This window comes from Thermobia domestica, chromosome 5 (genome assembly GCF_964235325.1).
Source record: "Thermobia domestica chromosome 5, izTheDome1.hap1.1, whole genome shotgun sequence".
Lineage (NCBI taxonomy): Eukaryota > Metazoa > Arthropoda > Insecta > Zygentoma > Lepismatidae > Thermobia > Thermobia domestica.
In genome coordinates, this window is record NC_137458.1 from 34,502,947 (window position 1) to 34,647,125 (window position 144,179).

The 144,179-nt window shown below is 36.4% G+C and overlaps 3 protein-coding genes across 5 annotated transcripts; all 3 read right to left on the reverse strand.

Moving 5' to 3' along the window:
• Positions 1-1,347: 1,347 nt before the first annotated feature.
• Positions 1,348-112,409, reverse strand: LOC145685849 (TNF receptor-associated factor 4-like). 3 transcript variants are annotated; one of them, XM_081758477.1, is made up of 3 exons: positions 112,228-112,409; positions 2,431-2,518; positions 1,348-1,993 (listed from the first exon to the last, which is right to left on the reverse strand). In XM_081758477.1, the coding sequence occupies exons 2-3, from the start codon at positions 2,477-2,479 to the stop codon at positions 1,806-1,808; spliced, it is 237 nt and encodes a 78-aa protein (XP_081614603.1). In that variant the 5' UTR covers positions 2,480-2,518; positions 112,228-112,409; the 3' UTR covers positions 1,348-1,805. The 3 variants fall into 3 exon arrangements, with proteins under 3 accessions (XP_081614603.1, XP_081614601.1, XP_081614602.1); XM_081758475.1 differs by lacking the exons at positions 1,348-1,993; positions 2,431-2,518 and adding an exon at positions 26,666-28,548; XM_081758476.1 differs by lacking the exons at positions 1,348-1,993; positions 2,431-2,518 and adding an exon at positions 88,976-90,990.
• LOC145685036 (TNF receptor-associated factor 1-like) lies at positions 89,244-89,633 on the reverse strand. Its single transcript, XM_081757380.1, has one exon. It carries the CDS (start codon positions 89,631-89,633, stop codon positions 89,244-89,246), a length of 390 nt encoding a protein of 129 aa, XP_081613506.1.
• Positions 112,410-135,643: 23,234 nt separating the features above from the next.
• LOC145685037 (uncharacterized) lies at positions 135,644-135,964 on the reverse strand. Its single transcript, XM_081757381.1, has one exon. The coding sequence runs from the start codon at positions 135,962-135,964 to the stop codon at positions 135,644-135,646; it is 321 nt and encodes a 106-aa protein (XP_081613507.1).
• Between the last annotated feature and the right edge of the window lie 8,215 nt (positions 135,965-144,179).

Consider the following 144,179-nt stretch of genomic DNA (forward strand, 5'->3'; position numbering starts at 1 on the left):
CACGAAGATATTCAAGTGTTCTTTCAGATGCGAAAGTATTCTTTGTGTTGTTGATTAAATACATGTTCTGCAGAGTTTTATGGTGTGAGCAATTTTAAAAGAGTCCAGAGGAAAGATCTTAGTGTTCAAAGCATCGGCAAAGTTATTCATGTCAGGGAGGAAACTAAGCTCTGGTGAAATCTGAAAACGATCGCAGCGCCACCCTAGCCTTGGGGACAACAGAGGGTTGACAGTTTATATGGACTAGAGCGGGAGAATCCACACTTTCTCTTCAAAGCGCTATGATACTACATAGGAGAATCCATCCTTCCCAAGGTTCTATGTTATATCTGCGTAAGTTCTTGTCACGTTATCATCCACGAATGCAATATGTCCTTTCTAATGTTCTTAGTGACCTGTCTCTCTCTCCTCAGGTTATTTTGTTTTCTCGATTGAAAGGTGTTGTTCCAGTGGCGTATTTACGATTTTGTTTCGGGGGAGGGTTTTGCTAACTTTCGGGGTGGGGGGCTTTGCCTGAAACTGTGAAAATTCTGCAAGATATTTCATATACTTTAGTATGGTAAGTAAGATTTCGGGAGGGGCTAAGCTGGGAAGTCCCCCCTGAATACGCCACTGTGTTGTTCTTTCATTGTATATATATATATATATATATATATATATATATATATATATATATATATATATATATATATATATATATTACTAAGTATTCTGTCGTTTGCAGGTCCTGGGACGAAGGAGTTTATTTTCATTTTATTTTTTAAATGTTTATTTGTTTCCTTTTTTGAGATTTTAGGTTTAGATCATGGTGGAAAGACTACAGTGATGCAATACAGTGCTACATTCTTGTCGCTCTGGCGCATAAGGTCTTCTTGGTCGCAGAAGTGGCCAACGAAAGGCAGATGAAGTTTTAACAAGCGCTTGCTCGCTGGTATCTGACACTAACTTCTCTTGTATTTGTAGTGATCTTCAACGGAGTGAAAATTTTAGTACAAACAGTAATTATATAAACGTAATATAATCAATGCTCGAGCTAAGTGAATTCAAAGGAAGATATTTACAATAGCAAAAGAAACAGCAATATCAGTTCATATTAAACAACTTTGAAGCTTGAACAAACTAATATTGCTCACTACATTTTTCTCTTTCTTCTTTCTTTCTTTCTTTTTCTTTTCTTTTCTTTTTTTTTTTAACATATGAAGTAATACACTCGAGTATGTATAGCCTCCTCAGTCCCGAGATGATATTTTTCGTGGTCTTTTACATTTCTCTTTGATTTAGTAATAGTTTAGGGGTAAGTAAGGATATTGTTTTATAATAAAATGTTTACCTCCCCCCCACCCCCCGAAATTTGATGTCCAGCCAGCTGGACTTCGGGGCTTTATCCTACTTTTTTGTATATGTTAAAATTCAATAAAACAATTAAAACTTTTGTAATAGCAACATTGTTAGTACAGATAATACATGTTTATTAGTGCTGTATACTCACAACAATGAGTGAACAATGTAAATGACAAATTACTCTTTAGAAATACCGAATAGTTTGTATTAGCTATCCATCCATCCATCCATCCACCTATGTATTAGCTCCTTCGTAAATTACGAAATCTAAAACTAAACCATCTGGACTGGCTAACACAAAGTTTTTTCAGACCTACAGGATTAAGTTTTCCTTTCACATATTGGCAAAGATTAGTTTTCCCTCAAACGTGATCGTCTGTCCGTTAATGGACAAATTTCCTGAAAGCGGAAGATGCAAACATTTGTTTTTAAATGCGTCTAATATTGGTTGTACTTTCCACAGTTTATTTCTTTGCATGTCTTCGTCTGTTTACTGTAGTTATTCGGCAAGAAAGATCAGAGTCCGAAGTATTTGCATCTTGTTCAGAATCTTTCCAATCTGGATCTGCGTCTGAATCATCGGAAAGTCCAAGATCAATGTTGCTTTCACCCAATTCTTGTAATATTTCTTCATTCGTTAAATGTAACCTCCCTGAAAATATAGAATATAATAATATGGTAATCGATGACATGTTACTTAGGTTTAGGTAAATACATGCAACACATATTTAATATAGGTATTTTATCTAATAGTTTAATATGATAAGTATTTATTCAATCTTCTCGTTTCTAAACAAAATATATTTAACCGCAATTCCTTATGATGAAATGTACACGAATCATTGCAAGGTTGGATACAAATAATATTTGAGAAAAAATTAGCAATTTTACATTAACAATACTAAAATATGATGTTTGGTCAGGATAAAGTCCCGATGTCCAGCCGGCTGGACTTGAAAATGTGACTTGAATAAAACTATTCAAATGCAAATAATTAAAACATTTTATACTTTCATTATGTTCTCTATTTTATAAACAAAACGTAAGCAAAGTTCTACAATCGAAAAATAATAAATAGTGATACATTACCTCGTTTTCCGTGCGGAGGTTGTTGATTAGCACCACCTTCGTCATCCATGGCCACTCATTCAGTAAGAATGAAGGTTCGAGAATCTACCTATATAATGTTAAACATACGCCACGACAAATTGTTAATTATTTGTATGAAATAGAACGTTACATATACAGCTTTTTATCGTGCTCTAAAAATATATAGAAATAAAGGTACAAAGCACCTCAAACATAGTAATTGAAAGAACATCAGCGCTTCTCTCATTTTGTAGTTAATTTATCTTCGTAGGACCGGGTAATGGAGTTGATAGCGGGCAGGTAGAGTGATTACACATCACTTGACAAAATGTTTACAATAAATTCGGGAATCAGTTACAAGCGCAGTTAATTGTTAAAGATACTGGGATGGTTGATATTTATTGTATCGTTTATCGATTGTACAAAAAAACTGAAATTATTAGTTTAGTGTTCTTCTATGATTATGTCCCGTGGAATAAAGGAGACAAACGATACATGCAAGTGAATAATTATGTAAGAATTTGGTGGAATAAGAATGCGGGAGTACCCCGAGAAACTCACGGACACTATGTTGTCCACCATAAACTCACATGACCGCGTAGCGAACCAGTACCCCTTGCACCATAGGTGAGCGTTTTGCTGCTGAGCCACCGTGATTGCTCGAGAATCTATCATCTATTTCTATATTTACTGCAGTCATTAACTTTGTAACTCTGGAAGGGGCCTCTAAATATATATAATTATTTAAAGTTATGATCAAAATGAACAACATTTCAAAATCTGAGAGTAAAAATGTCCCGACAACGTTGCCCATGACATGGGAGATGGATACTTTATTCTCCTGGTCCAATACATTGTTACTTATCTTTGTAAGCGTTAGTCATTATTACCAACCAGGCACGTGGCCAGGATTTCCTAAAGAAAGGGGAAGGGGGTTCGTGACATTAAATATTGTGGTAATCACACCAAGCGATCGATCAATCTAAACTATTTTACTGGCAACATATACTGGCTTGTTAGCACAATAAAATTAAGATACGTTAGTAAGTATTTTAATAAAAAACTATGAAGAAATATCGAGTAAAAGAATTTTAAAAAAGTTTTGAAAAAGATTTTACAATATTTACATTCCTTTCTTTGTTCATTCAAAAATAACAATTTCCCTTTCATTATGACCTCAACTATTATAAAAAGTTCATATCCAATAATGTCTTCTAAAATATCTTACACTATCTGTGTTCCTTTCTCTCTTCTGAAGAGTTGCCACTGCTTAAAATAGGGTTTAATACTAATATTGGCACTCTCATATATATATAAAAGAGATTCTTGCGTCCAATGAAGGTAGTTTCGAAACGTTACACCTTATTTTTTCTCTGTTTCTATTTTGTTAAATGAATCAGCTTAATATAATTAATGGTTTGCTTATTGTGTAAAATGTCTTGTGTGTAGGCTTAACACAATGTATTCCTCGGACACGAAACAGTGCAAATTTATCGTATAATGTGTGCGAATCGTCCATTCCAGCGAAACTGTTTTTCAGATTTCTGAATTAGGTGATGCATTATCGTAGGTCTAACCGCACGACTTCATTCGTCTGTTGTCCACTAGTTTCAAAGCAAGAATAGTAAGAAATGTTGATTTTCTTTCTCGTGTAAATACATTTCAATCTTTGCTGATGGACGACACATTTAGCTGAACACCCAAGACTCCGCGACACATTTGGTTACATTTAAATGTCCATTGACGCAACTTCTTTGTCGGGTTTTTAAACCCCAATTACTCAGCCCGTAATTAAGGTAGAAAGATGGTTTTGGTACCAGTGTATTTCTGAAGGATGAAGCTTTCTGCCGGTGTGCATTTTATGTATGTGGAGGGTACCACGGTCGAAGGAGGAGGGTGAAGTTGCTTTTTATTTTTCATCAGATTTTGGGGGCATTCTTCCCCTCCTTTTTGGTGCACCGATAAGGATTGGTATTGTATTGCAGCAACGGCTTTCTTTACATTATTGTCACTAGTGTCTGGCCTACACATAAGCGTCATTTTGTCAGCGTAGGGTGATTGCTAGAGTTGGCAGAACCCCCCAAAAATATTTTTTCTTAATTTTTTAATGATTTTTGTTGCTTCTTCTTCTTCTACGAATATGGCGGGAATCTCGTTGGAATCTAATGTCTTGTAAGCTTTCCAACGGTGTATAAATTGTGACTCTATGATAATTAGGGGGGTCACCAGAGTCCCCAACGTGACAGTCTACGATTTTGTTAAAATCCCGGCGGGCATCTAAAGGTTAATTTTTATAATAATAATAATAATAATAATAATAATAATAATAATAATAATAATAATAATAATAATAATAATAATAATAATAATAATAATAATAATAATAATAATAATTGTGTAAGCCTATAGGTTTCTATAAAGTAATGCCTGTATATAGTACTGAGTATTGCTGATGCCGCTGGAGGTGTTGACTGTTACACTATGTCTGAATGTTGATTTTTAACTAATTATTAAGTGCTTCATAATTTTTAAATTTTAAAATTTAGCGAAACACCCTATAGGACTGCGCGACACCGATTGAGAACCTCTGCACCAATAAAAATCATATGCAGATTCGTTGTTATTCTTATGAAGATATTATATAAGTTTTCACGGTCTAGAAATATTGTAGTAAAAAAAAAAACATTGTAGCACTTTGCCTAACAAGGCGGGGCACGGTTTGATTTCAGTTTCCTGTTCTTTCAATTGTATTGCAGTCTACTTTTTTTTTTTATTCCGTCTTTCCTGTCTGCTACTTCGCAGTCACGTTGTGGAACGCGTGTTGCAATATGTGGCATCGCCGGACTAAATCAACACACGCAGCGAGGGGAGAGGGAGATAACAGCCCACGTAAATAAGCTTCAATATGAACAGTTTTTTACGTTCGGGAAATTCCCGAAGTATTCAAGGCAGATGGAAAGTTACTATATGCAGTGGAAAGAAAGAAAAAGAAAGAAAAAGAAAAACAAAAACAAAAAAAGAAAAGATTAAGACATGAGTAGGGTCTGGATGTTTACGTGCTAAAAACTGTAAAATATTTATCTTTTATGTGCTAAAAATGACAAAAATTACCAAAAATTAAAAAAAATATTTAACGAAAAATAAGGAAAAGTATGGGAAAACACCCAACATAAAAAAAATAAATACTGGTACTCACCAATAGCTCCTATTTACCAGATGTCGAAATTCAATGGGCATTACAGTGAATAACCACGGGCGTCTCTGGCGGGGGGAAGAGGGAGACGCGTCCCCCCAATATTTTGAAGTACGAAATATTCAATATTGTATTCTAATTAAATTTATTTACTAACGACAGAATAACATATAAATAATAATAATTATATTTATTCGGAATATAATATTCAGGCTATGTATAACAGAGTTCTTGATATGTCTCAGGGGTCCGTGAAGGTAAGCAGAAAAGTAACAAATGGAATCGAAGATAATAAATAGATAGGGCTGGGTACTACAATTTAAATAACTTTCTTTCATGTCCCCTCCCCAAATTCTACACGCCAGAGAAGACAGTGTGAATAACTAATGTCTTTTCCAAATTGTCAATCGTAAAGCCATGCCTATTGTCACAGAATAATAGGGCGATTCTCTGGCAAGTGGTCCATTGTCAATAAATTTTCAAAATTAATTTGAAACTATGATGTTTATGTTTTTCTATTAAGAAATAATGTAAGTATATACTGAGACATTTAAAATCTTTTTGTATAATATATTTACTAGGTTTTGACCACATAAACTTTTATGTTCTACACCATGCTCAATACTGTTCACATATCCCAATTTTCAAATAATTTTCAAACTAAATTTTAAATCTGTAATTATATGAACAATAGCAAAAAATATGAAGTGGACCTTTGGCAAAAATTTGACAATTTTGTCTGAATTAATGTTTGATTCTAGTAGGCAAAAATCGTAGTTTTCTCATGTCATGTTTCGCTGTCCCGTGCGTAACGGAAAACATGTATTTTTCGTGTTTTCTTTGTAATTGTAGAAGATAAAGTATTGAAACTTTTGCTCCAAAGTAGAATTATTATTAGCCTGTTAGTAGTACTTATTAAATTTGTTTATTATCCTCCGTATGCACTTTGTGAGGTATAGAAATGTTGTCCCGTGCGTAACGTTACGCACAGGACATTTATAGATTTATCCAAGGAAGTGAATAAAATCAAGTTATTAACATTTCAATTCGTGTTTATTTTTATTGAGGTTAAACAATGAAGAATAAACTTTTATATTAACTCAAAGGAACATGAATTTGCTGAGAGAAACTAAATCAAATATAACATAACTACCAAAAACGTTTACGTTAAGTTACATAGAAACATTTACCACGAGGCTTAAAAGTAATTATCATGATAAATCGCACTTTTTTCTTTTCATTAGAAAGGCAGGTATCTAAGTTGGTTTGACAGTCTTGTAGGGGCAAATGGATTCGCAACTTTTTACTATATTCTTTCACTCTTTATCAGAAAATTAGGTGCTTGAAGTATATTTAAAACTTGATCAAATGAGACATAAGATCTGCTATTTTCATCAAAACAAAACTTTGTACAACTGTTGTCTATGCATTTCAGATTTGTTACTCTAATGTCCCCATCTTCTTCTACATCACTTTCAGACACACACACATACCGATATTTAATCCTATTTCTGGAAGAATCACAATCAAATTTCACTAGGAGAAATACACGTGCTCTAATATTGTCCATTCTGAGTCCGACAGTTGAAGGATTGGAATATCATTATAATATCGTTTTCAAAGTTGTATTCTGAAGTAATGTCGGTCTCATCACTTGGTGAATATATCATTCTGTACACTGGCAATCTTTTCGTTTTCCTTGAACCAATCTAACTTGAATTACCTTGTTCTTCTTCACATTTTAGAGTGTTTTCCTCTTCTAAATGGCCAACAACGAAACAATGCGGATTGCGTTTTTTTTTTTTTCAAAAGGAACATGAGAGGAAAAGAGTTAATCTTTTAACTTGCCTATAACGGTGCATTCTCACTTTATTTTTCAGTCTCACCTTGTTGCTATGTTGAAGTCTAAATTTTCTATCCCTTTCAGCGCCACTCATTGCTTTTGTTGATCGATTCAGTTCATCACTGATAATATTACTTGGAACAGAGTTACTTCCATGTGAATCCATATTACTTATATAAAAAACTCACACTAAAGCAAATCTTCACTGTGAAGTAACAAACAATCATAACAAATAATCCAAAACCAATTGTTTCCTTTCAATTCACTTTCCCGCATTTCACCTGATAATGGCAGCGTTCAAACGACTCAACGTTTGGTGGATAGCACAGAGGATCGAGCAGCTCAACAGTTGTACAACATTATGTGGTTTGAACGCTACCAATCAACACTCAGACAAATACCCTAAATACATAGTAATAACACTAAGCGAGTTGCCTAGCAAAGTTCGTCTTTGATACTTTGGAATGTAATTTATTTCACTTAAATTAAATTATGGATGCAAATTTTTTGTGATTGTTAATGTCCAAATGTTAATCTTAAAATATCAATCTCTTTAGTAAGGATATTGCATAATAACAGCCTTAGAACAACCAGACAATTGCATGGTTACTTTTCTGTCCCGTGCGTAACGGCGAGTCAAAAAAGAAAACATAGTGTGAAGCTAATTAAATTCTATTTTCCAATTTAAAAATTATAATGCACAGTAAGGAGAATGAATGTAGAACATAAGTGATGGCATATAAAATTAAAATGCTGTCATAAATCGCAGAAAATGTCCAATGAAATTGAAATTGTCACATGAGCTTCTTTGTCTGAGTCCTGTGCGTAACGCTTGATTTTGGCTTATAACTCAAATTTGCAATTGTTTTGTGTGTTTCTTTTTTTTAACAATGCACTAATAATTTTTCCCCTAATTCTGACATACTTTTCATTTTATTTGAAAGTACATTTTTGTTTAAAAAAACAGTTTTTGTGTACGAATGTCCCATGCGTAACGCTGAGAATCGCCCTTAAGTGTTATAAAGTGGGACATCTTTGCTTCGATTTCACTGGGGCAACTTTCCCAATTTTGAAGCAAAGATGCCCCAGTCAATCACGTGACATACTCATTTACGCAGAAACACAACAAAGCATATTAGCATTTGTAAAAGACTGAAGTTCTTAAGCAATTATGTTTTATTCATGTACTTCTATTTAACTACCGTCAAGAGCATTACTACGTTTCACTCTCTAAAATTATGGACACTAAAATAAGGGTAACTTAGCTTTGTGAACAGACCTGAACAAAAGCAGCTTCTTTCTCTTCGTGTACCCTTTTACGCGCATGCCAAGTACTGTGACCACGAGTCACCGGCCTTGAGCAATTCGAGCAGGGGCGTCTTCACTCAGTGGGGCATCTTTACCAAAGATACTATATTCACGATACACCTTACGGGACTGCATAACATACCAGTGTGTCGCGACGCATAAGTTGAGAACCTACACTAGTGTATGTATTCGTTACCAGACTCACTATAAATGAAATACCACATTAATTAATTGTAGATTCACAGTTCTTGTGGTTAGTTTGTAATGCGTTAGATCACATTCAGACAAGTGATGATTTCAAATACTTTTCAATGAAAAACTTATCACGAAGTTCTCATCTGTTTGTAAGTACCTCTAAACCCCAACGGATATTCCAGTGCTTATAGGCATTAAAATAGTTGTGCATTTTCATCTCGTAGTTATAATAATAATAATAATAATAATAATAATAATAATAATAATAATAATAATAATAATAATAATAATAATAATAATAATAATTAGAAGAAGAAGAAGAAGAAGAAGAAGAAGAAGAAGAAGAAGACCACGACTACGAAGGATATTAAAAAAAAACGAAATCTAATGTTGGTAAAGTTATATGAAAAATTATTTTTCATGAAACAGTGATAAAATTTGAATAATCTCATCCAATATTTCATTCTAATAAAAGCTTATTAGAAGATATCGAGAAGCAGTTTCTTGCTCTTTCTTCTTCTTTCTTTCTACTATTTCTGCCTTTCTCTCTCCGCATCTTTCACTGCTTCTCTCTGTCTTCAATTTCTACGCACACGCTAATATACCAAATCTTTAAAAGACAGTAGCAAACGTTCCTAGGTAAAAGAAAAATCAAAAATTCAAATTTAGGGCCTACAGAGCACAATAATGCTCTTCCTAAAAATAAGAAAATGAAAAAAAAATAATTGTTTCATTTTATTTTCAAGTAATTTCGATGTAAAAGACAGCACAAAGAAACAATGCTCTTTCAAACAAACAAACAAAAAAAAAAAAGGAATAGAAAAAAGAAGATAAATTAACAACCTATCTTTATTTTCGACACTTTTTTTTTTGTTTTGAACAATAACGCTGCTATTAACAATTCAAATGTCCTGGCCAAATATTTTAGTTGTTCCCTCTTTTTTCTCTATTTTGAAATGTTGTTTTAAAAAGGTTTCAAAATTTTTGGTCTTTAATAGAAATGGTAGCGAACGAAATCTTTTCCCAAGCATTTATAATGTTAAGTAATTTAAGTATAATGAATGTTTTGATATATATAAAAAGAAATATTTTATATATGTCGATATAAATTAGAAATAATAGTTATCAAAAAGGTAAACGGTGTAAAACTTTTAGTTTCCAAAATATCAAAATATAGTTATTTGCTAATAGTAATAATTAATGCGTTATTGGCAATATATTAATACAAAAACAAATCTACATTCTCCCTCAGCACAAGCTGGCAACGTGGCTGCTCACCGTGAAACAGAAAAACGCAAGAAGTACAGCAATTTACTCGACAAATATCATTTTGTCGTTATAGCTATCGAATCAGGTGGTTCCTGGGGTCCCGAAGGCCTTAACTTTATAAAAGAAGTCGGTCACCGCATTCATTTGTCGTCAGGAGGCGCTAGAGCAACCTCTTTTCTACTGCAACGCATCAGTATGGCAGTACAAAGAGGGAACGTTGCATCAGTTTTGGGAACGCTACCCTCTGGTAAGGAACTGGAGGAGATCTTTTCTCTGTAATCATCTCGGAGGAAGTTTGAAAGTGCTGTTACTAAGCTTATCACAATAATGTATATTACTTAATAATTATATTTTTGTTAGATCAATTGTAGGTGAAGAAAATATTGATCACAGATGTCTGTAATGGAAGATGTAAATTTCTTGTTGATGTAAGAGTTGTATCTATCTCCGTGATTCAGATTGTATCTAAATTGGTTTCATTTTTCCAATTTCTTGTATCAAAAGAAATTATTTTAAACAGTTGAATAAAGCAAAACAAAATACGAACTATTGAATGATTTATTTCTTTTAAACACAGAGAACTAAGTGTCTGACTATAACGACCTCATCAAACGGAACTGAAATTTTAAACAGGTGGGTTTTCCTTTTTCCTATTAGTTTTTCCTATTGTTAATTCAAAACTAGAAGAGAAGGAATATTTTTACTTGGTCTTTCGTTGAAGTTTAGGGCATCCCTTTCCAGTATGAAGACTATACAAGACGTGGACCTACATTTTAAAGTGAAATCGCAACCACTGTTCAATGTTTTCCCACCATGGATCACGTGTACCAGAAGAATATATGTATACTTCCAAAAATATATTCAATTTAAACCCTTATTAGACTTCCAACCGGAAAAGTTTCGGATCTTATAGAATATCTACGTCCGTCTGTCTGTGGACAAGTATTACAGATAAAACGATAAAAGATATCAAGAAGTAGTTCTTTGCAGTCGATTCAGCGTTCCAAGAACAGGTACTATCATCTCCTCTCTTAACTCTCTATTCAAATCAGAAGTGGTTCAAATTAGCCATTTCTGGTTTTAATATTTACCGTCATAAAACAAAGATGGTAAGAGATAGCGTCAATCTGTTTTTGCAATCCATTCAGGGTCTTAACAAAACATATTATTACAACCCGTGACACTCTACCAAAATCGTGGGGGGCGCGGTGGCTCAGTGGGGTTACCATAGCCGAGTGGTCTGGGTGAGTTGCTGTTAAACTGTGCTAGCGGTAGGACGTGTTGTCCGGTGCAGTGTTTGTTCGCAGTTTGACGTGCTTAGCTTTACCACTACGTGTGGTTTATTTGTGTAAGTGACTATATATTGTAAAATATTACGATGTCTCAGCTCGTTAGAAAAAATACCATCAAATGTGTATTTGACAAGGAAAAACGTAATAATCGCCCGTCACCCATCGCTATTCATAAATGGATTGAAAGTTTATTTAAAGAGGACTGCCATGACATTATTGCGCTCCAACTTCACTCTGATGAATATGCTGTGTTTGTGACTTTTAATACTGATGCCATTTTTGAAAAAGTGTTAAGTAAGCTCGAACCTACGGTACCATTTAAACATAGTGACGGTAGTACCTCTTTTGTCCAACTTGTCAACGCAATGGAAAATATTACCAGGGTAAGAGTCTTTAATTTACCTATTCAACTAGATAATAATGTTATTGTGCAAATTCTGACTGAATATGGAACAGTGAAAAATATAACCAATGAGACATGGTCTCAAAATTATCCCCTTGCAGTGTCCAATGGAATACGAACTGTGAACATTGTCCTTAAAAAACCTATTCCTTCACGTTTACTCTTTAACGGCTTTCGTGGCTTCATATCATATGAAGGCCAGCCTGTAATGTGTTTTTTCTGTCGATCATTAACTCACCGACTTAGTGACTGTGATAAGAGAAGAAGACAAGAACTGAATGGCCCCCATACGTCTCAAACGTCTGACATTCGATTTACCGAGTTTTTCCCCCCACTCCGCCCCGCATCTAGCGCACCGCCACTGCCTTTACAAATGTCATCTCTCGGCACTATTCCAAAAAAACCTTCTGAACAACATGTGCAATTACAACCAAACAGTTCAGCATCAATACCTGACACCTCTACTACGATTGCTGCTCATACGGATGACAACTCTGATTCCCCATCTGGCCTTATCAACAATGCAGCTGAAGAAACACATACACCTAGTGTTAATGTTAATGACCTTGCAAGTGTAGATAATATCGATACTCCGTCTTGTCTCCCTGGTAAACAGCCTGTTGGTACTGAGAGCTCCCTCCAAGCTGTGAAACAAAAAACTGATATGGAATTCATTGCACCTACTTCAGATACAGAAGGTAGTGACCTTGACCTGGAAAGTGAAACAACAGACATTCCTGATACAAGGGAATTACGTTCACGAAAGAAACGAGGCTCACGTGGTTCCTATTCACAACCTGTGAATGTCATAACAACTCGAAAGAAGAAAAGGCGTGGTGCTTCAATAACTGAATGTTTACGTCACGACGATACTGCCTCAGGTGTGCTCACTGACCTTCAAGATTTGTAAACACTTTTTTTTCGCTTTTTTGTTGTCAGTGTGACTATATTGACGTTCTCGTCTTCTGTTTATAGTAATACGTCGATATGTTCCAATCTTGCATTTGCTTTTTTGTTTTCTTACTTATAACACTGTACATTACACGTATTGTTTCACTCAATGTAAACCGTATGCAAAATAGTGTTAAAAAAGAATTGTTTAAAAAATTTGTTTATGATTATGACGCAGATTTTATATGTCTTCAGGAAATAATCTCCGATGAACACTGTTCCATCTCTGGTTATAAGAGTCATGTTAATATTGGTGTACATGGTTTTGGAACTGCTATATTAGTGAAAGAAGGAATACAAATTGATTCCCTTAAAATGTTGGTGGATGGCAGAGGGATAGCGTTGTATTGGAAAAACACTGTAATTGTCAATATATATGGGAATTCGGGGCATCAAGGAAAGACGGGTAGAGAGATCTTATATTCTGAAGATTTGTTGTATTTGCTTTCTGAACCTTTTAATAACATTATGCTCATGGGCGATTTTAATTGTGTACTTCGAGCTAATGATTGTGTCGGGACACCATCATATAGTCCTGCACTGCAATTTTTTGTTTCTCAATATAGGCTGGTTGATACTGCTATCTACTGTAAAAAGGACCATATCTTTACTTACGTGCGCAGTAATGCGGCGTCCAGAATTGACCGTTGCTATTGTAATCCAGACTTGGTTAAATTGATTATTAAATATGATGTCTGTTTAGCCCCGTTTACTGATCATTTAGGTCTAGTTCTAGAATTTAATATTGGTTCGCCGTACTGTGTCTGGGGACGATCCTACTGGAAAATGTCCCCCCTTGGTCTAAATGATCCTTATTTTCTTAACCAGTTTCATCGGCACTGGTCAGACTGGCTTCACCACCGCCACAGGTATACCACACGCCTCAAATGGTGGGAGCAATATGTGAAACCCAAAATCAAATGGCTATATATCGATCACTTTCGAGATAGGAATGCCAATAGTAACCATATGATGCAATTTTATATGAAATGTTTACAATCTGTTAGTGGTTTATCGTCTACTTCCCCAATATCGTACCGAGATATGCAGTATTATAAAGGTAAAATTTTACATTTGCAGAGAGAATGTACTGAAAAATTTCGTTTCTATTGTAAAGATAACACTGTGGTAGAAAACGAGCGTATGACGTTATACCATCTAATTCATACAAAGAAACGTAAAAATCGAGCTTTAATTTCAAAATTAACCTCTAATACTCAGCAAGTACTAACTAATCCGAGTGAAATTAGAGCTCACATTCATAATACATACCAAGAGTTGTATAATGTATCACAGAACACGACTCCTGTTTTGCAATTTACACCTTTGCCAGGTTATACAGTGACATCTGATTATAACGACATGTTAATGCAACCATATACCAAAAATGAGATCCATGATGTAATACTCAGTTTTCAGCGTTATAAAACTCCTGGAATTGATGGATTAGTAGCAGAATTTTATCAAAAGGTGTTTCCTATTATAGCAGATGAGTTTACTACTATTGTCAATGAAATATTGCATCATGGTGTAATTAGTGAATCCTTTGCTACAGGTGTCATTATATTAGTACCAAAGTTACCAAATCCTACTTGTCTTAAACATTATAGAGCGTTAACTATGTTAAATGTTGACTATAAAATAGTAGCAAAATGCTTTTTCAATAGGTTAAAAACAGTGCTCTCAAGCATTCTCCACCCAATGCAAGCAGGATTTCTAGAAGGTAATAAACTTCTTGATGTGTTGATGGATCTTCGCGATGCTGTGGCATATTTTGATTACACCAAATGTAAAGGTGGCCTTCTATCTATAGATTTAAGGACAGCATTTGATTTGGTTAACCATGGGTATTTATATCAAGTAATGGAAAAATTTGGATTTCATCCTGCTGTAATTAATCAAGTGAAAATTTTGTACATGTTTGCGAGGTCTAAAATCCAGGTAAATGGTTATTTAACACCTTTTATAACAATCAATAGATCTATTAGACAGGGGTGTCCGATTTCAATGTCTCTTTTTAATATTTACATTTCACCATTGATTTGTGAATTACATGCTATGCAAATAGGTATTTCCTTTGCTGATCTCCACCTTACAGTGCGTTCCTATGCTGATGATCTTTCTGTTTTAGTACGAGATGAAGCTCAACTTAATCAAGTTCTTCATGTCATACAAAATATTGGACAATCTAGTGGGGCATGCATAAATTTTCAGAAAACAAAATTGCTTGCATTTGGTACTTGGGATTTTCAGATGATTACTTTTCCTATTCTCCATGTTGATAGGATAAAAATTTTAGGTGTCTATTTTTATTGCACGGTCCAACAAATGATTTTAGAAAATTGGGCTCTAGCCCTCCAGAAGGTGAAAGGTTTATGTCAATCGTGGAAATTTCGTGGCTACTGTCTTGAACAAAGAATTTGGATTGTTAATACATATATTACATCTCACCTTTGGTATTTAAGTCCTGTTTTACCGTTGCCAAGTCGAATTGCCCGCTCTATGCAAGCTGCAGTTTATTGGTTTGTTTGGAGAGGTAACATTTTTAAAACACCCATGTATGTACTTACTCAATCTAAAAATGCTGGAGGTCTCAACATGGTGGATATATATTGCAAAAGCACTGTTTTATATTTGATTAATTGGATGTACAAGATACAATTACATACAGCCAGTTTTGCTAAAATCTGGGGTCTCTATTGGGTACAGGCCACGGCAATCACCCCTCCTCTTAATATGTCTATTCTTTCAAACACTGTAAAATATTTGTATGATGTACTCTTGAATTCTAGTTACATGGTTCTAGACTTAGATACTCCCAAACACCAGAATATGAAACTTTTGTACAGCTCATATCAGTGTAAACAAAATGTTACTATTAAACGAAAAGACAACTTTCCTAACTATAATTGGGATATGATCTGGAAAAATATCAATAACACAGTCCTAAATGTCAATCAACGCTCTGTGTGGTATCGAATTGTACATGACGTCATACCAACTAATATAAAGTTACAGAAAATTAAGCTGATGTCTAACGGAACATGTTCGCATTGTAGTAGAGACGATACTTTACAACATCGGCTTTCAACTTGTGATTTGGTGCACGACATATGGTTGACGTTCGCACGTATCATGTGTATTCTCGTTCGTTGTGGGATCCAGGATATTTCCCCGCTAATGATTTTATTTCCTGATTTTTCATATTATCCTCATTACAAACAAAATAGTGTAATTTGGTTGTGTGGTGTAACTGTGGAATATTTGATTCAAAGTCAAACGCCAACCCTTGCAGACTATTATTTTCACCTGTTGAAAGAACGATGGAAAATAACTGAAACTATCAAACGAAAACAGTTCTCGAATTATTTAGCTGTTGTTGATGAAAAATTAACAAAGATGTATTCATAATTTTTGTATTACTAATGTTTTCTTTTCTTTTTCTTTTTTTTATGTTTCTGCTGGTTGTAATTTGATTCCTTGTTATTTGTTAATAATACAGTATATGTTATCCTTTTTGGAAAAAAATTGTTATGTATTCCAATGTATAATACTTTTTTGCATCTAAATAAATAAATATATATATAAAAAAAAAAAAAAAAAAAAAAAAAAAAGTGGTAGAGCGTTCACCTCTGGTGCTTGGGGTCCCGGGTTCGATCCCAGCCCCCGCCAAGTGAACTTTGTGGTGGACAAACACCGTGCTCGTGGGTTTTCTCGGGGTTCTCCCGTTTCCTCCCACTTTCTTCATTCCACCGTTTCACTCATCTCTCATCATCACCGTCTCCTTTAGCCTAACCGGCATAACCGTGGGACGTAAAACTTAAAGATTTCATTTTTTCTACCAAAATCGTAAGTGGTTGAAACTTGCTACTACATTTAGTTTTAATACTGATATTCATAGAGCAAAAATGGTAAGAGGTATCGAGATGCGGTTTCTTGTAAGCCCAAATAATTTGTCGAACTCAACGAGATCAATTTGTAAATGCATCATTACATACATAAATATGTGTATATCAGCGTTCTTTTAGGCTTGGCTGTTTGCGTAGCAAAGTGAGTAACTAATTTTAATTTTCATCGCAATTTAAGAGCTTGGTGTCGCATTTTTGGTAGAGAAGGAAAAATTATTATTATTATTATTATTATTATTATTATTATTATTATTATTATTATTATTATTATTATTATTATTATTATTATTATTATTATTATTATTATTAATAATAATAATAATAATAATAATAATAATAATTTCTAATTCATTCTTTCTACATATCATGAAAATTTTTAGTATCACAAGCCAGTATGATAATGAAAAGCAAAGTAGGAAAAAATAATTATATTTATAAAATTTTGTATCTATGACACATTGCAATAGGTAGTTGGTTTTGAAAGTGTTTATATGAAGCTTTCCAAATTAAGATTTGAATCCGTAATGACTTGAAGAAACGAGGAATTGAAATTACATAGTCTACGAAGAAAACTTCTAGACGATAAAATCAAAATACCACCATTTCACACAAAAGCTTATTTTCTGACTTTAATTGTAGTCTATTGATACTCCGATCCAGTTCGTTTTTCTATTTCTTAATATGTTTTAAAACAAACATTATTTTTTTTAGTCATTTCAATGCAAAACAGGAGTGTGCAGCAAAACGAGTTATATTTACGCTATAAAACAATATCGAAAGATAACAGGGCAAAAGATGTTCCAGCTGGTAACGTAGTTTCCGAAACGTAAGCTTGATTCTTCAATTCTGAGAGCCCATTGAGCCATCATCTCTAAAGATAATAAAGTGTAGAAGCGGATATAGCATCCGTCGTCAAGTTCAGAGACAGTTTCTAGTAATTAGTCATCTTTACATCAAAGAATTAAAGCAGTAGAGCTAAACCTTGAGAAGAAAAATCCATCGAAGTTTGAGTGGTCAAAAGTAAGTACTAGACAAAGGGGGTCTATATCTCATACAGGAATGACGCCAGAGTTTCCATTAGTGTGTGAAAATAAATTTAGTGTTCTACAGAATGTTGACTGTGAAACTATGAACAACTCAAAGTGTTTGAAACAGAACCGAACCAACAGTAAAAGAAAGACAATGAATAACGCCAAACTTACAGTGAATCCGGCCTTCAGTGCGATAGACAAGAAAATAAATGCAAGAAATAAACCTGGAACAGAACCTCAAGTTTTCGTATATGCGGATAGCAATGGGAGGGGTCTAGCTGAGCAAATGAACCTCAATCTAAAACACAAATTAAAGGCACAAGGAACCATTAAGCCTGGAGCAAAAAGTACAGAGGTATTAAGTGGAATTAACCCTAAAATTACAAGTGGCTTGTAACCAAGGATATGAAGTTAAGAAAATTAGAGGTAAGCTTACTGAGCTAAATTACTGTAAAGTAGTGGTGGTAAATATTCCAAATAGGTATTTGACCTTATGGAAGAATCATGTGTAAATCAAGCTACTAAGGTCACTAACGTGAAGCTGAAATCTTTGTGTAAACACTTCAGAAATGTGAAAATGCTAGATGTAAGTAAATTTGGTAAAGAAATGTTCACAAGGCATGGTTTGCATTTAAATAAAAGGGAAAAAGAATTGTTAACTAATGAAATTTGTGATGTAATTAACAGTTATATGAGTAATAAATCTAGGTCTCAAGCAGCGTTGCCAATACCTTGGGAAGTAACTCAAAATAAGAAGAATGTGGATGAGGGCACTTCTTTTTTAGTTCAAGGGTAAATTTTAACACAGCGAGTAGGCTTACGTATCTTTCATCAAAATGTACAAGGGTTTTCCATTGGGAAACAATTAACGATGGAAATTTTGTTGACGGAAATTCTGAAAGATGTAGATATTATTTGTATAACCGAACACTGGTGTGCACAAAACAATATAGCAACTATAAATTTACCAAATTTCAAGCTAGCAAGTAGTTTCTGTCGAGAAAAGAAAACAAGAGGTTGTAAAACATAATTTAAAATTTAAAGAATGCACTAAGTTTAAACATATAAGCGATAAAAAAATTTGAATGGTGTATTTTGGAGCTTCCAGTGGAAAAAAAATATAGTAATCTGTATATACCGGTATAGGACACCGGATAGTAAAGTTGAAATTTTTGTGCGTAACTTAGAAGTAATACTCTCACATTATAGTTGTACTAAATACAGCCCAGTAGTACTGAGATGTAAATATGGATTTTTTGAAAGATATTGATGTAAAGATAAAAACATTATTGGGTACGTTTAATTCAAAACATTTAATAAATAAACCTACTAGGATAACTCCAATCAGTATATCAGCACTAGATCAGATAATTCTAAACTCTGACCACTTGAGCTCAAGGGCGCAAGTGATTAGTACCGGAGTTTCTGATCATGAAGCTCGGATTGCTGAAATATGTGATAAACGCTTCTCTGTAACTCAAAAGTGTAAGAAATATAGTGTAAGAACTTTCAAAGTTACAAGTATTCAGTAATCAGAATATCAATTATTTCAATTATTTACTTAGTCACGAAACATGGGAAGGTGTACTTTCATTAAACAACGCAAATGATATATATAATGAATTCATAAAAATTTTTGGTTACTATTTTGATATAGCTTTTCCTAAAATGAAACTCGTGTTACAATCCCAGAAGAAGGGACAATGGGTTACTCCTGAAGTACTAAAAGCAAGTGCTACAAACATAAATTTACATAAACTTAGTAAGGTTTTTAAAACAGGTTGTGCAAAGTCCTACTATAAACAATATAGAAAAAGGTACAAGGAACTAATTAGAACGACTAAAAAGAACTACTACCAAGTTAAACTTGCTTAGGCATCGAATAAAACTAAAACTATATGGAACATTATAAATGAAGAACTAAATGGTGGTAAAGAGACACCATATGTGGATACAATAATACATAAAGGGAACAGTGTAACAAACCCAAGGGGAAAAGCAGAAATATTTAATATTTTTTTTTATAAATGTCGCAAAAATTATGGATGATGATAAAGTAAATAAATGTAAACAGAATAGCTACAAAGTAGTTACTGTAAATAATTTTAAACAAAGTTCAAATAAATGTGAAAAACAATCTTTCTACAACCAGTATCAGAAGATGAAATAGCAAATATAATAAAATCTCTCAAAAACAAAAATACAGCTGGAATCTCAGATAATTTATTGAAAAGATATTTCAATCAGGTGAGAAAACCACTTTATCATTTAGCAAATATATCATTTACAAATGGCGAGTATCCAGAAAAGTTAAAAATTGCAAAAGTTAAGCCCTTGTTTAAAAAAGGTGAAAAGCAAAACATAAATAACTACAGACCAATATCTCTCCTACCTGTCGTTGGAAAAGTTTTGGAAAAAATTATGTATAACAGGGTAATTAATTTTTTATTGAAAGAAAATGTTATCTCAACATGGCTTCCTTAATGGTCGATCTGCAAACACGGCAATATTTAATTTCATTGAGAAGGTAAGAAATATTGCAGATAAGAAAGAAAACTGTATAGGAATCTTTCTTGATTTGTCTAAAGCTTTCGATACAGTATAACACAGTTTATTTTTGAACAAACTGGAGAACTGTGGAATACGTGGTAAAGCAAGGGACTGGTTTGGTTCGTACTTAAATAATCGTAGGCAGGTCGTAGAAATAACGCATAAGAATAATAACATTGTAGAAAGCTATTTATCAGATGAATTATATATAAAACACGGAATTCCACAAGGATCTATTCTAGGGCCATTGCTCTTCCTTTTATATATTAATGATTTTGAAAAAAAAAGCATATTTTCGGCAGATGTTACCCTTTTCGCTGACGATATCACTCTACTAGTGAGTGGAAAAAATGACAAATTATTGGAACAGAATGCTAGGCAAACACTAAATGAAGTATCTCTTTGGATGAAGAACAATAATCTTTTTGTTAATATTGAAAAATCCATTGCTATAAATTTTTATAACAAGTTCAGTACACCAATATACCCTAACCTATATCTGAACCAAAATAAAATTAACTATACAACACACTGTTCGTTTTTAGGTCTTACTATAGATCATAACCTGACATGGGAATTTCATATAGAGTCAGTTATTAATAAATAATATAGAATATGTTATGCACTAAGGATTATTAGAAAGAAGGTAAATTTAAAATTAGCTAAAATCTTGCACCATTCGTGTTTTAACTCTATCTTGCAATATGGTATCATGTGCTGGGGAAATTCAAGTCAGAGATTTAATGTTTTCAAAATTCAGAAGAAAGCCATAAGAATACTTTGTGATAAGAAGCCGAATTTTTCTTGTAGACATTTGTTTAAGGAGGTCAATATACTTCCTCTGGATAGTTTATATTTGTATCGTCTCTTTTTGTATTTGAAAGAATACTCATCGGCATTCGTAACAAATAAGGTTGTACATAATCACAATACGCGAAATAAGAATGATTTTCATTTGTGTAATCACCGGTCAGCAATGAAATCAAAAAGGTGTAAGTTATGGTGGTGTTAAGTTGTACAACATGTTACCTATTGATATAAAGTATGAAGAACATATGAAAAGGTTCAGACAAAAGTTAAAATTATTTCTATTAGAAAATTCTTGTTATACGATTGAGGAGTACGTAAATATCATGACAAGGTAATATTACTTTATTTTACTCACGTAAATTTTTTGTACATATGACGCATGTTACACTTACTTGAGGACATTCTTCGTACTTGTAAGTTCATACAAAAGAAATAAATACAATACAAAACTAAGAACCACCTCATAAAGCTAGTTTTCAAAACATTTATCGAAATTTGTATTGTATGTAACTTGAATAAAACTTGAATTTGGTATGTAGACCGAAATAGGTTGTGTTCTTGAGAACCTATTAAAAACAAACAGAAACGTCGGGCTTTCGAGTGGATTCATCATTGAGATTTACCTGTATGCAAGATCGATAGAAGTTAAGACAATGATTGAATGTTTTCTATTGCAAAAGAAGACACTTCGATAATAAATTATGACCATAGAGCATCGCATTTCTAGGAGTTTGTGCAGCAAACTGCGACGCGATACCGCTAATTTTATTTTTAGCTTTTGGTCAAAATGTGTTTCAGATCGCGTTTATAGAATCTTACTCAGAGAATGTTTTGTACTCTTTCCGATTTCCACATTTCTTCCATATCTTATAGGCAAACAGATGTTATTCTATAGTTTCATTTGTAGACTGAAACGAAACTAATGGCTAGTATGATGAGCAAGTTATAATGAGTACAAAATATATCTGTTCACTTTTCCGAGGAGGTAGTGCACAATGAATAAAAATACAATTTCCGCTATTCTTAACGATACCCAATTTGTAACAACCTTTTCTCAACAAATAATTTACATAATTTTTATTACTTTTATTTCTTTTCCATGTGTACCTGGAAGCGAATGGCTTTCTTACAACTACAGTATACCATTATTCTAAGCAAACTACGAGTTTTCAACAATCACCGTTATAATCAGCATCAACGTTTGTTACCACTGAGCATAATCAAATCATTCTTTTAACTACGTAAATGAGTCTTTCAATTTTATGACTTATTACTTAAACAATAATTAATCTATTTAACGAATGAGAGAAGTGGCTGATAAATATCTTATCGTTTGGATGAACAGACTCAGCCATGAAATGCATAAAATAAATTTTAATACAATAGAACTAATATTATACATTCAAATGCTACACGCATCCAAAAATGCGATTAACAAAAATTGAGAAATCCCTAGAATAGTTACATTCATTAAATATACTATTAATTAACGGCAATTAAGTATTAGAACTATAAATACACCTGTTTACATATCCATTTAGAATTTTAAAAGTAAATTCCCTAAACACGAGCATTATCCAAGGATTTTTAAATCAATCGCCATATCAATAAATCAGTAAAAGGTTTCTACCGTATTCGCATTGTCTCCTTATACTCAAACGGCTCAAAATTCAGTCTCCCTTACAAGTAACTGCATATGTAATTCAAATAATTGAAAATAAAATGCTGTTACGAGTTCCAGCAAACTATTTTAACCATTACAGACATCTGTATAGATTGCTGAATGTGAAAACAATCTAGTGTATCAGCAATCCATTATCTGACAACAAGATGGTAGCATACCGCACTGCGCGGTTCCTGTTCCGCATTTCTTGAATGAACACCAACCTAAATGGATCGTTCTCAGTAGACTGATCTCCTTGTTCATGTCATTTTAATCTTTGTGACCAGCTTATGGGGTATAACTAACGATGCCATCTACGCTGAGAAATTACAAAATTTGAAGGATTTGTAACTTAGCATTCAAAATCTTTTTGATGATATTTATCACAAAAATGTTACCAAAGATGTGTGTGTGCTATCACCGTCTCTTAGAATGTATTCCAGATGGTAGGAAACATATCAAAGGCATGTAAGGTATATTGTGATTCTCTTACCTTTCTTCAGCAAGAAATAAGGATTACTTTATTACAAATATAATCTTGCTCTCTCCCACGGGAAATTGTCTTTTCTGCTATTTTATACATGTCGTTATCAAAGGGTTGAGAAAACATTTGTGTCAGACGAAGACGTGAAACGTACAATAGCATTTAATACATTGTACCACAACCTGTTTCTTTTCAGAATTACGCCTTCTAAGTGTCTTGAGCCTACATGGGTCGTTAGTGGTGTTGAATGAATGTCATAAGAGAAGTCATTAATAAAGACCAGCACTACATTTCATGAAATCGCGCCTATTTTATAACGAATAGATGTCTTCAATTCCTATTGTAACCATATGGTTCAGCTCATTGAATATTAATGAAGAAAAATTTTAATTTTTTTAAGTGAATCTCGTATAAAAGCGCTCTCAAGAATTTTTCTCTCAGCAAACAGACGAATATGTATATGTGTGTGTGCGTCGCGTCTGCGACAGAAATCTTGGTGATCGTCTCGTCTCCCCAAATAAGGTACTAAAATTCAGCACAGAGAACAAACCTCGTCTCTAAAAATTCCTGCCTATGGGTTGTCATAGTTATTTTTAGCTTTGACATCACCAGGCTGCATCGAGAGCTTGCCCACGGCGTAGAAACGTGAGGAGACGGGGAGAAAAATTAAGTTAGTCTGACAAGTGTGCCCGGTGAAACAACAACGAGTTACCATGGAAGCTGTGTTGGGGCGAGTAATCACATAATATTTTGTTAAACATAGCACATTAATACGTTAAAAGTACATTAATAATAACAAAAATGTAGTCTAAAGATGAAAACTCGAAATCTAAATCATTTGCACATGATTGTTAACTTTAAAATCATCTTGATAATGAGGACCAGCAGAGCAGCGTAAAGTCCCTAATCTATCAGAAAGAAGACGAAAAGAATGGAGAGGGAATGCAACCCGCAACCTTCAGGGCATCCCCCCTGCAATCACCAAAAATGATTTTCCTTCAGCGCCAAAGTGAGTGAACAGTGACAGTGAAATTGTGGAAATCAGCAATGTAACAAAACTTAACCAGTAAACCGCGACAACCGCGGCTTCCGCGCTTACAGCAGTAATTAATGGACCGAGTATTAAATCTTATTATCATATTCAGTTATCCAAATCAAAGTGCCAAAATGTAAAGTAATATGTGTTTGTACTGTTTTAGTGTTGTTAATTAAAGTGAAAAGTGAAATTTTGCATATCCTTTACCAAAATAATTATCATGGTATAAATTTACATTTGTTAGTTTTAAGAAATAATCTAATTTACTTTTCTTTTCAGCACAAATAACCAGTGCCTATGCAACGTAATAATTTCCACATTATTAAATTGCATCAGCACGGAGAATACAATTGGAATCAGCTTTTGTGTCGATTTCCCAGAACGTTCTGACCCGAAATCTGAACCGTGTTGTCCAGTGGCTATATGTTTGGCTTTGGTAAACGATCCAAACTGGTATTGAAGCCTAAAGGAGACATATAAATCGTAGAGGATCGAATCCCGGACCATTATAAATGCCCAAGCCCTCCTAGGGAACTGCAGGACACGGACCACATACTGTAATATTACATCGTATCGATATGCCCGCCAAGTTTCATTTCTTTGAAATGTCTCAAGAGGAAGTACGAAACTTTTTTATTGAGCAACCCATTGAGTCGCAACAAGGCAACGTAGACACACACATACATGCATACGTTTGGCTTCAACATTCATTTCTGTTATAAATCTTCTGTTTCGTTATTTAAATTGGTCACCTTACCTTCATATTTCTTTAGTTGTTCTTGAAGGTGAGACTCTTTCTCCTTAATACTTTAGAAAAGCTCGAGGAATTGGAAATTTTAATTTTTCCTGAAATGTACACGATTTTACAGGACAAAGTGCCACTCCTCACATGTGTTTCTCAAGCAAAATTGAAAACTGTATTCATGTGGGCAGAGGACGTTTAGCACGCATTTACTTCAAGAGAAGCCCAACCTTGTATTATGTATTGGTTATGTTACCCTTCATTTCATGAGTAATAAATTTCTTAAAATCTTTTACTGGCATTTTTGTATTGGATTAAATAATTAGAATGTACATCATTCTGTTGTTCCGCCTTTTCCGTTGTTTAAAGCAGTGTTACTTTTATTCCGTTTTTAGACTATATGAACCCTCTGAAGCTCCCAATCAACAACATTTCATTGACACTAACCGAAATCCTCTTCTACCCATGAACATAAGGGAACCGGTCAAAACCCCCACACTCGAGAAATGTCAAAACGCCCACACAAACGGTTATAACCCCCACACAAATGGACAAATCTCCCAAATACACGAACGGTCATAACCCCCACACTCAAGACATGTCAAAACGCCCACACGATCGGTCATAACCCCTACACAAATGGACAAATCTCCCAAATACACGAACGGTCATAACCCCCACAGCCAAAACCCCCACACTGGTAGTCGGTCATGACCTCCAACGGTCACAACTCCCACACAAATGGACAAAACAGCCACACATAGCAACGGTCACAATCCCCATATAAATGGACAAAACACCCACACAAATGGACAAAACTCCCACATGCAGAAATTGTCACAACTGCCACACAAATGGACAAAATCCCCACAATCGGACAAATCTCCCACACTCTGAAATGATCCTGGTTGCATGTCTTGCCCTTGTACTTTTTAATAACATTTATTATTCCACTTTAACTGATGTTGCAACTATTCTTCTTGGGCGTCATAAAGAGCCGCAACAAAGACTTGTAATGACGATCATTTCAGAGTGTGGGGGATTTGTCCGATTTTGTGGGAGTTTTGTCCATTTATGTGGGGATTATGACCGTTGCTATGTGTGGCTGTTTTGTCCATTTGTGTGGGAGTTATGACCGATTGTGTGGGCGTTTTGACATTTCTTGAGTGTGGGGGTTTTGACCGTTCGTGCGTTTGGGAGATTTGTCCATTTGTGTGGGGGTTATGATCGTTTGTGTGGGGGTTTTGACATTTCTTGAGTGTGGGGGTTTTGGCTGTGGGGGTTTTGACCTAGACCCGAACATAATAGACCTCCTGCACTTATAGCCCTTCCATTTGTTTTTACTCATTTAAAATTTCAGTCTGTATGCTGAAGTAACATTTTTGACGGAAGGGTTAAAATTACATAAAAACGAAAACCTTCAACTTATGTCTGAGCGAAAGTCTTAAATAAAAACACATATGAAGAATGTTATTGGAAAATAGATTTTCAACATAGTATAAAAACTATTTCGATTTTGAAAAATGATAATATTGTAAGAAAAACTAATTTGCACTACTGTAGAAATAAAAAATACTAATAACATCATTATACATGCTGTATACTTCAAGACTCTGGAATTCACTTAGGTTCATAAAAATGCTTAACCTGCATTTTCTTTAATCCAGATAAGATCATGGTTTTACTACGAATAAAGCGCTTTACAAAGTTTTCTCATTTACAGTTACTTCCAAAAATATTTCATCATTATCGGAAATATAACCTTCATCTTTTAGTTTCTTACAATTTATTTCCTCGATGATGTCACAACTAACATTATCTTTACAGTTCAAAGGTTTTCGGAAGTATTTACTGTCATGACCTACAACAGAACGAATGAAATCCTCATTTCTGTCTTTTAAATTAATCAGTTTGAAAGTTATTTTCTTCTCAAAAGGCCATTCCAAAAGCGAATCATATTCTCCGGAACATATTACAATAGAAATGAATAAAGCATGAAAACTTAAACTCTTTAAAAACTTATATTCAATCCGGTTGACGCATAACATTACTTTCAACTTATACCCATACTGAGAGTTATAAAAGTAATCACTGTATAAAAGATTTCTTTCTTTATGTAATTTTAGCTTCTCAGAAATATTTGAAATTTTCCACAAAAATGTGCAATTACTCCTGGTTCTTGCATCAATAAATTTTATTTCCATTGCTTTAAGCTTCTCTTCTAACTTTACTATTGCAGTGTTTTTAGCTTCAATCTTCTCCTCTAACTTCAAGATCGCAATATCTTTGGTTTCCAGCTGTTTTGAATGTTGTTCTACTATATCTTTCGTAAGTTCCAAATGACGAATATTAGATTCTTGCATGTGGGTACGTAACGCGATAGGGAACCCTTTGTAACTGCAACCAACACTTTCAAAGCTACATTTAGCAAAGAGTTTAATACACTCTTCATCAAGATGTATATCTATATTCTTTCTTTCAACACTTACGCCACAATTCTTTGGACAATTTACAGGGAATCTAAAGCACTTCGAATGATGATGTTCCAAATCCTTGGCCTCCATTTCCCCACTACAATATTCACAAATAACAATTCTTTTGGGACATTCTTCCAACAAATGTTTCTTCATATCTTTACGCGGCATTTCTCGTTCACATTTATTCTCGCAGTAAACAGAAATTAAATCACACACATTAAAATGATCTTGAAGTATATCAGCCACTACTTCACAAACGCAATATTCGCACTTCACAATTCTCTTACTGCAAATATTCTGCATGTGATGTTTCATATAAAATTTTTGAATTATTACAGCACATTTCTCACATCGCATTAAAGCAAATTCACAGATTTGAATGTGTAATTCTAAATTCACTTCTGACGTTTTCTTTCCACAATAATTACAATTACAGTAAGTTTCTTGAGAATGTTTCTTTTTATGTTCAGACATGACGAAACGTTGTGGTTTTATAGTACAGATTGTACATTGTATGTATTCTGTTTTACATTGTTTGACATGATCACTACGTAGTTGCTGGGAGTCAAATACTTGTGAACAGAATTCACATTTAAATATCTCGCCAGTGCAGATGTCATCATTATCGAGAGTCTTACCAAATTGCTGTGGTTGAGCTTCGTCACGTACACAATGTAATTGGTGTTTTTCTAAGTCTCCTTCGATATACTTTTGGCAATTGTTGCAAAGCTTGTACGTGGGCATTGTCGCTAACGACAAGTGTTTTATAAACTTCGAATACAAGTTTTAATTTCATTTGATTTTTTTTTCAACCTTGGAACCTTCTTGCGTTCTAGATGAAAGACTACGGAAACATTTTAGTGGTTGTTTGTAGCATTACAAAACGAAAACTTTCAAGACACGATGCGTAGTCTAGGCAACAAACAGTTGAACTATCAAATTCTCTGATATTTTATTTCTCACCTGCAAGAGAAAGAGAAAAATGTCAATCATATTGCTTGCAGATTCACATAAAAGTTCTTATTTTAAAGATTACGGTAGGAGAAACCTAAAAATGTAGATACAAACCTAAATTTGCCATTTATTTTTGTATTAGGCTCCCAAGTTTAGTTCTACAATTATTTCGCACTAGAGTGAGTGTCTGTTTCTTCACTGGGAATAACTTGAGAACATGATTGGCAACATAAGTTAGAACGCTTATCGTGAGTTCTATTTCCAATGAAGGCACAGAATTTTTCTGTTCTCGTTATGATCTCGTAAAAATATTCATATTAATATCACTTTTGTAGCAAGTTTATAACAGCTTAAACATAACTTATATGGGCGCAGTTGCCATTATTTAAAATGTGATACAGGCCCATTGCCCTATGTTAAATTTTCAAAACGGACGGAAATGAGGGCAATGCCGGCAAAATCAGATAATTTGTTCTGCACTCGATCCAGTTCTTGTAATAGTACTGTAAAAGACCGGTTTAGACACCACTCAAGTATGAATATTGAGCAAATAGGATAGAAACAAATGTGAAAGTGTCATTTATCTTTCATCGATATCAAAATGAACAATGTAAACCCACAATTGTGTTCGATTATAACTTCACGGTCACCTTCCGGTAGAACCGTTTTCTGGACTTAAAATGCCGTCCGAAGAACATGTCGCAACAGTAGTGATGCTCGTGTAAGCAATGAGCTGAAGAAACACGAAAGCAGTAGCTATCTGGTGACGGACTGCGCAATGTCAACACAACACAGGGTGCGAGTGACAGACTGTATAACATTTAGTTAACTCCATGCTTGAGTAGCGTAACGGGTGTCCTCGTCGACAGTTGCATGACATCTGCTTAATATTGAACTAGCTAGTGCCTCGCATTTCTTTGGTGGAATACCAGAAATACCCCTGGCTGTAATGTGTAACAGACCAGTTGCTGACATGTTGAGACACCTCCGAGTGGGCTGTTCTCCAATTCAATATTACAAACCACGTATTCTCCAATTCCAACGCTAATAGATGTTCAAATTGCAAGTATCCAGTCCACACTCTACCATATTTCAGAATAAAACAAAAATTCTATCGAACTATTCATAACTAGACAACGACGCAGTACTAGATTAATCTCTGCTTACAGACGAATCACGATTCTATGCTAACAAGCCAGTCTACTCGTAGTAGGCCTACCTCTTAGCATATTTATCAACACTTTCAACCGCTATATGTAGATGAACATCATAACTTTCCGCCTATGCCAATTGACCTCCCGGGAAGTGAGATGTTACTTCTGAGGACAATGTGTTCTTAACAGGGTTGAAAAAAAAAACGTTTTTGTAAAAAAGCAAAAAGAACGTTTCTATGTTTAAAACATTTTTGTTTAAAACGTTTTTAACGTTTAAAACGAAGTATTTCGTTTAAAAAAAAACATTGAAAATATTTATTTTGTTTAAAACAATAATCTAAATAGGCATATATATTACATTTTTACACACTCACAGGTATTGCTTGCCATCTATATTCAACCGCTAGATCAAATTTCGGGAACTTCCCTAATCTCCATCCGTCCAAATGTTCAATTCCGGAGAAAGAAATCGGGATTTTCCCGATCTCTGTTCACAGAATATGTAGTTTAGTTTCTTTGTGTTACGTTCTACTGGCCGTCTGCATTCTTAATCTTTAAACGTCCATTGATGGAACTGTTGTGTCAGGGATTTAAACCTCAATGACTCAGTCTTTAATTAAGGCAGGAAGATTGTTTTAGTACCAATTTATTCCTGAAGGATCCAGATTTTAGCCGGTGTGCATTTTATGTATGTGGGGAGAGGTACCACGTGGCGGTGGAAGGGGGGTATTTTTTTTTTTTGCAAGAGTTTTTGGGGGCCACTCTCCCTCTTGGAGGATAGATTCATAAAAATTGGTACGTGAAGCAATGAAGTAGGCCATTACATGGTAATATCGTGTATTTGTACTTCTTGCTTATATTTGGGAGCATGGAGTGGGCAAAGTTAACCAATTTTTTGAGTTTCAGTTTTTTGACGTAAATTACATTTATTTTTACAACAAACGTCTATAGCTCACTCCATAAATAAGCTAGAAAGATGATTTGGTAACAAAGTATTTTGAGGCATGTAGCTTTCTGCTAGTATGCATTTTATGTATAGCCTATGTACAGCCGAGAGGGAAAGAATGAAGTTCGTTTTTTAAATTTTTTCATCAAATTTTTTCATCAGATTTTGGGGGTATTCCTCCCCTCTTTGTAGTACATCCATAAAAATTGGAATGTGAAACAATGAAGTAGTCCCCTAAATCACAGTAAACTGTATGTGTACCTGTTGTTTATAGAGGAAGAGGGGGTCAAATTTGGCAAATTTACATTTATTTTCAGGACGGTTCCATATAAGACAAGATGTATTTTACTGAAGTGGTCTAGAAGCATAATTCTTGTTCGTATACATGATATGTGCAGCAAAAATGATTTGTATATGAACGTGGTATTATGGTGGGGGAGGGGAGAGAATGTCTAATTCAATGAATGTTTTTCTCTGTGCATATATATTTTTAAATATTTCCTACATAAAACAAATTCACTACGCAATGGCAGCAATGACTACCATTTCTTATTTTATTGTCACAAGTACAGATGGTGATCAGAAAAATGGAAACACCTGTAGTTGGCAACACGTCAGATGTATGGGTTGGCAGTGGTGTCGTGGCGCCCGCAGCGCCGGACCGCTGGTGGTGGTATGTTAGGTCGACCTCCATACTACGTCAGGCGCAGTGGAACAGCAGTGTCCAGTGGCTGCAGCAGACGGAGGTAGTGTAAAATGAATAACCTCTCACATTTTCAAAGAGGGCAAATTGTTGGTGCGCGGTTATGTGGAGTGAGTGTGACGGCAGTGGCTACTGTGTTAAGTGTGTCGCCTGGGACAGTGTCGAAGGTGATGACGGCCTGCACAACACACGGGAAAACCCCATCGGGGAGGCGGAACAGTGGGCGGAAGAAAATCATGAATGACAGGTCACGCCGGGTATTAAAGCGCATTGTCACGCAGAACCGTCGTGCCACTGCGGAGCAAGTGACGGAGGAACTCAATCAGCACCTCCCCCATCCTGTTTCGACAATCACAGTCCGCCGCGAATTACATGATATGAACTTACGGGGTCGTGTTGCACGGGCCAAACCGCTCATCAGGGACCATAACGCTTTCGCACGCCGTAAATGGTGCCGCGGCCATGCAACTTGGACCGTTGAGGACTGGAAACGTGTGATATGGTCGGGTGAGTCACCCTTCACTCTATTCCCAACCACGGGCCGTGTTTATGTGTGGAGAACGCCCAAAGAAGCTTATGATCTGCAGTGTCTCCGCCCAACTGTGAAACATGGCGGCGGCTCGGTGATGCTGTGGGCCACCATATTGTAATATGCCATTACAGTCTAATGAGATTATGTTTTCAATAGGAGGGTGCCCGAAATTTTTTGGATGGGCTGTACCTGACGTTTAACAAAAAATTTCTGGCTGTTCATATAATTCGTAATATTGTTCGTTATTCTATTTCAAATTAACATGGAAAACTGTAATAAAATTTATTAGGAATTATAGTTTTGGGAATCAATATCTTTATTTATATTTTAAATTAGTTATAAGTCTTGTATATGGATGTGTAAATGGATTATTACAATTCTTACGGTGTCAGTGCTATCCGCAAATATAGATCCACTATTGGACGGAACTTTTCAGATCAAATAACCAATCTAAAATTCGACAGAATTTTCAGGACCACCCTTCACCTCTCTTTTAGATACCTAGGTCCCTCCAAAAACTAGTTTAATCCAGATTTTACCAAATTTTATTCGTTTCAAAGCCCCACCGCCAAAAATGCTTTGTTTTGATTGGATGATAAACCCACGCTATGATATTAGGGCGCAATTATTCCATTCCATGCCGGGAAGTCTCGCTGAAGACGCCAGATTCGGATCTTCTCGATCAAAAATTCGAAAAGGGAGCTAGAAAAGCTGCAAACAAGGTAACATTTGGATTTCATTAACACCTAAAATCACTGGAAGTCTCGAGGAGCCATGAACTATTAAATTTCATACTAAAAACTGAACTAAAAAGCTGAAATAGGAAGTGCAATATAGTGACGCCATGATTTCATCTGCGGATCGCTATGGACAGGATTCATAAGTAGTGTGATTTCTGTTTTTCTTTTCCTAAAACCGGTTCTGAAGATCAGTGTTTCCCCTGATATTTTCACCTTCCAATTTTCCTGCTAATTGAGGGTTACAAGACCTGTCCATATATAGATTTGTTTATGTAGGTAGCGAGTGATTTTTTTTTAACATACATGGCGGTATTTAATTTCGTTGTAGTTAGTGTAGTAATCACAATGCACGTGTAAATTTACAGTCAGGGCTCCTATCTGACTCCCAAATTGGGAATACGGCTTCCAGCGGGATGAGTTGAACATGTAGTTTGTTCCGGGTTCCTGCCCCTTCAGGGCAGGGGTCCTATTGTTAGCTAATACTTCGATATGTCCCCTAGGGGGCATTAATTAAACACTTAAGAATGTGATTTAGTGAATACAAGGGCCAGTTGGCCCTGTTTCTTTCTGTCCCTTTTCCTTTCGAGCCGATTTAAAATGGTAAAATATGAATGTTTTCTGTGTATATTTATCAGTATAACATGTATTAATGATAGTGATGATTGGTGTGTATTGGCATGATGTGTCTTGTAGTTTAAGTAGTATGTGTATATTTGTAATGTAGTATCAGTGGTAGTGGTAGTTAAGTGATGAAAGAGTGTGTGAGATAATTAAATATGGACAGTGTAGTATTTACTATGCGATAAATTTTTATTATTCCGTCATTAAGTGAACTCATACACAATATTTAAAAGTGAACGTAATATAGTATAATAATTCCGTGTACAAGGTTACATTCAGTTGTTCAAGGGTTGATTATATCGTCGCTAGCCCCTAGTGTCAAAAGTCAGTACTAACCGCCATTCGCATTTCGATGTTCTTAGTGATTTAGTTTCCGTGAAATTGACCTTTCTTTTCGAAATAAAACCTAGAAGGTATAATTCACAGCCCATATGGATGTACAGTTAGGTCAAGTGACCCAAAATTAATATATCCTAAAAATTTCAACATTCTGCTTAATCTAGAAATCGAAATATTTAAGTAAATAAACAATACGTAATTTTTTAACAGAAGTCGGGCGATATGATGCTAGTTCTTCGCTTTGAAATTATATTAAATGTTCATTTCTTTCTTTGTGGCTGCAGAATAATTTCATTGTTGTCAGAATTTCATAAACATTAAATATTATCGCGGATAATTCTATTTTCAGTGAACATACGTAGGAGTTTTCTCCTTTCTTAATAAAGCTACCAGGTATTACATAGTATTGTGTGTGTGGTGAAAGAGTCTTGAGTTCGAGTGAGGTTGTCGTGCGGTGATCGGAATGGGAAATGTTTGTAGTGACTATAGATTTTAAAGTATTATGATGAAATGTGTATATAGGCTGGGCGTAGATAGAGGAAACAGGGTGTTTGTAAAATATAGCGTCGTAGTAAATGAAAGGAATGATGATATGAATATAATATGAATATTAATACGAATATGAATATGAAAGTATATGAATATTGTAGTAAATGAATATAGAAGATAGGACACCCATATAGTTAAAAAAATATAGTAGCCCAGTGAATACTTCGCCGCGTGTTGATATATAGATATTGAATAGATACGTGTAGCTACAAGCATCTCGGGTTCTGACCCCTGCACCATAATATCACGCGGACCGGAGGGCGATATATAGTCGGACTATGGTAATACTTTGTAGTGTAATGGGTTATAGTAATAATCAACCATAGTAATACCATCTGATAGAATGGGTAGCATCATATAATCGCTGACTAGACATATTGAATAATAAATTATGAAAAGACAGTAGTAGTTATACAACAGGGCTGTAGTGAATTATATTTTCTGGTCGGTTTTAAAAAATAGAATATCCTGCTCCGTGAGATTTTTTTTCTTCACGTCACCTACTCGGGCTAGCTTATAATGTTCATGGAGGCGACCGCTCTGATAGGGTTACAGAATCAAAACAATTAATTATTGAAATTTATTTTCCCGTACCCGGGCATCGACCCCATTCCCCTTGAATATTTTCGTTTTCTTTTCTTAGTTTTCAAACTAGATAGTGATGGAAATTAATCGATGCCTCAGAATTTAGCGCATTCTGCGAAGGGGAGCTATCGGTGAAGTTAGGCAATAGAAATCACCGATCCAAAATTCAGTTTATTTAATTTTTTTTTATTTTTGGCAAATCACTAATTAGGGATATCTTAGCCATTACTTTTACTCTAGTTTCTTTACTGTCCTTGAACCTTCTTAGTTCTTCTGAGGGGTCGAATGTTTTTTTTTCTTACTTAGAGATTTCAAAATTGGGGACGCAGTTACCTGGTCCCTTCCCCCTCTCCCTTTATCCTGCTGGTCTGGGCCGGATACGGGGATCGGATTTCAATCTTACAAGCAAATTCTTGTGGGATTGGGATCTGATGGACACAGAACTTGCATCCTTGGCAGCAGGACCTCCCTCCTAGTTTACGTATTTAAGTAAACCACCCTCTTTCGGCATATGTGAATATTTTAGCTATGAGTTGTTATATATTTAAATTCGATCACTCTTCTGTGTAGTGAGTAGTACTTTAATCTTTCTCCTTTCGTTGGCGCCGCTTTCTGTCCCTTGTTTCTTCCTTCATTTCTTCAAGTTTTTTTTTTAATTTCAACCTCCCCCCCCCCCCGATTTTGAACTTGTTGCTTACGATTTATTTAACGTACAATTCTGATTACCAGCTGAGACGTTGCAAGACACGATTCATGGATAAAGTAAATAATGATTGGGTCCTCCATCACATTTTGACCTATCGCTGAAATGAATAACGACTTCATATTTGACGACACTTCAATTACGTTCTTTCACCGTCGTCCCTTTAAGTTTTTTTTAATCCACTGGTCACTTTCTCTCTGTTTTGGTTTTCGATTACCTTGTAGTTAACCTGGGCCCAGAAATTGTATTTTGGTTTATCTAGTTATATCTTTAGAAATGCTCTGTGTTATGTGCCTGCCTCACAAAGTTTTTTTTTCATTATTTAAGCACGAATTGATTATATAAAAGTTAAAAATTTATAGACGCGCGGTATCAGATAAAAAATTCAATTCTTTTTCATATGTAATGTCGGAAGTCATTTGTTTTCTTGGACAATGTTGCAACCTTTTCAAAAATTATTGTTGGGGTGATTAATTTAAATGTGTGCGCATTTATAATAAATATATATATATATAGAGAGAGAGAAATGAATACGTCGAAATATATATGTACTTAGTATGTGAATATGATTTTAAAGTAAAGGTATGATATTAAATGTATTATATGAATATGTGTAAGAGCGCTCGTGTCTGTTCCCCTAAACGTGTATTGGTTGCTATAGTTTACCAGTAAGTTTTCCGACGAATTTAAGAATGTAGATTTTGTCAAGAATACCGCCGTGCACTCAAGTAATTTTCCTTTTTTTCTGAATCGATGTAAATGATAACCTCTGTAATTATTTAATGGCATGTATTGAAAAGTAACGGCAGGTCTAAACATAACCCACATCATAACGAATATTATCCCTGAACTACTAACCTAAAACCATTGTGGAAAGTGCACCTTGAATCCTTCTCACCTGCATATGTATCCTATGACTTGACCATTTTTTTTTCTATCCTCAATTTGAACCATCATACTCCGTACACCTGTGGAAGATCGTTTTTTTTAAATCCGAACCATGTATACATATATATGAAAGTGATCTAAAGGAAAGGTCTCATGACGTGTCCCAGTGTTGAATAAATAACTTAAAACTATCCAATTAATAAGTTTGGAAATGGACTGTCTAAGAGGAGAAACATCCTCTGGCGAAAGTGATTTTTTCGAAATCCCTAGATGGGTATAAGTGTCGCAGTGTGCGATTGCAGATATAAACTGTTAAGAGTTTCAAACCAAATATAGTCGATGAACGGTTTTTGTAAACCACTAGAAATAAGTGTCTCCTTTGCGTATGTCACAAATCATAATTTTGCTTTAGCATGCCTAAGATATGATACATGTAATTATTTTTTTTCCTTTCCATTTGTCAATATGATTGAATATATAATTTACTAAAATATAACACTATGTACTCTATTAATATATAACTAAGAACTTGTGCTTCTAATATTTTCTTCATAATTATTTGTTTTGTCTTTTCTTTTCACTATGAATGTAATAAACTATTTGTACCCTTGTAGCTAGTTGATTTTCCTTTAAACATATATACACTGTCCTGAGTGAGTGAGCGTGTGAATGCATGATAGATTTAATTTAAGTAATTTTAATGATATCATTTGTCATATTAACATCTGTAATATATGTGTCATGTTTTAATAGATGTGTTAAGGTAAATAACCTAGGTCATGAAGGACCGCTACTAATGGTTTAAATCGGCTCTAGGAGTGAAACAAAAATAGCAGGATGAGCCTAAATCCGACATCTTTCTTCCAGGAAATTGAGACTCTTATTGATACGATACATAAATTTATATTGAGTTTATAAGTTTGATTTTTTTTCTCTTGGCTAATTCATATGTGTGGTCGATCCTAGAGAACAAATTTCAGATGCTGGATGGTTATCAATCACCGGTTGGAATAACAGTACAAAGAATGATTTCACTTTTCTCGTTTCCAGGTCTAGGTCTGGGCAACCCCACGATCGTGGTGCCTGGAGCTAGGTCTGGGTGGTATGAGGGAACATGTGTCTATTCCGAAGCATTCCAAAATTGATTAGTCGTTAATAACATTTAGAATGATTCATCTTTCAACGACTTTCCCGACCTTTTACTATATTTCCGGAATTATCCAGTAATCTGTTTCTTATTACAATACCCTATTTCCTTTTCTTTCTTCTTTTTCTACCTCCTTCTTTTACCCTTCTACTTTCTTCTCTTTCTTTCCTATTTCTAAATGAAAGAAAACGGAGTCATGATTGAGAGTAGTCGCTATTGGCACGGTCAATAAGTTGTTTAGATGAGTTTTCTTCGGGAGTCCGATATGGGATAATTAACAACAACAAGAAAGTTTATTGAAATTTACTTTATTGGAGAATAATCTGGATTTCAATTAGTAGGTGATGTTTCGTAATCGCCCTCGTTAAAGAGAATTAACTGTAGCGACTCCTCTCCAGTACATTGCAATTTGTTTTTCTTCGTTTACTACTACATATTTTTTTTACGTTTTCTTTCAATTGGCGACCGTGACAGGATCTGTTGCCCTGGAAACGGCGGTTTCTATGGCAACGGACAATAGTTTTCTTTCAATTGGCGACCGTTGACATCGGACAGTTACCATGGAAACAATTGTTTTCCCTGGTAACGGATCTGAAATTATTTATTAAACACTATTTAGGATCGAGTACATATTGACTTGGCCATAAAAGGTGAATAATTAAAAAAGTCACAGTGAGATTAAATAATCATAGTCATTGGCTGTTTTGCTATCTTTGTCTCTCTCTGTAGAAAGGGGGAAATGAAGGAATTTGTCAAAGTGAATTCTAAAATTTGAAAATGCTGGAAGTTGACCCAAGGAGGGAATTAGATAGGAGTCCCTTAATTTATGAACAGTACCTGAATAATAAGTATTGTTAGTTTATAAGTATATAATTGCATGTGTTTATATTGTGTCTTTTTGTATGGAAACTATGGCAACCAATAGAGAGGTTGTATCACACGAGAACGCGGAAGTCTCATGTACACAATGTACATTAGAAAGTAAAGAGAAAAGAGCTCGCGTGTCCCGTAGGCTAGTGAGGTGTCACGAGTGTGGGCTGAAATGGATTCATTTCAGTTGTATCAATTTAGAGGATACTGCTGAAAATGCAGAAAAGGTCCGGGCTGGTGAGATAGTTAAATATTGTAAAGAATGTGAGGGGAAGCTCCACCAGTCGCGTGAACCCATGAGTTTATCCTCTGAGAAAGAGAATGAACATCCCGATTCAGACGGTGAGCGAGGGTATAGTACCCCGAAGAACCCAGGCCAAATATCTCCAGTGGAGATATCTGACCTCGATGATGATGAAAAAGTTGGGGATTCAAGTGGTGATAAAACCAAAGAAGAGCAAAGGAAGACTGTGTCATCTAATAATGACGCTCTCCTCCTTTCATTGCAACAAATGCTACAAAAAATAGATGAGAAAATAGATAATAATAGCCTGGAGATGAGACGCGAAATGAATGAAACTAGCCGGGAAATGAGACGCGAAATAAATAAAAAAATAGATGAGAATAGCCGGGAAATGAGACGCGAAATAAATGAAAAAATAGATGAGAATAGCCGAGAGATGAGACGTGAAATAAATGAAAAATTTGACACCTCGAAACGAGAAACCGAATCTCGATTCAAGGTACTAACCCAGAAAATCGACAACATATGTTCGGACTTTGCTTCCTCAATAACCACATTGAGGGAGCAAACGTCTACTGAAATTGATTTGGTCAGATGCGAGGCTCAGCAGTCCCTAAAGCAACTTCAACAGGAGACTGAGGGTAAATTAGATCACGTAAATTCTGAAATTGAACCAATAGATACCAAATTGCATAAAATCAACAATAAATTAGAAACACAACAGGCCGAAATTGATAGTTTAAAGTCAACCTTGTCAGATTTATCATTGGAAACCAAACTGGAAGAAACTGATCAAAAAATTTCGAAAATTCAGAACGACATAGTAAATATTCAAAAAGAAATAACGAAACCTAGTCGCGGAAAATCAGAGGTAACCTATCCTTTCCCCGGTAGCGATTCCTCAGAAATATTACCTGCTATAACAACTACCTGTAGCGCAGGAAAAGAAAATTTAATGTCAGTTGATGCACGGGATATTGCGACGCACTACCCCATGCATCGGTCAGAACCAAAGTCATGGTTTAATTCCAATAGTGTGCCGAATCAGTCGAGTGTTGTGACGACTACGGTCACTAGCGTGAGTGCTCCCTCCTTACATGGAGGTATACAATCACATAGCGTGTTGCCGGGAAGAGGAGATGGGTGCCATTTTGAGTCGTTGTTCACAGGTGCGATTGGTCCGGGGATGGAGCCCAACATATTTAATACGACCAATAGAATCCCTTTAAATTATATGGGTAATTATAACACCGCTACAACGTCGTCGGTGGTATATCCGGTGACGACTCCGATTGTGCAGGATAATATGTTAATTCCCAGTAACTATTCCCCTGCTTATGTTAGCATGAGTTCCAAGGTTTCACTGAGGGACATCGAACGTTTTCCCACGTTTGATGGGAATATCACTAATGGACAGCCTCGTGTTTTCCTGCGTAGATTGCAGCAGTGCTTAGAAATGTATCGGCTGACCGATAGAGAACGGTTGCAAATAGTTGAGAAACTTTTAATTGCAGCATCAGGCGCGTGGTTTGCTTCTATTAAATATAGAATCCATACGTTTGACGATTTCCTGATCCTTTTTAAGGAAGAATACTGCAATGAACATATAGAGAGGCTTCAGAAACGCAACCTCCAATCTTTAAGATATGATCGAGCCAAGTATGGGTCCCTTTTGGACTATGCTTGGAAGATCATAGAATTGTATTACCAGATCGCAGAAAATCCATCGCAAGCCGAACTAGTAGACATCATAGTGAACGCTCTTCCACCAGATGAGTCGCGGGCTATTGCTTCCCACTTGTGCCAAACGGTGCGAGAAGTTACGTCACGCCTAGCTGCCCTATGTGGGAAAGAAACTGGATGCCCACCAAAGAGGTATTTCGCCCGACAAGCAAAAGTTGTGAAACCCGTGAAAAGCAAGGCAACGGCTAGTTGCCAAACGGACTTTCTGTTTTACACCCAAGCTGGATCTCGTTATCCGAGTGGGAGTGGCTCAGAAAGCAATCAATATAATGGTCGACGGCTGTACCGTAACCGACCGATGTTTAACAATCGCCGGGGTTATCGCCCCTATGACCGCACAATAGGGGAATCGAACCCGAATAGGGACGATAATAGTAGGAACTTTAACGGGGCGTACCGGAGAAGAGAAAACGGTAATGGTCAAGGCAGCAATGTTAATAATAACTGTGCAAGTAGATCTCAGAATTCTGCCCCTTCGCAAATACAAACTAATGGCGGAAATGAATTCTAGCGAATCGAGGGATTGATAGTCGCGAGACCGCTGCCAAATCGACAAACTAATTCCGCAAATACCTGGTGAAATGGGGGAGGATAGTTGCGGGAAAATATACCCCATTATTTTGAAAAATCAGAATGACCACGAATGTAAATCTAATTGGTGGACACCAAATTCATCATTTCGGGACTCGTTACAATTTGTCATAAAATTTGTTATAGATGAGGAACCCTTTGCTTCAAGTGAAGAACGCTATTTTTCTACCTCTCCCAGCCTACGAGGAAGTATCGGCGGCGTTGAACTTGTCGCTACAATAGATAGTGGCTCGGAGCTCTGCCTAATGGACTGGGAGGTGTGGAAAAAATTAAAGCAACGGTTTCCATCCGCGAAATTGAGACCATACACGGGCCTTACACTTGGCGCTTTCGCTGGGAAAGAGAGTTTTTCGTTTCAGGGCGTTCAAAATTTTAATCTAAACATACAGAATCATATATTTGAAATAGCCATTTTCGTCATAAAATATTTGCGAACGGACCTAATACTGGGATGTCCGTTTCTAGACAAATTTCATTGTATCATTGACCGGGAAAAGATAGAGATTAGAATGAAAGATAGTCTAGGAAACACTGTTGTCGTTCCTACAGATCGACCGAACATAATGCTAGTGAAATTACCAGTAGAAGAGATTGCAATCGGTGAATCAGGATGGCCGGTGGTGGATCAACCTATGCTTGACCCCAGTTTAAATTGTCAAGCTGCCTGTGCAGTGACACCTCTCCACAAGGGAGGGGTTAACAGGGGGGATCAGCCACTCCTGGGCACCGAATGCAATGTTTCGGAACAAGATATTGATTCATACATTGCTACTCGGGATGACTTACCATCACCAATTAAATCAGGTCTTCGGAAATTATTAATGAATTACCGTTCTCTTTTCTCTGAGTACCCACGCCGCGTTAACGCGCCTCCCTATAAAATACAGTTGAAGGATGAAGAACCAGTTGTTGGACCATTTTATTCCGTTCCTCAGGCTATACAACCTGAGTTTGAAGCAGAGTTGAATAAGTGGTTACGGTTGGGAATAGCAATAGAACAAATGTCTCCATATCGAAACCCTATTCATGTCGTCCGGAAGGCCTCTGGCGGTGTACGTCCAGTTTTAGATCTGAGGGCTACTAACTCAAAAATTATCTCTCCACAGGTGCAGGTAGAACCTATCAATGAGTTACTACACCGTGTTTCGCAGGCAATGTGGTTTTCGTCGTTTGACGCGTCAAGTGCATATTATGGGATCAGTTTACACCAAGACTCTTACCAATGCACCAGTTTTGTGTACAAGGGAAGACAATATTGCCTTACTGTTCTGCCACAGGGGCTGAAAAGTAGTCCTGCTGTATTTCAATCAGTAATGACAAAATTTTTTAATGACTCGACCCGTTCTTTTGTTATTTTGTACTTAGACGATGTTCTAGTAAAATCAACTACTGAAGAAGAGCATTTGGTTCATTTAGAGAGAACTTTCGAAATCTTTAAACAAGCAAATTTTTCATTAAATTTCAAGAAATGTAAGTTCTTCGCAGGGGAAATCAAATTTTTAGGACATATAATTAGTGGCAGAACAATAAGGGTTGACCCTCGACTCAATGAGCCAATTCGTTGTTTTCCAGTACCGAAATCCAAGAAAGCATTACAGAAGTTTTTAGGGCTTATAGGATGGAGGCGAAAATTCATCCCAAACTTTTCTGGTCTCACTGCTAATCTGTATCAACTCCTGAAAAAGGATCAGAAATTCGTACTGAATAACGAAGCCTTGGAAACTTTCAATAAACTGAGAACTCTTCTTAGTAATCCACCTGCATTAAGTCAGCCAGATTTCTCCTTGCCTTTTCACATCCATAGTGATGCGTGCATGGAAAATTTGGCTGGCCGACTTGCACAATATCCTTCAGATAAAGATAATCCTAACGTCATTGGATATGCCAGTCGACGGGTGAAACCCTATGAGTTGTCTCTTTCAATATCTCAGCTGGAACTCCTGTCAGTCCTGTTCCTTTGTGAACATTTTGAGCAGTATATCATGGGTCGTACTACTTATGTCCATACGGATAACGCGGCAGTCACACATGCATTCACCTAAAAGAACCTTGAGCCACGAACCACCCGCATTCTATTGAAATTGCAGAAATTTGATTTAATTTTCCAACACTGCCCAGGCAAAGAAAATCTTGTAGCCGACACAATTAGCAGATACCCACCTGAGGTATTGCTTGAGCCCGAAACACATTATGTTCATTTTTTAACCAAAACGCAGGATGCTGATATCAATCTACACTTTATTCGAGAAAATCAAATAACAGATGAGTTATGTAAGAACCTGTTAAAGCAATATGAAAACAACCGTATTTTGGACAGAGTAACAATGTACTGTGGGTTAATTTATATTAAACCTTTGCGTATTCAGAAATGGCTCTTAGTGATACCGCAGAGTTGTATACCCCAAATTATCAGTGTTGTCCATTCTACCGGTCACTTTGGAGTTCAGAAGTGTTATCGTTTTTGTCGAGCTATATTTTATTGGAAAAATAAAAAAAACACGATTAAAAACTTTATACGAAATTGCATAGAATGTGCCGAAACAAAGTTTACAAACCGTGCTATAGCTAAGCAGGAATATCATATCCAAGCGACCGTACCCCATGAGACTCTGGGGGTGGACCTTATTGGAAAATTGCCACCCAGTCAGGGATATTATTATATTTTATCTCTAACAGATATCTTTTCTCGTTTCGTTACTTTCCTTCCACTGAAAAAAGGCTCATACTAAGGAAATAATCACAGTATTAGAGAGACGATACTTTCATCTATTGCCGTATCCACAGGAATTCTTATCCGATAAAGGACCACAGTTCCAATCTAAGTTATGGCAGGACTTTTGCAACAAATACAAAATTAAACATAAGAAAACTTCCAGTTATTCGCCGCAGGCTAACGGCGTTACAGAACGTAGCCATAAAGAACTCAATAGGTTTGTTAGATTATGGTGTCATGAAGATCAAACTACTTGGCACAAATACTTAGTTAAAATTCTGGACCTTCTGAACAATTCATATTGTTCCAGTATTGGCTGTACGCCTGTGGAACGCTTTCTTAGTTATTCTGCCGTTGATAGCTATAGGAAAGTGTTCCCATGGCCCAAAGAGTTAGATTCCGTAGATAACCGTTTCCGATACGCTGAAGTAGAGGTAAAATTAAAAAGTCATACTAAACAGTCGTCAAACGCTATAAATCTACAAGAAGGGCAATTAGTGATGTTGAAACTGCATAACTTATCCTCACTTATAAAGCATGAGTCAGCAAAATGGATGAAAGTCTATACCGGCCCGTTTTTAGCAGTTAAATTATTGAAAAATTGCGCTGTATTACACAATCTAAAAGGTGAAAGTATCGGAACTCACAATTTCCAGAATCTTAAGCTTTTCAACTGTACCGAGGACAAAAAACGGGAACTTCTATCTCAATACCCAAAGTGAATGTTACACTGTCTCATTTGAGTGTATGAGAGTATGAGTGAGTAGTTAGTTTATTAATATTAATACATGTTAATTCTATTCAACAAAATTTTGTTATTCAAACAAAAATTTTTTTAACGACGCCGGGGAACTGTAATATGCCATTACAGTCTAATGAGATTATGTTTTCAATAGGAGGGTGCCCGAAATTTTTTGGATGGGCTGTACCTGACGTTTAACAAAAAATTTCTGGCTGTTCATATAATTCGTAATATTGTTCGTTATTCTATTTCAAATTAACATGGAAAACTGTAATAAAATTTATTAGGAATTATAGTTTTGGGAATCAATATCTTTATTTATATTTTAAATTAGTTATAAGTCTTGTATATGGATGTGTAAATGGATTATTACAATTCTTACGGTGTCAGTGCTATCCGCAAATATAGATCCACTATTGGACGGAACTTTTCAGATCAAATAACCAATCTAAAATTCGACAGAATTTTCAGGACCACCCTTCACCTCTCTTTTAGATACCTAGGTCCCTCTAAAAACTAGTTTAATTCAGATTTTACCAAATTTTATTCGTTTCAAAGCCCCACCGCCAAAAATGCTTTGTTTTGATTGGATGATAAACCCACGCTATGATATTAGGGCGCAATTATTCCATTCCATGCCGGGAAGTCTCACTGAAGACGCCAGATTCGGATCTTCTCGATCAAAAATTCGAAAAGGGAGCTAGAAAAGCTGCAAACAAGGTAACATTTGGATTTCATTAACACCTAAAATCACTGGAAGTCTCGAGGAGCCATGAACTATTAAATTTCATACTAAAAACTGAACTAAAAAGCTGAAATAGGAAGTGCAATATAGTGACGCCATGATTTCATCTGCGGATCGCTATGGACAGGATTCATAAGTAGTGTGATTTCTGTTTTTCTTTTTCTAAAACCGGTTCTGAAGATCAGTGTTTCCCCTGATATTTTCACCTTCCAATTTTCCTGCTAATTGAGGGTTACAAGACCTGTCCATATATAGATTTGTTTATGTAGGTAGCGAGTGATTTTTTTTAACATACATGGCGGTATTTAATTTCGTTGTAGTTAGTGTAGTAATCACAATGCACGTGTAATTACAGTCAGGGCTCCTATCTGACTCCCAAATTGGGAGTACGGCTTCCAGCGGGATGAGTTGAACATGTAGTTTGTTCCGGGTTCCTGCCCCTTCAGGGCAGGGGTCCTATTGTTAGCTAATACTTCGATATGTCCCCTAGGGGGCATTAATTAAACACTTAAGAATGTGATTTAGTGAATACACGGGCCAGTTGGCCCTGTTCCTTTTTGTACAAGGTTACATTCAGTTGTTCAAGGGTTGATTATATCGTCGCTAGCCCCTAGTGTCAAAAGTCAGTACTAACCGCCATTCGCATTTCGATGTTCTTAGTGATTTAGTTTCCGTGAAATTGACCTTTCTTTTCGAAATAAAACCTAGAAGGTATAATTCACAGCCCATATGGATGTACAGTTAGGTCAAGTGACCCAAAATTAATATATCCTAAAAATTTCAACATTCTGCTTAGTCTAGAAATCGAAATATTTAAGTAAATAAACAATACGTAATTTTTTAACAGAAGTCGGGCGATATGATGCTAGTTCTTCACTTTGAAATTATATTAAATGTTCATTTCTTTCTTTGTGGCTGCAGAATAATTTCATTGTTGTCAGAATTTCATAAACATTAAATATTATCGCGGATAATTCTATTTTCAGTGAACATACGTAGGATTTTTTTTCCTTTCTTAATAAAGCTACCAGGTATTACATAGTATTGTGTGTGTGGTGAAAGAGTCTTGAGTTCGAGTGAGGTTGTCGTGCGGTGATCGGAATGGGAAATGTTTGTAGTGACTATAGATTTTAAAGTATTATGATGAAATGTGTATATAGGCTGGGCGTAGATAGAGGAAACAGGGTGTTTGTAAAATATAGCGTCGTAGCAAATGAAAGGAATGATGATATGAATATAATATGAATATTAATACGAATATGAATATGAAAGTATATGAATATTGTAGTAAATGAATATAGAAGATAGGACACCCATATAGTTAAAAAAATATAGTAGCCCAGTGAATACTTCGCCGCGTGTTGATATATAGATATTGAATAGATACGTGTAGCTACAAGCATCTCAGGTTCTGACCCCTGCACCATAATATCACGCGGACCGGAGGGCGATATATAGTCGGACTATGGTAATACTTTGTAGTGTAATGGGTTATAGTAATAATCAACCATAGTAATACCATCTGATAGAATGGGTAGCATCATATAATCGCTGACTAGACATATTGAATAATAAATTATGAAAAGACAGTAGTAGTTATACAACAGGGCTGTAGTGAATTATATTTTCTGGTCGGTTTTAAAAAATAGAATATCCTGCTCCGTGAGATTTTTTTTTCTTCACGTCACCTACTCGGGCTAGCTTATAATGTTCATGGAGGCGACAGCTCTGATAGGGTTACAGTATCAAAACAATTAATTATTGAAATTTATTATCCCGAACCGTGCATCGACCCCATTCCCCTTGAATATTTTCGTTTTCTTTTCTTAGTTTTCAAACTAGATAGTGATGGAAATTAATCGATGCCTCAGAATTTAGCGCATTCTGCGAAGGGGAGCTATCGGTGAAGTTTGGCAATAGAAATCACCGATCCAAAATTCAGTTTATTTATTTTTTTTATTTTTGGCAAATCACTAATTAGGGATATCTTAGCTATTACTTTTACTCTAGTTTCTTTACTGTCCTTGAACCTTCTTAGTTCTTCTGAGGGGTCGAATGTTTTTTTTCTTACTTAGAGATTTCAAAATTGGGGACGCAGTTACCTGGTCCCTTCCCCCTCTCCCTTTATCCTGCTGGTCTGGGCCGGATACGGGGATCGGATTTCAATCTTACAAGCAAATTCTTGTGGGATTGGGATGATGTGCCTGCCTCACAAAGTTTTTTTTCATTATTTAAGCACGAATTGATTATATAAAAGTTAAAAATTTATAGACGCGCGGTATCAGATAAAAAATTCAATTCTTTTTCATATGTAATGTCGGAAGTCATTTGTTTTCTTGGACAATGTTGCAACCTTTTCAAAAATTATTGTTGGGGTGATTAATTTAAATGTGTGCGCATTTATAATAAATATATATATATATATATATATATAGAGAGAGAGAGAGAGAAATGAATACGTCGAAATATATATGTACTTAGTATGTGAATATGATTTTAAAGTAAAGGTATGATATTAAATGTATTATATGAATATATGTAAGAGCGCTCGTGTCTGTTCCCCTAAACGTGTATTGGTTGCTATAGTTTACCAGTAAGTTTTCCGACGAATTTAAGAATGTAGATTTTGTCAAGAATACCGCCGTGCACTCAAGTAATTTTCCTTTTTTTCTGAATCGATGTAAATGATAACCTCTGTAATTATTTAATGGCATGTATTGAAAAGTAACGGCAGGTCTAAACATAACCCACATCATAACGAATATTATCCCTGAACTACTAACCTAAAACCATTGTGGAAAGTGCACCTTGAATCCTTCTCACCTGCATATGTATCCTATGACTTGACCAGTTTTTTTTTCTATCCTCAATTTGAACCATCATACTGCGTACACCTGTGGAAGATCGTTTTTTTTTAAATCCGAACCATGTATACATATATACAAAAGTGATCTAAAGGAAAGGTCTCATGACGTGTCCCAGTGTTGAATAAATAACTTAAAACTATCCAATTAATAAGTTTGGAAATGGACTGTCTAAGAGGAGAAACATCCTCTGGCGAAAGTGATTTTTTCGAAATCCCTAGATGGGTATAAGTGTCGCAGTGTGCGATTGCAGATATAAACTGTTAAGAGTTTCAAACCAAATATAGTCGATGAACGGTTTTTGTAAACCACTAGATATATATATATATATAGAGAGAGAGATATATATATAAACACAAACTAAGCTAAATGGAGCGAAATGTTTTGGACACGACGACTAGTGCGTGATTTGTGATTTGAACGCTCAAAATTATTAATATTCTATTGCTCAATGTGAGGTAGAGACTCATATAAGTTCTAATATACCTAAAAGTTTTTTTTCTTTTCTTTCCTCTTTGTCCAATTTTTTTTTAAAAGTGAAATAAGTGTCTCCTTTGCGTATGTCGCAAATCATAATTTTGCTTTAGCATGCCTAAGATATGATACATGTAATTATTTTTTTTTCTTTCCATTTGTCAATATGATTGAATATATAAAAATTTACTAAAATATAACACTATGTACTCTATTAATATATAACTAAGAACTTGTGCTTCTAATATTTTCTTCATAATTATTTGTTTTGTCTTTTCTTTTCACTGTGAATGTAATAAACTATTTGTACCCTTGTAGCTAGTTGATTTTCCTTTAAACATATATACACTGTCCTGAGTGAGTGAGCGTGTGAATGCATGATAGATTTAATTTAAGTAATTTTAATGATATCATTTGTCATATTAACATCTGTAATATATGTGTCATGTTTTAATAGATGTGTTAAGGTAAATAACCTAGGTCATGAAGGACCGCTACTAATGGTTTAAATCGGCTCTAGGAGTGAAACAAAAATAGCAGGATGAGCCTAAATCCGACATCTTTCTTCCAGGAAATTGAGACTCTTATTGATACGATACATAAATTTATATTGAGTTTATAAGTTTGATTTTTTTTCTCTTGGCTAATTCATATGTGTGGTAGATCCTAGAGAACAAATTTCAGATGCTGGATGGTTATCAATCACCGGTTGGAATAACAGTACAAAGAATGGTTTCACTTTTCTCGTTTCCAGGTCTAGGTCTGGGCAACCCCACGATCGTGGTGCCTGGAGCTAGGTCTGGGTGGTATGAGGGAACATGTGTCTATTCCGAAGCATTCCAAAATTGATTAGTCGTTAATAACATTTAGAATGATTCATCTTTCAACGACTTTCCCGACCTTTTACTATATTTCCGGAATTATCCAGTAATCTGTTTCTTATTACAATACCCTATTTCCTTTTCTTTCTTCTTTTTCTACCTCCTTTTTTTACCCTTCTACTTTCTTCTCTTTCTTTCCTATTTCTAAATGAAAGAAAACGGAGTCATGATTGAGAGTAGTCGCTATTGGCACGGTCAATAAGTTGTTTAGATGAGTTTTCTTCGGGAGTCCGATATGGGATAATTAACAATAACAAGAAAGTTTATTGAAATTTACTTTATTGGAGAATAATCTGGATTTCAATTAGTAGGTGATGTTTCGTAATCGCCCTCGTTAAAGAGAATTAACTGTAGCGACTCCTCTCCAGTACATTGCAATTTGTTTTTCTTCGTTTACTACTACATATTTTTTTACGTTTTCTTTCAATATCATGGTTTTCGTTGGGTCCTGTGGTCACACTTAGCGGACGAATCACTGCCAATGATTATGTCGCAATTTTAGGATACCACTTGCATCCTATGGTCCGAATGTTGTTCCCGGACAATGACGCCATCTTCCAGGATGATAATGCACCCATTCACACAGCTTGTGTTGTTGCAGCGTGGTTTGAGGAACATCGGGATGAAGTTCAACACTTCCCCTGGCCCGCCCAATCCCCAGACCTCAACATAATTGAACATCTGTGGTCCGTTTTGGAAACACGACTCCGGCGACGATTTCCACCTCCATCCTTTCTCACAGAACTGGCCGATGCCTTGCACGAGGAATTGTTTAAAATCCCACTTGCTACCATTCACGATTTCTATGCCTCCATCCCACGTCGCATCAAGGCTGTTCTGAAGGCGAAAGGTGGCCCGACACCATATTAATTTGGTAAGTTGCAATTTCGTTCAGGTGTTTCCATTTTTCTGATCACCATCTGTATGTGGCCTACACATTAGCAACATTTTGTCAGCGTAGGATGACTGCAAGGGTTACCAGGGCTCCGCAAGTGAATATTTTCATTCTTTTATTGATTTTTATGTCTGTTCTTTTTCTACGAATACGACTGGAATTTCACGAATGTTATCTCGTTGGAATCTGTGGTCTATAAGATTTCCAACGGTGTATAAATCATGACTCTGTGATAATTAGAGGGGTCACCAGAGCCCCGAGCGTGAAAGTCTACCATTTTGTTAAAATCCCTGGCGGGCATCTAAAGGTTAATTGTATTGTTATGCCGTAGACACTAATCATTGTTAGCTATCCATGTTGAAGATAGAGATGTATCTTGAAAACTGTTTAGTTAAAATATGTCATTTGCTCCTTATAGGCTAGTCACTGCTCTTTTCTATGAGTTGTATTATATTTGTCAGAGCATTTCTTCTAGCTTATGATGTAAGAACTGTTCATTATTATGAAAATGATAGTGACCAAACAATACTCAAGTTTTGAATTTGTGAATTTGGATCTTAGAATAGTGTTTAGTGTGTTTAACTTCAATTGTTCTTGGAAATTAAGAAATGTTCAAATACTTCACTTGAATTTCTGTTGGTGTAGTTATACGCACATTGATGTGCAGAATTTCGTTCAGTAGTTGCTGTTATAATAAGAATATAACTCTGCTTGTAATTTACTTCATGCACAAATCCTGCGGGGGATGGGTTGTTTGTTAGAAAATTAAATTAGCTTTTTCAATCTGATATTTTAGTTCTTTTAAACATGTACAACCACCACCGAAAAAAGAAACACGTTTAAAACAATTTGTTTAAAACGTTTAAAACAAACTGAATAAAACAACATCCCTCGTCTTAAACATGTTTTAAACATTTGTTTTAAACATTTTGTTTTAAACATATGAACCCTGGAGAGAAGTCATTAAAAGGACTAGTATTAAATTCCGGGAATCGCGCGTATCAACGAACAGATGTTTTCAGTTCCTAGATCGTGTGGAGTTTGTCGCCAAGTTATTTTTCTTGGAAATGTGCTAAGGGGAAATGTGAAACATTCTCATTGTAACAAAACAAAGTCAAATCATTGAGTTCAAACGAGGCGAGGTAAGCCAGTAGTGCCCCCCCTTATGTCCATGACGCACCCCCCAATTGTCTATCCGTAGGTGTTCTTCCATGAAAAAAAATGCTTTTCGATTAATTTTTTCATCCCCTCAAACATATTTATATAGATTTTTACCCCCTCCAAATATTTCAATGACGCAGTTTGCGTCATAGCCCCCTTGTGAGCACCCCTGGGTAAGCACACACATATATGCATATGTTTGGCTTGATCTTCATTTCTAATTATATATTCTTCTGTTTCGTTATTTAAATTGGCCATCTCACCTACAGATTTAACAGATTCGTACTGATTCCTTTCGTTGATCTTGAAAGGGAGACTCTTCATTCTTAATTTTAAAAAAGCTCGAGAAATTGGAAACATTAATTTCTCGTGAAATGCACACGAATTTACAGGACAAAGTACCATTCTTCACATGTACACCTTGTCTCAAAAAGGTTGAGCGCATTCTTTATTGGTGTTTTGAGGCAAAAATTTTCTAAGTCCAGCTTCGGGTATCTTCGGGAAAAAGTAAGCCAGGTTCGAACCTCCAAGCCAGCCTTTGCAATCGGGAAAAAGTTTGCAGATGTGTTTTTCTTCTTTTAAATATAATAAGACTTGTTACCAAGTGTTTAAAAAAGCAACATTGATTGAAATACTTAATGATACAATATTTCGAAACTTTTTTTTTTTAATGTTAGCACATGCTTGTTTGTCATTTAGCTCTCCATACGTAATGGAACATTTAAATACGTTAAGGAATCTTTCCATATGTAAAAGAATGCTCAAAGTTAAGGAACAGAACATAATTATCGCCTGAGTACTAAAATAAAAGTCAAAGTAGAACAGAAACAGCGTTTGTAATGGATATGAATGTCAAAATTATCTTGAGATCCGTTATACATCGCTAGAAGGTTGTGTTAGCTCATTGGTAAGCTGTCGGATTTCAAATCATAAGGTTGAGGGTTCGAATTCCGTCTAGGCTAATCCTTTTTTTAAAATTATATTTTCCGCAATGCATGAAAAATTATATAAAATAATTACATTAGAATACATAAGTTGTGTATATATAACATAATCATTGCAGAACATAGTAATTATTATGTTTAAAATATAACATCTGGGATAATTTTCACAGTAGGTCGGTATTATATATGAGGATGTAAATACAAGTTAAGAAAATCATTTAATAGCAATAAATAAGTTATGTAGTGTATTTATTTGCATCTATTTGTCATACAGATGTAACTTCTCAATATTCTCATTACAGCATGTCATTTACATTCGTGAAATACAATATATTCCTACGGATATAGAAAGTGTATAAACAGAGTATCCAAAGTCGTATCCTGCTTCAAGACACATAACTTTTCCCTATCCCCTTAACGTCACGGGAAGAAACACAAATTCTCTTTAGAACGGAATGTCGTTACTTAGAGTCTCATTCGAATACGTTGAATATGCTTTTGTATATTCATCTCTCTCTCTCTTTCGCTTTGTTTATGTGTGTGTGTGTGTGTGTGTGTGTGTTGCGGAATATCCCAAGTTGAATACAACATTTGCCAAGTATATGAGCATCATCGTCATCGAATACCAGAAATTGAAAATCGTGTTTCTTCAGATTGGGTTTGTGTGTTCATGTTAGCTCACTGGTAGAGTACGGACTTGCCAATAAAGAGGTCTTGAGTTCAAAACCTACAGCTAATTATCATTCTTTTGTTGGTAGGATTGCACAGAAATCGGATACAAGGAGTGGTTTACTTCTAGAAATATTTTCAGAAGCGTTTAGGTAGCCCTGAAAAGGGCTGTTTTCGGGAGTTAAGGCGGGGACATTAATATTGTGTCCAAGACCCTTCTGAATTTATTACACGCTCCATTCTTCTGGGCATGGAATCTATTACATGGGTGACAAATCTATCTCCTTCCCCTACCTCCAGCCATGCTTCGGAAACAAGATGCCACAGGTCATCCTGAGTTCTTGGTGGATCTGCCTCAGGCCAACTTTCCCTTAGAGTACGCTTCACTTCTGCCCACATATTTTCCATGAGATTGAGGTCTGCTCCACGAGCGGCCAGTCGATTAAATCAATCTCAGGGTGCCCTGCGAACCATTCCTGAATCACACGGGAAGTATGTATTGGCGACTGGTATAGCTGGAACTGAATTACACCATGAGGCTGAAATACTCGTACAGATAGCACCATGATATTATTGATAATGTCTAAGTACTGAGCATTGTCCAGATGTCCTTCAATTCTATGAAGCTGTCCTGCTCCGCGACTGGAAATCCAACCCCAACATAAAATAGATACATGGCCACTGCGATTGCAAGCAGCCACATATCCATGGTCATATCGGGTGCCTCTCGGACGATACACAAAACTGCGTCCCTCCTTTGATGTGAATATGGATTCATCTGAGAAAACTACGTTTTCCCAATTGAGACCCACATTCGCCTGTGCAAACGCGAGACGGTAAATTTTGTGGTCGCCGGAGAGTTTTTCCTTCACGGCAGCAACACGGCCACGTAACCCAGCATGACGAAGCCTTCGCAGAGCTGTATGCTTACTACCAGGAAAGAGAGGAACCTCCCTTAGCTGTCTAGACGTCCTTAGTGGGTCTAACCGGGCTTCGTTTACTAATCTCGCATCTTGGGCTTCGGTTGACACATGCGGACGACCAGGAGATCGTAAATTATCAGTCTGACCTGTAGCACCATATTTCCGAATCCATCGCCTTCCTGTAGAGGCCGGGACACCTACTCGCCTGCTAGCTGCAGTTGCAGAATAACCTTCCAACTCCCATAAAGTAATTACTGCTGTACGTCTATCCATAGTTACCAATGTTCTGAGCTGTGAGAAGGAAGCAATAGGTAAAAGCTAGTACCTGACGTGTGATTGGTTACTTGCACGACACGCCTATTGTGGGGAACAGCGTTGCCAGATCTAGCATAATGATGCTAGATCTAGCATAATTTGCATGTCTCTAGCATCTAGCATCTTGCTTTTAGCATCCTGCCCAAATCTAGCACAATTTCAGCAAGTTTGTCAAAAAGCCGTAAAACCTGGAGATGAGAAAGAAGTTGGTCGTGGGAAGAAAAAGAACGGCAGAAATGTATCCTCTTCCATTGATTCATACAGTCGGTAAACCATACAGGCAGTCTTATTTTTCGAAGTAAGTTCGAAACGTCTTTGGGCTTTTTTGTGGCTCCACCCAGGGTTTTCTAATCCTTTAACTCCGACGCATGGGCGGAGCTATGGGGGCCATTCTCCCCCCAACTTTTTGACAACTTCACCATCTTTATTTCTGACTTCATGATCATATTTATTCCTGAAATGACAGCTCCGAGACCGACCAAAAATCTGCCCCCCCCAGCAGACGATTCCCAACTCCGCTTATGCTGCGAAGTAATTTTCTTTCAAAATATGTAAACAAAAACTTTGCATTCATTTATACGACATATACGCCATTGAATCTGGCAACGACTGCATTAATTTAGTTGAGTTAAAATTTTGGTGCGTGAAGTATTGACTTCTATCCATGCATTCTTGCTCTCTGTGTATTTTAAGTTACGTTATCGTATCTCAACTTCGTTTTTTTAAACTCCTGAATTAGTAATTATGAGGATCTAGCATAATTTGACCGAATCTGGCATAAGTTCGATCAGGTTTTGGAATAATTCCGAGCTGTGAGTCTGGCAACGCTGGTGGGGAACGACTTGGTCAACGACTCGCGAAAGAAATCTGAAAATGGTGCGCCGTAATAATAATATTAAAAACAGTTTTTATAAAGGAATATTAATACATACGAAAAGCTGTTTAAAGAATGAATTGTTATACTGACTTTACACGTATAAAAACATATACCATATACCAAACAGATTGAGCGATATGATGATAGCTGTTTTGAGACAAACACTTTCGAAGTCCAACTTCGGGTATCTTCGGAAAACAGTAAACTAAAGCTGCTGGTTCGAACCTCCAAAGCCAACCTTAGTAATCCGGAAACGATGTACAGATATGTTTTTCCTTCTGTTAAATATAATAAGACATGTTGAAATGGTATTAAGTGTAGAAAAAAGTAACATTGAAATACTTAATGATACAATATTTCGAGACTATGTATTCACACTCTCGTTTCGTCATTGTGATTTCCATACGGAAAAGAGCATTTACGTATGAGCTCAGTTATATTTCAGAAGCAGCTTCCGAAAAGCGGTCATATTAGCTCAGTGGTACACCACCGAGCGCTTAAATCGTGAGTTCGATACCCGTTCAGGTGAAATTCTTTTATGATATTCTACTTTCCTTAATGCATGAAAATTATGTAAAATAGTTACATTACAATTCATCAGTTGTATATATCAGTTGAATATATATATTCATATCATCAGTTGTATATATCAGTTGAATATATATATTCATATCATTTCACGACATAAGTAATTCTTATCTTTAAAATATAACATCTGAGGTATTGACAGAACGTCGGTGTGTTATGTGTGAATATTGAATACAAATTTAAAAAATCGTGTAATAGCAATAAATAAGTTATGTAATGTATTTATTTGCAGCTACTTTCATCGCAGATAACTTCTCAATATTCGCATTACAGCATTTAGGTAGAGCATATCGAAAATCGGATCGTGGTCCAAGGCAAAAAACTAGCTAGCCCCAAACTGTCACGCAAGAAATTCGCGAATCGCAAAAGTAAAGTGAAGAGATTGAGAGCGGCAATTCCTTAATCGCTCTCTCTCAACTCTCTCTTATCTGCATTTATACACATAAAAGTGTATGTATGTATGTTCCAACATAACTCATGTATGCCTAGAGCAGGGTTTCTCAACCTGGGAGTCGCGGCCCCTAGGGGATCGCGAAGATAGGCGGAAGAGATAAATATAGTTAGAATCTAATACCAGAAATTATTTTTAAATATTATTTTTAATTTTGTTCTGATAAGCATACTTTTATTTTTTATACACATTGTAAAGAACAATAAAAAATAAGTCTACTGAACATTTTCAAAGGGTGTAGAATTCGTGTTACTATTCGGTTCAAAGTCTCTTGTCGTCGCGAATTCTGTCGAGAAATTTGAAGCTTAAAATATACAAAACGATAATCATGCCTGTTGTTCTGTATGGTTGCGAAACATGGTCGCTTACTCTGAGGGAAGAACATAGACTGAAAGTATTTGAGAACAAGATCCTTAGACGAATATTCGGACCCAAGAGGAACGGGAATGGGGAATGGCGGAAACTTCATAACGAGGAACTACATAATTTATACGGTTTACCCAACATTGTTAGGGTCGTCAAGTCTAGAAGGCTTAGGTGGGCAGGTCATGTAGCTACAATGGAAGAAAGTAGAAACGCTTTCAAAATCTTGACTGGAAGACCGATCGGAAAACGACCATTAGGAAGACCTAGGTGCAGATGGGAGGACAATATTAAGATGGATCTCGCTGAGATAAGAATACAAAGTAAAAACTGGATCCAATTGGCTAAGGATAGAAGTCAGTGTAGAGCTTTTGTGAACGCGGCATTGAACCTCCGGGTTCCATAGGCCATAGAGTTAGTTAGTTAGTAGAGTTGTTTAAAAATGAATTTAAATCAAAGAGGTATGATATAAAACTAATGAGAGCTGTATATAGAAATACTAGAAAAATACACATGCAACAAAACCTGCACATTGAAATACAATTAAAATTAAAACCTAATGAGATACCTAAGCATGGTGTAATTTCACTAGTGCAGCAATGTCCGGTTCAATCTTCATGACGAATATTATCAAACCATTTTCAACTGATAAGCGATTTCTTATCTTTGTTTTAATGTTTACCATAAAAAAAACACACTTTCGCACAAGTACGATATAGCAAATGGAATTATTACTTTTAAAGCAGCAATCCCCAGACCAGGATATTCTTCTCTCCTTATCAGGCAGAACTTGTCCAAGTCTTCGTTACAAAAAAAACAGTTGCAAAGACTTGTCGCATGATCATTCTATTATTTGGTCAAGAAGTTGTGGGCTTAGATCGAATACGTTAATGGCCTCTTCAATGAAGGAGTTTAACATCCATCTTGAATCAGCACCTTCGTCATTGGGAATATAGATATTACAGTTACTGTATCCACTGTCAGTGCCGGGCGCCGAGAAAAGGGGCCACACATTTCGGAGGAAGTGTGTTACTCATGTTAGGAAAGTACATGTGCACATGTGTAAAATAGAAGGAAAAACGTAATAAAATGTGCTGAAAATTAAGGAAAGGTAGGGTTTATTTTGAAAATGTTATTGAGCTTCGTGCCAACCATGGTGGCGCTTCGTAGCTAGTCTGTCGACGTCACTCATATATACGGTGACATCGTACTATACTCTCGCCCCGGGCACTGATTTTCCATGGCACTGTTCACTATAAACAAAAAAATGGATTCTACTATTATAGAAATAGGTATGTTAAAAATCCCACACAAGCTTATTATAAAACAAATTATAAAACGGTCGCTGGCAAGAGAGTGTGATAAAAGGGGATCGTGACAGAATTAGATTGAGAACCACTGGTCTAGAGTAATTTTAACCACGTTTCTTATAGTTTCAAAAAGATTGCTGTCGGGTTACCTATGGTGAATGGGAGGGGGATACATATAAAAGATTGCTAGAAAATGATCGATATTAGATTCATAGTTTTCGGGGTCGCTTAGATTAATAGTGAGACTTTCAATTTCGCTTAACTCCGATTAAGCTCTCATTAGTAGGGATGGGCACGAACGACTTTTCTTTGAAACTCGACTCGACTCGAAACAGACATCTTTGAGGTCTACTCTTGGACTCGGCGCGAAAAATATCTTCCAACTCGACTCGGATTAGAGTCAAGTCGAACCAAAACGAGCCAAATCCTGTGTGTAGTCCTACCTAGACAATACATAGACAATAATTATTCTATCATCAATTATACTACTATTACTACAAATAATAATAATAATAATAATAATAATAATAATAATAATAATAATAATAATAATAATAATAATAATAATAATAATAATAATTATTATTATTATTATTATTATTATTATTATTATTATTATTATTATTATTATTATTATTATTATTATTATTATGACAACACCGTGTACAAACATGAACAATAGATGGTTAGTAAAGGAATACTAAAAGCTAGTTGACTGCCGACGTCGGTAGTCATGAACTCTACAAGGCAAAGACATCGTTCATTACTCTAAGCTGTAAGCGTCGGTGGACTACAGATGGTCAACTATTGACCTCTCGCCAGAAATTGGTGGCCCCGCAGCGACGATCCGTGGTGGCCCAAGTTCCATTTTGAAAACTTTACCACCAGCAGCAGAGACGCGATGAAACGCCAACGAACCACAAAATTACTCTCCCAAAATATGTCAAAATGCTTATATGTGTGATTTGTTTATATTTAGGTGAATCAAAAAAACACAAAACAAATACCCGGGGTGGACGCAAACTATCAATATTACGATTACTAGGCACGTGTTCTCCTGACTTCCCCACGGAAACGATCATAAAAAGCTTGGTTGTTGAAGGATAAATCATTGACGTCTTAATTTAGCCAACCAGAGAAACCCCTACATCTCGAGTTCTAGAAGGTGATACCGCGAACCGTTTCAGATTTATTGCTTCCTGGTGGAGTACTATCCATGAGCAAAATTTGAGCATAATAGCCGACATGCATCTTCGGTGCCTCTTATCTTTAGTACAATTTTAACCAGAGATGGTGTGGGTCAATGAAAATTTGATCCACAACCCACCATGACCCACTATCACCCACCACCCAAATGCCCCATTGGCCCACTCTGACCCATCAACCATCGTGATCCACTCTGACCCACCACCAACTATGAACCACTCTGAACCATTGCGACCAACTCCGACCCACCAAAACCCATCGACATCAACTCTGACCGATGGCCCACGTCCTCCCCTCCATTGACTAAAGAGGTTACACTTGTAATAAAACAAGACTGTGAAATTATCACTTATCGGAGTTTGAATTTCTACCGTCAATGGCTCAAGCACCTCTCTGTTACAATACTGGTGGGTCTGACCTTTACGATATATAATGGCAAAGTGTTTCTCACCTTCCAAATTAAAATGAATTTAAATTTATCATATATAATTATTTCTTTGTTGCCTTACAGACACATTTCAGTAGAAAATAGGGTGAAATTTGAAAGTTTCAAATCAAGGAAAAGTAGACCAACGTAAAAAAAAAAAAAAAAAAAAAAAGAGAGAGAGAGAGAAACTAATTTTCTATTTAATTAAGCATGCCGTACTAATTGAAAATGCCCATGTAATTAAGTTTAGAATACAAATTTTATGGCCGTTTTTCTCTAACTTTATGGCTTGATTGCCTTATGCTCGGAACGCTCCATACATTAAACACCAGCTTCAGCAATTATAAATAGAAAGCAGTGGGTATAAAATTAAAAAAGAACTTTAGTTTGCATTACTCAATTTTTTTCTCAACTAATATCAATCGTTTTCGATTATTTTTACAAATCAACCCACTACCAATTTCCAATATATAGAAAATGCACCCCCGTCCCCCCGCTCATAAAAGATAATTTAAAAAAATGCCAGGACATATTTTCTTTATTTTTAATAAAGAGTTATATGTTGAATTTCAGCTCTCAGTTGAACGGCTTGTAAGATACTAAATTTTTCGCAAAAATTCGGACTTCTACTCCCCCTAAGGATATGTATTATAATGAAAGTGACAAGCGTATGGTAACTTCCCAGTTGGGAATGGAGCCTGATTATATACCAAACGTCAATTCATTTGACTTTGCAATTTGACCGTGATGATTACGCAGACATAGTTACTTTCAATTTTTTATGATACATATCCTTATTTCATATGTTACAGATGATTCAAAAATATTTTTTCAAGCAGTTAGCTCCTCTAGAATCTCACAGGCTGCATCCCAAAATCCAACTCCTACTATCCTATGACAATCCAAAAGTGACTGAACTTTTTTTATTAGGAACAAATGACAAAAGAAAAATGGAGATCTTGAAAGTAAAATGTAGAAAAGCTCGGTGCCCCCAATAACTACATATTTCTCCACCCCTTCATCCCGAACTTAAAAATAAAACTTAATTCGAATATGGTTAATTAGTGAATTTATTACAGTTAAATTCCACTCACTACATGCTACAGCTACAACTATGTAACAAAAAATAACAACTGTGAAACATGTTCTGAATTACTATTAGATTTCTTACGCTATTATTAAACATATTAGAATAGTAAAAGAGGATTGATCGTGAAATAGTATATTTGCTCTTGATTTATAACTTTTTTCATACGGAAAAAATTAAAATATTATTCAAGTTTTAAACTTTGCACTCTGCAAATATGTTGCCCTCTAGGCAATGGGACTAATGTGAAATGTGGATTAATGTGGACTAATGGGAAATGCTGCACTGTTAGCAGCGCTGAAAACTTACGATTCGATTCTAATATCGAATGATTTCGATATCTTTATGTCGCTACGTAACCACCCTGGGTGCTAATGGAAGCTTAATTGGACTTGAATTGAAAGTAGAACTATTCACCTAAGCGACCACGAAACTATAGATTCGATACTAATATCGACCCGTTTCTAGCATTTTTGATATGTATCCCGACAGTACTCTTTTTCCAGACTGTAAGAAATATAGTTAAAATTGCTCTAGATATATCAGAATTATGTTGAAATACACACATAAATCCACTTTTATATTCTGTATAAATAGAGAGTGAGCGAGCGAGCGAGCGAGCGAGAGAGAGCGACTCAAGGCATCACCACCTCCACATTGCAAAAGCATATATCAGGAATTGAATTGAAAATCTATGTAAAGACTTTCTGCTGTGGCATGCTTCATAAAGACAATTCCAGTCTGCTCACGTGACCTTTGGGGTTCATGAATTTTTTTTGCGAGCGTTCCGACTTTGGATTCTCTGTTTATACCTTCTGTTTATGCATCGAATAACTTTTCAAGAACATAAATGACATTCTGTATTATGAATGTTGAGAATTACCCTCTATATGACAAATAGTTGCAAATAAATACACTACATGATTTATTTATTGCTATTGAACGAGTTTCTTAACTTGTATTTACATCCTCATACCGACCTACTGTGAAAATCATCTCAGATGTTATATTTTAAACATAATAATTACTATGTTCTGCAATGATTATGTTATATATACACAACTTATGTATTCTAATGTAATTATTTTATATAATTTTTCATGCATTGCGGAAAATATAATTTTAAAAAAAGGATTAGCCTAGACGGGATTCGAACCCTCAACCTCATGATTTGAAATCCGACAGCTTACCAATGAGCTAACACAACCTTCTAGCGATGGATAATGGATCTCAAGATAATTATGACATTCATTTCCATTACAAACGCCGTTTCTGTTCTACTTTGACTTTTATTTTAGTACTCAGGCGATAATTATGTTCTATTTCTTAACTTTGAGCATTCTTTTACATATGGAAAGATTCCTTAACGTATTTAAATGTTCCATTACGTATGGAGAGCTAAAAGACAAACAAGCATGTGCTGACATTGAAAAAAAAAGTTTCGAAATATTGTATCATTAAGTATTTCAATCAATGTTGCTTTTTTAAACACTTGGTAACAAGTCTTATTATATTTAAAAGAAGAAAAACACATCTGCAAACTTTTTCCCGATTGCAAAGGCTGGCTTGGAGGTTCGAACCTGGCTTACTTTTTCCCGAAGATACCCGAAGCTGGACTTAGAAAATTATTGCCTCAAAACACCAGTAAAGAATGCGCTCAACCTTTTTGAGACAAGGTGTACATTCTCAAGCAAACTTTAAAAGTGTATTCATGTGGGCAGAGGACATTTACCACGCATTTATTACAAGAGAAGCCCTAACTTATATTACGTATTGATTGTGTATGTTACACCTTATTTCATGATCAGTAAGATTGTTACAATTTTTTACTGTCATTATATATTGGATAAAACAGATACAACGTACAGTAAACCTGTGGTTTCGTCTTTTGCGTTGTTTAAGCAGCGTCACTATATCCCATTTTTAGACTATATGAATCCTCTTAGCTCAGTAAATAAAGGAAACAAAAGAGTGTCGAGCTGAAATAAATTAGAAAAAGCTGAAAATTTCAGGATTTTTCAGGATGTGATCTTCTTTGAAATATCAAAAGTCCCCTAAAATCCCGTGTGCGCTTCATTCTGAAAATGGCGGACAAAGATGGCGACCGTCCGGGATGTACATGTCTATCGATTAAAGCTTGTAACTCTGAGACTATTTCAGATATTTCAATTCTGTAAAAGCCCTTTTGTTCCAGAAACTCTGATCTATAACTTTTCTTAATACTTCTTTCTCGTAAAATTTGACACAAAGCCACGATTTTCCATTAAAATATAAAGTGATACATTTTGAAAACCCTGTTCTTGGATTGGTTGTAGAGAATCTCCAAAACCGTTAAGAATTCGAAAACAAGGCTTGAAATAGTTTAGATTGAACATTGAATTAGCTTTGTTTTAAAAAAAGAATCATCCATATTGAACTACAATTAATCAAGAAATTCGACATTTTTGAAAAATATAGTTGAACAGAGTTGCTTTCTCCTGACCCAATTGTGCATACTGCATGCATATGTGTACAGACTGTTAAATAATTCGTGTAATTTTCTAGAGCACTGGTAGAAGATAAAGTTTTCACATATTAATGTGAAATTTGGCATTCTTATTGGAAAATGCCTGAATTCTTTAAATTTTAAAAGGAAATTACAGAAAAGTACTGTTTAGCCCCTCTTTTGGGGGCGTAAACACAAAAGTTTGCTTTTCTTGTGGGAGATTCAATGTTAAATTTTGGAGGCAGTTTTCTCCAATAACTATTGCTAAAGATTTTGGTACAAATGAGTGTTATTTGATACAAAATGCAATGACACTCATCCGCAATGCTAGTGGAGTCGTCTCAAACATTATTTTGGGTAAGGTTCCCCCTTTGGGGGGCAAGGAGCATAAAAAAATGATGGGTGGAGTGTTACTAAAATCCCAATTTTTATTTTAGGAACGCCAGTAAGCGTAAGATTCATCACAAATGCCACAGAACTAATATTCTGATGCTCCTTGCATGTGCCAGTAACTTATATGGGGCTACAGCCCCCCATAGAAAAGTCACATTAAAAATTCAGCGTAATTATTTTTTTGCACGGACATACGGGAAAAAATATTTTGTTTTTGTCAATTAATGTGAAATTTGTTGTTATTGTAATAGAAAGGTAAGGTTTTTAAATCTGGAATGTTATTTTGGTAACGCACCAGCTGAGAGGGGGCACAGAGGGCGTAGCACAAAATGTTGAATGTTTATAAAAAATCCAAATTTTGTTGTGGAAATGCCAGTGAGCATCAGATTAATCAAAACTGTCGCAGAATTAATTTCCGACGATTCTTGCATGTGCCAGTGATTGATATTGGGCTACAGCCCCCTTCCAAAAGTCAGATTAAAAATTCACCATAAATCTTTTTTTTTTTTTTTTTTTTTTTTTGCAGGGACATACGGGAAAAACTATTTTGGTTTTGACAATTAATGTGGCATTTGTTATTGTAGTAAGAAGGTAAGGTTTTAAAATCTGGAATGTTATTTTGGTAACGCACCACCTGAAGGGGGGGGGCACAGGGGGCGTAGAATAAGATGGTGAATCTTTATAAAAGTTCCAAATTTTGTTACGGAAATGCCAGTGAACGTCTTATTAATCACAAATGCCACATAATTTATATTGCAATGCTCCTTGCAGTGACTGATATGGGGCTGTAGCCCCTTTTAAAAAATCACATAGAAATGACCATAAATATCCTTAGTAAGAACATACGGGAATACTTTTCTTTGGTAAGTTAATGTGAAATTTGGTGTAATTGTAGTAAAAAAGATATGCCTTCTGAAATCTGGAATGTTAGTTTGGTAACGCACTGCCTTAGGCGGGGCGGGGGAATACAGGGGCGTAGCTAGCATAAGCATTTGGATGTTTATAAAAATTTCAAATTTTATTCTGGAAATGCCGGCGAACGTTAGATTAATTACAAATGTCGCAGAATTAATTTTCGACGCTCCTTGCATGTGTTAGTGATTGATATAGGGCTACAATCCCTTGAAAAATCACAAAAAAGTTACCATTATTCCTTTAGCAGGGACACAGTGGAAGGAACTTTTTTTTTTTTTATTCGTCACGTAATGTGAAATTTGGCTTTATTCTAGTAAAAATGTACACGTTTTTCAATTGTGTAAGTTTTTTTTTTTTTTTTTTTTTTTTTTTTGGTGACAGGGGTCAAGGGTACGGAGGGTAATTTTGTGTTTCTGGAGAGTACAGGGAGTGGGGCATTGAAATTCCAAGTTTTATTTCGGGTGTGCCGATGAGCGTAAAATTAATCTTATGAGGCACACAATTAAACATCCAATGCTCTTTCCATGTAGTAGTGAGTGATATGGGGCTACAACCCCCTTTGAAAATGCGATAGAAATTCATGATGAATGTGCTTACGCACGGACCTGCTGACAGAAGCTAAATATTTTTCATAATTAATGTGAAGTTTGGCATTACTGTCGAAAAATGTTTGTTTAGAAAAAAAAAAGCTGAAGCTACAATAGGATATTACTCATGTATGGATCTGTTTTAAGGAGGTGAACTCAAAATTTCATTAATTTAATTGGAGTTTTAATGTGAAATGTGGGAAACAGCTTTCTCTAGTTATTGTTTTGGTTGGAAAACACAACAGCATTCCTCTCCTTGTTCCTCCCCTTGCACCTATGATCGTACATGCGCTCTAAATTTATTATAGTTTCTCCTTCTCATTGGGGAACAAAGCCGGCAAGGAAAGTTCAAACTTTTCTTTATTCGCTATGAGCGTCAAAATAATCGGAAATATCATAAAATTAATGTCCAGAAGCTACTTCCCTGTGCCAGTGTCCATTTTGGGGCTTCAATTCCCCCCTCCCCAGTCCCAAAATCACTTTTAAAAACCACACCACCTTCTCTTATTATCTTCCATGCTCCTTTTGGCCTATTCAGATGAAGGATTTTTTGATTCCTTCAATGCTCTTCTTTGGCCCATTCAGAATGCAGGCTAAGAGACGTGTGTTTAAGAAGCATTGAAACAATCAACTTCCATGTCCTTATCATACGTTGGCGTACTACTCTAAATTGATTTCAATCAATGTCAACAACCCTTTGTTTTGTGAAACACCCTCTAATTCTTGGCTTAACTTCTTGTTCATCTGCACTGACAACAGTTTCAGATCTTTTCTTATCGCAATACACCAACGATTTACGACTTACCTGTTGAGAGTTCAATAGGAGTTCATGTTTGTAATCAACACCTGGGTTAGATTAGATCGATTTCTTCGGAAATGCAATATTACATAGATGTGAATCTAGGGGTAGACTGGATTAATCGTTTGTGAATTGCTTGTCGTTTTCACTGCATTTTAAGAGTACATTCATACTATGGTGTTTTTCGATCATGCAATCTTTAACTCAGGATCATCATGCTAATATAATTGAATGATATATCTTATCAGAAAAATCAGCAAAAATAACAAGATCCCGTATAGTTAAAGAACTCAGACTAAAAGTGCGTGACGTGCAAATTGACCGTTTGTAAAAACAGTTCAGCAGTAATTGTTTTCACACTGTCCATCTTGCATCTAGAAAAGTGCAAGATTTCCAAGTGTATCTACAGAAGAAACAAAAAGACTTGTGTTGTTATCTGTTACTAGTTCACCGTTGACAAAAGCTGATTCCTCATATCAATCACTGGAGCATGCAAGGAGCATCGGAACACCAATTATCTGACATTAGTGATTAATCTGACACTCATTGGCATTTTCAGAATAAAATTTGGATATTTTTCCACCAACCACTATCCACCATCTTAGCCTTTGCCCCAAGTGTCCCCCTATCGTTGTGCATTAATAAACCAACGTTCCAGGTATAAAAAACCTATACCTTTTTACAATGATAGCGCCAAATTTCACATTGCTTGATATATAAAAAATAGCTTTTTCCGGTATGTCGCTGCTAAAGATACCGTGAGTTTTTTTATGTAATTTTTTTGGAGGAGGCAGCCCCATATCAGTCACTGGTACATGCAGGAGCGTGGGAGCGTTAATTCTGTGACTTCTGTGATTAATCTGACCTCACTGGCATTTCCACAACAAAATTTGGAATGAAGATCCACTATTTTATGCTACGCCCTCTGTACCCTCCTTCAGGTGGTGCGTTACCAAAATAACATTCCAGATTTAAAAACCTTACCTTTCTACTACAATAACAACAAATTTCACATTATTTGACAAAAACAAAATATGTTTTCCCCGTGTGTCCCTGCAAAAAATAATTACGCTGAATTTTTAATGTGACTTTTGGATGGGGGCTGTAGCCCATATAAATTACTGGCACATGCAAGGAGCGTCAGAATATTAGTTCTGTGGCATTTCTGATGAATCTTACGCTTACTGGCGTTCCTAAAATAAAAATTGGGGTTTTAGTAATACTCCACTATGCACTACTTTTTATGCCCCTTGCCCCCCAAAGGGGGAGCCTTACCCAAAATAATGTTTGAGACGACTCCACTAGCATTGCGGATGAGTGTCATTGCATTTTGTATCAAATAACAATCATTTGTACCAAAATCCTTAGCTATAGTTATTGCAGAGAACTGCTTTCAAAATTTAACATTGAATCTCCCATAAGAAAAAATATTTTTTGTGTTTACGCCCCCAAAAGAGGGGTCAAACAGTGATTTTTTAAAATTTACTTTTAAAATTTGTAAAATTCAGACATTTTCAATAAGAATGAAAAGTTTCATATTAATAGTATGAAAACTTCATCTTCTGCCAGTGCTCTAGAAAATTACACGAATTATATATATTCAGTAGATTCACCGTTAACATCATTGATATAACCGGTAGTCTATATATTATTACATTCTAAACACACATAAATTTTAAGCTATTGTGCTTCATAGAAACCTCTACCTTGTTATCTCAAAGAATGAAGCATAATAGCAGAAGAAAAGAAAAGCAGATCATGTCTTTAAAAAAAGCATCAACAATGCATTCGTATCGAGTCTTCCGAGAAAGAAGCCACTTCATTCGAATAAGTCTCATATTTATGTATGGTTCGTGAATCTTGGTTCGCGATGTTTTCTTTTCCCAGCTAATTAGGCTCTGACATTTTTGAATAAATATCTTAGTTGTTCTGTGTTGAGCATTTTTATTGTGTGTGTTTTGCGTGTTTATTTGTCCGTGTGTTCTGTGAAAGCTTCAAAGTTTTAAGTTTTACGTCCCACACTTATGCCAGCTAGGCTAAACGAGACAGTGATGATGAGAAATGAATGAAATGGTGGAATGAAGAAAGTGGGAGCAAACGGAAGAATCAAGAGAAAAGCCCGCATACGGTGTTTGTCTACCACAAAGCTTACTTGGCGCGAACTGGCAGCGAACCAAGGACTTCATGCACAAGAGGTGAACTCTTTACCACTGAGCCACCGTGTGTTGTGTGTTTTATGTTGTGACCTAATAAGAATGGCTCTGGTAAGTGCTAGTGTTATCGAGGTGATGGGATAGATATAGATTTTAAAGTCGTTGCCAGTGTTTGGGAACATGTTGATTGCCGTAAGAATTATACTCGACTGCATACTATTAAAAAGGAATTCAATAAAACTTCTCTAGACGAAATTGCCATCCGCAGCACATCGAAAATTTCACCACGCACTACAGCACCACCTATTGATTTTATGAAGGACTGTTTATTTTGTTCAAATGAAGCGTCTTTTAAAACCGAAATTAAAAAGCATCCGCCGGTTCTACCGGAACAAGTGACAAGACAAGAAAAGACAAAATAATAACTTAATTCTGCACCCAGGCAGAGACGAGCTTCTTGCATGTGATGCTATTTTAACCATGACAATCAAGCATATAGTGTGGCAAGATTATATGTCGAAACAAGTCGTAGTAGAATTCTGTTCCTGGTCATCTTCTGAGTGTGCTGCTGCTATTGAGTACCGATGATGTGTGATGCCGATGGTCGAGTGTTCTCGTTCTTGGACAGTGGTCCTGTACCTGTGATCCTGTAACTGGCTGGGTAATGATGTCTTCTGTCGTTGATCTGATTTCCATACATCCGGGGAGAGTGCTAAAGCAGAAAGCACACGGTATTAAGCTCAAAAACCTTTGTGTCTGTTTGGTATAGTTATTGAGTGTGTTGTTACTTGGTGAGAATGTTATACTAATAGTGTGTTTAAGTGATTTCTGGTATGAAATGTTCGGAAGTGCTTGGTTCTGTAGAGTACTTCTTTGTGGAATTATGTAGGTTGATGCAGTTGATGTGAATGTTGCCTTGGTGTGGTGAGGATATTAAGTTGTTTACGGAAGATGTGGTGGGTGACTTTAGTGATGGTTTGATGAAGGATTTTATGTTTCGGTGGATCAGTGACTATGGATAGGATTGATGCTGCACATACAAGAATGCATTCTGTAGCGTTGTCTATGATTTTGACGATCTTGCATCTAGTTCTGTGTCGTGGATGTCTGGATGTGATTCTGGTTCTGTTGATTCTGTTTCTTGTTTTTTTCTTCTGTTTTTCCATTGCCATCTTCTTCGGTTGATGTTGTTTCCTGAGTCTGACAAGGGCTGGAATCTGGAAGTGATGGAAACTCGAAATGATTCAGTATGTTTGGCATAGTCTGTCTGTGTAGGTTGTGGCGAGGCCTTTGGGGACAGTCTCTGTTTCCAGTTCGATGTCCGATCCTCTTGCAGGTGGCGCAGAACCACCGGTTGATGGGTTCATTGCATGATGTGGTATGGTTCTCTCCTCAACGAAAGCAAACTCTGGGACATGTGCAGGTGTGGGTGCGGTGGTCGTAGGCGTAGCAGTTATAACATGGAGTAGGTCTGGGTGTGGAGCGTGAAGCTTCTACTTTGTAGATTTTGTCGTGGATACAGATGCCATCAGCAATGAGTTTGCTAACGGTAGCAAGACTGGTTGAGAAGAGTCGAAGCAGGGGGAATAAACCTGTTGAGTTGTGGATTCTGATTATGTTGCATAAGTTAGCATTTCTCTTGTCGAGGTCTCTTCAATGTCTGCGATGTCCATGTTCAGATAGACGTGTGTAAGTATGTCTTTTTGAGTGCTTAGTCCGTTGCTCTCGAACAGGAGATAACTTGCCGTCAGTTCTGTCGATATCTTTTTGAGTGAAGATGGTGGTTAACCTGATTTTCGGTCCAAAGTCTATTAGTTTGAGATTTTTGGTGAATGCTTCTATGGCCTCCTGGGTTTGGATGATGATATGGAAGCTTCTCCATTGTGAGTTGGTCGGCCAAGAAGATAGCGCTGTTGTTCTGGTAAGGCATCCGTGATATGATTGAAGAAAACATCTGGTTCATAAAAATGGACAGCAAGGTTGGTAAGGACCTAATGACGCGTAATTATGGTAGGGGTTTCTGTGACACTGTTTGAGCAGCCTTTCTCAGGGTGAACGGGGGGATATGAAGAAATCTGTGTTTGTGGGTGTGGTACAGGTATCTTCTCTGTGTTCGTAGGAAGAGAACGTAGTTCTGATTCTGTGTCTTGTATGCTGCTGTCAGTTTTCTTGGTTGTAGTTTTCCTTGTTCGTTTTCGCACCAGATGGCTGAGAACACTGGACACACTGTACACGGTAACACTGTACACTGCACACGAATAGTATGGAACAAGTGAGACTAAAAATGCTTTATATTCGAGCGGAGCATATTAGAGACTGGGGCCTTCATATTTATACTGTGAAATACATGATTTCATACTTTCACGTAGCAGGACATTTGAACTATGCGAAGCCTGCACAGTTTTATCTGCAACAGATGGAAGAACTGGGAAATAAACTGAAGCCAGAAGAACTTGGAAGGTACTGTGTTGTGCGAAGGAGGGGAACTTCAACAGATATGATAACTGAACAAAGTTTGATGAGGGCAATGAAAGTTTCCGGAAGCTTGAGCCATGGACGAGGACTCAGCTCGCTGGGTCTTGTATTTTCCAATTACAATGGAAGTGAGTGAAGCCTTAGAAAGTTTCTATGGAAATCGGTCTTCAATGTCTGAACAGCATATAGAAATTTGAGCTTCCCGTCAAGAGAGAGGTGATCAAGACACCAGAAAATTTTATGATTGGCTTAGGCTTCACAACCCTTTTGAACAGTCCAACCAGAAAGACCTCTTAGTCAACATTCTAACTGGCTTGGTAGCTGATGAGAAAGTTAACTGTGATAGGGCGAAAAAGATAGGGTCAAAATCATTATCTCAAATGACAGGTAAAACCTTTGGTAGCGTAATTCTGAAAAGAAAAGAGAAGGTTGTGCCAAGCAATACAATATATGCAACAAGCAATACAATTAATATTAGGAAGGAAGCTGTTAGCATCAACCCACTTCAGTTATTCAGCCGAATTGCAGCGATGTTGCAATCACATGAAGAGATGCATGATTTTTTAAAAATATGAATCTCTTCATGTGAACTAGCACATCTCTTCATGTAAACTAGCACCTTATCCTACCTTCTTGTTTGATGAAATTTCAATGAGAAAAACCAGAAAATCTGTACTTGTGGACATTGTGGAATCTATACAACCCTGTGTTGAAAGCTCTATCAGAATTCAGTTACGTTGTAGATGGTGGTTTCCTACTTCATACAGTTGTTGGTCCGTTATTAACACACATGTAGATATTTCTGAAAAATACTACGATATATACATAACTGCTTTTCATCGTGTAGAGCTGTAGTTTTTGATTGCTATGCAATAGGTAATAACACCAAAAATGTTGAACGACACAAAAGAGCAATGCCAAAGTTGTCTCTACAATCGCATTTGATGAAAATACGAAAGTAACTACTGAGTAAGCACTCTTTTTATGGAACTGAAAATAAAAGTCGTTTGATTGATTTCCTCAAAACCTACTTTAACTCTGATAATATTACAGTGAACCAAGCTGAGGGAAATACAGATGCTCTGATTGTCAGCACAGTTATAATTCTAAGTAAACAAAACACTTCTGTTGCTGTAGTAGGAACTGAGTGTGACTTATTGGACCTCTTAATTGCTCGAACAATTTCATACCCTACAGCATACTTTGAGGCCGAAAACAAACAAAATTGAACAGAAAAGCTTCCACATTTTCAACATCCAAAGGAAGCTATAGTCACTGAAGGACACCTTTGTTTTTCTTCATGTTATCACAGGGTGTGACCGACATCTGCTTTTTTTCTGCAAAGGAGAGCAGACTGCGTTCAAAATTTTTCAGAAGGAGCAAGAACTATTTAAAGCGGCTACAGTCTTCAAACAACCCAATCTACATCCCCAAACAGTGATTAAAATAAGATAAATTTTTGTTACGCGGTTGTGTGGAGAACACAATCAAATTTCTTTAGACGAACTTCGATATAACATGTGCAACAGAACAGTGACTAGAAAATTTTCCTCAAAATTCAATTTGGCAAATTTACCTCCTACAAGTGCTGCTGCCTCTCAACACAGTCTGTGTGTTTACCTTCAAGTACAGCAATGGTAGAGGAATGATTTGAACCCAACAGATTAAAGGAGACAATTAACAGAATATAAATTGTTTCCAGTGGCAAGAAACTTACCAGTTGTTCCTGACAATCTTCTGAACCTTCTGTATTGCCAGTGCAAGATCACAACGCAGAAACGCTGTGACAGCAAATGTGAATGTAGAAAGGCGGGACTTGCTTGTTCTAAACTTTGTTTCTATTGTCAGGGAAATATTTGTTTAAATATGCCAATTCCAGATGACTATGAAGACTATGAGCTTTTCGTGTATTAAAGAAGAAATATGAAGGTAGATGGAATATATATATATATATATATATATATATATATATATATATATATATATATATATATATATATATATATATATATATCGGGTGTTGCAAAATAAGTGTTACAACTCTTGGGAGGTGACTCCTGCCATTGAGACAAGAAAAAAAGTTCACTTGAACTTTCGGCTATCGGACATAGTTTCGGATCTACAAGGTGCCGAAAACGTGAGAAAATGACTTTCGGACGCCAATAGTTCGGAAACTATCCAACGTAAAGAGGGCGGATAAAAAATTCACTGAAGAAGTCATACCTGTTGTATTGAATTTTACATGTTTCACAATCCTACCATGCACGCGCAAGGGATTCCCCAAAGGAACGTAGGGAGTCCCGGATAATCTGCCAAATGAAAATTGGTCTAAATGGATATGAATTGATGGGGTTTCTACCAGGTAACAATAATTCGTTCGTATTAAGTCGGTATCTGGAACAAATACAAAATGGCGGACACCTTCATGCCCCTTGTGTGTGGTTGCATAATCGCCAGGTACGGATGCTGGCCAACAGTGACGTTCTGAGTATTAAGTGTAGCGAATTTGTACTCAAATGCTCTAGAAAGACATCTGGAGTGTCGGTAGAGCACAACAGATAAAGCAGGGTGATTCACATGTGTGGAAACACTTAACGAAAAATGCCCAGAAATGCATTCAGTAAACATGAGTTCAAAGCGTAAGGATTAGCGTCAAGAACATGAGAGCCATTTCCAATTCACCAATAAGATTCCCTCAAACCTATACAATATGATGCGCAAGGTTGCATACCAATAACAAATGAAATGAAATCCTTAAGTTTTACGTCCCATGTTTATGCCGGTTAGGCTAAAGGAGACGGTAATGATGAGAGATGAATGAAATGAAGAAAGTGGGAGGAAACGGGAGAACCCCGGGAAAACCCACGAGCACGGTGTTTGTCCACCACAAAGTTCACACGGCGCGAGCTGGGATCGAACCAAGGACCCCAAGCACCGGAGGTGAACGCTCTAGCACTGAGCCACCGCGCCTCCATTCCACACCAATAAGAATGGAACAACTGAGGCCAAGTTGAAATTGTGCTAGGGGACTCACTAAGAAACTAGATAAACTAAATGAATGTCACTAGTGGGATCACATGATCGGTATTGAAATGTGGCGAATGTGTGTGTTGATATCGACATGTAGTTAATGAACAAATATCAACATATCCCACTACTGCTGGGACACCATCCCACGTGCGAAAAATAGGAAAATAACTACTCGGGTCTTGAATCTAAGGACGTGAGCTCCCAGTAAGATTGGAAACTGTGACCACGCGAGCGAAAGCGAGCGCTCTAGCCCTAAGGCTTCAAGGGAGCCTCACTTTCTCTGTATTCATTTCTTTGAGGAGTTCCCACTTTGTTTGGCAAGGGCTCTTATACAGCTTCCCGACATGCTTGTGTGTTTCATTTTGTTATTCCTACTGCACAGTTGTAAACAATCAGAGCTTTAAGTCGTTTCTTCCTATTTCTCATGTCGTTTTATTTTCCATATGTATGGTATTCCAGCAGTAGTGTTACATGTGCCTAATTGGTTCATTTTCGTCTTTGTCTTGGCATGTGCACTGTTGTGTAAGATACAAATTTCTGGAAGTATTTCCCTATATTTCGAGTACGTCATATGTCCCATAAGACGTGGGACATGATAAAAGTTTGTTATTTTTACGCTCTATCAGAATTTGAACCATAGAGTCTTTTCATATGTGTCGACTCTGGGACAATCCCAAACAAAGAGGGACATTGATACAATCGTGTTCTAGTTACGTTCTACCAAAAAGTGCACCAGATGTAACAGCAGAACGTACAACGTTATTTTCCTAGTTTTTGCACGTTGGACCGTGTCCCAGCAGTAGTGGGACATGTTGACATTTGTACATTAGCTACATGTTGATATCAATACACACATTCGCCACATTTCAATATCGAACATGCGATCCCACTAGTGACATTCCTTTAGTTTGCCCAGTTTCTTTGTGAGTCCCCTTGCACAATTTCAACTTAGCCTCAGTTGTTGCATCCTTATCGATATGCAACCGTGCAGATCATATTGCATCGAGTTTATTTAATATTATTGGTGAACTGGCAATGGCTCTCATGTTCTTGATGCTATTCCTTACATTTCCGACGCTTTGAACTCACGTTTACTTAGTATGAGTGCATTTCTGGACATTTTTCGTTAAGTTTTTCCACACATGTGAATCACCCTGCTTTATCTGTTGCGCACTACCGACACTCCAGATGTCTTTCTAGAGCATTTGAGTACAAATTCGCTACACTTAATACTCAGAACGTCACTGTTGGCCAGAATCCGTACCTGGCGATTATGCAACTACACACAACGGGCATGAAGGTGTCCGCCATTTTGTATTTGTTCCAGATATCAACTTAATACAAACGAATTATTGTTACCTGGTAGAAACCCCATCAATTCATATCCATTTAGACCAATTTTCATTTGGCAGATTATCCGGGACTCCCTACGTTCCTTTGGGGAATCCCTTGCGCGTGCATGATAGGATTGTGAAACATGTAAAATTCAATACAACAGGTATGACTTCTTCAGTGAATTCTTTATCCGCCCTCTTTACGTTGGATAGTTTCCGAACTATTGGCGTCCGAAAGTCATTTTCCCACGTTTTCGGCACCTTGTAGATCCGAAACTATGTCCGATAGCCGAAAGTTCAAGCGAACTTTTTTTTCTTGTCTCAATGGCAGGAGTCACCTCCCAAGAGTTGTAACACTTATTTTGCAACACCCGATATATATATACAGGGTGTTTCAGATAAAACGTTCAGGGCTTATAAATCCAAAACGGCTGAGAATAAAAAGATAAAACAAAAATTGAGGTAGGAGAATATCATAGGGTACATCACACGGTGTTGTTGCGGTGACCCCCAGGGCCCTCCTTCAAGGAGGACCAGGGGCCAACTTCAAATTTTCAAATGGGAACATGTATTGAATCATACCTCATTCAATAGTCCTTAAAAAACGAAACAACTTTTGTAGGAAACAATTTTCCATTTGAGTCACCGTTTTCAAAATGACCGCAAAAGTGAGTCCTGTATCAGATATGACGTCCAGTGCTTATAGGCCTAAATCAGAAACGGTTGAGAATAGAGAGATGAGGCAATAACTGAGATAGGAAAGGATGATAAAGCATATCAAGTGGTGTTGTTGTGGTGACCCTCAGGGAACTGTGTGAAGAGGCCCAGGTGCCAAGTTCAAACTGATACAGGACTTTTTGCGGCAATCTTAAAAACGGGGGCCCAAATCGAAAATTGTTTCCTACAAAAGTTGTTTTGTTTTTCAAGTACTATTGAATGACGTATGATTCAATAGAAGTTCCCATTCAAAAATCTGAAGTTGGCCCCTAAGCCCCCTTGAAGGAGGGTCTTGGGGGTCACCAAAACAACACCATGTGATGTTCCCTATGACATTTTGCTATCTCAATTTTTATTTTCTGCCGTTTCGGATTTTTAAGCACTCGACGCTTTATCTCAAACACCCTGTATATATATATATATATATATATATATATATATATATATATATATATATATATATATATATATAATAACTTTTTACTCCATTTTTGACGATTTATAATGAAGAATCTGCTGTACAATTGAGTTCAAATGATATGTAAAAAACGGATATCAATGGTGGTTCGTTGGTATGCAACCAATGCTTACTGTAAGTTGGATTATATATATGTACCAAATTTCTCAAAAGTAAATCCCCACGTTCAGCGGCTTTGCATATCCAGGCTCCTAACTATGAAAACAATTACGATCACTCAAACCCCAATCATTTCACAGATTCAACCTGTTATATATAATTTATTAGAACGTAAAATTGAACATAATTTATACGAAAAAGACTATTATGCATTGCAAGACCTGTAGCTGCCAAATATTCACCACAAACTTATAGTCGTATCGACATAAACAAAAAGAAGTGTGGAGCAGGAAACTACTTTATCCAAAAGTCAAAAGAGACTCACTGAAGACATACGAACTGGTCGAGCGGTTTGGGTCACTAGTCTATCAATTAGAAGTTTATGTGTTCAAACCCTGAAGGGAGTATTCGTTTTTATTTAAAGTGTGTTTCTATTTTCATCAGAGGACTGAGAACATTTCTTTAAATAAATCTTTGGCAACTACTTTTCTCTCAAATTCCATTAGAAGGGAACATTATATGAATTGCAAACCTAAAATCCACAGCTGAGAACAAAATATTTTGTTCAATATTTCATTATTATCCTTTGATTTGTAATGAAAAACTAATTATAAACATTGACGATTTCAGAAGATTCTCCCCCGGTAATGGTCAATATACGAATGAGAGAAAACTGATAAAACATTATTACTCCACTTTGAGCATGATCGAAGATAACTTATGGCCACGAAGGGGGAAATTTATGTCGACAGAGTCTCAAATTCTCCCACAGGTCATGCCCTGAAATCATCAGTTTGAAAGGTTTCCTTAAAAAATAGAATATTACATTTATTTCTCGTTCTACGTTTTGAAATGGAAAAATCATAATTTTAAAGTGAATTATAATACGATAAGCATAAAGATTTATAGAACTAATGAAGTAAATATTCTTGTGTAAGTTATCGATTTCTAATCAGATTAGAACTCGAATATTCGTTTGCATCGCACTTTAAAGTAAATCCTCTCTATATATAATTCTTACTGGAAAGTATGTTTAACTCCAATTATTTAATCAATATTTTAATAATATATTTTTATTGTAATACCTTTACTATTCAATGTTGTATACACTTCATTTCCCAAAGCCAAACCTCGCAAATGTATAGTGGACTAGTGAATATTATCAAATAAATTATCATTTTGTTTACGTAAGTATTCCATCGCCTCATTTGAAACTTCGTACTTTAAATAATAATAATAATAATAATAATAATAATAATAATAATAATAATAATAATAATAATAATAATAATAATAATAATAAAATCATAGCCATACCTTTATCAGAATTTCAGGCTTGGTCAATAAATGAATTCAACGTGGTCTCTATTCGAAGTTCTATTTAATCGAATCCGATAGAAATACAAAGAGAAACTTCGAAAACAGGTAAAAGAAAAATGTTACCTTGGTGGGACTGGAACTAACCTTTAAGAGTTCCTTTCAATTTACAGACAAATGCCTTAGGCACTTTGTTTCTTTTCTTTAAGTTAACTGATTCACCGAACGTATCTGAGTAACTTGTCTCTATTTTCTACTCGGTTATATACGTTTTACAATCATTTCCGTTAATCTTGAACAACAGGAACACGAATACGAAAACATCTAAGAGAATTAAAATTCCAAACTCACCCACCGGGAATCGAACCGGGGACCACATACACCTTAGGCACACGTGCTAGCCACTTTTTTTTATTTGCCATTTGCAGAAGAGTTACATGAAGCTAAAACAGCTTAGGACAGATATTCAGTACATAGTATACGTAAATAATTTGAAAAATATTTGTGAGCTACATTTACAGAAAATTGTTTACAAGCAGTTTTAAGAAACATCACATATGCTTATTCATTTTCATACGGATATGTGTCCATAAGATAAAAAATCGTTTGACCAATTAACCATGTGACGCTATTGTTTTTTGTGATTGGAAAAAACTTATAGTCTGGGAACAAAGCATAATTATGATCAAACTTATGTGCAGGTTCTCGGCAAATCACACTTAACAGGCGTTGTAATTTAGCCCAGATAGAAGAAGAGTGAAGACACAACGTCAATCTGTGTTCTAGCGTGTCTTCCTGATTACAGTGTTGACACATATCCGTAGGGAGTACACTAATACGTTTTAACTTAACATGAGTAGGTACGAGCTCATTTACTATCGTATACCAGACACTCACGACCGCTGATGTCAACGTGGTATTATGAATATTGAACCAAATTCTGGACCAATTTTTTTTGGAAATTTCATTTGGATACGCGGAACGATATTATTGCAAAGAGGTGCGTGGAAGTGTGTGGATAGAAAGCGGATATGGGAGTAGTTTGTAGGATCAGAGATAGGAACATAGGACCAACCTTGCACGCAGTGTTGAATATACACCGGGGCCTGTTTGAGTGACATCATATTAGGAGGATTAGGTGCAGGGAGGGAAGAGATCCAACAAGAAATCCATTGGTGGGTGATTTGGTCAGTAACTTGAAATTGTTTATAATTATTACCTAGAAAGAATGCAGTACATTTCGCTCTGACTGATATTAGGTTCAAGCCCCCACGGTCAAGGGGTAGGGTAACAGTGTCACTCTTGACACGAAAATAATGCCCTACCCACAGAAACCAACCAATCAGGGAATTTATTTTACGAACATACAAATCACTAATGGGATATATATGAGCGGAGTACCACAATTTAGCACATAAATAACTATTGATGTACCAAATACGTTGAATTAGGTTTAAGTTCAACGCAATTTGTGATTTAGACTGAGCATTCGTAATTTTTGAATGAGAGGATCCCAAATATGTTCATACTGTAAACTGTCTGAATTAGAAAACGTTATGCCCAGGATTTTCACTTTCGTAACCAGTTCAATGTTGGCAAATGGTAGGGGTATGCCGTCCATAGTCCAAGAATGAAAGGGCAACACTTTCGTTTTTTGTAAATTAAGCAGTTCGCCACTAAGAGCACTAAATTGTTGTAATTGGTCAATAATATAGTGAAATTGTTGTAGAGTGGTACAGCTAATGCTAACATCGTCTGCGAAGGCAGTAACCGATATATTTTGCAGGTCATTCAGATCAGGTTGTATATAGGCAGCTAACTTATATAATAAAGGTTCTAGTGCGAGGCCAAACAAAAACATGGAAATTGGGCAACCCTGACGTACTCCTTTCTGTAATGGAATGGGAGCAGTACAAAAACCATTTATTTGAATCTTAGCCGTGGCTGTGCTGTAAATGTGAGTGAGAAAGTTAAGGAAAACTTCCGGAAAATTATACGCTCTTAGCACAGCAAACAGAAAGGCATGAGATAATCGATCAAATGCATTTTGAAAATCAAGGGATATCAGGCAAGCCGGTTTTCTATTAAACATAAAATAACCTACAACATCCCGAATCTTGGTCAGCGCATAATAAACATTCTTATGTGGGTTGAGAGCAGCCTGAAATGGACTAATTTTGTCTTGTAATATTGATTTGAGGCGTCGCACTAGAACTTTACTAAACAATTTGAGATCGGTGTTGAGCAAGGTGATTGGCCTATATTGTGTGACAGTGTTGGCATCAGAAGACTTAGGAATAAAGATCACATGACCATCATTTTGAAGGAAGTGCGGAGTAGCATAGAGTTCATTATATAATGTTACCATATCCACGCCTATGATATCCCAATACTGTTGATAGAGTGCATACGGCAAACCGTCACTCCCGGGACATGAGGTAGGATTACATTGCTTAAGAGTGTGAAGTATTTCCGCTTCTGTTAGTGCTGCAGTTAATGTCTGATTATCAGCCGCTGATAATTGTGGGAGCAACAAATTTAAATAATCGTGATACCCTTGGGGAGGGTCCGTAGTGGCAGTATATAACGTTGTATAATGGTCAAAGAAAACTTTTTGAATGTCAGGGAGGGTCGTAAGTTTGGTATTATTATGATTCAGGGTGTCAATCACCTTCCCAACACGACGTTTATGTTTCGCCATATAGTGATAAAATGTAATGAGTTCATCGGGCAGACAGTCTCCGTCTGGCAGGGTATGAACATATTTGCGTACATCATTAGCATGAAGTTGTTTTATCCATGCCTTCGTTTTGTGAATTGCAATCATATTTTGCGGAGAGCTGGGCAGGATCCAAAGTTCATGCAGCGCTCGGTAAAGATACGCTAGGGTGTCACGCTGGTCTCGTTTCTTTTCAGCTCCTTGCCATTTGAAAAAACTTCTTATTTTAGGCTCACATATTTGACCCACCAATCATTTAGTGTCGGATAGTAGTGACGTTGGCGGAGCCAGTACGTCCATTTAGTTCTAAACAAACATTTCGTGTCGGCGTCAGTAAGTAATTGAGTATTCAATTTATAAGCTGTTTTTCCATAGGTTGTAGTAACACCTAGCGCAAATTTACATGTCCAGATTACTGCGGCATGATCACTGAACGGAACTAATTTCAAATGAATATCAGTGATGGATGACACTAGATTAGTTGTTGCCAAAACTCGGTCCAACCGACTGCTCATAGTAGAATTTTTCAAAGTGAATTGGAGATCTCGCCGGTGGTGGACCCAGACGTCCTTGAAAGGTATTGATGAAACTAGCTGCTGTAGGGCAGGTGATGGAACAAACTTTCCCGTGGTATCAATTGCTCTAGAGACAGCATTAAAATCGCCTGCAAGTATTATGTTATTCGGAACATTCGGAAATAATGGTAAGATTTCAGTAGAGTAAAACTGTTCCCGTGCTATTCGATTATTAGTGCCAGAATACCAATAAATATTAATGATTGTAATATTGTCACAAGTAATGCTAATACCCCTGCCAGACGGCAAATGAATAACATTTGAGACCTCTATACCTCGTTTACATAATATAGCTGTACCCCGGTGCGCTGGTCCTATATTGACATATGCAATATATTGGGGTAAAAAGTCAAATTCTGCAAACGCCACTTCTTGTAATAAAATAAAGTCAGTGGATGTTTGGTTGATAAAGCTTCGTAAAAGATTGCGATTAGCATCACTTTGAATTCCATTCAAATTTAAGGTAATATATGATCGAACATTTGGTTTACGAACTTCTTGCATTGACCCGGATATAGCGCACAGGAACAGCAGAAACAAAAAGAAAGGAAATGACCTCTCTGGTACGTTTCTTAACAGACGGTACATTTGTAAACAACCTATATAACAGCATATAATAGAAAACAATGTAAATAAAGCTTTCGTATCGCAGGCACTATTACGTAAATCTTACTTTAGAGTCAAAATGACTATCAGACCGGGAAACTATCAACCTTGAAAAAAGAGAGAGAGAAGAGCTGTGCGGTGTGTTGTTGGTCTCGTGTCTGAAACGTGTAAGATCGCAGAACGATATAAACACTTGGAACATGGTTTGTTTACGAATTCACTGGCTAACATTGTTTTCACCATTTGCTGGAGTGAGGGAAGACACTGCACTAGAAGGCCACACGGATAAAGCACTTGTTACGTCATTCCGTTCAGTAAATATTTTTGTTTTCATTTTCTTTGACACTTTTCACTTTGCACTGGCTGTAACGGAGGCTCTAATACAACAGGGGGAGTCACATGTGCTTCTTGGTTAATAGACACTTCAGGCTGTTTACAGTCGGGCGAGAGGTCAGATGACAGGGTCGTTGCAGTAGTGGGAATCATCTTGGTGGTAGCATGAGGGGCACTGCCCTCTTTACTCTGCTTCTCGGATACAGCTGACTGAAGAGATTCACTTTTGAGGGGCAACTGGGAAAAATTCCTCTCATCCTGTAAATTAGGAACCGAAGAGGAGGGGGTGCCCTCTAGGACCATTGGTTGGGCAGTAGAAACCGTTGGCAATTGTAAATCGGGTGAAGAAGGGCAATAACTAGGAGTTGTCGGCATCTTACCACTGAAAAGTTCAGTCATCTTAAATGCAGTGGGAGCTGAAGTAGATATCACCTGGGGTTTAACTTTCCGTGGACAGGCACTTGCGACGTGGTTCGGGGCCAGACAAATAAAGCAGGTAGGCGGTTGACCTTGATGTATGACACTAGCACGACACCCACGAACCACAATTTTAGAGGGAATATGTTTCCCTAAAATCATTTGAACAAGTCTATTGCCATTATAAACTGGAAATGGTAACGTACTGGACCACAGTTCCTCCGTGACATGTATCACTTGTCCATAGGGGCGAAGCACTGCACTAAGTTCATCATTTGTGATTTCCATGGGGAGATCCAATATGCGTACACGGGTATATTGTATACTTGCACTGGACAACTGTACTTGACTGATTGTGCCATTTTCATGCTCAAAATTCATGGTTTCCGGGTGCTGACGAAGAAAGGTGTCCACGTGATCTTGACATTTAAACTTGATGTACAAACTATAATCCTCATTATGAAGTTGAATCGCTGAAATATCCTGAATATGTAATTGCAATTCGGTAGTTAACCAAGCCTGTATCCTGGCTACACTGGGCCTGATAGTACGCGTCATCTTGTCAAATGCAAATCGAACTGTATTTTTACGTAAAGCATTCATTGTAAGTGGTACAAAACTATCGTAGAGTGACACAACAACTAAGATTCACTAAACAAAACTATTCAGAAATCCGTGTTAGGTACACTGACAGACACACTACTGAAATTGTATCAAACACAAAGGCCGTCAAGGCGAACGTATAACCTAGTTACAGCGGAGCTCACACACGAGGTGCACTACACCGCGTCTCACAACGAACTGGCCACTAGACCAGCGGGGAAACAAGTGAAATGCATTTTGTAGTATCTGAAGTTTACACCTATTTCATCCTTCTGTAATAATGTTTACCGTATTCGTTACTTTGAGGAATGATATATGTTATTCATATAGGTTCTATTACATGTTCGTTCATAAATATTATATAAATTATCAGAATTATTCATGATCTTCTATGGAAATTCACTGGTGCATGCCCAGTAGAAACAGAAGAATGCAGTTTACTGATATTAGTCAGAATGCAAATTTCTAACAGGCTATCAGAATTCCTTAATGGAAAGTAGTGGTTCTCAACCTGGGGACGCGCAGCTTCCTCCTGAGTAAGCATGAAGTGGGAGTAAGGGGGCGAATGCTACTGGGAGAAATGAATTTTGAAAGAAATTATTATTATTATTATTATTTGTCATACCGCTAAATCAATTTCTTCACTGCTTTCTCGACACAGCCCAAAACACAAGCGATCTGAATGAGAGTTTGTTCCACTTTTACTCGACTATAATTTCTCCTCGCAGACTAACAGATAGTTGTCTACAGTCTTTAGAGCTAGGCATTTTGACAACTTGTAGAAATTTGCATTGTGATTCGTATTAGCAATGACAGTAAAGTGGATCTTTCTGTTTCTACTGTGCATCATCAGCATCATTGTATCAGAAGTATTCCGCCATTACCAGCGGGTCACTTTCCGCAGCTGAGAAGCTGCCATGCTCCACAATCTTCTGTTAGCCTCTCCACATACGATTTTTCTCTTTTGATATCACCAATAGCCTAATTATGTTTCTATATAGTCTAATTCGTCCATTCCCTCTCTTTCCTGCCACCATACCCTCTAGCACATCCCTCATGATACAGTTCTTTCTTAACCCTTTGGGGATCTTATCGTACAATTTGTACGATATGGGTGTTTTCCGGGATTTAGCGTTATAACTCTCCTATTTGAGCTTTTTCGTCCGTTTTTTTTGTTTTTCAAGTCGAGAGACATTGTAGAAGACATTACATATGGTTTCAGACCGTCCTGCGTCCAGACATAGGAGGTGATGACGTCATAATCTGAAAATGTATTTTTTTCCGTTTTTAAGCCTATGTTCATTATTTTTTGGCGGGCTTATTTTTGAACGTAGAAGATTGAAATTTTGCACAAACATTCAGTCCACCGAGTAGTATTTACCATATTTTTTTGTTCCGATGTCAATGTTAAAACAGGGGGGAACCAGAGGGGGAAAAAGTTGAAAAAAGGGATTTTTAGACCCAAAAATCCCGTTTTTCCTCATTTTCCCGCCTCACATCCATGATGGGGACACGTGAGTCATACCGTCTGAAAAGCAGTTCCATTCTGAAGAGAACGACGGTCCAATTATTATCCTAGGGTAATTAGGGATGTCTCAGGGAATTTTTAAAAAATATACTTCTATATAGGGAAAAATGGGACAAAGTCGGTATTTTTTTTGGCGGGCTTACTTTTGCACCTAAAAGATTGAAATTTTGCACAAACATTCAGTCCACCGAGTAGTATTTACCAGATTTTTTGTTCCGATGTCAGTGTTAAAACAGGGGGGTCCAGAGGGGAAAAATTTGAAAAAATGGATTTTTAGACCCAAAAATCCCGTTTTTCGTCATTTTCCCGCCACACATACATGATGGAGACACGTGAATTATACCGTCTGAAAGGCAGTTCTATTCTGAAGAGATCGACGTTCGAATTATTATTCTAGGGTAATTAGGGCCATCTCAGTGAATTTTTATCCAAATATACTTCTGTATAGGGTAAAAGTGGGGCATGGTCGGGAATTTTTTTCTGGCGGGCCTATTTTTTCATGTAGAAGATTGAAATTTTGCACAAACATTCAGTCCACCGAGTAGTATTTATCAGTATTTGTTTCCGATTTCTGCATAAAAACAGAGGGGGCCAGAGGGGCAAAAGTTGAAAAAAGGGAATTTTAGTCCAAAAAATCCCGTTTTTCGTGATTTTCCCGCCTTACATACATGATAGAGACACGTGAGTCATACCGTCTGAAAGGCAGTTCTGTTCTGAAGAGAATGATGGGCGAAACATGACCCTAGGGTAATTAGGGATGTCTCAGGAAATTTTTTCCCTGAGATCATGGTGTTTTGCGGTAGTTTTGGGCATGGTGGTAATTCCTGATAAAATTTCTCCTGCCCTTACTATTCAAGAAAAAAACTTGAAATTTGGTACACACATTTAGTTTACCAAGTACTATTTATCAGATTTTTTGGAGGTCTGTACGTTCACACAGGGGGGCAGGGGGGCCCAAAGTTGGACAAAATAATTTCCCCATCAAAATTTTTCCTTCGACATCAATTTTCCCTCTCCTGGTATATGGTATGGGCATGGAAGTGATACCATTTGAAAGCCTGCTCTATTCTGAAGAGAATGAGGTTTGAACATCTAGTATAAATAGTGACGATGCAGTAGCTGCTTGACTGAAAGTCTAAAAAATAGCCCAAAAAGCCAGGATCCGGAAAGGGTTAACCAATATTCCAACTAGTTTCTCTTCCTCTTCTTAATAATATTTTTCTCCTTCCATTTCCAACCCTCTCATTCGTTTTCCTCTTGACCTAGCTATTCCTCTCCATTCTTCTCCATCCACATATTTCGAAAGCCTCCAATTGTTTCTCATCATTTCTGCGTAATGTCCATGTTTCTGTCCTATAAATACAGTAAAATACAGTACACGAAGCATTTTATGAGTCTTTTTTTCAACTCTAAGGCCCCACAAAATGGAATTTTCTTCATCCTAAAGGCTTCTTTCGCCATTTCTATCCTTGCTTTTATTTCACGTTCGCATGTCATATCACTAATATTACTACTCAGACATCAAAAACTAGTCACCTGTTTTTTTCCCGCTCATACTTCTATATTTGATACCGATCGCTTCGTTTCAATCACCATGGATTTTGTCTTTCTAACATTTATTTTCATCCCATATTCTTCAGAAGCCTTTCTCAAGTTTTCTACATCTTATTAATTTTCTTTTTAGATTCTGCAACAACAATCATGTCAACCCCAAACCGTATACACCTCATCATTCTATCTCCTACCGAAATTCCATCTTCATTATGAAAAGTCATTTTTGCTATCTTTTCTACATAGCTATTAAATAATGTCGGCGAAATATATAATACCTGTTGAACTCACCCTTGAATTACACTGTCTGTCTACTGTGCATGCGCCAGTGAATTTCTATGGAAGATCATGAATAATTCTGATAATTTATATAATATTTATGAACGAATATGTAATAGAACCTATATGAATAACATATATCATTCCTCAAAGTAACGAATACGGTAAACATTATTACAGAAGGATGAAATAGGTGTAAACTTCAGATACTACAAAATGCATTTCACTTGCTTTCCCCGCTGGTCTAGTGGCTAGCACGTGTGCCTAAGGTGTATGGGGTCCCCGGTTCGATTCCCGGTGGGTGAGTTTGGAATTTTAATTCTCTTAGATGTTTTCGTATTCGTGTTCCTGTCGTTCAAGATTAACGGAAATGATTGTGAAACGTATATAACCGAGTAGAAAATAGAGACAAGTTACTCAGATACGTTCGGTGAATCAGTTAACTTAAAGAAAAGAAACAAAGTGCCTAAGGCATTTGTCTGTAAATTGAAAGGAACTCTTAAAGGTTAGTTCCAGTCTCACCAAGGTAACATTTTTCTTTTACCCGTTTTCGAAGTTTCTCTTTGTATTTCTATCGGATTCGATTAAATAGAACTTCGAATAGAGATCACGTTGAATTCATTTATTGACCAAGCCTGAAATTCTGATAAAGGTATGGCTATGATTTTATTATTATTATTATTATTATTATTATTATTATTATTATTATTATTATTATTATTATTATTATTATTTAAAGTACGAAGTTTCAAATGAGGCGATGGAGTATTTACGTAAACAAAATGATAATTTATTTGATAATATTCACTAGTCCACTATACATTTGCGAGGTTTGGCTTTGGGAAATGTAGTGTCTACATCATTAAACAGTAAAAGTATTACAATAAAAATATATTATTAAAAATATTGATTAAATAATTGGAGTTAAACATACTTTCCAGTAAGAATTATATATAGAGAGGATTTACTTTAAAGTGCGATGCAAACGAATATTCGAGTTTTAATCTGATTAGAAATCGATAACTTACACAAGAATATTTACTTCATTAGTTCTATAAATCTTTATGCTTATCGTATTATAATTCACTTTAAAATTATGATTTTTCCATTTCAAAACGTAGAACGAGAAATAAATGTAATATTCTATTTTTTAAGGAAACCTTTCAAACTGATGATTTCAGGGCATGACCTGTGGGAGAATTTGAGACTCTGTCGACATAAATTTCCCCCTTCGTGGCCATAAGTTATCTTCGATCATGCTCAAAGTGGAGTAATAATGTTTTATCAGTTTTCTCTCATTCGTATATTGACCATTACCGGGGGAGAATCTTCTGAAATCGTCAATGTTTATAATTAGTTTTTCATTACAAATCAAAGGATAATAATGAAATATTGAACAAAATATTTTGTTCTCAGCTGTGGATTTTAGGTTTGCAATTCATATAATGTTCCCTTCTAATGGAATTTGAGAGAAAAGTAGTTGCCAAAGATTTATTTAAAGAAATGTTCTCAGTCCTCTGATGAAAATAGAAACACACTTTAAATAAAAAGGAATACTCCCTTCAGGGTTCGAACATATAAACTTCTACTTGATAGACTAGTGACCCAAACCGCTCGACCAGTTCGTATGTCTTCAGTGAGTCTCTTTTGACTTTTGGGTAAAGTTGTTTCCTGCTCCACACTTCTTTTTGTTTATGTCGATACGACTATAAGTTTGTGGTGAATATTTGGCAGTTGCAGGTCTTGTAATGCATAAAAGTCTTTTTCGTATAAATTATATTCAATTTTACGTCCTAATAACTTATATACAACAGGTTCAATCTGTGAAATGATTGGGGTTGGAGTGATCGTAAATGTTTTCATAGTTAGAAGCCTGGATATGCAAACCTGCTCAACGTGGGGATTTACTTTTGAGAGATTTGGTACAAGTAGTCTCAATGAAAACTGTCCTCTTAGTATCCTTTGAGTATACAACCAAACTTAGCTATGTCGTGTACACCATGGGTTGCATTTACAACGAGCTGCTACTGTTTTCAACGTAATTAAAATTATATTGGTCTTAACAAAATTTACAGTATAGGGCTTTTATTTCTAATATTAAAAGTGTTTTTACAGATTAATCCATTTTCAAGCTACTAGTTTATTTAGGAAAACATGTTGGACAAGTGTAATCTTTGGTAGCCATTTTAATATGAAGTTCACACAGGTTTTACGACAGTTTTACAATTTCAGTTTGGAATCCAAGGTATGTATGCCATAAATCCAGCGCAGTCATAAATCTCGAAACTTAAAGCGATTAATTTTTATGCAACTACTTTTAATTAAAACATCGAATTTCTCGACTAATTGTATTCTGATTTGGATGATTCTTCTTTTAAAAAACAAAGCTAATTCAATGTTCAATCTAAACTATTTCAAGCATTGTTTTCGAATTCTTAACGGTTTTGGAGATTCTCTACAACCAATCCAAGAACAGGGTTTTCAAGATGTATCACTTTATATTTTAATGGAAAATCGTGGGTTTGTGTGGAGTTTTACGAGAAAGAAGTATTAAGGAAAGTTATAGATCAGAACTTCGAGAGCAAAAGTGCTTTTACAGACTTGGAATATCTGAAATAGTCTCAGAGTTGCAAGCTTAAATCGATAGACATGTACATCCCGGACGGTCGCCATCTTTGTCCGCCATTTTGAGAATGAAGCGCACACGGGATTTTAAGGGACCTTTGATATTTCAATTAAGATCACGTGAAAAACAAATCGTGAGAATTTCAGCTTTCTCTAAATTATTTCAGTTCGCGGTAATTTATTTACTGGAGTATCTGAAGTTTCTCATTTAACAATTTGCTGACACTAATCGAAATCCTCTGCTACTCATGAAAATTACATACTTACTGCAGCTATACGCCTTGCATTTGTCTTTGCTCATCTGAAATTTCAGTCTGTGCGACTGACATTTTAGACGAAAGGGTTGAAATTGAATAAAAAAAAGAAAATCTTCAACTTATGTACTGAGCGAAACTCTTAAATGAAAACACAAAAATACAGTATTTCAGTGCAAAATGAATTTGCAACACAGTATGAAATTTATTTTCGTTATGAAACAATGATAATATTGTAAGAAAATTAAGTTAAACTAACTCTGGAAGTAAAAAGTCAATACTGATAGACAATATAAATTATAAAATTACTAGTGCCAACATTATACTGCTGTATACTTAAGGAGCCTGGCATTTACTTAGTTTCATAAAAATATTTAAACCCATTTTGTAAATCCAAATAAGGTGATCCTTTTAATACCTTGAACACGCTTTACAAAATGTTTCAACTCACAGTCACTTCCAAAAATATCTCATCATTATCGGAAATATAACCTTCATCTTTTAGTCTCTTACAACGCATTTCCTTGATTATGACCCAGCTATCATTATCTTCACCATTTAAGGGTTTTCGAAAATATTCACGGTCATTACCAACAACATCATGAATAAGGTCCTTACTTCTGTCTTTTAAATTAATTAATTTAAAAGTTACTTTCTTCTCGAAAGGCCACTGCAAAAGAGCATCATATTCTCCAGAACATATTACAATACAAAGGAATAAAGCATCACAACTTCTCAGTAAAAATCTTATCTGCTTGACGTACAACATTATTTTTAACTTATACCCGTACTGAGAGTCATAAAAGTAGTCACTGTATAAAGGATTATCCATTTTGTGTAGTGTTAGTTTCTCAGAAATATTTGAAATTCTCCACAAAATGTGCAATCACTCCTGGCACTTGCTTCAATCAATTTCATTTCCATTGCTTTAAGCTTCTCCTCTAACTTTACAATTGAAGTGTCTTTGGCTTTAATCTTCTCCTCTAACTTTACGATTGCAATATCTTTGGCTTCAATCTTCTTCTCTAACTTTGAGATCGCAATATCTTTGGCTTCCAGCTGTTTTGAATGTTGCTCTACTACACCTTTCATAAGTTCCGAATGACGAATATTAAAATCAAGCATGTGGTTACGTAACGCATTGGGATACCCTTCATAGCTACAACCAACACTTTCAAAGCTACATTTAGCAAAGAGTTTCATACATTTTTCATCGAGGTGTGTATCTATATTCCCTCTTTCAACATTTACGCCACAATTCTTTGGACAATCTACTGGGAATCTAAAGCACTTCGAATGATGATGTTTCAATTCCTTGGCCTCCATTTGCTCATTACAATATTCACAAATAACCATTCTTTCAGGACATTCCTCCAACAAATGTTTCTTCATATCTTTACGCGGCAATTCTCTTCCACATTTATTTTCGCAGTAAACAGGAATTAAATCACACTCATTAAAATGATCTTGAAGTATATCAGCCACTACTTCACAAACACAATATTCACACTTCAAAATTATTTTATTGCAAACATACTGCATATGATGTTTCATATAAAACTTTTGAACCATTACAGCACATTTCTCACATCGAATTAAAGCAAATTCACAGATTTGGATGTGTAATTGTGAATCAACTTCTGACATTTTCTTTCCACAGTAATTACAGGTACAGTTAGTTTCCTGAGCATGTATCGCTTCATGTTCAGACATGTCTAAACGTTGTGTTTTAAAAGGACATTTTGTACATTGTATGAGTTCTGTTCTACATTGTTTGACATGATCAGTATGCAGTTGCTCAGAGTCAAATTCTTGTAAACAGAATTCACATTTAAATATATTGTCAGTGCAGCCTTTATCGTTATTGTGAGACGTATCAGACTGCTGTGATAAAGGTACACAATATAACAGATGATTTTCTAGGTCTCCTTCGAAACACGTTTGGCAATTGTGGCAAAGAGTGTACGTGGGCATTGTCGAAAATGATGTATATTTTATAAACTTCGAATACAAGTTTTAATTTCACCTAATTTTCTTCTAATCTTGGCATGTTGTGGAGTTCTAGATAAAAGCCTATGGGAGCACTCTAGTAGAAGTTTAGAGCATTACAAAGGGGAAACTTACAAGTCACGATGTGTAGTCTACGCAATTATTGGATTACCAAATGTTCTGATATTCCTTGTTCTCGCCTGAAAAAAAAAAAAAAAAAAAAAAAAAAGAGAAAAAATTAATTATCTTGCTTCTAGATTCACATTATAATTGTTATTTTAAAGATACGTTCGAAGAGATATAAAAATGTACGTATACATCTAAATCTGTCATTCGTCTATATAGCCCTAATAGACTGTCAAGTTTGTTATGCAATTATTTCGACTAGAGTATGTGTTTCGTCAGTGGCAATAACTTGATAACAGAATTTATAACTTAAGTTAGAGCGTTTATCCCGAGTTCCATCCCCAATAAAAGAATATAAGTTTGCTCTTCTCATTATATCCGAAAACTATTTAGCAATAATAACACATCAAAGCTTAAAAATTTTCATAATCAACGGAAATGGGAGAAATGGTATGATTTTGAGAAAAATAAACAATGTGCTGTAGATATTACGCATAATGTATTTATTAGTGCAGTGATACGTTACTCTGCATAAAATATAAATACACTCTATGTAATTTATTTTATATGACTCATATAGATGCTTTGACTCATTTCGTGCGGTATAAAAGGTTAAAATATCTTGATTTTCTTTCATTTTAGTCTTTCCTTACCTTAATAATGGTCTAATGGACATTCTGGTTTGAAAGTAAAACAAATTTCTTAATATATATATATATATATATATATATATATATATATATATATATATATATATATATATATATATATATATATATACAGGCACGGATACAAGGGGCGCTATAGGGGCTATACGCTGGAAGCTGTTATACACTGGATAAAATGGGCTTCAATCCAGTTTTACCCTGTATAAAGCGGCAAACTATGGTTTAGCCCCTCCCTTGATCATATCCTGGATCCGCCACTGTATATATACTGTAAATTATATGGTATGAACAAATGCACAAATAATATATATGTACAGCCTTGTTTAGAACATCTTGCCTACTCATCTGTCTTTTGATGGTCATATTTTGGTAACAATGTATGTGGCTAATTCTAACACTTTGACTACATACATATACATCTTTCTCTCTCTCTCTCTCTCTCTCTCTATATATATATATATATATATATATATATATATATATATATATATATATATATATATATATATATCAAATTGACCAAAATGTATCCATGTTTGTTTGATTTAATTCCAATTGTGCGCAAGAATACAAAGCCTTTTGAAGAGAGGTGGATCTCCAGAAAATTTTGAACACGATTGTACGTACTCTAACCAAATTTATAGGGAAAAGAAAGTCGGTATAGTTATCAAATATGTGCAAATTTAACTTCACTTCAGAGAAGGGAGAGCAAAAGCAGTACATGGTAAAACGAGGATTATCATTGGTTAATGCTAAATCTCTTTCTGCATCTGATAGCCTATAGAAACTATGGACTTGAATTATAATAATAAATATAACGCAGAGAACGTAGCTTCAAATGAGGAACTTGAAAATAGTGTCCAGAATGATTTAACCCTGGAATACACAGGGGTGTGCTGGAGCACCCCCAGACGTTATACTTATCGTCACTGTGGGGCTGTTCTCAGGCATATTGGTTGGTACTTCCGTGTATTCTCATTTTGAAGCGTGACATTCACGGTGGTGGATGTGAAGTAAATTGTCTCGTTTCATAAGAGAATATATTCAAAGAGTGGGGTTCTGCAGCACCCTACCTGTGTGTTTACGGATGTAAAATTCATTTTTGACGAAATTCGTTTCAGATACTTTGCGTGCATGTTTGTTTAATTGCATGATGGCAAAAGTGAGTGCAGGTTCAAGAAAGTTTACAGATTTAGTACTAAACACATTAGAAGAAGGAAATTATGATTCTGAAGGTAATTTCAGTGAGTCCGATGACAATATTGAAGTACAGTCGGAAGTCGGTGATGACATTAGTGCAAGTGACACGAATGACATGGAGGGTAACATCGAAAATGATAAGGGGAGACTCTATATTAGTGAGAAACTCATAGATGAAGTTCTCAACCACCTGTTAGGAGTTTCTAAAAGATCTGGGGATGCAGTTAGCTAGACCCTACATGCTGGAGCAAGGACCCTCAAGAAGAATCTTCCCACTGTTTTGTATACTGGTATCAGAAATATCCTTGGTATTCAAGAAGAACCATCACTTGTAATTGGTTCAACTCCTAGTCTTCCGAAGCAAGCACAATGTCGAATGTGCCCTAGGAATAAGGACAGAAAAACTAAATATGTTTGTATCAGATGCAAAGAGGCTGTTTGTGCTCAGCACAGAAAACAAATCTGTGTTTCGTGCAGTAAACTACTATTGTGTATTCTTGTAAGTGGTAAAGTGAAATAAATATGTTTAAGTTCGTGTATTATAATTTTAGTAGCATTTAATTTATGGGGTGCGCTGGTACCCCACCTATGTATTCACGTAAACTTTTTTTGTCTGTGTATTCCAGGCTTCAGAAAGTATGAAGAAATCTTTCCAGGTTTCGAAATGAAATATTTAGTTTAGTGTTCATAATGATGTCGTGTAAGTTAAAGGAATGTATAATTAATAAAAATGGATGATTATGTTAAGAGTGCAGATCCCTTTGCACCCAAGGTCAATGACGCTATACCTCGAAGTTGTTCTGCTATGTCCTCCTCAAAAGCAATATTTACGTTGACTTTCTCAATGGTTGTGTAGTGATTTCTACAAGACAAGAAATTTCTTATGTCTCTAGTCTCGTCTCGATTTCGAGACAATAAATATATTTTCAAAATTAAGACGAAACAAGCAACATTTGTCGTCTCGTATTCGAGACGAGACGAAACATTTCTCAGTCTCGTGGGCCACACTGGTACACTCAAATCTTCTTTCTCAAACAATCTTTTAGTGTTACACATTCATAGGATCAAGATTATAAATTCATAAAACAATTATGCAAATACTACGAATAGTATTTATCAACTTCAAAAGTACTCAATTCATTTCACAATATACTCCAATAATAAATATGGTGTATATGTTATTATATCACACCATTCATTGCCCTCTCGTCATGCGAAAGATTTTTGATAACTTCTAGGTGACTTTTTTTTTTTTTTTTTTTTTTTTTTTTGAAAAATCAGGACATGAATGTTGTACATAAATTCGAGACGAAACGACACAAGACCAGAAAAAAACTACCCAAGAAAAGAGACGAAACGTTCAAAAATTCTTAAGAATGCAGCTGAGACGTGAGTTTTACAAAAATTTACTTTCAAGACGTCACGAGAAAAGCCTATTTCTCGCCTCGTGGACAACACTAGCTCTGACCTCCAATAATATTCTTGCTTATCAATGAATACTTGATATAAAATGTACACAAATTTAGGAGATACTTGTGTAGATATGATTAGTGTCCCTCTTAAACTCTGAGAACGCACTTAGCTTCGTAACCCCTTTGTGTCATGGAAAATTTTGTAGAATAAGAATGAGAGAAATGAGAAAACGTGAAAAAATACCGCGAGCACAATATTATCCACACTATTACATTGATTGGATGGAGTAAAACACTCCTCTCACGATAGATAAACACTCTACTACTAAGCCACCATTTGCCTCTGTGTCTTTGTTACTCGGGGAGGGAAATATAATTAAACATAAGATCGGGGAAAGAAGTTTAAAAACAAGAAGTTCCGTACCTCTTTTCCTTACAAATAAATTCCTGACTCTATGTATGTATGAATGCGTGATTGGTTTTATTTAACTCAAAAACTACTGAATCGTTTCAATGATATCGTCCGGTCTTAATTAAAATCTCAAAGTCGTTATAGGCTGCACATAGTCACGCCTGGATTCCAGGAATGTGACCGACAGTGTAAATATGGAGGAAGACGTATGAAAAATAAATTATTTGGCCTACTTTCAGTATTTTGGTGTGTTATATTCAAGAATTATGGTAAAACCATTTGATATTACAGTAAAGTAGTTATCAATTATCATGTGAAAGATATAAATACAGTAAGTGCATTAACATACTCAAAATGCTACAAGGTAAATGTATTAGGTAAAAATTGCAGTAGGATATCATATACAAAGGAAAATATCAGGAAAATAAAAAGATTACAAGCTAAATAAAATAAAATAAAAATAACTCGAATTTAATCTAATGCAGAATTACTAGATTTCAAAACTTATTAAAAGTATTTTCTATTTTAACTTTACAAAATACTTAGAATTAAAAAAATGAAATTCAATGATACAGGACAGAAAATTTAAGGTAAGAGGACTATGATTAATACTGTCACTAACTATGTGGAAACTAGTTATTACACAATGGGAATAGGCTAGTGGGTAGCGCTCTTACTCGCAGTTGGTAGATGTGAGGATCGAATCCATGAGATGGCCTTCTTAACTGAGGCTTTCTTTCAAGGCGAATACCGTACTTTAAATACAGGTTTCCCACTATTGTTCAAGACGATTAGGCCTGCTATTGATTACAGTGCAAATTAGCGTCGTATGCTGTAGTTGAAAGCCTGTTGAACAAATAAAGTATAAAAGTGGATGTGTTCCTTATAGTGTCTAAAGTATCATTTTCAACAACTGATTGTAGGATTGGTTTTGTATATTATCAGCCTTAATGAATATTTACCTGGTTTATAAACAAACAAGTAAGACACAAGAAGGGAACATACAAACTACCATCCCTGGTATTAAATCAGAGGACCTACGCACTAGTAGTGAGCTATCTAGTACTAATGCACTCCCTCATATCTTTGTTATAGGAATTGTTTTGGTATTAAGATAAAGAAGAAAGGTGTGTATCTATGTCAAACTCTTGGTTTCTCAACACTCGACACGAACAAAATTTGAAAGTGTCATTTTATACAGTTTATTCTGACTCCCATATATTTTCTATCTGTCCACCCTCTAAGGAGAGAAGCACTCAAAATACATTCCTTTGCTTCACGTCTTCTCAATGTATTATCGAAAGGGTAATTTAGAAGCTTAAAGTTACAAGCTTGACAAAGCGTTCCTTCTGCAGAACATCCTCCTTTTTTAACTTCTCAGAAACAATAATTTGAGAGAAAATACGAAAATATTATATTAACGAGCGCTCAGTCTTTATAAGCTTTGGGAAGTGTGTGGGTGGCGGATTTGATTTCGTGAATTCCACTAGTGTTCTGAAAGTGCCTCCGAAATACGTCCAACATTATAGAGAAAAGTGGGAATCAAGCGACGACTTTTGTATTAGCTGCAGATTGTTTCTAATGTGGGTGGTTGCAGGTTGTTTCTAATGATATCACTAAGGCGCATTATACGTATTGTAAATCAGAGTTATGGACGACATTATATGATCCGAAAACACATGTGCAAAGTGCAAAACACAAACAGGTTTTAATTCCCTTTATTAATAGAAAACAAAAGAAAACATTAGAGTTGAAACCTATAGATACATCATCATCATTATGTTCGCATAAAAGCTGAAGCCAAAATAAGGAATGTTTATATCGGAACATTGCTCGTTGTTATCTGATCACATAGTTGAACTAAGGGTACATTTTTGGATAGCAATAGTTCTATTATAAGACGCATAAGACAAAATGGACTGAAATCATATAGTTTAATTGTAGATGAATCCACTGTTACGAAACTTTTGGCTGTTAGTGTTCGATATTTCAGCCGGAAACTTTTCAGAAGATAGTTTCTGTCTACTGTTCTTGGGATCGTGGGACTCCATCAGAACGGAAACTAAATCCAAAGCATTTAGTTGGTTTAGGGATCAACAACACCTGTGTCATGACAAGTGTCAATAATGGAGTTAATGTAAAAGTCAAGGAAGAACTTCACAACGAATATTATTATTCCATTGGAATTGGCTGTCTGTACCGGGTATGATGTCATCCTACCACGTACTTTAGGTTTCTTGATAAGAGAAACTAATAATTGGTTCGCTCATTCTCGTTCTTGGTAAATACAAAGGAATTTCTAAGACACTAATTTGTGACAGCGACACCCTCAAAATCCTTCAAATGTGCAATACGTGTTGGATGTCAATTAACCAGCAATACTGCGTATTATAAACCAATAAGATGAGTTTAAGTTGCATTTCAGCTTATCTAGGAAAACCTACAAATGCTACATGGCAGAACTGTTGAATTTAATTTTCAATGATCCACAAAATCATTTGTATCTTATGTATTTGCAGCCAATATTGAACAAAATACAAAAAGCAACAAAGATGGAAAAATTGAAAATATTGATCCTATAAGATTAATAAATGACCTCATCATGTTGGCCCAATCAATAAGCAGAAGGATTCTGTTGCCACAACGAAAATTGACCCATTCTTTTCTCCCACTCGAAGGAGACTTATATCCATCCTTCTACTTTGGATTGCAGTTCGCATGAAATGTAAAATACCCTCACTCTCCGTAGAAAGTCCATTTCGAATATTCGTCAGCAGTGCATCCAATTTGCAGTAAAACTGGTAGAGGAACACAAGCGTACGATTTCCCAATAATTACAAGATATTGTAAATGCTGAGAATGTTTTCTGTCACTGAAACTTTAAAAGAAATTAAGCCCCCGTTTCTTGACATCGCAAAAGAACGTGGAGTTCTTTCCTCAAAGTTGGACTTATTAGTTTGTCAATTCTGCAATACCAAAAATGGGAAAATATTATTTCTTCGATAATAGGTTTCTAGGCTGAAGTTGATATATATATATATATATATATATATATATATATATATATATATATATATATATATATATTAATTCAGGCAACCAAAATCTCTTACGAAAACTTGCATCTCTCTCTTTCCATTTACCACTATGAGTTTGCCTTACTCCATCGCTACAGCAGAACGAGTTTTCAGTCAGACGAATATAGTGAAAAACAAAGTAACGGAAAGAAGACAGGAACAGATTGCTATTTTGACACTTCGGTTTGACTTGAAGCGAGTGAATGAATGTTGTTATACATACAAACTTCTCGATAGTACTATCAAAATAACTGGCATTAGTGGAGCCTATCCTTGTTAACGAGAAAAGGAGGACGAGAACATTGGTATGACGTGATATGATATTGATCACACCCTCTGCATGATACAAGACAGTTAAAAAAGTGAGTAGAATCTTGTTTTTATTTATTTTATTGTTGTGCATTAATGTATTCACTTGTAATTTTAAAAGATTGTAGCCATATTTCAGTCACGCACTACAAGAATTTCAACCATTTCTAGCCATTGCTAGTCATTTTTTAAAGTTTTATTTTGCCAGTTTCTGTATGTAACTTTTGGCAACACTGATTACGTCACCCAAATACAAAACTCGTAGCGCGCTATGTCTACAAGCAGTTTCTTTCTTTGCATATTTAATAACCAAATATCGCGGGACATTTTCCACGATTTTTCCGCGTTCGCTTTCAGTAAATTGGTATTTGTATCTGTTCTTTAAGAGGGTTGAAGCTGTGTCATGCTCTGACAATAATCATAATCTCAGTCCACGTCCCTGTCATCGTTCAGGAGGGTCAGCAAGCTGAGTGATAATTCTAGGCCCAATGCGCGAGGAGCCAGCGTCAATTCTATCCTCAGCTGAGAGGTACTTTTTAGAACACTGTCCCACCGGCTCATCGTAGAGGTCTCATTTCTTTGGACATCCAACATGGCGCGTTCTTAGCTTTCGCTTTTACAGTATCATTCCATCCAATACATCAAGACACCAATAAATTTCAATCCGCCGTGACAAGACCCCAGGACAACCAAAATCACATTCAAGAATCATTCAAGGTCAAATTTAATTGCGGTTCATAAAGCAAATCGGAGGCCAAGTAAACAGAAAATAAGGCCAGCTTCACCGAGGTATCATATTGGCAATTAACGTCATTCCCTACGTTAGATTAGTAATATAGCGACTATCCACAACAGGCTTTTTATAGGGAAAATAATGAGTCCCCCAAACTGGAGGATCATCGGCTATTATAGTTTCAAAGAACTGCGAGATGAAGTCAAAACATTCCCGATGTGGGAACCCAGTGTCTCCGGACCAAGTTGTTGTGATTAACACAACAATACACCTTAACAACTCTTACTGAGAAACACTGTCTCGTCACTTAATTTCAACTTCTTTATGTCGAAGAAGCTGGACCAATTGGCGCTACGATGACGATGCCACATCTTGTGTGCACGTATGTAAGTCATTCATTTCCTTCTGACGCAATAATTTATATTACTTATTTCGTGTTTGTTTTGCACACCAGAATATTTAAGGTGGGAAAGTAAAGAAAAAAAGTGGTCTGTGGTGGAGCGCTCACATCTAAGGCGTGAAAGTACCTTCTTCAATCCTAACTCCCGCCAAGTAGTCTTTGTGGTGGACAAACAGTATTCGTGTGTTAATGGGAGATTGACAAATATTGATGGAGGATCTTATAATTTAGTGAAGCATGACTTAGTGAAACGGTGCGGTGCTGATAGATTTTTGGAATCTAACCGAACAGCTCATTGCTGCTCTATTAAATAAAAATACATTAGTAACAATGATATCTTAGTAACGATAAATCTGTCTGGGCAGTTTGAAAAGGTAGTGATGATCTTACATGTCAATGTTTGTTGAGTACGCATTTTTTGCGCGTAACTGGTTCTAAGGTTAATTATTAATCAGGAACTGTAATATTGCGCAATGGATTGAAACATATAAGACTATATTTTCAGAAAACGGTTGAACGGAGTTTTGATAGAGCAGGGTTGAAATTTGGACACCATGCAGGCCAGTCTTGAAATGGAAACAACACACATAGTGCCAATAATTCTGACAGTGGAAAGAGGGTTCTTTCTTTCTTTTTGCGACCGGATCCAATTATGGAAACTTTGGTTAACAACGCAGTGCAGTGTAATTTAGATCAGAAGGAAGTGGAGGCCAGATAATTGAAAATGAATCTGCTTACAGATGATCAGCTTTTCCAATGGCGATTATTTTTTTAATAAAAATCTATATTCCCTTTTGGAGAATATTAAGAGTGATGCAACATCTGCTGGTATGGATCGTGAAATGTACGCATCAGGTAAAAACTGTGCAAACATCGAAACTGTTGAATTTGATGTGACTGGAACAAAAGGTGATGAGAGTCAACAATGTTTCGGGTTCTCCTAGAAACTTCAGTGGAGTGTTAGGAACAATAGTTTCAAATAATAATTGCAATAGTATAGATACGTAAGATTGCGTTGGGAAGTCACATAGGCAGTACAATAGTGAAATAGTGAATGATGTGCCGGTGCACCATCCTGATAAAGGAAAGTCTTACAATCCAACGAAATGCTAACGTCCCATTCTGAAAAAAAAAAAAAAGAAAACAGAAATCTTTTTCTAAAATGAAGCAACCATCTGTTAGTGAAATAAATTCAAGTAATGGGAAAGATAACTTAAAAAAGAAACCAAACCCGATTACATCCAGCAGTGTGAACAAACAATTTGGAAGCAACTGATGTAGATATTAAAGTTTCTGAGAAATTTATGGAGACCAATGGGGGGTCACCCCCTAAACTTCGAGTAACACCCCCCTAAACGTCTGCCTTCCTGAATAGGCAATTTTTCACAATTATTTCATGTTTTGTACGAGAAGTCCTATTTGAATATAGAACTCTCAAACGACTGAAAGAAGAACTTTCTTCAAGGGATTTCTAATGAAGCTTTCCTGTGAAGAATATAAATACATTATATTTCATAATTTGTCAGCTCTGGCAACAAAATGTGTGCTTCTTCCAATCGGTACCGCTTCAGTGGAGAGATCATCTTCAACAATGAATAGAATTTTAACTTCAGAATGGTGCCTGTTCACACGGAACACGTTAATAATTTGATGAAGGTGTCCTTGGAAGGATCTTGTTTACCTGATGTTTGAAGGGAAAATAAAAGTGTTGAGGCTGATTTTGAAAATTTTATAAGTTGAGCACAGGCCCGTATCCAAGAGGATTTAATTGAGCCGGACCCACCCCAAATTTTTGCTGCCCCCCTAAAATTTTCACGGTAGGCTTGCAAATGAACTATAATATGATTGGATCGGGTCATCTCTAACTTCTTTCGTTACCCCCTACATCTTCGGGCTGGCTACCGGCCTGGTTGTGCATACGAGAAATGGTTGAGAAGTCCTATACGAGTGGCATCGGTTCAGTTGCACCATGAGTGAATCATAATGAATGAATCTGCGTTTTAAAGAATATTAAAGAACTTGGAACAGTGATTTTCAATCTTCGTAAGACTGCGCCGCCGTTCACAAGTATGCTTGTAAATATATTTCCAATACTTGTTTTTTTCATTAGAAACACATTTAACTTGACTATTAAACGAACCCGCATAAGGCATGTATAGGTTATAAAGTGGTGATAGAATGTGTGAAAATATGAAGGAGTGCAATGACGGTTCAGAGGAGAGTTTTTCAAAATATGCATACGGTAGTCATCAAGACTATTAATACATTCATGAATATATGAGTCCCATTGGTAAAAATTTACAAAACTACAAAGTACAAAATTGCCTATAAATTTAAACGAATTTAGTTACCTACAATGTTGCGATAAAAGGTACACTCATGTCCAAAATTATTGTCGCATGTCTATAAATACAGGATATTCCTGTATGTTGATGTACATCAATATATATATTCCTGTACATCAACATACATGGAATACATCAACATATATTCCTGTATGTTGATGTAGGAATATAATTTGATAACAAATTCGCCCAGTATTTCTTATAATGTTAGTATGTATATAATTGGCAAAGACATGTATGTGGCAAATTTCATGTCAAAAGAGCAGTAAATAAGAACAATAAAACGAAAATAAAACTTTCTTGTTCATTTAGCAACATTTTGTTTTACTCATTCTAATTTTCGTATTTATAATTCTTTTCCTATGAAATTTACCACAAATATACATTTCCCGATTATACATATAGTATCAGTATTAAAAGTACCCTGCAAAATCATTATCAAATTATATTCTTACAAGAAGACAGTTATAGATATGCGACAATCATTTTGGAGATGACTGTACAATATCTGAAATTAGCAATAAATGTTCTAGTATATCATGTTGTTGTTTTAGCACTTCAGATATCAGATCGAGTTCATCTAACCTAACCTAACCACTGACGAATCTCAGTCGCGAAAAGTTTCCATTTTAGGCAGAGCAAACAAATTTAAGAACGAAAGGAGAAGTGATAAATTTAGAACATCTGACGTTTATTTGTCCATGCATACATTAATCAAGAAAACTATGACGGATTTTAGTTAAACGTTAGTCAAGTGAATTAATTCGTTAATACTATAACTTACCTTGATTGTAATGGGTATTGACACAAAATAAAAATAAATAAATAACAAGGATTTTAGGAATGATCCAAAAAAATGGATCAAAAGATTGCGATCTTAGCCAAGAATTTTAGGAATGATCCAAGAAAACGCATTAAAAGATTGCGATCTTGGCCAAGAATTTTAGGAATGATCCAAGAAAATGGATCAAAAGATTGTGATCTTGGCCAAGAATTTTAGGAATGATCCAAGAAAATGCATCAAAAGATTGCGACCTAGGTCACTAATTAGTTTTTGGATCAGTTGCCACAAAATTTTTGAACGGCTTTTAAATCGAGTTTTCGTGTTTTTTTAATTTTTTGTAATAAGCACATCATATTGAGTTAAGTGATAGTTTTGGTTTGGCAACACTATACGTAGTTCTCCAGACATGGGGCGTACAAGAAAAATTTTGATTGAATGAACTATATTGGATTTTTAAGATTAGGAGCCACAAAATTTTTGAACGACCCCTATTTCAGTTTTCGTATTTTTTATATAGAATAAGTACATTGTATTGACTTAAGTGGTAGTTTGGGTTTGGTTACACTATTTGTAGTTCTCCAGATATGGGGCGTACAAGAAAATGTTTGATTGAATTATATATATTGGATTTTTTGGATCAAGGTCCACAAAATTTTTGAACTGACCCTAAATCGAGATTTTGTATTTTTTTTAAAGAGTACGTACATCATACTAAGTTAAGTGATAGTTTAAATTTGGTTACACTATATGTAGTTCTCCAGATATAAGGCCTACAAAAACTTTTTTGGCTGAAATATATTGGATCTTTTGATACAAAAAACGAAATGAAGGTCAATTCAACATTTTCTACTTTATTGAAATTAGGATTGCAGTGGAAAGGTGTCATTTTTTGTGTTATTGCAGAATTTTAGGATAATACGAGAAAGATAAAAATAATAGTATAAGTTTTCTAAAAGTCAAGCACCCACACCACCCTTAAATTTTCTAAGCACCTCCCTGAGTTTGAAATCCTGGCGGAAACCCTGGTTACAGGAGTCCTTGATTATAGGATCTCGGAAAGTCAAACCGCTGCACTGGAAGTGAAAAGTGTTGTAGGGAGCACGGGCGTCTTTCGTGGGGGTGGGGGCAGGGCAACCGCGTCCCCCCCAAATACTTTAGGTAAAAAATAAATGAATCAATGCTGAAAGTATTTAGATCTGTATGGAAGAAGTGAAAAGAGATTTAGAATTTAGATTTCTGGGCTTTCGGCATCTAACGCCATTTAGCCCGTCACGTTTGAGGGATGACGTGCCTCGGCGAGCACACTATCCGGGGAAAGGGAAGAAAGAAAGGATTGGGAAAGGAAGAAAGCGGCCTGGGATCTATAAGTTAGGTACAACCCCGGTATTTGTCTGGTGGGAATGAGGGAAACCCAGGTAAATCTCATTCAGGTTGGCTGGCCTGAAAAAACGTTTTACACTTTTTCAACCGAGTGACGCCACCCGAAATCGAAACCGGGACCGCTCGCATCGAAGACGAAAGCGTTAGGGACTACGTTAGGTTAATGTGATCAAAATGTCCGCCTGACGTGTGTCACTTTTAAAGAAAGATTTGTCACTTGCATAGTAGTCTTGGCTGCAGACACACAATTATTTTATTGCTTAACCAGCAACAATTGGTTTCCATGACGAAGAAAGACTGGAGAAGGGAAGGAAAGGATGTATAGAAAGTTAATCCGTGAATTAAGAAGGGAAATCTACATGACAGGGAAATATGCAATAGAAATGAAGGTGACAAGAGAAATTTGAATATTATATATGAGAGTAAATTTCATGAGAATACTGTAGAAGGGTAGCAAGAGAAAACTACTATGACAATATAGAAACTAGGCCTAAAGATAAAAATGAGTGTTTAATGAGCGAACTGAGCTTGAGGAAGATGAAAAAAAAAAAAGTTAAGGAGCCATGTGACAGCAAGAATAAGTCGTGCATTTTATACATTAAAACGCAAAATGAAGTAGCCCTAATCGAGGGTGGTTCATTGGATAAGTTCAAAAATATAGATCGAAACGAACAACAAAAAGGTAAGACTTCTTTCAAAGAGTTAAGATTTTGTTAGCTAAAAAATCAAAATGTATGAGGACTATAAAACTACACTGCTGCAAATGCGTTTAAGAACATTGAGCAGGAATGTCAAGGTGAAGAAATTACTTAGAAACCATATTATATGTAAATTTACTTTTTTTTTCTCATGTAGCCTACCAGTGATGGAAGAAAATCATGATGAATTATGTTGGTAAAGGTAGAAAGAACGGATCCCGTTAGTAAAGTAGATTTCAATTTATTCATAATTTTGACGTAAATTTAGTTGGGGTCTACTAGCATTCTAGTCGTCGTCGTCCCCCCCAATTTTAACATGCCAGAGACGCCCATGGTAGGGAGTATCCCCTTAGTTACTGTATGTAGTCAGATGAGAGAATCTGCTGCATCAATATATCTGCTAAAGCAATTGCGCTTTGGTCGTAAGATAGTTTAACCATGATAGGGAATTAGTGTTGTACACCTAAACATAGGCTACTTTGATCATATATTGGTTGATTGGAATGGTAGCATGAAGGCTACCCTTGGAGTCCATGTCGAAGGCGAGTGACGTTAAATATACTTAGGAATTGGTTCCGTCCTAGTGGTAGAGGAACTTTCTTTGAATCCGAATGCGTTTGGGTTCGATCCCCTGTGTGTGTACTTCTTAGCACAATTAGGTGCTGTGAATATTTAAATGTTTCTCAGGGCAACTTTCATGTAGGAAAGTGAGAGAGTGAGTGTTAACCAAATTCCTCATTCCTTGAGTGCAAGGAAATTCAGTCAGAGCCGTGAAGTGAAGGCTGACAACCTAACCCAAAGACAAACCTATCTTATATATTTTAGATAGATCCCTTACGGTAGACTTACTTTGGAGTCTCAGATCCAGGAGTAGTCCAGACTGTGTCCTGTGAGTCAAGGTCCAGTCTTTGAAATGTAAGGAGTCAAGGTCCAGAGTTGAGAGATTACTGCAACCCCTATTTCCACAGGTCTCTTTTGATTAAAGAGATTTGAATAATTAATGAAATTATGATAATTAGAAGTTAGTTTGTTTTCTTGCTTTCTTCATTATTTATTGGGGAAAAGCAAGCAGAAGATTTTTGGATGCATATAGGGATGGAGTGGCGTCCTAACTGTCTAAATTAATCATCCATTTTCTAAGTTAGAATACTTATTACAAATAAATATTTAATCTCCCAATTAATTCCTCAAATTTTTCATTTAATTTCTTTGATATGAACTGATCCTAGGCATAACGAGCATGTAATTATTATTGGACTTATAGATATATATTTATTTAACAGATGGTTGTGAATGCAAAGTTTTCTGTAAATTTAAATTTTATTTTAATTGGAAGAAAAGATAATAGTATATTTGTCGAAAGAACGAAAGAAGAAGATCAATATTTCTTGCGGGAAGGAAAAGTTGATTCAGTAACTTCACCTCAAGTGGGGTCTTAGCCAGTTATATATACAGGGTGACCCAAAAGTAGGTATACAGTACCGTACTGCATTTTATATAATTTCTTATTGTTATCCATCAGATAGACTTAGTTTCTTTATTATTTGTTCTTAATGTGTTTTTAGTTACATCTTAAGCTCGGAAGAGCAGAAACAAATAAACTCATAAACTAGAATGTTATACTTGATCAATGCAGGGGTGTATACCTACTTTTGGGTCACTCTTTATATATATATATATATATATATATATATATATATATATATATATATATATATATATATATATATATATATATATATATATATCAGATATATGGCCTAGAGCTGTATAGAGCTCTGTCAAGAGAGTGCATAAGATTATACAGACAGACAGACAGATCGGATTCTAAGAGCATTACATTCGAAAATAGGATCGAAGGTTCACGATCACGATAACATCATTTTTTCTTCCAAACTACAGTGCGCGACTTTTGTATTGATGAGTTAGTCAATTTTAATATTTTATGGTAAGCATATTGAAGAAAAAAATCTAAACCACGTCACCATGTAAAATTACAAACATTCCAAATTTAATAATTAGTGGCATAGCCAATCTGGTATGATGAAGAGTGCTAACAAATCCAATAACGAAAAACCACACATATACCCTAACAATTATGTGGCGTGGCAGATTGTCCGGTCGGCCAGGAGACTTCCTGAACTCTTGCAACGCGAATATCAATATTTTCTCTCAGTACAAAGACGTGGAGCGAATTGCATGAGAGATAGATAAGAAAGAAGTTAGGTTATTTCAATTTTATTTAGTTTACATAGTACTGAAATAATTACATAGTTACAAACTTGCTAAGAAGCTCTAAATTAAACTTTCCAGCGCTGCAGCCCATGGAAGGCTATGTCAGGGCAACCAGGTGTCTGACATTCAACTGGCTGGTTGATGGGTGGCCAGGCGCTATTACTTCTGGCTTTCTAAATCGGAGATCACTAGCACTTGTTTTATGTTTCTGAACATTTGTCTCATGTTGCTGGATGAGTACCAGAAAATGTGCTTCCACAGAGAATAGAACGACGGACAATTCCCACCGAGGCTGCGTACACCAACAATTCAGATAAACTGGAAATTATTATTATTATTATTATTATTATTATTATTATTATTATTATTATTATTATTATTATTATTATTATTATTATTATTATTAATAATAATAATAATAATAATAATAATAATAATAATAATAATAATAATTGAACATAGAGTAATAAGATCAAATATAGAACCTGTTCCTCGAACGCTGAATCCTTATCAGAAACCATTACTCGCTCTCCTTTACTGTCTTTGTTTTATGATAATAAAGGTTGAAACCAAAAATCGTTAATTTGAACCACTCCATTGTAAAAAAGAAATGAAATCTTTAAGTTTTACGTTTCACGGTTATGCCAGTTAAGCTAAAGGAGACGGTAATGATGAGTAATGAAATGGTGGAACGGATAAAGTGGGAGAAAACAGGAGAACCCCGAGAAAAGCAACGCACACGATGTTTCTTCACCACAAAGTTCACTTGGCGCGAGCTGGGATAGAAGCACCGACCACATGCACCAGAGCTGAACGCTCTATCACTGAGCCACCGCCGCCTTGCAGTGCAGTTTGAATAGAGGATTAAGGGGGCAAAGAGAAGCTATTCGTGGGACTATGAACCAATTGAAAAAAAAAAAAAAAAACTTCGTTTCCAGTTTTAGCTGTATGAAAATCTAAAAACCAGAATTACTAGTAAATTTAACCACTTCCGCTTTCGATACAGCGTTGCGGGCTGTAATGATATAGATAAATATATAAATAGATACATAGGGCCGGATCCAGAATTTTCTGAAGGTGGTGCACCAATAACTACTACTACATTTGAATTAAATATTTTTAAATGCCAAATGCATATGTGGTTTGAATGAGAAATATTGTTTAGTAGGTAAATCCTTTTCCTTCAAACTTTAGAAAATCGACTTAAAGTATAACTTTTGCAAAACTCCGCTTTCTTTTAAGCCCCCAACGGAAAAATGAGGGTAGAAAATTTCAGAAAGTTGCTTTTTTCACCGTTAGTAGCTATTTTCTCATTTTCGATAGCGTATATTAACAACGAAGACTTCCCTTAATCCGGCCCTAGAACATTTCTGTTCCATGGTGATAAATTTCTGGTTTGAACAGAGGGTTAATGATAAAGATGGAATATTCCTGACAACCTGAATCGATCTAAAGAAAACACTTCTCGATATCTTTTACAGTTTTTCGTCTATAGAAATTAGTATTGAAACGGACCGTAGTAGGTCTAGTAAATTTCAACAACTTCTGGTTTTGGCAGAGTGTTATTCTATTGAGACCCTAATTCAACCATAATTGATGAGTCAATTGCAAGAAACCGCAACTCGATATCTTTTAATGTTGTGGCTTTATAGAATAAATATAGAAAGCACAAGTAATAGTAAATTTTAAACACTTCCTGTTTTGGCAGTGTTGTTGATAGTCATGTTATGTTCTCTAAAAACAATGAATCGTTTGTAAGGAGAAAGATTCTTGCTAACCATACCGATTTCTCTTTGTGTTGATAAATGTTTGTTTCAAATAACTCACTTCTGGCCTGAAAAGAGTTTCCACAGAGAAGAAGGCTGAATCGATTGTTAAAACCCGTTTCTTGATAGAGCAACCCACATTATGCTTTATTTTTTGTTTAGTTATGCTTTATTTCTCTCCAAATTATGCTTTTTGTTAATTTCAATCATTGAATTACATTAATCGTGTATAATGTTTAATACTTACTATACGTATATTAAATATTCTAAATATCTTGATTTATTTATTAATATTTTATGCAACCAGTTTCTTTCATATTTAATGAACTTTCTACTTAATGCACTGTAAAGAGATATGCTTTACTTGAGTCAATTTTTTTAATCACTTGTGTGCGCCTTAGAGGTGCATATATACAGAAAGGGAAAGTAAAAGATGCCACCAAAAAGTACAGAAAGTGCTCAAGTTCAAGAGGTACACATAACAATATAATGTAGAGTTCTTGTGTACTATTCATTGTTGGCGGAAAGTTTTCTTCTTTTTTTTCTTTTTTTATTTTCTCCACATCAAAGGATTGCACCGAAAAGTTTACAGAAATAAAAATAAGCTGTTCATTGTTGCATTGTTATGTACTCAATGATTTTCCATTGTAAATATTGGTTTTAAAAGATATTAATACTGATACTGAAACAGACATTTCCAAGAATTGTGATATATATTTTAAATTATGCTTTATGCTTTATTTTCTAAAATTATGCTTTATTATGCTTTTAAAATTAGTTTCTTCTGGACCCTTAGACAACCATAACCATGTTCAAGGTACCAACCATATGGGTAAAATGCCATTATGCTTTTTATGCTTTTGGGTTGCCCTATTGATATGTCTTACCGGTTTTGTTTCATATAATCAGTACTGAAACCGGAAGCAATGGTAAATTTAAACAACATCCGGTTTTAATGGCAGAGTGCTGTGGATTTATGATATGTTGTCTTAAGACGCTGAATCGTTTTTTTTTTTTTAAAAAAAAGAAACATTTCTCGTTATTACTGAGATCGTTTCTGTGGTAATAAACATTGAAACCAGATACTTGTAATTTTAATCACTTCCGGTTTTAATAGATCTGTAAGAGAAGATATACAATTTATTCTTGGCGCGCTTAATCGATTGTAAGAAACCGCACCTTGATAGAATTTACCGATTTTGCTTCATGGAAATCAGTATTAAAACCGGAAATAGTATTAAATTTCTACTACTTCTGATTTCGAGATGGTCTTGTAGATAGATATGATATGTTGTCTTAAGTGCTTACTGACTTGAGTTGATTTTAACGTCCCTTTCAGGAGCAAGCTTATATGAGACGGGACCTACTGATTACCGTGGAATTCGAAACATATAAACTCCCCCGGAAATCGAACTTGGGGCTCCTACGCCAAAGCGGCGTACGCGAACCGCTTAGCTACAAATGAGCTCACTCTTAAGTGACTGAATCGAAGGGAAAAACAGAATGTTTATATTGGCTTTACACGCTAATTAGTTTACTAAAACAGCTTCTCGCTTTCTGTTACTGTTCGAGTTCTATGGCGATAAACGTTAAAACCGAAATAGTAAATCTGAACAACTTCCGGTTTCTGTAGAGTGCTGTGCATAGTCATGGTATGTTGCCTGGAGACGCTGAATGGTAGGCAAAAAACCGCTTCTCGTTATCTGTTACAATTTTAGGCCTACCGCTCACTGGCGACAAAACAGTTGCGCAACTATCTCGTCGCTGTCGCCTGCAGTCAGCAACTTCACGGAGACAAAACAGTTTTGTTGCCATACCCTCGCTCACTGGCGACGGCAACAGAAAAGTTGCCGAGCATTTGATATCACAATTTACATAATCGGCAACCGGAACAGTTCACATAATCGCTGGTTTCGGACATTAAAAAAAAAAAAGAATAAAACTACCGCCCATTCCAATGGTTAAATAAATAAATTTAAATAAACTTTCGAAGGTAGCGTCAACAGGGGCGTTATTTCAGACTTCACTTGAGGGGGACAAGAGCACCACCGACATAAGACTTTCACGTTTTGTACTAGTATATTAGTAGACAATTGATTAAAGTATATGTATTCCTCAAACTGTTGTGGAGCAATTGCACCTCCTGCCCCCCCTAAATGACGTCCCTGAACGTCAATGAGTGACAAAAGTAACAGCATTGTGTATGCTAATATGAACGGGAACAATTATTCGAATCAAAGGATAACAAGAATAACGAAAATATAAAACGACTGGAAATAACTAACAGAACGAAACTAACAAAAGCGGCAATCCGACAACACTGTACAGTAACTGCACTCTCAATGTTCTACGTATAGCCATAAAATAAAAATTGGCTTTCTTCGTTCTTCCCGCGTATTCTTCACGTTTTAAAATCGGCCATTTTTATACAGTACAGTTTTTTTTCTTTTTTATATTTGAAATGGAAAGAAACTTGAAAATGATAATTTTATCTGTATTTTTTTCTAGTTGTGGGAAATTAATGAAAGTAGTAGTGTGTAGTATGACAGCGATATGTCATTATCGAAAAATGTACCTACCTGTGTTGTTTTTTCTTGGCTGGAATGCTCATTCTAGTTTCTTATAACAGCGAAACACACTTCCTTCCATAATTTCTTCTTTATATATATATATTTCTTCTTTAACACTGAGCGTTTCTCTATATCCTCAATTAATTTTTCATAGTCTTTATCACTAAAGACATGCTAGTCACTAATCAAAGAATGTATTAGTTTCCATTGCGAACACTTCTTTTCACGCGCTACACACGGAACGAACTGTTACGTGAAAAAAAAAAGTACAAAACATTTATTTTTTACCTTTCTATTTGGAGGTACCTCGGCAACTTTTCTGTCGCCGTTGCCTCAGTGAGCGGACTCCCATAAGACTCAATGCATTTTTAGATGTTGCGAAACTGTTCCGTCGCCGAGCTGTTGCCCTGCTTGGCGACACCTCGGCAACTTTTCTGTCGCTGTCGCCTCAGTGAGCGGACTCCCATAAGACTCAATGCATTTAGCCAGAGCAACAAGATAGTTGCCCGACAAAATGTTGCCAGTGAGCGGTAGGCCTTAATCTACCCTAGTAGCAGATACAACTTGCAAACCGCTTGCTGTCGGCCAAGCTTGCACCAAGCTTGACTGGAAAACGTGCAAGCATGTAGTAGCTGTATTCTAGTAACGAACTTACATGGAAGCAACCTTGCACTCAGTGTTCCATTCAAGCTTGACGCAAGCGTTTTACAAATCAAGTCAATAACTAGTGAACGGCCAGTGATGCTATTGCGCTCTGCGAAAGGTCTGCAGCATCGCTTGCAAGTATAACAAAAGGCAGATCGTATAAAAGCATGCGTTTCAAGTGCAAGTGTAATTAGACCAAAAGCCAAGCACCCGCCGACTAGCCGAAAGCTTTCTTGCTACTAGAGTATAGACAAAAACCCTGAAACCGACTAATTTTTACAACTGCCGGTTTGAATTGATAGTTAACAGAGGATATGGTATGTATTTCTTGGAACGCTAAATCGATTAAAAAAAAAAAGTTTTCGATCTCTCTTACCGTTTTGAATCTGATACCGGTATCTTTCAACGGACGGATGGATGAACGAAGAAACCTGTTCTACTGTATAAGACTTCCGACAAGTGTTTATAGCATAGTTTGAAATTCTAACAAATTTCCTCTTAGTTACACAAATTGGAGATTTTTTTTTTTTTTTTTTTTTTTTTTGTATGTGGCCCGTATCTTCTTAGGGAAGACGATGTTAACAACGCCTTTCATTTAAAGCTGCCCAATCAATACCTGATCGTTCGATCTCAAAATCTTTATAAGCACCATTATAAAGATAATTATATTTTCTCACCTGTTAACGTCTTTACAATCTCATCACACTTCATCAGGTATCGCACAGTTATCACACGTCATCAACTATTACGTTATCATCCTAATGCTTCGAGAACTTCGTCCGCCAACCTTCCGCAATACTCAACAAACATTAGTAGTTACTTGTAGCCAAGTTGTGGAATGTATGTTGCAATATGTGGCAGCGCCGGACTCAATCAGCACATATCAGCGAAGGGAAATTAGCTTTAGTCTGAAGATTCTCATATTCGGGAAATTCCCGAAGTATTCAATGTGAATGGAAAGTTACTACAGGATGGAGTGCAAAAGAATTGATAATTCCAGATATCAGCATTTGAACTATTTCCTTCCATTATAACTGAGGCCAATGTTACAACATTGATTCACACAGGCTCGAGAGAAATGAAAGAAAAAAAGACATAGAACTGTGTAAAATGATTTTTAATCAACCTTTAATTATATAAATCCAGTAAAAATAGATAAAACTAAAGAAAATAGATTTGAAACAACAAATTAGAGCATGGTAACTGTGGTAGAGTGCTCACCTCTGGTGCGAGGAATCAATGGATTTATTCCAGGTCACAAGGCTTTCAGGTGGGCTACATCGTGTCTGGGGCTGCGGTGGCTCAGTGGTAGAGCACTTACCTCTGTTGCGTGGGGTACTTGGTTCGATTCCAGCTCGCGCCAAATGGACTTTGTGGTGAACAAACACCATGTGGGTGGGTTTCCTTGGGGTTCTCGCGTTTCCCCCACCATTTCATTCATTTCTCCTCATCACCGTCTCCTTTAGTCTACCCGTTAAGCGTGGGACGTAAAATTAAACATTTCATTACATCGTGTGTCTGGATTTCTACGAAGTACTCCGGTTTTCTCCCCCATTCTCATTCTACCAACGCTTTCAAAACATTCTCTTTCATTCACCATCCGCCTTCTCTAGTATAAAAGGCATCACTATGGGACGTTAAACTAGGAAGATCATTCTATTTCATTTGAAACAGCAAATGATAATCTATAAATTCACACCACTAGATAAAATTCCAAAACTGTGACATAAGGGTTTCGCCTTTGCTATTACTACTAGTAGTAGTAGTCTACTACAATTTATCGAAAAGCCTGTGTTTCTCAAACCGAATGGGGGCAATTGCCCCCTACCCTCCTGAAGTGACACCCATGATCCAAGAAATAAGAAGTTTCAGACAACGTTCGTCAACGTAATATCAGGAATTAAGAAGAACTAAGACCAGAATCAGTGTTACCAGGGCTCACGATTAAAAAGCAGCGAAGATGTGTTCCAACAGTAGTGGATTTCAACTATTTGTAGCACAAACATAAAAATGAATTATTTTACAACTATATACTTATACTTCTAATACAGAACCTTATACACTTGGAGTTGGAAATACGTCAGATACAGAGTGGCAACGGTCAGGCGGCGACCACAGTTCCGGACTGTTGGCTGTGGTGTGTTAGATGCGCTTAAAAATATTTCTTCATTCTCTTTTAGCAGGTCTAGAGACGTAATTTTTAGAATACATAGGCCTACTCAGCATAGTTCTGCCATCTAGTATGATATTTTGACCTTGGTGGTCAACACTGATAAGACGCGTCCCCCATTTAAAGGGGTTCCCATACTGGAGGTTCAAAAATCTTCGGGGCAACTTTTATCTAATGTTTGCAGATCTGAAGATTTTTTTTAAAAAGTACTAAAACAAGAATTGAATATCCAACATGTTAATTTTAGTAAAATTATTGTTCATTGCGAATAGAATTATTCAACAAATAAAACCTTTATTGAATTATAGAAAACTAATAATGTATTGTGAATTTATATATGAATATATCTATATCTATCTATCTATCTATCTATCTATCTATCTCTCTCTCTCTCTCTCTCTCTCTATATATATATATATATATATATATATATATATATATATATATATATATAATAGCGTATTCTTATGAGTTATAGCCTACAAAAAATTAAAAGTAGCCCCAAAAGTAGTGTGTACTTAGAGGCACTTAAAAATTGCCCTATCCATTACTTGTAGTCCAATCTGGCAATACTAACCAGAATTGTCCGGCAAAACAGGAGTCATGCTGTTTGTCAGTCTATAATATTCTCCGATGTTTGAATATTTAGGTTATTTGATTCGAATGTGTCGAAATTTCCTAAAGACGATAGTTTCCGAAAACTGTTTGTTTTAAATTTCCATATTGACATCATGATTTTCTATGTGATTCGATATATCTTGCTGATAGTTCCATAACTGGCTGGCTGGTACAGGGTGACCCAAATGTAACCACAAACAAAACTTCTCGCAACTTAACGAACCAAGATACTCAAAATGAAAGGTGAGACCGATGATACGTTTTTATAATGCAGCTTTCTTGGAGGTGAGAGAATATGGTGGGGGACGACCTATACCCTGAAATTTGATCTTGCATGCTCGTCTATGCAACCACTAAATACACTGGGTTAAATCCGCAGTCGTAGTTCGCCGCCTATGTTAATTATATGTATTGCCCTTCGTAATCTCGGACATAATATTCAAAAAACGGAAATTAAAACTCTTCACACTAATAAAAATACATACGAGTATTCACAGTACCGTAGTTCATTACACGTTACTTCACCGTATCAATTCTAGTATATATATATCTTCTGAGGGATTTTTAGTATTGATGTACAACCTGTACGTGGCGTTGATGGGGAAACAACAGGTTCTAAAACCTTTAATGGGCCGATCAGTCAAATGCTTAATGGCTGTGAAAGATTACCTGTAGTTGAATTTGAAAGAGTTGACTGCATAATCCCTGAAGTAGACAGTCGAATTCTCAGCAAAGTCCAGCAGTACCTTTTGGATATTTTAGATCAGTAAATGCAGGGGAATGTCCAAAAGATTTGTCCTATCGAGACCCTGAACCTATGTCGCACTCAAGATGGCTGACAACCGCAAACATAATTCTTAGGTTGTACATCAGTACTGAAAATCCCTCAAAAGATCTTAAAGAATTGGTATTTTTTATATTGCGTTCTTACGTGCCTTTGTGGTTTAAAATCAAAACAAGCCATACTTTTTCAGATGGTTCGAAACATCTTTTTGAAGCAATTGCTACAACAAAATACCTCCCTGAAACTCTTCGACAAGTGGTAGAGCCTGTAATTGAGAGAAACGCATTTTTTGCCTATCTAGAAAACTTGCTTTTGGCTATGATAACGGACGAAAGGAAATATATTAGAGAACTTGCTCTTAGACGAATAATAAAGGCAAGACACGCAAAACCTAAAGAAAAGACAATCAGGAACTTCATACCACTCAAACTCAATTTTGGTGCTAAAGATTATACTGAAATGATTGACTGGTTGACCTGCAAAGTATCTTCTCCTCCATTGTTGCGTCGAATCAATGCTGATGAAATCAGACTCCTTATACAGAGTGGCATGGTACCCGATTGGGAAGTTGTAAGAGGATTTCCTTGCCACACACAAGCTGTCGAGAGACATGTAAAACTGGTATCAGAAGTAGCTGGCAAAGTATGTGATGCTCAGTCAAGAGATGGATATATCAGGGCAACTCTACAATCCAGAGCTATTATGCCACACTTCAGCCAAACATCTCATTTCAAAGTGAATCCTCATTGCTAAAACAAGTGAAAAAATCCACAAAAATCAAGGATTAACTAAAAATATGTAAAACACACCTGCATTGGATGGTTGGTTGGGAAGGGTGTGAGTGGAACTCGAACTGGAGCCACCTCCTCGTGGTGAGTTCTGGGTCATTCCTGTTTACGAATGGGCGAAGAGCTGCAGATGAAATTATTGAAATTTTAAGTACAATTTAAAAAAATAAAAAAAAAGTTGCATGAACGGTTTTACAATGTTCGTTTTGCTCTTTAAACCAGTCATTTAACTGAAATAATCCAAACTATGTTATACAAATGAAAAATGTTATTTTTTGGAAAATAATTTTCAATTATGTTGTGAATTTAAAAAATACAATAACTATTTTTTTTACAGTTTTATACAATTTATATTACAAAAAATAAATCATGGAATCGAAACTATTATTTATTTATAAGACAAAAGAAATGGAAAATCACAAGATTTTCGTCATTTTTGGTAAACTTTAACTGCGATGCGCGAACGGAATATGTTAACCGATTTCAATTTTTTTTTCTTAATTTTTCTAATCAGTACCAAAGGCAACTTTTCCGCGCTATAGCGACTTAAAAAAATAAAAAGTTTTTTTTCGGCCCACCCTAGTACGCACACCACCAGTTCAGATCTTAGTACGGGCTGTGTTAGTGTGAGTTGAACAGTGCACAGACGAGGATCGTAATCACTAGGGCCCGGATAATTATTTAATTACATATTTTTGTAGGGGTTATATTTTTATACCAAATCAGTGTAATAATGTCATTTGTGACCCATAGTGCCTAAAAACACCCATTTGAAAGTACATATATTTACATATTTTACACTTATGTACATATAATTACATATTTTACTCATGAGCACATAATTTTACATATTTCTTGATATTTTCATGTTTTATAGGGATTTTTCATACAAAAGCTGTTCAACAATAGAATTTGAAAAGAAGAAAACACTCGTTTCTCTTTGAATTTAAAGTGGTTGCTTTATTTTTAATTTTTATTATTTATTTATATATTGTTTCACTGCGTTACACCCTTTTAAAATAGTATTGAAGCGTAGTTTGGCGGATTGGTAGGGTAGGGAGAGTTGGACACAACCGTGTTTGATTAGCAATCGTACACTCTCGGTCGCGGTAGTAGCGCTCACATCCTTACGTGCGATTAATAATTCAATCGAATTACTTTCGCGACGCGGTTTTACGATTGCCTATCGTGTTGTTGTCGCAAACTCGCCCCACTAATATTTTCCTTCTTCGAAAAATATTAAATCAGATGGGGAAGTTTGCATTCACGCAATTGGTAACACTGAAGTCTTGATTCACAAAAGTGAAGCGCCTGCCGTCACAACGCATGCTGTAGGGAAAGTGTGAGCTAGGAGTTCGACAGTGGCTGTTACAGTGAGTGCCTCGTGGCTGGTGATGCTCCGTGAGGAAGGAGATTAAGTGGGCCCTGTGATACACCTACACTACACTTACACTTTCTGTTCCATTTACACGTACATATATTCTCTTCTTTTTTACACTTTCTATTTTCATTTTATACTTCTCACTTTCCTCTATTTTTTTGCCCTGGTCACCTTGGCTTTTCGCCCTCTTTTCCTGTCTGAACTTCTTTCCCGATTTTGACTTTTTCCTGATTTTGACTTTTTTTCCCGACTTTTGTCCTTTCCCAATTGTGTCCTGTATTTTATTCTATTTTGCTTTTGAATCATAAATCCCCTGTTTGAGGTACACATTTGACTATTTTGCATTAGTAGCACATATGGCTAGTGAGCTGGTGCACCTACCTATTTGACCGGTAATGGTCTACGACAAGACAAGTGTGAGCTATTTTATCGAATATTTAATCTCCTGTGCTGTCAGCAAATTCTGTTTCCAAGATGCCAAAGGACAAAACCCCGTTGTCAATAAGACTTAAGCATTTCACGGAAGAATTTGAGCATTTTTCCACCGATGGAAAAGTGCTTTATTGCCAGGTTTGTGAGAAGGGTGTCTCATGCGCTCAACGTTCCCAAGTTATGCAACACATATCCACATCACGCCATCAGACCCGAGCTTCAAAACCTAAACCACAAAAGCAGTTGCTAGTAACTGAATCTCAAGCTCAAAGTAGTCCAGGGCCACGGAAGTCTCAGTTTTCAAGTGATCTGTGCCGTGCTATGGTATGTGCTGATATTCCTATTTGGAAACTAAACAATACAGTACTTCGTGAATTTCTGCAACAATACACACACGAAACAGTTCCAGATGAATCTACAATCAGAAAGCATTACGTGCCTGATTTATATGTGGAAACAATGAACTCTATTCGTGGGGAAATCGGTGATGGTCCTATTTGGGTGTCAATTGACGAAACAACTGATGTAGAGGGGCGACATGTTGGTAATGTTGTAATAGGTTTGTTGAAAGATAATGAAGTCAGCAAGCCTATCCTGTTAACTAGTGATTTGTTGCCGCGATGCAACCATCAAGCCATTGCAAAACTCTTTAATGATGCTATGGGACTTATGTGGCCTGATGGTATTAAGCATAACAATGTCTTCCTTCTAGTGACTGATGCAGCACCGTACATGTGCAAAGCCGCAGAAGCTTTGCAAGTATTGTATCCGAAGCTGTTACATCTAACTTGTCTTGCCCACGCATTTCATCGTGTTGCAGAATTTGTTCGTTCTAGATTTTCACATGTGGATGCATTAATTTCAAATACAAAGAAGGTATTTTTGAAGGCTCCCAGTAGAGTTGAGAAATTTAAAGAACTGTTCCCTGAACTACCTCTTCCTCCTCAGCCGGTACTAACGAGGTGGGGAAGCTGGATTGATGCTGTGTGTTACTATGCTACGAACTTTGATGCAGTGAAACAAGTGTTACAACATTTTGATTCTGAAGATGCATCTTCCATAGAAATAGCGAAACAAATGTTTGATGACAGGAAGTTGAAGCATGATATTGCCTACATTCAGAGCAATTTTTCATGTCTCAGTACTACTATTGAATCCTTGGAGAAATCATCATCTAGCCTTTCAGACAATCTTGAAATTGTTCGCTCAACAGTTGCTTCTCTGGTAGGTGTGAAAGGATCGGTTGGGGATGCAGTGAATAAGAAGATGGCTTTCGTTTTGGAGAAAAATCCAGGCTATAAGACAATCTGTGCTATTAGTGGAGTGTTAAGTGAAGCTAAATCCGATGTCGTGGCTATTGAATACACACCTTCTGATTTGTGCAAGTTTAAGTATGCACCAATTACTTCGTGTGATGTTGAACGATCGTTTAGTCAATACAAAGCTCTGTTGCGTGATAACAGGAGAGGTTTTGTGTTTGAAAATTTGAAACACATTTTCGTTCCTTACTGTTACGGAGATCGTCTGTTGAAATAGTTAAAAGACTAATTGAGAATGTTTTGTTCTTCACGATATTTTTTACTAAAATGTTTTGAGTGTGTAAGGTACGGTAAGGTCTTATAACGCTGGACGCCCATTAGAAGTACAATGGCACAAAGTTTTCGTAAAAATTCCTTCCTAAATAAGGTTAATTAAGATTAATTAGAGAGGTTAGGCTATGTTAGGTTAGGTTAGTATCCTTGTACAGGTAGGTGGGCCAGTGTTCTAGAATTATTCCGTAATGTACAGCTGAACGATCTTTGGATGATTCCTAAAAAGTATAAATATGCAGCAAGACTTTGTGTGGAGTGAAACGACCCTTTAGTGCATAGAAACTCTTTTATACGCGATAACAAGGTAAGTTTTCTGACTGAAAATTTGAAACTCATTCTGTTTCTTAGTGTTGCGGAGATCGTGCTGGAAAAGTAACAGGTAGTAAACATTGTAATTGAATAAATATTGTATTTACCACATTAAATGTAGAAAACGTAATAGAAAATGCTGGTATTTTCATTTGACATAATTTGCTCTTTTCGAAGGGTTTTATTACATATTTTTGAGATTTTATGTGCATATATATATGTACATATTTTCATTGTTTTTAGTACATAATTATCCGGGCCCTAGTAATCACAATGCAGCAAAGGGTGTTCGTTGTGGAAAGTTGGGTGAAAATACACTCGTGAAAAGTGTGTGGTCAGTTGTTTGCTTATGATTTTTATGGTGTCAAAGTGCCAGCAAAGATTGCAATGGTACGATTAATCAGAAAATAGCGTCAGACAGGATTTGTTTTGAATATGACAAAAAAAAAGTCCGAAACGTGTCCGAACACCTGAAATTGTGGTCATTTTCATTCATGTGGTCATTCAACAGATGAATGGTGGTCATTTTCCATATCTGCTATAAGCAGGTTAGCGAACTATTTCCTTTCCTCTGCTGTCTTTCTTTATACCCTGGAACTTTGTTCCCCGCTGTATTTTTATTTTCCCCACCCTGTATATACAGGGGTGAAAGTGTATCTGAAAAGGTAGGGCGGGATGACGGTAGATAGGTAGCGGGATGACGTCATGCATCCCTCCTGCCTATCTTTCCCCATTGTATTTTTTTAGGAACTGAGGGGACGCAGTACTTATTTTTTGTAGGTGGGGGAACGATGTTATAATCTTTAGGTCAATACTAACTAAATGAAAGAAAGGGGTGAAAATAATGTGCAAAAAAAGTCTATCTGTTGCCTTAAGCATTGGCATTTCCTTCAAAGGTGTTTTATGAATATACGTTTTTCTGCGCCTTCGGTGTATTATTTCGTTAAAGGCAACGTTCACTAACTGCGAACAGATCATCAAAAAAAAGAAAAAAAGCCAGTTAAGAAAAAACGTAGTTACTTGCATATATGTTTTGTACACCCGTAACTGAAATTAAAGTTTTTATCTGAACATACCGAGCGGATATAAATTGATGAACAGTGAAAGCTCTCGTTTCAAAGGAGCAAGGTCTTTGGTTCGAGCTATGCAACCAATTATCCTGTCTCTCGAGATGAGTTTAGGATTTTTTTTGTCAGTTTTGCCCGGCGAATGATCTTAGGGTATATTCAAAAATACGCCCTCGGCGACTTTCTTCATAAAATTTAGCCCATCTTTCACTGTATCTGTTTAAACTTCAAAACAGGCGGTAGCTTTACAATTGTGCATGGAAGTTTGTTAAAATAAATAACAAATATATCAAATACTTTAATTAATAATATCTTAACTAGCAAAGAGCTCTCTATCATGTATCCTGATTCGATTCCCGAGGATAATACATTTGATTCGGTTTTAGTGATACTGTCCGGCTTAACAATCTACATTAAGGGACCGACGCGTTCAAGAAATGCGTTTACTGATACAACACAATGCTTTATGAAAAAACAAAGGTCCTCTTCTTTTCTTCCTTTTCTTAATTGGTGCGAGCGGTCCCGGGTTCAATTCCCGGTAGGACTCTCGGTCAAAAAAAGTATAAATGCTTTTTCGGGCCAGCCATTCTGACTGGGGTTTTCCTGCGCTTTCTTCATTTACACCAGACAAATGCCGAAATAGTACCTACCATACAGGTACAGGCCCCAGGCCGCTTCTTCCCTTCTCCAATCCTTTCTTCCTTCCCTTTCCTTGGATAATGTGATGGCCGAAGGACGGCACCCTTCATACGGGAGAGGAAAACATACAGCCAGTAATGCTGAAAGCCCAGAAATCTTATTTCTAGCCCTAGACCTTTTCTTAATAATAATAATTTTTCAGCGAAGAAAATATTATTTCTCTCTCTCTTCAGAAAAAAATAACGAAATTAAAAAATTGAGCAACCCTAACACTGTGATCATCAAATTGCAAAATAATAATAATAATAATAATAATAATAATAATAATAATAATAATAATAATAATAATAATAATAATAATAATAATAATAATAATAATAAATAAAATAAAAAAATAAAAATAAAAAAAATACTCTCTATTCACAGACCAATCAGTGAATTCTTTGTGACGCACATTCCAGCAATTTGTATCCCAACATATCTTATTACTTTATTCTCTACTAGATTTAAGAACTCAATATTGGGAAATTCCCACCGCTAAAAATATCGATGAACAAACACATACCACATTGTAGCTTCTCTCTATGGTAATCAAGAAAGAAAGTTCTTTCGCTTTTTCACCCACCACCTTCGAACATCGATATGTCACCTAAGACGTATCTGGAAGATAAAAAATAGTCCCCATCAGCATCGACGACTTTCTGCCAACGTTCTGGAAGGCTATGGATTCCATCGCGGTAGAACTTGGTGGGCTTTGAAGCGAAGAAAGTATCAAGTGCATTTTGCACTCTATTAGGGATTTGAACTGGCGTCCTGTAAGGTGATTGTCCAAGGTATCGAATAGGTGATAAGCGGACGGTGCAATGACCCGGCAGCATGGCGGATGCAATAGTGTTCCCCATCCAAGGCGTAGAATGGTGTCTCGGGTCATCCTAGCCATGTAAGTCTTAGTGTTGTCCTGTAACAGGAGGACCACGTTGCTATTCAGAAGTGCTGGCTGCTCCAGAATTTTCAGTTTTTCTTGAACATGGCTCAACTGCTGACAGTATAGAGTTGCATTAGTGCTCTGAAAAGCCGGTAGCAGCTCGTGATGCACAATGGCGCGAGCAGTCCACCAAACACACAGGAAGATATTCTTCTGGTGCAGTGGTGGCTTCGGCTGTTTTGGAGTCAGTTCATTGGATGCTAACCAATGATGACGGCACCGTGGAGCTTCGTACATGACCCTCTTCTCATCATATGTCAACACACTGTAAAGAAATGGCTCCTTCATCAGACGAGACAGCAAAGAAACACAGGTGTCTGCTCGCGTTGACTTCTGGCATGGTGTCAAATTACGAGGGTCGGCTGATAAGTTCTCGAGCCCGGCCCCCTTTCGAATGTACTACCCTCATGTAATTGATGTCATATGAAATGCTGATCTTTTATATGTTTAAGTACCAAATTTCATGATTCTACCATGAACGGGTTTTATTTTACAGGTAATTGAATGAACCATGGCGGAGCCAGATGTCAAATTCACCAAAAAGGAGTTGCGAGGTGTAATGAAGTTCTTCTTCTTGCAACAGCAGTCGCCCAAGGAAATCCGTGGTTGCATGCTAGACCCATTGGGTGGACAGTGCCCTTCATACTCCACTGTAAAGAAATGGTGTGCGAACTTCAAGCGTGGTGAATTTTCAACAGAAGATGGTGACAGGTATGGCAGACCAGTTTCAGTGTCAACTCCGGAAAAAGTGGACCAGATTCATGACCTGATTTTGAGCATCAGAAGGGTTTCGCTTCAGGAGATAGCTGACAAAATTCACATATCCAAAGAACGTGTTGGGTCAATAATCCATTATCAGTTCGACATGCGCAAGCTTTCTGCGAAATGAATTCCAAAATGTTTGATCGCGGATCAGAAACGCAAACGTGTGAGATCATCGCAGGTGATTTTACGGCATTTTGCGAACTCCAAGGACGATTTTTTTGATTTAGCTTGTTACCCAGGATGAAACGTGGTTGCATTACTTTGATCCGGAAACCAAACAGCAGTCATGCCAGTGGCGCCACTCAGGATCTCCAAGGCCCAAAAAATTCAAAGCAGAAATGTCCGCAGGAAAGGTACTTGCCTCAATATTCTGGGATAATGATGGTGTTTTGCTCTCAGACTATCTTCCAAAGGGCGAAACCATAACTGGAGACTATTACTGTGGTCTGCTGGCTAAGGTAAAGGACGCTATTAAAGAAAAGAGCCGAGAAAAGTTGACACGAGGTGTGTTGTTGTTGCAGGACAATGGTCCCGTCCACAAGGCTGACAGAACAATGGATTTTCTGAGGGACCTAGGGATTCAGTGCAGTGACCACCCAACTTACTCGCCAGATCTTGCCTCTTCTGATTATTATCTGTTTCCAAATCTCAAAACAGCTCTGAAAGGACAGAAATTTCACAGTGATGAAGAGGTAATAACAGCTGCGGAACAGTTTTTTGCAGACCTTGAGAAATCTTTTTTTTTTTTTTTTTTTTTGAGGGGTTGGAAAAGTCGCAGCATCGAAGTGCTAAGTGTGTTGACCTTCGGGGGGACTATGTTGAATAGCCTCACACTTTCATGCCTGCAGCTCAAGTCCTTCTGGGTCGGGCCGAGAAGTTATCAGCCCACCCTCGTATGTGGGACCAATCGACCCAACTTGTAGTGCTTCCCAAGTTGATGGAGGTGTTGCCGAATGGTTTCTCAACTCACACTCAATTTTAGTTGCAGTTCCTCACATGTCTAGCCATTGTTCGCCTCAATTGCTACCTGAAGATCTTCATTTCGTACATGTGTTGGTCTTCCGGCGCGTAGTACGTCTTCGAGTGTATCGTCACAGTGCTTAAACTTGTTAGACCACCGCTGCACTGTCCATATAGTCACGACACCCTCACCAAAGTCGTGGTATATCTTCCGCCCCGTTACAGCACCGTTTAACCCCAGTTTGAATTCCTACAACATACACGCCCTTATGTCGTTCTGTGGGGATTCCATGTTCACTCTATCCTTGTACAAGTTCACGGTGTAACTGAACTGCCACAACCAAGTAGTATGTAAGCAATTAGTAAAGTAAACAATTCTTAATTAGTTGAAATCTATTTTGGTCCAAACTGTACCAGTCATCACCATCCAACAGCAGCAACAAATCTCAGTACTACATAGAATCATTATCCTATAGAAATGTATAGTCTTACACTCCTATAATCTATATTATTTTTTTTTTAAATCAAACAAGTGTATCGTGATGTGGTCTTTTAGTAAAGTGTATCATCTGTTAAAAAAGGTTGAGAACCACTGCTCTAGACTAGCCAAATAATAGTTCAGAGTCACAAAGGGTTCCCTTCTAATTATATTACATTATCAAAGGGTTCTGCGGAACACAGTTTGCACCCTAGTTTATAGGAAAAATTGTGTATTGACTTACGAGACTGTATTAACAATCTGAATGAACAATAATACACTTTTACGGGGCTGTCTTTAACTGTCACAAGTAAAGGCTCCAAATACATGAATCGATTTGCGAGATGAGACATAGTGAGCCTGATAGACGATGTAAAAATATGTGTATATGCAAAGTTATAGCGGCTGAGCAACATATAAAGGGATGAAGAGCTATGCTATGTTATAGAAATACATCAAATAAATCGTAAAAATAGTAAAAGATAGACAATGCTAACGGTGGTAGTTTCAAATATTGGCAAAAGAAAAATGGATAGAGTAAATCACGTACCTCCGCCGCCATCTTGAAATCCGCTATTTTGAAATTGGTTGTATCTTTTTAAATAAAAAGTTAGTCATGTGATATATTGATTAGGGCCAGTATGTTCTCAAAAAGTCAATTATGAACTTTATTGATCATTATTTGTATTTATTTGGAAGATTTAGAATCATTTTTATAGTTATTTACGAAATTCGAGCAGACTCGTACCCGTATGTTGAAAGTTTGGATTATCACAAAAATACATGCAAGTTAAACATATTTACAAGCATTGAAAACTAACAGTGAAATTTGATATTACTTCCAATTCGTTTCATATAGTGCCAAAAAGAACTGTTCCGGTCTGGAAGAACTGCTTCCGCTTTTGTTTCTTTTTTGTTTTTGTTCGTTTGTTTCTTGCGATTTAGGTCGGAAACAGTGTGTAGTCTATATAGCTACCTTTAGTTAAATGACATACTCACTAATGTAGACCATACCACAATAAAATCTGATACTATTTTTTCACCACTTGATATATTTTTCACTCAACTTTCTTTGTCTGCCTTCGTTATGTATATGGCTCCCGAACAAGACTTTAAATTGTCCACAATTAAAGAAAGGATCCTGGACCGACATTTCACACATACATAGTTACATTACTTTTCGAATAGCCCTCATATATATATATACACATACATTATAAATATATATATATATTAATTTCATCTCAATAATATTCTATATTCATTGCATAACTCCTCATTTTATTTTAATTCTATCAAATTATTGATAGAGAGGACATTTTCGAAGTATGACTAGTTTGTTAATTATTCAGGTCCTACGACAGATTCTTTAATTCGAGAATGTTGAGGCTTGTTGACAAAATAATTAAATAATTATTGGCGAATTAGCCAAATTCCATTTGTGACTTACACGACAACAGACGTCAGACGGCAGTAAATATTATGTATTACAAAATTATAAGATATTTTCATGGTCAAGTTTTAGGTTATAAATAAGTAGAGATGCAAAAAAGCTGGTTTTTTTGAATCGATGGTTTTTTTTTTTCACATAAAAAGCCGGCTTTTTTGGGAAAAAAAACGAGAATTTTGGAATTTTTGGCTTTTTTCATTTTCATGATTTTTCTATCTAAATAGCTTTCTTATAGTATATTCTATACTTAGATAAGAATTCCATGACCTAAATGCCATATTTCGCTCTAAAAGTCACCATCAAGATGGATGGAGCACATGTTTTACGAATTAAAGCTAACATGAAGAATGTAGTATTTGAGGGCAATTTTAGAGGCTATTTAACTTTATTTTAACTTTTGAGTTATCGATATTTCTTCTTCTCGATATCATTTCAGTTTGTCGTCTGTTTCATTTCTAAGAGCTTAGTACTCTAGCTTCTAACGCAGAAGTTAAACTTACGTTTTTCTATATATCCGTCAAAGCGTACGTTTTTCAATATATCCGTCTAACCGTACTTCCACATTTCTGTTATACTATAGCTGTGCAACGATTTAGCAATAATTTTCCGGATACAACCTTGAATACTAATTTATACAAATAATCAGTAGCGGATTTAGAAACGTACTTTGGGACGGGTTTCTCTGATTGTTTCATTTTCTAAAATCTCCTAATTTTATTTGGGAGGAGCTTGAAGTTTATGAGTACAGGCATAACTAATACTGTATTTCGTTTCGTTTATATATTTAGCGATAATCTTCCGGATACAACCTTGAAGATCATTTTATACTGAGAATCAGTGGCAAATTTAGAAAAGTATTTTGGGAGGGTTTTTGTCTTACTAATGTTTAGTTTTTCTAAACATTCGTAATTTTTATTTGACGGCAGCTTAAAGTTTATGAGTAAAGGCGTAACTAATAGATATTTCGTTTGTTTTAGACATTCCGTAATTTTGGGGAACAGGTTTCAGTCCGAAAGACCGCCCCCCCTAACCCTCGCAAAACCGTCACTGCTGGTAATTAGTAATAATAACGATTTAAAAACAATAAGAAATGAAGTCAGTCAACTCACAGTACACGCACTATTTCTACTTCTAGTGAGGCAGTTTAGCTAGGATATTTCAACATATTGTGCACTTTTTGATAAAAGCACCAGATTTGGCACAGAGCTATACATATGTAAGATGAACAAATTTGGATGTGGAGCCATCGGCCAACTGACCCCTGGCGGCCGTGGTGGCCATTTTCTAAAATGGCTGTCATTGGACACCCGAAAGACAACAGAAGTTAGATAAAGTTTGTTGCTGAAGATTTTAATAGATACTTTGAAGAAAAGTATGCCAGATAATTTGTAAGTTATATACACAGTTAGTTCATAATTTTACAATTCAGAGCATTCCCCGTCCCAAGCACACAGTGGTATGCATTCCGGACTGGCCTTCTTGCACTTGCACATTTTCATGCAGTCTTTGCATTTGCGAGAGGCGAGCTCCCAGCAGATCTTGGATGCTTCAGGTAGCGTTGTCCATAGAGGTTCATACACGCCGCTGGTCTTGATCAAACCCCAGTCGGTTGGTGATGGCAGTGTTGGTGCAGGAACCATGGTCTGATCCCAGACATGTAAGCCTTGATATACTGCTCTTCGGACGTGCTGCTCTTGTCGGTGGGATCAGCTGGACGTTGTTTTTCTTTGCAAACAGTTTGCGACGTGCCTTGTCAATGTCCGTTTCTGTGCTTGTTCTGTCTGTCTATGATGAACCTTTCAATTATATGCATGGCGTCATCATTAATACGATCTGGTGCAGTGGAGAGAAGAGTGAGCATCTGCGTGAGCTCAGGTAGCACTGTCCACACTGCCCATGCTGCCCTCTTTCCACGTCCGGCGAAGCAGGAGACCGTGTCGCAGCCCGTCAAAGCATGGAACATCGGTAGTGCCTAAGCTTTTTCAGGACCCAGAGCCCGAGCAATTTCATGGGCTGCCAAACAGCGGAACGTCTTCCCCGAGTCGAAGGATACCCACGCTTCAGATTCCTCATTCAAGGTGCGTGCCAGAGCCATCGCCAGGATAACAGTATCAGTGTCAACTGTGCAGATGAGGATCTTATTGTGACCATTGTGAGCAGCGTGGGCGGCATACAACATAATACGGGTATCGGCCTCCTCGTGGTTGCAAGGTACCAGGGCTGAAGTATCCAAAAGCGCTGACTTTCTTAAGACATCATCTCCTTTAGTGATGAGCAGCTCCTTATCTTCAAGCTGGAATGAGTCGTAGAGGATTTTTTTTTTTTTTTGCTCAGATCGCGCCTTTCAGTTTCGGCACCTGAAAGTTTAACCGAAACAGGGCTATCATCATTGCAATCTTCTTTGCTTTATTATTTTTCATCATTCATTTGGTTTTCAATTTGGACAAGGGAGGACAGGGACGAGGGATGGAAAAATTGACGAAACCACAACACTAAGAAACAACAAAATAAAATTTAGACAAAATCAACAAAGAAAGAAAAAAAGATATTTTTTATATATATATAAACTCCTAACTACCTAATATTTGTTCATCTTCTAATTTTCCTATTCTATTCTATTCTCGACTCAAGTTTATCTTACTCTAGTCTTCAATTGTTTCATCCTCGTTCCTTTTATCATACTTAGCCTTTCTCGTATGTTTATCATCATCTTCATAGGTCTAGGTTTCACCTGTATGATAGGCTTTCCACCTAATTTTTATGATCATCTTCCTCATTGAGTCAGGTTTCTCCTGTATGATTAGCTTTCCACCTATTTTTGTACTATCATCATCTTCATTAGATTTAGATTTCACCTGTGATGGCCTTCCACCTGTATGATAGGCTTTCCACCTATATAATAACCTTCCACCTATTTTTTGTATCATCTTCATTGGATTTAGGTTTCACCTGTATGATAGGCTTTCCACCTATTTTATTTTTGACATTTTTTTTTAAATTTAGGTTTCCTCCTGTGTGATTTTTTTAAAATAAATTTTCACTACATTCTTCTAATAGAGGATGATAATATTTGCACCACTGAACTCAGCATCATTATTGTACACTTACATTTAAATATTGCACGCTTAAATAAGCACTACACACTCCTGTGTGTGAAAAACTCAACTTTTCCGTAATAAAAACAACATACCACTATCACCACACTGCACACTACAACACCCATTCACTTTTCTGCGATCACGCAAACTTTGATTTCCTTATTGATCCTAAGTCGTGTTAGTCATTTCAGTTTTCCACAATTGACTTCTATGGTTCTGGTCCTCAGTGCAACGGTTTGAGGTCCAGGACCCACTCGGAGCACTTAGTGCAGGCCCTGGTCAGTTGTGTCCTGCCGCCGTGAGCGCTGGGACCGGTGTTGACACCTACATGAACAAGGTTCGAGGTGGACACTGTATTACATTTACCGAGTAATTGGCTTTTGTTGTGCATAGGATCTTTAGTGTATGTTATGTATATGCTATTTTTGCTTTGTTTTGAAGTTTACGCTATTTCCCACCACCTATTTCCGTGCACACCCGCTCAACACATCCGGAGTTCCAATCCGGCTGGATGCCGGGGATGCGTCGAGCGCACATTCACACTATTCTTCCGGGGCACGCGGAAATCCAGCGTTCCTGGAGCAAAAAACTCCGGTCCTGGAAGATTCTCATTTGCACTCGGACACATTCATTTTCATTCCTTAGTGTTTTCTTTTACATTTTGTTTATTCCTGTATCACATTTCCAAAAAGTCTTTCTCTTATTCTTGTTGCCTTTTATATAATTGTTTTCTTAGATCAGAATATTCCTTTGCTATTCTACTTAATATTTTGTAGTCCTCTTCCTTAGCTAAGACTTCCCCTGTTTCTTTTGTTCTGATGTCATCTCTTCCCTGTAATTGATCTTCCAAGAGGGGACACCATAGAATATGGTGTTCCGGCGTGCCTAGTTCTTGGCATTGGCATCTGGGATGTTCTTTCAAACCCATTCTGTACAGGTATTGTTCATATGGCCCGTGTCCTGAGAGATAATGTATCAGTCCTGGGTTGGGGTCAAAGTGCTGCCATTTGAGACGAATATCAATTTTTGGTATTATATTATATAATCTACGTGAGACATTGGTTTCTTGCCAATTTTTGTTCCAAATTTTTATTAGTTCGTTTTCTATATCTTCGACCGTTTTACTTTGAGTGCTTAGTAATTCTTGTACTTTCCCCATGTTTGATTTTTTTAACCAATAAATTGCAGCTCTTTTCCTGATAATTAAACTTAATGGTTTGACTCCTAACAAAACATTTAACGTAATAAGCGGTGTCGTACTGAATGCTCCACTTAATCTTATTAATAAATTCCTTTGAGGTCTATCGACATTTTGTTTTAAGGTATTATTTTCCAACAATCTGTGGGCCCACCCGCTTGAAGCATATGCCATTGTTGCACTTAATAAAGTTTCTTGATATAATTTAATTATTTTCCTTGGTAGTTTGTACGTGGTATTTGCTATCGATATTAGCTTGTTTGCAACTTTATGACCCCTGTCTACTATATATCTTATATGTGGCCCAAAATTTAGTTTTTCGTCAATGTGTATACCCAAGTATTTGAATTCTGCTTCCCTTTTTATCGTATTAGTTCCTAATTTGATTGTTGGATTCCTACGCAGTTGTGTACCGAACAACATATACTTTGTTTTCTTCGCAGATAGCCTTAGCTTACTTTTGTTACTCCAATTTTGTAAGATATTAATGACTAATTCTGCTTTAATTTCTAATTCTCTTCGTGAATTAGCTGAGATGATAATTGCAATGTCGTCAGCAAAAGCCACTACTCGGTCTATTTCTTCTTTACTATTTAGAATTTCCAGACAGGGCTGTAATTCTATGTCCCACAACAACGGTCCCAAGATCGATCCTTGGGGGCATCCTTTCTCTGTCTTAACTACAATATTCCCTTTTTCACCTTTAATTAATATTTTTCTATCTGTAAAGTAATTCTTAATAATGTTTAATAAATACTCCGGTACATTTATTTTGATGAGATTTTGAATTAATGAAGGAATCCAAAGATTGTCAAACGCGCCTTCGATATCCACAAATAATGCCAACGCGTATTTATTTACTGAACAGCTTCTTCTAATTTGTTCTACAAAGGTGTTGAGAGCATCTTCTGTCGATTTGCCGGGCCTAAAGCCAAATTGTAGTTTATCATTTTCAATGTTCCTAACATTATTAATTTTACTAGCTATTACTTTTTCAAAAATTTTCGCGATGTTTCTGAGTAGACAGATAGGACGGTACGAACTTACATCGGTTGGGTCTTTATCTTGTCCTTTTAACAATATTATTAATTTAGCTTCTTTCCAAATGGTTGGAAATTCCTGTTTTCTGAGTAAAAAATTAAACAGTCTTGTAAAGTATGGAATCCAAATACTTTTCTTATTTTTGTAAATTTCATTTTTTATGCCATCCAAGCCTGGAGCTTTTCCTGTTTTTAGTTTTCTTATAATTTCTTCTACTTCGGTATTTGTTATCTCCTGAATATCGTGTAAGACTTCTACGGGTTGAATGTTCTCAAATTCTCTTCTTATTTTGCGTTGATTTTCATTTTCATTATCTTGTAAGTCCCTTGGAAAAAATTTGCTAGATAGTTTCTGTATGGTTTCTTCCCAAGTTTGGGTGTAAGAACCGTCATTATTTTTTATAGTTGATAATGTCGTTGGGTTTATTTTTTGCATTATTAGTTTATATGGTAGGCCCCATGGATCCAGTTCTATGTTTTTTCTTAGAAATCTCTCCCAGCTTCTTTTCTTAGATTCAAGCAATTCTTCAGTATATTCTTGTTTCGCAGTTCTATATATGATTAATCTTCTCTGTTTGATTATTGGCGATAAAGCTGATTGATAACTTTTTCTTTTAGCTTTTAGAATTTTCTTTAGGCGCTCTAATTTAGGAGTCCAGAATTCGCTGTGTTCAGGTTTTGGATTACATTTTGGTGTCGATTCCTGTAAAGCTAGCCTAGTGGCTTTTTCAATTTGTAAAGCAAGTCCATTCACATTTTCTGAATCTTCTATCTGAGGTAAGATAAGCTTTTTCTCGAACAATTCCCAGTCTGTTTTCTGAATATTTGTTGTCTCATTATGGGCTTCTATTTCGCCTATTTTCAAATCAAAAGATATTACTTCATGGTCACTTATAGTTATTCTGTCGTGGACTGTCCAATTACTTATCGTATTTTCTAAGCCCAGAGTACATAACGTAACATCTATGAACGATTCCCCTCTGGGGCCCACAAATGTTGGTTTATTTCCCCTGTTTAGTAGTAATAATCCATTTTGCTGTATAAAATCTTCAACGGCCTCACCTCTTATATCTGTGGTAGGTGAACCCCAGGCAGTGGATTTAGCGTTTACATCTGCCGATAAAATAAACTTTTTGTTAGGATGTTTCCAGATTAAGTCTTGTAGTTTTTGTAAAAATACTTGAGTTTCTATGCTATATTGAAAATAAGAATTTATGAGCCAGAAGCTAACATGTCCATATGAAATTTCTATACAAACGTTCCAATCGTCACAGTGTTGTGATATTTTTAGGATTTCGAGATCTCTATTCATGATAGCAATGACAGCCTTTGGCTCATCTCCTCCATAAATAATTCTTGCAGTCGCTGGGAAAGCTGCCAATTTGTTCTTTATTAAGTAAGGTTCTTGAATCATTAGTATGTCTATATTATTTATTTCTGCGTATCTTCTTAGTTCCATCGTTGCAATTTTTGATCTATGGGCGTTATTTTGCAAAAATCTTAAGGTTTTGGATGTTTTATGCATATTTGGTGTGTACCATTGCTTCCGTTCCCGTTTTACTAAAATCAAAGTATAATCTACCGTGGGCGTTTACCATTTGTTTGTATACGTTATCAATGTTCCAGTATATTCCTCTTCTTTCAAATGCCTCATCAATCAAATCAATTAATTCCCAACCATTTGCAGGTAGATCATATATTCTGAGCTCCATTCTGTCTACTTCTTCCAGTACAGGATATGTAATGGTTCTTCCTTTTTCGTGTAAATCTCTGATAATCTGTCTAAATGCTACTGTTAGAATTTGTTTATCCTCTAGTTTGGCCAATTTATATTTATGTTCCATTCTTTCGTACAGAGGTCGGGGCTCAGTTATTATTGGTGAGTTTATTTTTGCCTCTGATTCTGATGATGATATTGCGGTATCTTGAATAGGTTTTGTTTTTTCCGGAAATAAGTATTTTTCTTCTCCTTGTGTAAAGGAATCTTTTAATTTTGGAAATTTTTGTTGGTTAAATACTTGTTGGATAGTATTTTGTATTTTGTATTTGTTTTTCATTCTATTCTCCAAGAGGGTTTTAAAGTCGCGTGGCTTGATGAAATTTTGAGAGTATGTGAGACACAAAAACTTGCTGGGCATATTCTTTGAATGTTTTTTTTTCGTAGCAGGCTTTAGCAACTGGGTGATGACTGCTCCATCTAGGACAATGCAGCTTGTTGGAGGAACCTCAAACATAGGTTGACTGAAGTCTTCTAGACAACTGAGAAGATCACTTTTTACACCAAACCGGATGCCACCGCCGTCCGATAGTGCAGGAGGGAAAGCTTGGTTTTCATGTTTGAAGAATTCGTCTATATTTCCATCCCGGTTCTGGCATCCAATATATAGACGAGAGAAGAGGTTCACGTCGTTTCTGAGGGATTTCATTTGCTGTTTGCCCTTCGCTTGAGGTTTTGTTGTAGGCTGAGCAAATATTTTGATATTGTTTCTTTTGATAGGATCATGTATGGGTTTCGTTCTCTCCACCAGGCGTTCTCTGACATATTTGTCAAACTGCACCTGTCGCACTTTATATGCATGACGGAGGTCGTCTACAGCTCGACATGGCGCGATCTCCTTGGTGTTGAGTACCAACAGATCTTGACTATCCTCTTCAAATGGATTCCCATAGTCTTCCATCACTTTGATTATTGACTGTACATCTTTAAGGAAAGCAGTTTGCACACTCGATGTCTGGTCATGATGCTCTGTGTCTTTTGATCGTTCTTGGTTAGAGTCCTGGAACTCTTCGATGAGCCTGGCAACCTCTCGTTCTGCCACCATCCACCGTCGCATTGCGCTGGGATTGTCAGTCAGACCTACTGCACCCCCATCTCCTTTTATGGCTGCAATGTTCTGTTCGTGGGCCTGATCGATAGAGACTGTGGAATTGTGGACTGTGAAATTCCCTCCGAAGGATTCATCGGCGATCTCAGGGTGTTTAGTCGGCAGTTCCACCATGTCTCGCAGATGCACAGGAATCCAGCGCGCGTAGTTGGTGTGATCCTTGGCATGGAACCACACTGCTAGTTCTTTGAGGGCATCGACGTACATAGCAAACGATGCTTGGCGCAGAGAGCGCACGTACACTAAGATCGTCAGTTCCAATTCCAGTACAGTTGCCCAATAGTGGAACTGGGGGCAAGTCTCCACCTTTTGATGGCACTACTCTGCGAACTCAAGCTGCTTGGTGCTGGCGTCACGCAACTGGTCAATGTAGTGGTTGTATGCGTTCTGCTGCAGGGTAAAGAGGGCTGCTCCTGTTACTTAATGCGCTCTCCTGGTTCGAGTGACATGGGATGCCCGCAGGAAGTAATCCGCAGTCCCGGCACTGGTGATATCTGCTTCAAGCAATGCTTGCACCCATCCGCTATCTCGCAACAAGCCACCAATGGTCTTCAGCGCTGCCATCTCGATCTGAAGACCTCCGAAGAGGATGAACTTCTCTTCACCGTACACCTGTGGCCACTTCCATTGGATTTGCTTTGCCAGTGCAAAAAGCGGTTGGTAGAATGTGAGCACTGGAATCTGACCAGGGTTAAGATGTTCCACTGCGTTCCTGACGACATCCATGGAGTGCTTGATCATAGCGACGGTATGGGCACTCTCCAGGAAGAATGGGAGTAGTGAGGTGGGGCATGTAGCCCGACTTGTGTTACTGGACTGTAGACTTGAGTGGTATGCAGCCCATGAAATGTTTTCTAATGGAAAACTTTCTTTTACGGCTAATTGGGTGTGTTGTAGCCAAAGATACTCTGTTTCAATATGTTGCTTGAGGCCGCTGCTGCCTCTCAGGGATGTCACGTTGGTGACCAGTACTTTGTGTTCTTGATGCTGCTGTTGACGGATGGAACGTCTGTATGGTATTGTGGCAAACGGTCAACTGATTTGAGGCCTCTTTCGTCCGACCCTCCGAGGATACTGATACAGCGGTCAACAGGCAGGATGTTGGACCAGCGAAATAGCAGTACCATGAAATGACTGTTTTGATGTCGTAGAACTTGGATTATGGTCGATGTTGTCTACTGCGGCTGTGGTGAAGACTTTGGCTCTCATCTTGGGAGGGCAGACTACTTGCTTCTGATGGTAGAGGAGGCAGGCCCTGTTCTCCAACTGTGCGGAGAGGGACAGGACTCGGTCGTAGGAAATAGAAATTCCCGTGTGTTATAGCTTGTCGACTAGCTCCCATTTACGAGTGTGTGCATGTAGCATGAGTCCGATATAAATGGGAAGTGAAGTCTCCTGCGTGGTGGCGTGCCGTACTGGTCGAGACGTACTGCCTATGTCGGCTCTTCGGTGCTTCACACAATGAATTTGAGGAGTTGGCTGATAGACAATGCCGCTTGTGTAGTACTTTTTCTAAGGTCTTTGATACTTGATCCTTCCAAGATCATAGTGACTAGGGCAAGCAACACGGATGGCATGGAGTCCTGTTGACATTCTGGAGGAAATTCGTTGAACACATTGTCATCTCCGAAGATGTAGCGTCGTACAATTTGGGCAGCGCGCGCCAGATGGACAGCATCAGTATCTGTATCCAGTTCACAAGCCTTTGCCAAGGCATCGCCGAGGTCTTCATTAAATGCAAGCAGGATATCGCGACCCTGATGCTGTACACACATGTTAGGAAAGTAAGCAAGCAGTCTCTGTTTAAGACGGGTCGTGTGCACTCTGCCTTCATACTTGATTCCCAACATTTGTTCTATCCGCGAAACATATAACTGGGCCAGGTCTGCAAGTTTGAAAACCGGAGCCGTCTCGCCTTTCGATAAAACTTCTTCAAGAAACACGACCAGTTCTGCCAAGCCCAGCTATTGCTTGTTAATCATATGAACTTTACGAGACATTTCCGTAATCTTCCGAACGCGGTTGTACAAATTCACGAGACAATTGCGGTGGTACTTCGCATCCTGTGCAATCATGTACCCAGCGTTGAGTTTCGTCTGTGGTCAAGGTCTTTGAACCTTTTGAGATATCCTGCGAGAATGCTGTAGCTGCTCCCCTTGTCTTTACGTGTATTCTTGGATGGATATGTTAGCGACTCTTGCGTTACTTCTTGACATATGAAGCATAATGACCAGTCTGTCTCTGTTCTTGCTATTCGGCCGGAGGTAGACTGTACTGTTTCTGCTTCTTCACCACGAGGCTTCACGAGTTTTGAAGACCTTTGACATTGTTCTGGAAACAGAGAAGGAAGAATGAGTAAGTGTGTAAATTAGTATTAAAAAGCAGCATCTTTCGAAATTTCAAAGCTAGTTCAAATTAGTGATTGTTTATAATAGTCCGGCAGTTTAGCTGGATGTTTCCACATATTATGCACTTTCTGATAAAAGCACCAAAATTTACACTCCGGTAATATCGTATCTCAAGTGACACACCGGGAAAGATTTTATAATTTTCCCAAAATTGTGGTTGTATCTGTAGTTATGCAATGAGAATGAAAGAGTTAAGTATTACTGTTGTAGATGTTGCGCATACATATACAAGGTCGGATCCAAGTGGGGGCTAAGAGTCTATAGCCCCCCTTTACGCTCAGGTTTACACTGGATAAAATGGGCTTCAATTCAACTTTACACTGAATAAAACGGCAAATTATGGTTTAGCCCCTCCCTTGATCGTATCCTGGATCCCCCACTATATATATATATATATATATATATATTACAAGACGGCATGTTTTTATTGAAAACATTCACTAAAACATTCAGCAACAAACTTTATCTAATTTCTGTTGCCTTTCGGGTGTCCACTGGCGGCCATTTTGGATAATGGCTACCACGGCCGCCAAGGGCCAGTTGGTCGATGGCTCCACATCCAATTTTTTTCATATTATATCTGTCTACCTGTGTGCAAAATTTGGTGCTTTTATCAAAAAGTGAACAATAGGTTAGCTAACCCGCAGTACTATTCATAGATGGAATGAAGAAAAGTTTTGTCAGTATGGTCGAATGCTGAGTTGAATTCCGGACTTCTCGATAGAAGCGCAAAAGCTCCAGTCAATCATGTTTGTTGTGCAGTTGTATTTATCTTAACTTAAATATATTCCGTAGTCCTTTTTTTTGTGTGTGTGTTGGTGGGGTGGGGAGAGTTCCATAATGATATGAAGGGTGTGAGCCAAGAACATGGTAACTAACAAATTTTCAATTGCTGAGTTACGCAGCATCAGATAGGCAGCAACGCATACCGCTTCGTTTAATCCCTCATGTATAGACTTATGTGAAAAATCAGCTTTCCGACTTTCAAAATGGATTGTGCAGCAGAAAATTTCTAATTTCTTAAAATAGTAAAATTATGGGTTACCATGTTCTTATCTCACACCCTTCATGTTCAATACCTCTTGTTAAAAATACAGAAAACTTGAGGACTGAACAAACCGTGATAGTGCTTATATAAAACTGTAGAATTTCAAGAATATACAAAACCAAAAGCTCTAGGTGTGCAGCCTTTAAGTGTATCATATAAATCTAAGTATTTTTCTTGTTTTATTTTAATTTATTTTGTTCCAAAAAGAGGGTATGGAATATTTTGAAGTAAAAATACTACATAGAATTTTGCTACTTATTTGAGTATTTTTTAAAAAGAAATATTTACTTTTAGGGTTGGCTGGTTTACACCAGCTGTTTTTCTTCTTTTTTTAAATAAACAACTGGTTTAAACCGAAAAAAAAGGTACGAAAAATGCGAATCCTGTGAACTTCATGGTGAAGTTTCCATACATCAAACCATCTGCATTAGTTTTATTTCCTTTTCACCTTTTAATCAAGGTGTCCCATGTTCAATTCTCGGTCGAACCACAACCCTTCTTTCATGCGTAAACAAAGTAGCGGTTCGGATGTCACTTTAAGCGAAATCTTCTCCTTGATAACCTCGGTATTACGTAAGGAGTTAAGCCTGAACATACGAAACGAAACTAAATTGTATATTTCTGCATGTCTGAATGCCTGTTGTTTTATAAAGAAGCCAAGGTTGCTTAAATATACTGATATAAATTGACAAAATTTATCGATTGCCTACGTAGCTTCCAACATTAGCTTGGATTATACTTTCAATGATATGTACGCACTAAATTTGTAATTTAATACCTCAGTTTTAGCGTACTGATTATGATACGTTGACCTTTAAATTTTACATGCAAAGGAATAACAGGATTTTTTCCGTTATTGTTTTACATTTAGAGTAATGACGGGATTTTCCCGATGGCTAGGGCGGGAGTTTCTCAATTTAAGAAATTTACTGACCGGACTTCTTTAAGCTTATGTGACCTCTTCCAGCATAACCCCGTTGTTGCATAATAACACCAAGGCGAAACAAACTTATTTCTGTCAATATGTAATATAAATACATAAAGCAAAATATCTAAACCCAAAAAAAACCTGGTTTAAACCAAAAAAGCCTAGTTTAAACTCCCCCCAAAACACGGGTTTTTGGCATTTTCAAAAACAACCATGGCTCTTGCCAACCCTGCTTACTTTTGTATGTAGGAGGTTAAAAAAAATCTTATTATATACATTGGTTAATCCTTTGGAATTCATAATGTAAATATGTTGAGAAGTAAAACTGTTTGAAATATCTTTTCGAAATTCAACAAAATGGCTGAAACAAGTGTCTAAATATATACGTGACTTGCACGACAGTAGGAGACATAGTGTTTTGAATAACGGTTAACTTTTTGTTCTTCTATTGCTACAAGAAAACTAAAACTTTTTACATATATTAAGTAGATACCAAGCTACAAGACCAAAAGAAAATTATTATATTTTCTGTATTTATTTTAAAATATATGCCACAAATATAACGTGACGTACACGACAGAAATTTGTGACTTACACGACAAGTCTAACATCATGTCTTCGTTTAATTACACTTTCAAAATCTATTGGCGGATAGAGGGGCACTAATGATTTAGAGAGATAAAAGGAAGTTAACAAACAAATCAAGAAGTTAACAGTTCTTTTATTGGAGCAAAAGTTTTCAAATTGTAATTTATGTCTGTGATCGACGTCTGTTAATGCAACATAGGCCTAACCTTTCTGTTGCGGCCAATAAAATTCTTTATCTTGATGGTAATGGCGAATAAATGTTATACACAGCTCTTCTGATTCTTTTCTCCACATCTAACAAATATTTAATAGTTCTTTTTCCGGCGAAGGGTACCAATACTCTGTCTCCAGTAAAGTATTTTCATCACTTCTTCGCTGCGTTTATTCCCTTCACATGCGCCAGTGAACTGTTCTGGGATGAAATCAACTTCCTTCGTGTTGAAGAAATATCTTAGATGAGAGAACATTCAATAGTTCACGCTGAAACACAATGAAACTAGTGCTAGTTTCGTGTTTTTGGAATATTACATATTTCTTTCTTATAATGTTTCCATTGGCGCATCAACTCAAAAATTTTTGAAGTAATACTCTTTACTACAGCATATTACATTATTGTTCGGACATAACTTGTGTGCTCTCTCAATAAATTCTAAAGCAGATTGAGGATCAATTTGTCTTTGAGAGCCTTTTTCATAGTTCGTAGCCGAAAAATGCCAAGACATTTCAACTTTCTGCAATGTTATTGAACAAAGTGAATAATGTTGTGTACCATCATCCGACTGATAATTCACATTGTTGATCGGAAAACCCGGATGACGCCCTTCAAAATCGTCCATAAGTGTAGACTTGAAACAAGCAAATGGAAACATATCTTGATGCATACAATCAGATAGAATTACGAATCATGTTCTGTGGTTTCCTTTTCTTCAGGAAAATATATTATTGCAGTTTACATAGTACAACTGTGTGATATCCAGTGACCGGTTTGTATCTTTTCTTGGTACATAAAACAGTAATTTCCACTAAAAATGCATTTGATGTAATATTCTTTTCAACTTCTCTATCTATTTCCGCTTCCATTCAGCTTCTGAACTAGGCATATCTGAAAATGCAATAGAAAAGACAAGTGTTACATATCTGACATGTCCTAATTTCATAATCTTAAATTAAACTTTGTTGTGACTTACATATTTTCGTTTGAGTAAGCATGTTTTCTACCAAGGAAGCGCGACAGAGTAGTAGCGTGCTAGATTTGGCTCGGTAGGTTGCGGGTGTAAAACATATAGCTGGCAATCCTGACTGATGTGTTCCTCATTCACACCAGGCAAATGCCGAGCTGATATCTTTTCAATAGATCTGAAAGAATCCTTTCCCACATACCCACCTCCGTCCTATACCGGTTTGAGCTTTAGATGCATAAAGGCAATAAATACCAATTTACAAGCATGTTTCCAAAACAACGAAAGAGAACGAGAAAACCAATAATAGTATTAAAAGTAGCTGAAGCTAGAAACTTCGGAACCACATATACCGGCATTGTTCCAGAGACAGTAGATACTTCCTGTCACGTTTCTTAAAACTTCTTTCTAGATCACATTGATTCATATTGTTTAACTTTTCATTCATTTGTTACATTAAATTTTATAGTCCAGTCAAGTACATTTTACACCCATACTTCATAATATTGCTTTTATCCTCCTTATCTTTCATTCTCTTACACTAAACATGGCTCTTAATAAATGAATTGAGTTATCAATTCACTATTTATACGTTTTAATGCAGTTAGCAACTATTGAGAATGTAGTAACATTGCAACAAAATGTGACTTACACGACACGCATAATGTGACTTACACGACAGGGAAAGAAATGTGACTTACACGACATATTATATTTTGTATTTAAAAAAGTTACACGTATTATTTCGGGACTTTCTGCACGGCCTTTGATTACCGTCTGTCCAAATGAAGAAAATTTAGAATAACAGCTTTTTTGTTTAATTATGTATATAAATACATAAACTTATTTATGTTTTCTTGTGACTTACACGACAGCCTACTTGAATAAATCAATTATTATAATTTTCTTGCTATTGTTAAATTATATGCAAAACAATGTCACTGATGTAAACACAAACATTATCTTAATACATACCATACGCGATCTTCACTTACCTACAGGAATTAGCAGAAAAAAAACTTTGTGTTAAAATCCATATGTAGGTACGATATTCTGCGACATGAAAGTGGCCATATTTTACCTCCTGCAGAGCCATCTACAAATCAACGTTGGCATCATCTTGTTCGTGTATGAAAAATTCAGCATTCTTAAAAATGAATTTTAATACTTATGTAGGCCAAGGTGAAACTTAAAATTTTTCCTTCGTAGGGTCACTTACCGCAGAATTGACCTAGTATAAGTTAGAAATACATCATGACCTAATTCTTCCATTTGAGCATAATTAACAAAAACTCAAACACATAATATCGTTGTATAGCAGTCAGGTTGGCTCCTTTATGTATCAAAGCTCAGTACTCAATTCACATAATAACGAGTGGAGCAATAACAAGTGAAGGCGGGTTAGAGCCCCGTAGGGCACGTTGTTTTCTATATTACAATAGAACGGGGAGGCATGTCAATGTTTTACACTCTTCGCCATTCGTTATAATGTGCAAAATAGCTAATGTACGGAAACAAAGAATACATAAGTCATCTGTGTAGTTGTTAGAAACAGCGTTACAAAAGTGTGATTTATTATTATGGAATTGTAACACAAAAATACTATGTACTGATCACCTAGCATAGATTGCGCCTCGTTTTTTTCACCACCAGTAATCATTTTAATGACACACGTTTGCAGGTTATATGTGGCATAGTACTGTACGCATTTGCTCTTAATTTAACATAGAGGCTGCGGTAGCTCAGTGGTAGAGCGCTCACCTTTGGTGCGATGAGGCCCTTGCTTTGATCCCAGGATTCCCATCTCGCGGCAAGTGGATTTTCTGGTGGATAAACACAGTGTGCATGGGTTTTCTTGGGGTTCTCCCATTTCTTCCCATTTTCTTCATTCCACTATCTTTTTTATTCTCATCATCATCGTCTCCTTTAGCCTACCCAACACAACTGTGGGAAGTAAAACTCAAAGATTTCATTTATTTTTTTAACCCAACGTTCCACGATTGTGCTCCAAGGCTAAGAGAGACTGTGATAGAGATGGATAATAATGGTGTAATGAAAATGTGGACTATGTTTCTTGGCAGTTTTTGCCTGGGTTTTTTGACCTTGTTTCCAATCTGAATTGAATGCTTAGCAGTGGAGTTTCAGCACATTTATGAGGGGCAGAAACTGTCCCATGCCCCTGCCGTAATGAAGAAGGTGGAAGGTAGGGGGTGAGTCCTGGAACACCGGACCTTCCCCGAAATCGCTACTTTTATGTAAATTTTATCTAATTTTAGGGGCAATTTGACATATTTGAATACAATTTGTCCTCGTATTGAACTTGGAGTCCCTCCGAAATAAATTCCTGCGTACGTTTCTTGTAGGAGGAAACTGGAGAATCCTGGAAAAGCCCACAAACACGGTGTTTCTCATGTAGGCAACTTTTTTATGGTAGAAAAGTAGGCATATTGGACTGCGATGACTCAGTGGTAGAACTAGCCTCCGATGCATGGGGTCCCTAGTTTGATTTCACCTCCGTCAAGTGGGCAGTGTGAGTAAACATCTTATGTTTGTTTTCTCGGGATTCCCTCACTTTCTTCATTACAGCATTTTTCGCTCATTATCATCATAATGTCTCCTTGAGCTTCGTAGCATAAGTGTGGGACGTTACACTCCAGCAGAAATTGTTGGCGTTATTTTGAAGTAGACAGATAATTTTTGAATCTGACTTATCAAGAAGTTGGTATAATGTTGGAGGAAACGGGAGAATCTTGAGTAAACCACGTCGATGAAAAAGAAAAATCTTGAGAAAGTAGACAGTGATGAAAAGGAAAATGTTCAACTGTTTGATGTAGTAGGAATAAGTAACGCACCTAAAATACAAGTCATCGTGGTATTCGTGGAATTTTCTTTAGTTGAAGTTAAGATTTAAATGTGTTATGTTTTAAACAATATCTATAACTGCAGATGTTTATTTAGTATAAATTCTGGGTGTACTAATAGTTGGAATTTTTTGCATGTTTATATTTTGTTTATATTCTTTTCCGTCTTCCCGCATTTGAGAACCCCGTTTCTATCCACTGTTTCTAGCTTTTGAAGAAGATATTTCTCAAATCTTTTTGAAAAATGTGTTTCTCAAAATTGGGGTTATACGTCTCATTTCCTCAAATGTTACTTTCTCAATTTTAAGAAAAAATACATTTTTTCTTAAATTTGAGAAAGCATTTGCGCCCTCAGAAATGAGACATAATTCCTCGCATTTGAGTCATTATTTCTCAAAATGTTTTGAGAAAATCAAAATCTCTCTTTTAAGAATGTATTACTCGGTGCACAGGTAAGAAACGGATGTTCTCAAATACGGGGATTTTTTCTCGAATTTAAGAAACCATTTTTAACAGTGTAGGTTCAGTTTTATTAGCGGTACGAGAAAATCCAGAATTGCCTTTTATATCATAATTACGATTTTCCCTCACATTAATATTCCGAATAGGTAGATAATTAGCTTGACTTTGGTTAGAATTACTTTGCAACTTCATCTGACTTTCAAAATTTTGAACTATTGCAAGCAAATGATTAAAATGAATACACTGAGATGATACTAAGATTTGCTGTAACCTGAAAGATAACAACATTCGTATGGAGGCGATAACGCGTGATGCAGGTTGATAAGGATTGATCAATTTCAATTCATTATAAGTCGTGATCACAAAATCAGAGAGATTTTTTATCTACTTTAGGATCATAATGTCTATTTTTAATAAGCGTCTCACGATTGGCCATCAAAAAGTCATTTTCGAAATTGGATAAAAGAACAATTTTGAATTCTGAATAGGTACACTCATGTCCAAAATTATTGTCGCA

Excerpts from the sequence above, each read along its gene's own strand:
- LOC145685849 (XM_081758475.1), bottom strand. The coding sequence starts at position 28,329 with ATGCCCACGTACAAGCTTTGCAACAATTGCCAAAAGTATATCGAAGGA.
- LOC145685036 (XM_081757380.1), bottom strand. The coding sequence starts at position 89,633 with ATGGATAATCCTTTATACAGTGACTACTTTTATGACTCTCAGTACGGG.
- LOC145685037 (XM_081757381.1), bottom strand. The coding sequence starts at position 135,964 with ATGTGTGTACAGCATCAGGGTCGCGATATCCTGCTTGCATTTAATGAA.